This window comes from Taurulus bubalis (genome assembly GCF_910589615.1).
Source record: "Taurulus bubalis genome assembly, chromosome: 5".
NCBI classification, from domain to species: domain Eukaryota; kingdom Metazoa; phylum Chordata; class Actinopteri; order Perciformes; family Cottidae; genus Taurulus; species Taurulus bubalis.
Window position 1 is genome coordinate 10,178,043 of NC_136593.1, and position 119,712 is coordinate 10,297,754.

General features: G+C 40.2%; 2 protein-coding genes and 1 pseudogene across 3 annotated transcripts; 1 reads left to right on the forward strand and 2 right to left on the reverse strand.

Annotated features, from left to right (window-relative positions):
• Positions 1-25,624: 25,624 nt before the first annotated feature.
• On the reverse strand, positions 25,625-29,352 carry LOC306736638 (SH3 and cysteine-rich domain-containing protein 3-like; annotated as a pseudogene). The gene is made up of 7 exons: positions 29,336-29,352; positions 29,039-29,118; positions 28,556-28,701; positions 28,381-28,442; positions 27,402-27,505; positions 27,147-27,180; positions 25,625-25,723 (listed from the first exon to the last, which is right to left on the reverse strand). The product of its transcript is annotated as an SH3 and cysteine-rich domain-containing protein 3-like (transcript).
• A 1,647-nt stretch (positions 29,353-30,999) lies between these two features.
• Positions 31,000-57,414, reverse strand: r3hdm2 (R3H domain containing 2; the record flags this gene model as incomplete). Its single annotated transcript, XM_079217781.1, has 24 exons — positions 31,000-32,506; positions 33,060-33,144; positions 33,680-33,771; positions 34,454-34,598; positions 34,827-34,996; positions 36,100-36,200; positions 36,485-36,624; positions 37,435-37,592; positions 38,609-38,744; positions 43,020-43,313; positions 44,443-44,541; positions 45,080-45,204; positions 45,739-45,974; positions 48,587-48,640; positions 50,089-50,138; positions 50,645-50,740; positions 52,353-52,461; positions 53,361-53,501; positions 53,650-53,709; positions 54,225-54,303; positions 54,607-54,730; positions 54,920-55,006; positions 56,095-56,136; positions 57,256-57,414. 24 exons carry the CDS (start codon positions 57,412-57,414, stop codon positions 32,118-32,120), a joined length of 3,171 nt encoding a protein of 1,056 aa, XP_079073907.1. The 3' UTR covers positions 31,000-32,117.
• A 25,322-nt stretch (positions 57,415-82,736) lies between these two features.
• On the forward strand, positions 82,737-84,327 carry LOC306736159 (inhibin beta B chain; the record flags this gene model as incomplete). Its single annotated transcript, XM_079217763.1, has 2 exons — positions 82,737-83,121; positions 83,546-84,327. The coding sequence occupies exons 1-2, from the start codon at positions 82,752-82,754 to the stop codon at positions 84,325-84,327; spliced, it is 1,152 nt and encodes a 383-aa protein (XP_079073889.1). The 5' UTR covers positions 82,737-82,751.
• Positions 84,328-119,712: the final 35,385 nt, after the last annotated feature.

Here is a 119,712-nt window from a genome sequence, read left to right on the forward strand (position 1 = left end):
GGCTGAGCCCGGCCACCCTACAGAGGAAGCTCATTTCGAAACAGGACCACATCATCTGCGAACAGCAGAGAGGCGATCCCGAGACTCCCGAACCGGATCCTCTCCGCCCCCTGGCTGCGCCTAGATATCCTGTCCATGAAAGTCACGAACAGGACCGGTGATAAAGAGCAGCCCTGGCGGAGGCCAACACCCACCGGGAACGTGTCTGACTTATTACCGAGGATACGAACACAGCTCCTACTGCAGGCGTACAGAGACCGGATGGCCCGTGCCAACGGGTCCGGCACCCCATACTCCCGCAGCACCCCCCACAAAAACTCCCGAGGGACCCGGTCGAAAGCCTTCTCCAGGTCTACAAAGCACATGTAGACTGGTTGGGCGAACTCCCAGGACCCCTCCAGTAGTCTTACGAGGGTAAAGAGCTGGTCCACTGTTCCACGGCCGGGACGGAATCCGCACTGTTCCGTCTTGAATCTGAGGTTCGACAATCGGTCGGAGCCTCCTTTCCAGCACCTTGGCATAAGCTTTTCCCGGGTGGCTGAAACAAGTAGCTTCCAATCTAATAATTGTCATATGGGAAGCAACATTTTTAAATGATTATGTTAAAGCAATGTATTGTAAATCCAAAATATTTTTATAATAACAATACATTTTATTTGTATAACCAGCACTTTAAAAAAGGTACTCAAAGGGACTTCACATGATAAAAAGAGAAACAATAAAAAGCAATACAAACATAACAGAGGCGAAAGATGACATTTTAACAGTAAGAAACAAAACAAAAACATACATAATCAGCACCACAGTTTAACTTCAGAGTCAAGTCATCATCACAGCTACATTAGTGGAGGTATCCTCAGTCGACAGAGCAGGGGGCCTCTTAACCACGTAAAGGTCTTGGCTCTGCGTGCCTCAGTTGGAGCTAAATGACCGCCATATTTCCCTTTGTGGATGACACTAATGGGAACCACACTGAGTCGCACAACTCAGCGCCCTGCCTGCGCCCACTGATGCTCAACCTACTGGATTGGTGACTGAGGTCATCTTTTTCTGCGCTGACCAAAAGTTGTGGAGCAAAAACGTCAACAACCCGCTGAGCAAATGCAATCAGTAGTCAACAGCCATATCACTTACACAAGCAATGAGTTCTGCCCAGAGGGGAACAAACACTGTTTGGGTCTGCGCTTGATAAACAATGAGGTCTTCACTAAAGGGGAGTAGGGAAGGATGGTGGAATGAGTAATGTTATGATGCATCCTTGGGGTTAGGGAGTCATTAGTGTGAGGTGAGCGAGAAAGAGAGAAAGGTGAACACTGCTAGCATGGGATAGGATGTTATCTCAGAGGATTTTTGTCAGATTTGCCCTCAGTATCAGCCCTCGATATCTGATGATCAGTGTTCACACTGCCAGAGATATGGCACCAGTAAAAGTGTTTTTTTTATTGTTTATCTTGCCACGTAAGCATAACATGTAGATAAAGAGCTTTACCATACAAATAGTTTCCGAGTAGAATTGTGGACACATTTTTAGTGGATAGATCAGTCACCAATGGATCTATGCTGGTGTTTTTGTATTTTTTGTATATTTCATTTGGTATATAGCTGTGAAAATACGTAAAGGTGAGTCAGACACCATAATAAGCAAAATGATTCTACTTTCACTTTTGCATGTATAAATTAATTTGTGTTGATTAGACTGGGAAATATTACGCAGTCATTGTAATATGCATATAGGTGCATTGTTAAAATATAATGCTATATAATTTCATGGGAATACTGTGTTGTTAATTTTTGGTAAGTATACTGGCTGAGTATGTTCTGAAGCATTTGATAGTGGTGGTTGTAGTTGGTGCATTACACTCTCTTCAGATATTATATGTGAAAAAAATAAATATCTATAATAATTTAGGGAGGGAGTGACCAAAGTCTTTGGCAACCGCTGCTTTAACAGCAACATATCGTCTTTCCTGCGGTTTGACCTTCAACCTGATCACAATCAGCACATGATGTAATTAATGAGGTGATTAATTGCTGGATTGATATATTGATCAACTAAAAGGCTCTCGGGTAGAAATTGAAATCCTAACCCCAGTGTAATTACGGGAATATTAGGAGTTTAATTGGATCTTCCCATCAATTTTGGTGAAAATCTGTTTCTAATTTGTATTATGTTTGTGTGAACCTTTTTAGTTATAGAAATAGAAGTAATAGTACTAATAACGTAAATGACCGCATTAAGTGTAAATTAAGTCTTACAAACTTTGAATAAAACAATGTTACAGTCACAACAGAAGAATTTAATCTCCAAACTAGAAAGGTTTACTTTGATGCCATGTTGTTATTAATACAACATAACTCAACATAAACTGGGCATTGGAACTAAAGTCAATCATATTATCTCAAAAGTAGCTCAAGTATTGGAAGGAGCTTGATCAACGCTGTCGTGCAACTAGGTGAGAGATTTTGGCACTACAGGAGTCTTTTAACAAAGCATTATGGACAAGTCTTGACTTATTACTATAATTAACTTTTTGTTGACTTTCCCAAATTGAATGCTGTATTTTACAGTTTTTACCAGAAAAAACAAGATGCTGTCATAGCCTGGGTTCATTGTGTATTTATAGGCTTTATTTCTATATGTTGTCGAACAATCCATGCTTTGATTGTCTAATAACATAGCCAGTGAATGGCATGCTGTTTCTACAGCCGACCTTCAAGTCTTAGATGGTGACAGACCCCAGTCAGAGAGGAAAGTCAAAGTAAAAGGAAGAGTGTCAGGGATAAAGTGTGTGACAGTGAAGCCATGATGAAAGACTTAGGTAGAAAAACACAAAGGCAAACAAAGAAGCAGAGAGAGAGAGAGAGAGAGAGAGAGAGAGAGAGAGGGTGGGAGGGGGTAGGGGGGGTGACATGAGGTACAGGTAGTGGAGGCTTAGCTTGGGAAGGTGACCCTGAGACACAGGCAGAGCTGTTCATTTAGGCAGGCAGGGAGCAGGGCAGTGGCAGCAGCACCAGAGTAGTCGAGGACCCCTGGAGAGAGGCACTGTAGCAGATGGAATAAGAGAATTTAGATTAAACAATCCCACACCACACAATGCCACCATGTTGATGGTGTTCCCGTCTTAGAGGTGATGTTGGACTTTTGTATCTGAAGGATTAGGGGGGAAAGAATTTAATTTGTCTTGACGTACAACTTTTTTAGACTGCATACAAAATCCATGTTGTTTCTTTATGGGTGAAAATCGTGTGTTAAATGATGAAGATAAAACTAAAGTATTTCAATTATTGTCTAATCTCCAATGTATTTGATTGATTAATTATTATTATTTAACTTTTTAAAGCACCCATCACAATTTGTCATCGAAGTCAGACAAGCCATGACCATGAATAACAGACAGAGAAAGAAAAACGAGTGAGATCAGGTTGAGTGTGGACAGGATTGGCCAAGCTCATCATTGCTGGGTACTGAATTTTTTATTTTTTTCACCTCAGTCCCATTCTCCATTTCAAGGACACACTGGCTGCTGAGAGTGAGGCTGTACTAGCGATGCTTGGTTGGACAGGCAGCTGCCTGATGTATTATATCTTCTGATTACCACCCACCACACACGCACAGATAGGGTCCCAGCGAGAACAGGACAGAGGCCAGAGGGCCAGCACTCGGCTTGGATGTCTTTTGGAGGCCAGTATCAGCATGCCTGTGCATATGAGCATGTTTGTCTGGCCACTCAAATGTCAGCATGAATGCATTAGCACAGACCACATGACGTCAACACTTCACATCAGGCTGGTGTGAGAAAAAAAGGGAAATACACAGACACATATACAGATGTGCTCACCAAAATAAATACATGTCCTTCACGTTAAAATATTACAAATTGAAGTGAAGAATAATAGAAAAATACATTACATTTTTTGTGATGTACAATATCTAAATACTTAATTTCGATAACTTTGATAACATTTACCACTACTTTACAGGCATTTAACCGATGTGTTAACTACTGCATGTTATATGATGGTAGTGGTGTCTCTTCTGATGTTCATAAACAAGATATGATATAAAAATCAAATTGTAATAATTATTGACTGACAGCTTTACTGTTAGTCAATCAGTTATTAGTAACCAGATGGTCTCATCATCCATACTGTTTGCTGTTGTTTGTGTTGGTTGCGACTAGCCCCTCTGCTGTTTGCTTTATTATCATCATCGTTGTGCCTTCTCTTCAAGACAGAGCCATTTCTCAATAAGACACTTTCTTCTAACTAATTAATTTTCCTGTTCCAGAATGTATCTCCCATTACTTCGCACATACAGAAATACAATCATATTCAATGTTCTGTTCAATGAAAAGGGGGGAACTTCCTTGCCAGCAAATGTCTCATCCTTATTTTCCTTAATAGCGGGTTCCTGGTGATAACTTGTGTCTGCTCACTGTCAGAATAAATATAAGTGGCACTGACGGATGCATTCATTTGCTTGGCCACTTGTCTGATTCAATGTCATGTATTTATCTCAGAGTGCTGCCTCTTTTTCTCACTGGTGTTAGAAAACTTCACAGGAAAAATTACCGTGCAAAACTCAGGTCTAATGGTGACTGAAAATAGATGTACAGTTGTTTATCTCTCTAGCAGTCCTCTATGTCTTCAGCATGTTGATATGGCACTTGTCACTTAATAAAGGTATTTTCCTCAAGGGACCATGTATATGTGATAGCTGCTCTGCTACTGATGGTGTGCACAAAGCTCACTTGAAGACTAGGAACACATACATACTTACATACAGCACACACATACACACACATACACACATAAATAAATCCACACGCAACATAAATGCAACACGTGTGCAGATGGATTTTTTTACATCAACAGCCCAAAGCCATTTTTCCCCCATCTCTCCCTTCCCCTGACCTCTCCCTTTCCTTTACCTTCATCTCACTCCATCTTTCCGTCATCCTTCTTCCTGTCATTCCCCCCATCTCCTGAACCTCCAGAGGGTTCCTCCCGATTCATTATTTCCTGTCAACATGTGTCTCCTGAGGCCTCCCATGCACTGGAGCCCCTTCTCCAACTTCACTTGAGCTGTTAAATAGAGTACACACCCCCTCATCCTGAACTGCTTAACCTGTGTTTGTCAATGCTTTAACTTTTAAACAGGTATTGGATGCTTTTTATTGAATAACGTTGAAGGGTTTGTGCTGTTGACTTCAGGCTTATCATGAAGTGGTGCAAGTAGCTGGAAAACCCTGTAGTAACCTTCCTGGGATTTCAGTGAGCGTTTCACTACAACAGATACGTTTTGAAAGAATCATGATTATTTAGAAGCCCTTCATCCACATTGTTATAGTGTTAGACATCAATTTGCCCCATGTAAGGCCCTGGAAACAGCAGCTACTTGAAAGTACATAACCAGGTTGCTACATAAATGGAGGCTTGTAGAATTTAAGCTCATTTAAAATTGCTTTATCGTCCACAAAAAGGTGTTGCCGAATTATAAAAATTATATTATGAGCTCAGTGGTGATGCAAGAGTTATGTAAATAAATGGCAAGTCAAGAATAGAGCCAGCCGGGAACATACTTTGAAAATACCTTTGTTGTGCTTATTTAAATACATGTGGGTATCTGGAGTGCCTACCAACATGAAAAATGTGAAATGAGACATAACAGTCAGTATGTTGTGGGTTGCCTAGATCAGAAAACATGTAATTCTAATAAGCCTTTAAGGTTATTAGAATATAATCGCCCACCATCTGAGTACTGTCAAGCCAATCACAGCAGACTGCGCTTCAGACAGAGATTGAATACAGGTATATTCAGAAAGATTGTATTGGGGGAAACTTTTTTTAACACTAAAGCATGAAAACATGTTCTAGTACAGGGGTCACTGCTGGTGGAACGCAATCCGGGTCTGGACCCAGACACCGTTGTATCTGAATCTTGATCTTCAACCGATACATAATTGATAATTGATAATTGAGCGCGTCTATTTTAGCAGGTGCAGCTTTGCCAGCCTTCACGACACTCATTCAGGAAACACACCGACCAATTGAATGCATTGTAAATCCCATTACGTGATGCCATGCATCGGGGCCTGAGTGAGATAGAGGGGATAAACTGGACGAGAGGCCAAACAGTCAGATTAGTACGTGAGTCAGAGAAGTTATTTCACATGGAGTTCTCCAACAAGAGAAAGGTGGACAGCGAGACCAGAGCCTTGAACCAAGAATGGACTGACTCTTATAAGTTCATTCTTCCCACGGCCAGTTCAAAACCAGTATATCTCACATGTTCAGAGAGCGTGGCGATTATTACAAATGTTAATTTGACTCAACACTATGAGAAAAAGCATAAATCTTTTGAGCAAACAAATCCACTCACATTGGAAATTTAGACAATATAATAAACAACCTAAGATCCCAATATGATCAAAATCCTCACACATTTATTCACTGCCCAACAATGATGTTAGCAGAGGAGACTAGAGCTGAAACAAATGGTTTCCATAACCACATCAGATGGGTGACATCAGTTAACACCAGAATGAACTGAATTTAAAGCTGCAGGATAGAATTCAGTTATATTAGTTTTTCTAAAATTAAGTACTTTATTTTAAGATAAACCTTTTTTTAAAGCTTTCTGAAGTGTCTGTTGTATTTTTAAATCCAGCCCTTCTCGTAATTGAAATGAGAGAACATATATTTATTATGTATAATTCATCCAGATAAATTTGAAAACTGACGATAAATATTGTTGCGAACTCTCTGTATTTGATTAGACAGTCAGTTGTCAGTTGACTACATACAGATGTTAATACAACTGCTAGACTACTTCAGTCATTATGGCACAAGTAATGAATCAAAATCAGAGCGCAAGTTAGACATTAGTGTGATGTTCCAGACCTTTACATGAGGAAATTCTCTCTAACTGGACCTCGTTGAACATTAATTGAATACCCATGTTCTAGTAGAAAGTATGAACCTTCAAATGAGCATAATGTCCACATTAATATTCAAAACATTTTGTCAAAACTGATGGACATTTCTTTTGTGCTAAATATGATATATTTCTGTTATATGTGTGCAACATTTGCGGTCACAGATTTCAGAAAAAACGGATTAAATGCTCACAGACACTTAAAGAGTTGCTTTGACATGAGTAGTCACTGAATGGCTTAATGAGTATAAAAAGGATGTGGATCATAACCTGTGGTCCTTGCAGTCACCAGATCTCAACCCACAGCGAGGGAAGGAGAGAGAGAGAGAGAGAGAGAGAGAGAGAGAGAGAGATCAAATGTGATTTGTCCAGTGTTGTACAGGCAGCCAGTAAAGGTCACAGAGGGGATGGTCACAACTGTATAAATACTGACACGGCAGTCCCACACATGATTGGTGTGTGAAGATTGGAAGATGTGACTGCAAGTGTAGTATTTCTCTTTTAAATAATGTGTGTTACAGGCTGACCCATAATCCCCTCCTTAAACAGTTTTGTTGTACAGTATATTTCAAAAATATATCCATTCTCATGTTTTAAGGATCTTTTCTGCTGATCTATGTGAACATTATCATACCATGATCACGGGAGACTTGCCACTTTGCACTCAGGTGCTGTTGATGTGGTCTTCAGAGAGTTATGAGCAGTTGTGAAGCAATCTGGCTGCAGTTTGTTGGGGTCAGACACCTTAATAATCTGACCTGAGACCTTGGAGTGTCATGTTGACAATGGAGAAAGAAAAAAAAAACAGCAGCAGGCCAGCTTGAAGTGCAGTTGGACTGGTCATCGTCACACAATATCGAACAGAGAAATGTGCCGTATTTGCATGCTTATCTGGGAAGGGATTCGGTATGACTGCATATAGGGGATTTGTGTAATTACTTTGAATGAGACCTCTCTGTCAATCAGTTCTATAATCATATTATCTGATTTAATCTGAGCGCATTCATTCACTTATTCATTAAATCAGTGTTCAGTATGATAATTCTTCTCAGGGTTGACTGAAAAGTAAAAGGTCTTGAAAGAGGGCATGGCAATAATATATTGGGGCTCTGATTGTAGTCTTGGTTATCAGGCACCTGCATTGGGGGAGGGGGAGATATCACTAAACTACTTCTACTAAAAAAAAAAGCGGATAAGCAGCCAGCTAACGGTTTTTCTCAACGAGCCGACAGCATTTCTTTTCCAACCACAAACTGAAAACTTTTGTCAATATAATATACTTAACTTAAAAAGTATTGGATGCTGGTGTGGACGATTACTGTGGTTCCAATTTTCTCTCACGAGTATTTCGGCATCTGGCATCCAAACTCGTTTTGTCCCAGTCTGCCTCCCACTGTATCCTAGCAGTCCTGTGGCTGTGAAGGTCAGCCTGTCTCTCCTAACATACGACCCTCACTAACTGCTCTGCCTTTGGGGCAATAACCCAAAAGAACTGCAGGTGTGTGCGAGCGTGTGAGCACCTGAGCACCTACATGCATGCTCTTGTGGACGCTGATGCATGTGTGTAACATATCTTTTACATACACGGAGCTCCTGAATATATACAACAATATGCAAATACTATACCTGACAAGATGCAGAATAAATAAACTGAATATCCTGACATACTTAAGGGCAAAAATCCAGTTGATATTTAATGGTAAAAAAGAATCCAATATAATAAACTATGTTGATTTTATTTTTTTATTTTACATAAACACAGCATCGATTTTTTTTTGGAGACACAGCATTTCTGGGCATCACACAGGCAATTGTCCGGGACTCTATCATTTTTAGTTCTTGCTTTGTTCGTATGTTTTAATTGTCTGTGGGTGGCTCAGTGTGGGGTGTGTAGTTGTCTCTTGTTTGTGTTTTTGTACACTTATTCTAAAAGTTCCAAATTAATAAAAAATTGTGACCATATATGTGGACCGAGCCGGACATTCTACATACAAAATAAACTTGTCAGTGTTCTGAGGTATACACACTATGTAATAATGTGTTAAAATGTCCGTTATGTGCTGCTATTTCTTGTTGTTTTCTGGTCAAACAAAAATCATGAATCAAAGCAAAAAATGCACCAACCATACCACTAGTACTCTTTTTTTAACCTGATGTGAATAAGTGCTGATAATAATAAAACCGAAAAAAATACATTTTATTTTACAAAAGAAAAATGCTATTTTTCCTTAATGTAAAGCTATTCAAAAACATTTGCATGCTTACTATAAATGTATTATACGTATTTTGTCTTTATCTTTTCATGTTTATTTTGTGGTAGCACCAGGCAAGACGTTTGACTTCTGTTAATAAGTCAAACGTCTGATAATAACTGCTGTGTGAGATACAGAGATAATTATGTGAGCAGGAGGTGTAGAATTGCCACAACTGAAAAAAATGGCTTCTTATATAAAATTTGCCTGGGAGAAGATGACTCATTTGGTTGCCGTGCTGCTCTAGTCCCAATGGACCCAACGCCCAATGAAACAAATCTTTCGGTAGTGAAGAGACAAACAGATGCAACAGTAGTCTGCAGGGACAGTCTGGAGAGAGGAAGTGGACCCACCAGCTCCATCTACATCTAAGTGGTACAAACACATCACAGCTCCATGTCGCACGTTTCATGATACCATTTCAATCTACAGCCACATGGATAATTAAGACAACTAGGGAAAAAAGTGATTTCAATTGCAACAGTTTGGATTAACACGCAGGAAAATTAGGTTGTAATGCTATATAAATACAGCACAGATACAATAGTTTCTACATGAGCAGGCAGGCTGTACAGATCTGAGTGATATGAATTGCATTGCACCGCTGGGTAATGATTGACAGACACTTTTTCTTTCACTTCACTACAGTCACATTTATGGAAAGAAAGCAAAATATCAATCAGGTAAGGGGAGAAAAAGAGGTGCAATATAAGAAAGAACACTTGGTCCACAGAGTACCCGATGTTTAAGGAATTCAAGCACCTTGTTAGCAGCTTTTAGGTTGATAAATGTATTTTGACGGTAAATTAATTCCAGAAAGGAATAATTTTAAAGCATTCCACCTGATGCAAGACTTTGGTTATCACTCCTTTACAAACATGTAAAGTATGCTGGAACAAAATATATTGTAGAAATTACATTAATGTTAGAAAAAATGATCAGTCTTGCAGATTGTGTAGATAAGAAGGTACAACGCGTATACATATATACGCAATTATCAGTTGATTAATGTAGAATTACAGATTTATTTTCTTTCATTTTGAGGCACTGTGTCTTTTTTTTAGAGGTTTGAGATTAAAGTCATTATTATTTATAGTCCATGATGTTTCAATATGAAAACTGCATTATGATTTAATATTTTCCTTGTGTTGAACAAAGTAGGTTCTAAAGTGAATATTTGCTCCCTGAATCCTAATGTATTTCTAAACTACAGGTCGCCACAAAACTTCTTCCCACAGGTTTGATTTGACAGTCCATCTCTTCTGCTGCATTCACACCAAACATGAAGAGAATGTTCACCTCACTTTACTTGCGGGAGTTTAATCACGGGATCTTTTGTGTTTATATACGGTATTCGCTTCAATTGCAATGGACATGCAAGAGAGGAGGACTGGCTTATTTCTCTGGAAACCGTTATCAACTGAGCTATTTATTTCTGACATCAACCATGGAATATATAACCACTACTGCTGCTAAACAGTGTCCGCTCTCTCATTCCTTTAGCTGTGAGCCGCCGGTTCTATGTGGAGGGTTGCAATAGAAATGTTCCCAGTCTCATAATTGGAGGATTCGTAAAACGTCTAGAAACACTGGCAGAAAGGGAAACTGAATAAATCCTTTCACAGCAAAGCCACTTCAAAATTAAAACCCAAACTACCGTTCAATACCATTGCTAACAGCTTTTGCAAAACATATATGGAACATTTTGCAAACGGAACACTAATGTTTACTGATTCTCAGCTGTTCCAACTTTTCCCAAGTTTAAATGACCCTCTGTTTTGCAGAAAGGCATCATGGTAGTTTTCCTGAACTTTTTTCAAGAGGGCAAAAACTGCTTACGCTCTATCGATTCTCTCTCTTTATTCCCCTTTCCCATTCTGTGGACTCTTCACTTTTTTCTGCCTATCTGTAAGTCCTGCTTTCCCTGCCAATAGATAACAGTTAACTGCACAATTATTTGCAGCGAAGTGATGATCAATAGAGCTAATATAAAATGGTGAAAGAACAAGCAGCCTGATACCCCAAAAAGCATTAGCATAAGTGGGTTTGAACGCAGAAGCGACCAGGATGACTATTAAATGAGATGGGAGGTGGGAGACATGGAAATGTATTCTGAGTGTGTGGCTGGTGGCATTACCATCACCACTGCCACCTGTCAACACACACCGTACACGCACATACACCAACATAAACACTATCACATGACACAGAAAGAGAGAAATGGACAAAAACATGCATGTAGCTAACGCACATACACACACACACACATACCAGTCAAAGCACACCGACTCACTACCAGTTACTTTACACACAGAGGCACCAATGTGTGTCTGGCCCATCTGCTAAGAGAGGACAGCAAAATGAGGACATGCAAAAGAGAGGAGAGGAGGATGAGATGAACGAATGACAGCAATGTGTTATGACGGTTACTGCCACTGTTGAGAGAGCATAAAGCCTTCTAATTGAATATAACAGAAACCTGATAACCATGCATAAACAGCATTTTGTGTTGATGTCACACAGGTACATGCATATGCTTGCAGGACAATGTGGTAGTGCAAACCCACATTAAAATATAGAGAACTGTAAAGCACATTATACATGTAGACACCATTTGAGCAGAGACATCTGCAGAGAGATATCTGCAGCAAACACATCCACACAAAAATGGGAAAACACAACTCATGTGTGCTTGAAAACAGCAACAGCAACAGGCAACCAGCCTGCGTGACAGCATCATCTGTTGTCCATGAAACTTATATCGACGACTGAGAGGAGAATTCAAAAACATCATAAAACAACGACAAGATGGAGGCATTGGTTATAGGTCGAAAATATCAATATTTGTCAGCTAGAGGGTGTGAGACATTTATGATGTCAGGTTGGAGCCATTTATCACATTTATTTCCTTTATTTTTTCATAGAGTAAAAGAATAATCCACAAATTGATTGATTGAATGGATGAAAAAAAATGTTATGCCTATTATTCCATAAAATACAGTAAAAAGTATGACAATATTTCATTAGCGATATACTTTCCCCAAAACCTACATTATAACAGTACGATGAACTGGAAAGGAATGGGCATGTTCCTGTATGGTCTGTTATTTTTACAGAGCATGCTCAATTCTTTTTCTTTCTAGTGTTTGAGCTTGTTTCCACTTTAGAGTGTATGTGTAATCCCTCAAAACAATGTCAACATGGGTGCCAGGTACATGGGAAATGTTCATGCTGAGAGTGTGAGAGGTAGTGGGGGTGTGCTGGAGATAGAAATAGAGTTGTTTGTGGGTTTATTTTGAGCTCCATTACCCCTATTACACATGAGTATCTGCTCTCCACCCTCGTCTAAATGCTGAGGATGCAGGTGGCCCACTGAGGAAAGCACATATTAATCTCTCATTGGCCAGCTACCTATCTGTCTGTCCATTTATTCATCAGCTCATCTGATGACAATCCGCTCTGTCCATTCCACTATTCTTCTGCCTCTCCTCCATCTTTCAGATAATCAGTCCATCAACACACCCATCTGTGCACCCATCCAACAATTCATCGGGTCATCCATTTATCTCCCCATCATTCATCCATTTGTCTATCATCTATCCATCCATCCATTCATCCATCCTAATACACAACCTTGCTTCCATCAATTTCCAGCAGTTCCATCAAGACTGCACCTCAGCTGCGCGTTAGATTTCCAAACAGACAAACAGAAAACAGAGAAGCTTTTTGATCAATAGACGGTGCAAGCTGCAATCACTTCCGTGACTCGATAGTTCTGGGAAATGCAAAATACAGCAACAGGGGAAAACAATTAAAAACACTGATCGAAAACAATGTACAGCCACTGTTAGAAGGCGTTGATTACCACGAGAGTCTCGTCTTTGAAACCCATTACCAGTTCACAGATATGGCCTGTAATTGAAATGGATTTGTTTTCTAGGATTATTCTCCTGTATGTACAATGTATGTGTAAAACTGTCTCGACGAAGAATCTTTGCAGATTAATTAAAGGAATAGTTAAAAATGTTTGAGAAACACTTATTCTCTGCATTACCCATAATTAGATGACAAGCCTGATACCCCTCTGATGTGACTGGAAACAAGGGGAAACAGGAAGCCTGGTTCTCTCCAAGTTGAACTACCAGCACATCTAAAACGTAATAATAAACTTTCACTCAATAGATTAAAAACAAATAATATTTTAGGGGCTCCACACACATTTATACATCATTTCAAGCTGCACAAAAGAGGTGCACTTTGTTTCAATAAAATAACTTTAATTGTGAGAGACCCCCTGAGTATAGTATATCCTGCAAGCTGCTGTTAGAATCAACTAACTCACTGTATTGTTCTGATTCTTTGGAATGTCTACTTCTTGTAATTTCCGTGGTGTTAATACAGTATAGATCCTGTGACACCTCCAGTCTAATCTTGGGAAATCTGACAGAGTTTCAGGTAGCTTCAGAGAATTAGAGATAAGATAATTACCAATGCTGGAGGGTTGCAATTTGTTTTGCTTTTTTATTTCAGATAAATTCAGATTCGGTGTGCAATATTTTGGTGGGGAATAATAACTTTGAACTCTGACCTCCCCATCAGACACGGTGCTACTGAACGTGTACCGTTAATGCTATCGGCATATCGCTGCAGATTCCATCCTTTGGTGTTAATGTCCCCTGTATGATGATGTCCACTCATTACATTACATTGCCATTTCTTTCTTGTTCTCTGTTTTCCCACTTCTGTTTCATAACGTTGAGTAAACAGTTGAAAAAGCAGCTTTCAGTTTTCAAGAAAATTCTAATGAAGGTCTCCAGAAAAAAGGGTGAATGGAAAATGATACTGAAAATAAGTTTACCTTTACAGAGCAGTGTATGAATTTACCCTGAGTTTAAGGGGGAATAATAACTGAATATTTGCATAGTTGGCTATTTTAGACAATCAACGCATAATTGAATTATAATTTATTCGTCCTCTGTTCTCTCAATGGCACAACTGCGATTGTTGAACAAAGGTGAACCTCACTGGTAATAATAGGAAGAGAGGATAAACCAATGCTGGAGGAAGAGCTGAGCCCCACATGTCTCTGACACCCCTCAAGGCCAACCATTAGCAAGCAAGACCCAATAACCGTTTCATCACCGTTCGCTGCACGGCTTCTCTTTCATTCATGTCTTCTTTCTCTTTAGTTAATTTTTTTCTCCTCCATTTCTCAAGTCATCACTCCTCCTCCACTGAGCTCTCCTCTTCCCTTGGTAAACTGTGGTAGTGTAGAGATTAATCCGCCTCTGTACGCTGATGAATGTTAATTTGAGTGAAGAATACAAACCTGTTAAGTAAGACTGTTTGTGTACGTGTCATTATCACAGGTGTGTGTTTCCGCGAGTGTGTTTTAGTGTTTGTTTGCATGTGTGTCAGGGCGACCCGATGCACCGTGATGGCAGCGGAGCAGAGCAGGGCCGCAGTTATGGGATAATGGAGGATGAATCACTGGTTACTCACATTATAGGTGCTGTCTTTTTCTCTCTCACACCTCTTACCGGTCTCTTTTCTCACTCACTCACTCACTCACTCACTCTCGCTCACACACACACACACACACACACACACACACACACACACACACACACACACACACACACACACACACACACACACACACACACACACACACACACACACACACCTGTATCCTTTCCCCTCCCTCTGAGAGGCTTCACTCACCACCTTATCGGCTTAAACCAGCTCTGACAGTGCTGGCCCCACTCACACACACCGTGTCTCGGGGGCACACCACATTATGAAACAATTACTCCCTTAATTGACAGTTAATTAATCTAAAGTCAATTTGACCTTGCCCGCCTAACCTTGAGATTGAGAGCCGTGGTAGTCGTTACACTGAGACGAAGAACTGGTTTGATGGTGGGATGGAGGGAGCAGAAGAAGAAGCGGAGGGGCATGGGGGAAATAATAGACTAATGTTGACTTCTACACCCGCGGAGAAATCACTAGCAACATCTTCTTGTCTGAGTGAAGATAGTACGGGATGTGTTTCTGTGTGTGTGTGTGTGTGTGTGTGTGTGTGTGTGTGTGTGTGTGTACACAACATTACACCGTATCAGACAATTGCCAGTTTATTCTGCTGAGTTGTTAATTACACCTCTCATTTGAAAACCCTGCAAAGCCTTGGTGTCTGTACAGTCTGTTGTGTGTGTGTGTGTGTGTGTGTGTGTGTGTGTGTGTGTGTGTGTGTGTGTGTCTGTGTGTGTGTGTGTGTTTCCAGATGTCTTTCCCTGTGAAGTTGCAATTACCAGAAAACTGTTTTGTTTCTCACAGTTTGCCTTTATCTTCTCTTGGTGGTAGTAGATTAACATTTAAAGCCTCCATACTTCAAACACAGAGATAGGTGAAGTTAAATGATGAATGTACCCAAGTGATTGAGAAGATGGTGTGAGATGCAGTACAGAAGACATTATCTGCTTTATTACATAGACTGTACACTCAGCAACCTCTGTATCAGGAACACCTGTAGTGTAACCCAATCAAGCAGCCATATTTTTTAAGCTTGTAAAAATATTCATTTTTTTGGTTCACGCTGCGTCAGATTGGTGCTGGTGCGACTGCATGGTTATTTTTTGATGTTTCTAATTGGGGTGGTGATGTATTGGAGTACACAATACTTTAAAATGTGTTCCAAAAGTTCACGCTATTCCCATTTCCATACAATGTTTCTAAATGCAATCCACCCAAATATCACCACCACCTACAAGAAAATGATCCTAGAGGTGAATCAATGTCATCAGTAGCAGAACGTTTTGCAGAACTAATAGACTACATTTTACAAATGTTCAAAAAAACAACAACTGGTAACTCAGACTCATCATTAGAATCTCCATTGCGCATGTCAATTTTGTAAATGCAAATTAAGGTTTTATGAATGTGTCTATATTCCTGAATGAACGATATGAGAAAAGTATAATTGTGGTATCAGTATCGAAACCCAGCCCTTTTTAGATAATAGTAGGATTGGGCAATACATGACGATTACTGTAAAAGTGATTAGGCAGACATTTTGTGGGACCATTTATACAAAGGTTACAATTATTTTTAAATTTGCGGTTGTTTTACACTGTTGCGGGAAATGTTGCAAACTATTTAGATATAATGCTTCATGGCATGACTGGATATACAAGGATTTCTAACGTAATAAAGGGCCTTGATTTCAGCTTGTGTGTGTCCTTGCCAAAATATTAGCACTATACTGATTTATGTTAAAAATGCACTCAGCATATAATGTCAGGCACATGTTTATCCATCTTCAACTTTACATCGTCATAGCTGTCAAATTAAAAGTTCAACTTTTTGCCACGCAACCACAAAGCAATCGCCACTCTTCAGAACAATATCAGGGCTGACCTCAGCACGAAGACGCCCATTTACGCTTAGACCCTTCTCTTCACGAATGCCTTCACATTTTCTCTATCAAAATCTATGGAGTGCTGGATAAATTTGTCTCCACTTTGTGTTTCTCTGACAAGACAGAGCTCCGGCTTCATGGCCGACTGAATTTGTGTGATTAAAGACGACAAGCAAAACCATCTGCTTGTCACATCCATCTGTCATCGCCCAGCATTCGCCATCAGCCGCACATCACTCAAAAACAACAGCAAGTCGTGGAAAGAGAAGAGAGAGAAAACAATGGGGGGGGGGGCGGGGGGGGGAGGTATATACGCTGCAACGCCTCAGAGAGAGTGAGGGGAGGAGGGAGGGGAAGCTGAAGAGACCGGGAGGTGCATGAATGAGAGTCGGAGGGTGTGTGTGTGAAAGTAAATGCAGGAGTGAAGGAGAAGAGATGGAGCGTGGAGGTGATGGAGAGAAGGGTGAACACGGCCGGCAAAAGGAAGAGACGGATGAGCCAACCTGTGGATGTTGCCCTGTTGTGCCCACAGATTGTCTTCTAGGTACAGAGAGCGTGCTGCCAGCTCCCACCAGGATCGGATCTCACCAGGTTTCATCCTCTGTGCTTCCCCGACCGGACAATATCTCTTCTTAACTCCTGTGTTATTACAAAAATACCAAAAGCATGCAGACTGCTCAAACGCTTTTTACAACAATGACAACAAATGGTCTGTTTGCGGACCCAAATTTCAAAATGTTAAGGGAGAAATGTGCAAATTGTGAGCATAAACATAGCTTTAAAGACTTAGTTCTTAGTGTCTCACACATTGCAATCATTTCGCAAATACGTTTATCCAAAGCGGCTTAGATTTTTCTTTCCACCACGTATACTTGTGAAGAGAAGTTTGGGTGTCTTGCTGAACACCATTTAATGACTACGCTGCTATGTTAGCTAAGTCATATATATTTTTTATCCAATTTAGCCGCTATTATTAAAACAATTTTCTATTCTACATATTTCCATCTATTTATATATCTCTTGTGAGGAAAGCACAGTCATGTACACTGATTCAGTAGATCTTGTAAAGTGTGCATGGTTTAAAATCCAGTACACAGAGAAGAGAAATAAATTAAAGTATGTGTTTGTGACCCCTTTCAAAAGAATTTGAATTTTCAAAAGGTATGAATGGACATGAGAATAAATCTCATCGGAATGTCAGACGGTATCGAGAGAATGAACACAAGCCGTCCTCTGAAAAAACTGAAGCAGCAGGACCAGTTATAATATGACTCAAAACTTGATGATATAAGGTTCTCCAAAGCAAGTGTTCTCTTTTTTGCAGTGATGCTTATTGTTTCAGTGTATGTCTACTTGCTCACCGTGTCATGATTCCTCTGTTTCATTCATTCTCCTCTTCCTCTTCTTTCTTTTTCTCCCCTCTTACCTCGACAATGTCTTCTCATCCTCAGATAAAAACAGAGTCAGCAAAGGGGCCTTTGGGAGTTTGTGGGAAAACCAGCCCTCATCTTTCATCTTCCAATCCTGTTCTTAGAGCCCTGCTCTTCCCCTCTCCCGTCTCTCTCCCCCTCCTCCTCGGGACTTTCTGTCTCCTTTTCTCCTCCTCCTCCAACCCTTCTCTCTTTCCCCTAGCCACTTTCTCTCCATCTTCCTCTCTCTCTCCCACCAACTATCTCCAGGATTATCGATTTAGCGTAGGCTGTGATTGAGTCTCACTGGGTGTAATGCAGGCCCTAAGGTGTCTTCTGAATGGAGAGCATCATGAGTTATGGACTAACTATAGTCACTCTTCCACAACACCTGAATCACAGGCAGACACGGTATCCACACACACACACACACACACACACACACACACACACACACACACACACACACACACACACACACACACACAGCTTTCCCCAATGCAAACCAACCATTGTGTGCAAAAACAAGGGCACACACATTCCTGCAAGTTACAATTGCTGACACACACACACACACACACACACACACAGCTGATCTGTCTCCCATTGTCAACATAACTTAATTTCCACTGACTTAAAGGTGTCATTTTATCACCTATTGTGCTTCTGCTCATTTGCATTCAGATAAAATTGCATACGGCAATGACCTCTGACCTTTTTCTCTCATTTCTCTTACAATGAAAAAAATAAATCGCAGATTCTTTTATATAATATCACATCCATGATTCAACACCATGAATCGCCAAAGATGTGTGTGGTGTACAAATGAATCTGTCAAACAACAAGCTCACAATAATTCCAGTGGTAGAAAAAAATAAAGACGACAAGTTGGTGCTGAACCATCTCAGGAAAATATCCTTTGAGTCATTAGTGCACTTTGTTGCAGAAAGGTTTTCTCTTGCAGCTCAGCAGCAGTAACCCGGCCGTTCATGTGTGAGACACATGTTCTATTAAAATAATCTACATTCTGAAAACAGTGATCCTATAGTTACAGTTCTGTAAGTGCATTGACTCAAGAACTGTACTGAAGTATCATGTTACGGTATTTCACTTTCCATTTTACGCTTCTATATTCTGTACTAAAGTGGTACCCTGACATTACATTACAATGTTCATCCAAAACATACAATGAGCTTAAAAAGAAGAGAAATAACAGCATTCAAGAACAGATAAAGAGGAGAAACCGACAGATATTCCAAATGGCTCTGACTTTATATTATATGTTTTATAGGTTCTCTGCTGCAGGCTGTGTCACTGGCATCAGATGACAGGAAGTTTCATTAGCTGAACGGGCACTTTTTGAAGGAGCACTGCAGTATGCAGTTGGTTAATAGTGAAGTAGCTCCACCTAAACCAATAACATATGTCAAACATAATAATCCAATATAAATTATACAATACTATAACACTCTGAGAGGGTGCATAAGGAGTACTTTTGATACTTTTATATTTGCTATAGCGAAAATAATGAATCAATTAGCCAAATTACTACTCACATGAATCTTCGAAGCTATTTCCTAATCAAAGATGCCCAAACTTTACTGATTCCATCTTCACAAAAGAAAATCATTGCTTTTCTTATTATTTCTTGTTGTCTGTTAGTTGTGATATCAAACTTAATATATTTAGGTGCTGAACTGTTTATTGGACAAAACAAGCAGTTTCCTTTTTGTGTTGTTGTTGTTTTTCTGCTTGACGTTAGTTCTTGTCAAGTAGGAGGCGAATTAAAAAAAGTGTTAGGCATTACAAGCGGTGGCTTCAGCCTACACCTGTGAGGGGGTTTCCTTTCTTGTCTCTATTGATTGCATTCCTTTTTTATTTCAATTTGGGCTTTGGGACACTGTAGTGTAATGATATTGTTACTGTTGCCCAACGTCAATTTAGAAAATGATTAGTTCCAGCTCTAATATTTTGCTGATAATACTATCTGAGTAGCTACTTTTACTAAGCACAATTTTTTATTCACAACATTTGGTCATCATAGGTTCCTTAGCCCTCACTGGCAAACACGTTTTCACATGTTGCCCTGAAGCCACGGATATTCAGTGAAAAGGAAAATGAATGTCAACATTTCCCTTGACACGAGGCACATTCCTAAAAAAAATCCATCACTGTAAAATGATAACTTAACCCTTTACCTGGCATACACAGGAGGGTAACGAGGTTCATGGCTGTCTGTCGGGTCGGTGGAGCAGTTGGGTCAACAAAAAAAGGAAAAACTTTTTTTTTTGGGGAGGGGGGGGCACTTTGATTGTAACTAAGCATACAGCTATCTATTGACCGTACATGAAACCACAACACTGTTGGGAACACTCAACCTGTGAAATTATCAGGAGTGGGAGAGAACATTCTACTTATGTAGAATAATAATACAAAATTCAAAAGTTGACTGAGTCTTTGCCTAAAGCAGAGATTTTCCCTGCAAATTGGTGGACAAATTTTCTTTCTATAAATGTTTTCTCACATTTAGCATTATATCTGAAGTTAAAAGAAACATTAAATTGTATTTCCTCTTGAATATGTGCAGCGCTTATCAGAACAAAAACAAAGATGGTTTTAATCTGTGTCACAACTAAGTAGTCAGTGCAGTGTCTCGATGCATGGGCCCCACATTCTCTAAGAAGACAGGAACTGCAGGACCTCTGAGAGGGAAATTACAATCACAAAATGAAAAGAAAGTTAACCGTTCATAGGAATACAACAGTGGCAGTAACAGACGTAAGTGACAGTAATAGCCATAAGTAGCTGTGTACTAATCAGTTTGCACAGGAAAGAATTTGACTGCGACAAAGCGACAGTTTGACTTTTTCACACAAAATACGACATACCAGAGACGCATATATTATTGATGATAGTTGGGAGCCTATAATATGTGTGCATAATTGATTAAAAGGCATTTATTTTAGCATATCGTATTTGCGGCTGATGTCTCCAAATGTATGCTTGCGTTTCTGCATTAACTCTCCCCTCCTTCTCAAGCATCCTCCGTGCCCCAAAAACAAGGCTCTCATTGTAATTCGCAAATCCTATTATGGTTGGCCCGAGTGCTTAGCAAATAAATAATGGTAATGATGATGATCCCTCATCTTGTCACTGGGCCTCTCCCCTGAGGGCTTTGCAGTGCAGGTGGAGGGATCCTCTCCTGTCCTAATTGGTTCCAACCCTGCAGTCTTCTCTCCAGCCTTTTCTCTCTCCCTCCCTCTTTTCCTCCCTTTCTCTCTCACTGGGCCTCGAAACTCACTCGGTAAACTTGTGTGTGTGTGTGTGTGTGTGTGTGTGTGTGTGTGTGTGTGTGTGTGTGTGTGTGTGTGTGTGTGTGTGGCTATGACACGTCACCTTTGTTAATTTCTTCTTGGGCAAGCATGAAATCACACGTATAGATCAGTGATTTCTGTCTCTCACACCCAGATGGATGCACAGACTGAAAACACACACACACACACACACACACACACACACACACACACACACACACACACATATCTATGTACTGTAGGCCTCATGTGGCAACAGGCTGACAATATCTGGACACTGTCTTCCCATCTTCCCATGTGGTGGCATTTTGGACGCCGCTGTATATAAACTTGTTTTATGGGGCCAGACAGACAGTTTCTATCCCTACCTACCTATCTACCTACCTACCTACCTACCTACCTACCTACCTACCTATCTACCTACCTACCTACCTACCTACCTACCTATCTACCTACCTACCTACCTACCTACCTACCTACCTACCTACCTATCTACCTACCTACCTACCTACCTACCTACCTACCTGCCTACCTACCTACCAACCTACCTGCCTGTCTCTCTGTCTCTCTGTCTGCCTGTCTGTCTGTCTAGTCCGCCACTCTGACCTCTGCCATCCACTGATCTCCAACCATCACCACACCTCATTACAAATCCACTTTTAAAGAAAGACAGCATATTGTGACACGCAAGATTGCGAAGTCATTTTTAATGTATGAGTAGTGGAGATTAATAATCGTACAAATCAGATTCGATAATTGAATTTTGACGCCTCGATGAAAAAATCTAAACTATAGTACATTTTATAAATTGAAATAAAAGGGGTGTTATTCAGCAACAGTTATTAAAGGAATCATGTCAAGGATTTAATTTAACGCTTCAGAGGTTCTGTCAGGAAACATGGGATTTGATAAGCATTGACGCTATTCCTCGCACACTTACACACACCTTTGTGTCACATAAACAGATACAAACAGAGGGTTTAAAAAAAGAAAAATCCTAAAAATGAATCCGGTCCGTCAGCTGCGTGAAAGGCCTAAATTGTTGTTTTGAGGACTGGCAGGAGAAGCAGCTTAAAGACTTTCTGAAATATTTTTCTAAAATCAATACCTTCTCTGCTAGGCAAAGAGGATCTCTAATATAGTTTTATGTTATTATTTTTCCTCACACATTGCTACATTTCTCAGCGGCTGGCGGAGGGGAAGATGGATTTTCACTTCGACTGGATGCTAAATGCGATTCTGAACGTGGTGGGTCAATGAGATGATGCAGAGCCTGCACTCTTAAAAGGGGATGCGTCACATTCTGCACATCCATAACTGCAGTTTGACATCTCACAAAGTTGTATTACTTTTCAATACTGTATGTATAATACATGTGTGACAAATAACACGTCATACATTCAGGAGCATTTCTGACAGGAGTGGAAAGTAACAAGCTGTTTGCCTCAAACTGCACCCATGGGTGTGATCCTATACTCAGCATGGATCCAGTTTTTAAGGAGAAGATTACGGCGCTTTTAACTGTAATTCGATCACTTAATACAAACCATTGATACTGATGACAACATATTAAATGTTTGCATTTCATTTTGTGGAAAGAAACTCTCAAAAACACAATAAAAATATAGAATCTATTATTTCTCAACATAGTTATTTAAAACTGTCTCTACTTTTGCAAGTGTGATCCTTTGACTTGAACAAACACCACTTTTATTTGCAATAAACACACACTTGGGTCCCTGTGGTGTGTGAAGTTGTGTCAGTGATAATTAAAGCTCTATATCCAGTACAACAGGGACCTCTGTTGGGTAAAATCACCATTGCATGTTAACTGGGTCTCAGAACAACACGTTGTTCATCAGTATGTAATATGTTTGTTGCAATGTGTTGGTTTTACGCATGAAATGTGTTACCTCCAATTTAGATTTAGAATATCCTTTTTTATTACTCTTTATTGAACCTTCCTGGTTTTAAAAGTACGAGAAATACACAATTTATACCTATTGCACTTAGAAATGTATAGTGGAACATTATTGAAAACATGAATGCATTGTTCGATACCCTGAAATAGCATTGATTGTTGTGGAAATCTATCACTGAAAACCTATTTTAACTAAAATGTTAAATATGTATCTGCCCAAATGTATTTCTATACAACATAGTGATGCTGACTCCTAGGGCTTGTGGACAGCTTTCTTGTTTTTCTTAATTGACATATCTTTCGTATGATGAAAACTGATCTTGACAAATCATTTCTTGACCTTCCTCTTATCTACAAATAACGTCAACTGCAAGCTCCAGTTTCCATGGCAATAGAGAAAACACAAGTTGATCTCGAGGATCATGTGATTTGTCAAGTGAAAATGTTGTCCTATATTATTTAGGCAGAAGTTATGCATAATAAAACATTTAAAAAGTACTATCTAATAATATTTTTTGAGCGATTTAATAAAAGTTTACCTGCAGTTGGACTCTTGATATGGTGTCCACATAAAATTCTCTTCAATTGAACAGATTCATTGCCACAGCACGTGCTGTTGACCCTCTCCATGGCCTCGCCCTCTCACAGGGCACTCGCATATACAGACACACATATATAAAATTATCCACACACTCAAATCCACAAACATTTTGGCAACCCTCCTCCATCCTGCCTGTCTGGAGTGGCAGGGTCAGGGGGTCGGGGATGACAACATGGCAGCTGTGATGTCTTCCAGCGCGGTCCCTCGGTCCACAGCGGCATGGCGCAGAGGCTGTTTCCCAGAAGGAAGTGACCCGTGTCTGAAGGGGTGCTCTGTCGTCCAATCAGAGGACCGCTGAAGCCTGGCAGCGCTACCTGCTCGGGCCACGCTGCTTTCCTTTTCCTCTGACAGACAACAGAGAAGAAAGGAGGCGTGACCAGGCAGCTCATCATCTGCATCCAAACGTGGTCATTGAGAGAGTGAGGGAAAGAAAGACACAAACAGAAAGGTAATCTAACCTAGAATAAAGATTAGAGCTAAAGTAAACACATTAAATGATTTATTAACAACAACCAGAAGGCAAGATGAAAAAGTAAAAACCAGATGTATGAAAAAAGAAACGTCCATCCGTCTGTCTGTCGTGTTATTCAGGCCTGTAGTCACGAGTGGTATGTATCTTCAGATCTACAGATGCCATTCCCTGCATACCTGATCTTAGCAGCTCCTTCACATAGCAAAACATCCCCAGTGTCTTCTTTGGATAATTATGCTGCACTCAGGGCAGCGATAGAAAATAGCTCTGCATCTTTTTTAAGTTCTGGAAATGCCTCTGCCTCATTTGAATCTATCTTTGTGTTCCCCGACGTGAGGAAATGAAAGCATTCTTCTTTCCAATATGAATGACCGAACATATTTAGCACAGATCCACCACCTTGCCAGTTTCTTTGACACTTCTTTCTCACTCTCTCTCACACTCACACTCACACACACACACGCACGCACACACACACACACACACACAGACACACACACACACACACACACACACACACACACACACACACACACACACACACACACCTTGGGTTAAGTGCATTACGGCTTTATAATAAGTCATCGCTTGCCAGATCCTCTGACTGATTAATCACTGTACATGTTTATGTTTATCCACACTTCACATATTACATGCATAATTTGCATTTTTGCACTCTCCTATTGTTTGTTATTGTTTGTTTATTTACACCCCACACACTTAATATGCACATACATACTTGCACTTTTGCACTTCTACTGTTTAAGTTTAATTGAATTCCTAAATTAATACTGTGTTCTTTCCTTTCATCCCAGCTATTTTATTTTATTTTTATTTTATTAGTATTATTATTGTATATATCTTTCATCCCTGCTGTTTTGATATCTTATTTTCTGTCTGTAAATTGCTGCTACTCGACACCAAATTTCCCCTTAGGGATTAATAAAGTATATATTTATTCAATGGGAGTCCAGGCTATACTTAGAAGAGTGTCAACATGTCAAAAAACTACTCTCCAGTTTGCAGAATACCGGTAAAACAGGCAAAAAGAGACACATTAAAGTGGAAAAGATAAACAGATAAAGATAAACCCATTTACTTTTAAATAACAATTACATGTTAAATACACATTGCATACAAAGATGCAATGTCATTAAAAGTATGAGCTCATAAAACTCAAGTCAAACACCAAAAGAAAATGTTGAAAATGTGTTGAAATGCAAAAACAAAAGTGTTGATTGAAGAACAAACGTGTCAGCAAGCAGCAGGTGATGAAAGTGGGAAGGAGGCGGGCCGAGAGTTCAGATCTCCTGCAGCAGGTTGGAGGGGAAGAAGCCGAGCTTCCGTCCTGTACTGACCTTCAGGTAGCCGTTAACCTCCTCACCTTTCTTCACTACGATCTGAGGGCACGCACAACAGACACATTTAGACTGGGACACATCTCAAATGTTTCCCTTGATACTTTCAAATTCAACATTTGAAAGTGTGCAGGGATCAATTTCTAAAAGCAGAACAAGCCAAAAAAAAAATAGAGCAATTTGTCAAATCTCCTCTGGATCAGTGTTTAGTAATTATTAAGTTGTATGAAACTTCAACAGTCCCCAGTGTTTGTTAGTGAGTGAATTAAGCTTGGCTTTAATTAAGCAAACAATCTATTGAGAATTGATTTGAGAACTGGCCAGAAGGCTTAGGGCTGCATGTTGGTGCGGACATCACTCCTATGTATTTGTGTGTAGAGTATAGAGACTGTGCATGAGGATCAACTGTCCTCACAGCCACAGAGAGATGCACAACAACATATTACAACCTCTTGATTATTTATTTTAGTGTGTTCAGTTTAGAGATAAAACTGGGATTAGGTTTATGGATATAGGAGGCATTAATGGTTTGGTTATATAATCCTGCATCTCTGTGTGTGTGTGTGTGTGTGTGTGTGTGTGTGTGTGTGTGTGTGTGTGTGTGTGTGTGTGTGTGTGTTTTAACTAAAGACAAGTGATTAAGTTGAAAAAGATCGACAAATAATCCCCAAATGTCCAAGAAGAGAAAGATTGATGCAGAGGGAATGCCATTTAAAGAAGATGGGAAAGTGAATACATGTTTGTCCTTAAAGGAGACAAACCAGTAAATCTTCTGTGTAATGAGGCCGTGTGGGTGAGGAAGGAATACAGTGCATGCTAAAGGTATGTGAGCAGGTGTGCCCCAGACCACACCTGTCACACATGTTCTTAGCAGCTCACAATTATCTGTTGGACCAGAGTTATGTCCTTCTCAACTGTGACAAAAAAAGTTTTGAACAAAGTTAATGTAATAACGTGCGTTTGATCTTTCATAGAGTAATGAGCATTTCTTAACCCTAAGTTAAATGGATTTATGTTGTAATAACAGACAGATTTGCATACTTATATTGTTTTATTTATATAAATGCATGTAGAATATTGGTACACTTGAATAAACAATAACCGAATGCAAAGACAGTTATTTAACAATATGTTAGGGAGTAGTTTATACAGTGTTACAGTTACAACCGGCCCTTTGAGGGCAACCATAATGCTGATGTGGCCCAGGGTGAAAATGAGTTTGACACCCCTGCTCTACTGTATTGTTCAGGCTACTTTACAGCCTATTTACTCCTATAAACCAAAATGTGGGAAATGCAAGCGTAGGTTCACTTTTAGAGAATGTAAATTTTTTTTGATCTGGAACTCTGTTTGTGAAAAGAATATCACTGTGAACTGTTTACGTTGTTTCCACTTTGGGTCCTTTGATTGTCGACTGACTTTACAACTACATATATAATAAACACAAAGCTCAAAAGTAGCTGACTTGGAAGTTGATAAACGCACACATGAACTCATAACTTTTGGAGAGCAGACAGAGTTGAAAACATCCCCTTGACATCCCTGTGAGTAATATGAGGAAACGGATCTAGGACTAAGCCTCCAGCATCCCTCAGTGGAGTCATCTATCACTGTGATGCGGTCACCAGCATTTGGGAACAAACAGGATATTAAATATAAAAAGAAACTAAATAATGACACAACAAAAGTATGTTTGCTGCCAGTGAGCCGAGGGCCTTACTGATCATCCAGATCGTCTTTCTCTTTGGCTTTGAAGCGGTACAGAGCCACATCGTAGTGACACTGACTGAACACGCCGATCTTCCCTGGCTGAAGCTTTTCACTCTGATGAGAGCAAGCATACAAAGCACATTTAGGAGGTATCTTCATCATAGTTAGTTTTCAACGAATGATTATTTTTATTGTCGATTATTTTCTCAATTAATTGATTAGTTGTTTGTGTAACACCCTGTGTATTCTGTGTGTGTCTTCCCAGTGTTTCCTGATTGTTTATTCCCTTCACCTGTTCTCGTTCCAGACTCCTCCCTCCTCCTGTGCCTTTCCTCTGTGTGATTGTAAAGCCCCGCCCTCATTTTTTCCACCTGTGCCTCATTGCCTGCCTTTTCCTGTGTATTCAGTCAGTGTCTTTCCCTTGTCAGTTGTGAGATTGTCTTTTACTTTGGTCTTCTTTGTATACCCGCATGTTGCTTCGCTTTGAATGAACTTTGAATGAATTCGTAAAGTACTTTTGATTCCTGAGTCCCTGCCCCACCACACCCGGTCATGACAGTTTGGTTTATATAAGTTGTCAAAAGATTAACAAATTTCCATCAGTGAAGTTTTCAAATATAATTTTTCGCATATATTCAGTTCACTGTCACAGAGGAGTAAAGAAACCAGAGAATATTCACATTTAAGAAGCTGGTATGAGAGAAGTTTGACTTTGAGCTAATTCATTGTTTGCAATTCATTTAATAGATGACAAGTAATGTATAAATTGCTCAATCATTTATTGATTAGCTTTCATGATAGTGTTCATTGAACATTGTGGTCATCACCATCACATTTTCTGACCTTGTCATCAGCAGGAGCCTCGTCTCCACTTTTGTCCCAGACGACACAAACAAATTAGTCATCTTCAGATATTGTATCTCCATTATGGCAACAAATATTTGATGTTACTTCTGCTTAATTCTACAGATGCTGGATCCAAAACAAACTGAAGTAAAAGCGGAGACTTCTCTTTTGCAGTTCTTACATCGCAATGCAAACGTACTGTTTACTGAAGAGAAAACACAAATAAAACAAAATTACATCCAGAAAACTTGATTTTTTTCAAGATCGCAATGCACTGGAGTCCACTTATTCCATCATGCAGGAAATAGAGAGAAGTACACACTATCATGACGTCACAGAACTTTGGCTTCTTGCAGTAGTGGTCCTTGAACTTGTGAGGTCGGTCGTTGACTGGTTTAACTGGTTCTGGAGGAAGTGGTTCATCTTTGTCCTCTACCTCTTCGTCATAGATAACATACGTATACCTGGGTGTAGGCGAGGAATGAGGTTCAAAATCACAACAGAGCAGAACAAAGATAGCACAAATTTCAGAGACAGATATCGGAGTAAATAAATCCCAAACTACCTGCATGACTTAATACCACTAGAAAAACAGAACAAACATGTTTTTTTTACCAGTTATTTATATAACACATAAGCTCAAATATTGATCACAATTTGCAATATCATATAAAACGTTTTGATCAGTCACTTGGCATTGATGAACAGTAAACTGCCCCTTTGTTTGTGTGTGTGTGTGTGTGTGTGTGTGTGTGTGTGTGTGTGTGTATCTCACATGTTGCCTGATATCGGATGTCTCACCGTGTTGTCCTCCTCTTTCACCACATTATCAGGCAGAGGGGATTGTCATGAAAATCTGTGTCAAGTCTGTGTCATCCAACCTGTCATCACCAGGTGGCAAATGTCACATTGAAAAGCAAATGTTGGAATGCACAAGACAAATATGTGGCTAGTGCATGCCTTAAAAGTCACATTTCCGTTTTCTAAAGTATTCTTTATGTAATTATTTGGTATTTGACAAAACATTTCATTGGATTATTATTCTGCTTGTGTTCCTCCCTTTCTTTATTAGATGGTCAGTCTGCAGATTGAATTTACAAGTCGTAATGAGCCATTATATCATTTGGTCAGTCGAAGTTTATATCCTCCAGATATGCAGAGTCAGGACCAGCAGATGGCGCTGTGGTCAGAAAACATACCAGCATCACTTCTGTTGCTGTGTAGGGAAGCCCAAAAAGGGCCCTCTGAAATCCCAGTCAGCTTCTAATAATAAAGCAACTGCTTTCTGCTCGGCTTATACTTAATGATCAACGCAAGATCGAGAGAAATATTTATCTTGTTTCATTTATATTTTACAGGTGTTCTCACCACATTTGGCATCGCTTTAGTTATCAGTGAACAAAGTGTAGCTGTCCTCAAGATGCAGCGAATGCTGAGGTCTATTCTGGCCTCTTGAGGCCCCTTGATCCTAGCAAAGTTAAATCAGGACCCACTTGTAACCTGGTACAAGGTGGCAAAACTCAGGTTTCTACATGTTAGAATAACAAGAAAACATTCAGTGATCCAACACTTAACAAATGTCCAGCAGGTATTAGTAAAGTTAAAAATGACTAAAGAAGGATGGATCATTCCTGACCGTGAAACTTGAAATCCACTTCCTCTCAAAGTGAAGGGACTCCACATGCAGCTTCAAACTTCTTGGGACGCTTTCTAGCTTTTTCTACCAGCTGCAGTCCTTTAGACGCTGAACTTTCCAAATCAGGCTCCAACAGGTGGGAGATTGGGATGAGTAATGCCAGCAGGCCGACCCAGCCCAGCCCAGAGTGTGTATATGTGTGTGTGTGTGTGTGTGTACTGTACACAGTGTTTGTGCGTTTACTGATGTCTTAGTGAAGTGTTGGGACAACATGACCGGCCACAAACGCTTCAGTGCTCCTTGACATAGGTGCTTCAAGTCTTTCATTTTAATTGTGAAGTTAGGTTTTTTTGTTTTGATGATGATGTTGGAGAAGCCCGTCTGGTGTTCAAAATCTCCCCGTTGAGTTTGGGATTGCAAACGTTATAGCTTCTGATTCACATCTTTTTCATCCTCCTTGAATAATGATGCTCCTTGTGCCCTCATATATATATATATATATATATATATATATATATATATATATATACCCAACCCAACATAACCCAAAATAATGTTAACGAGGAACTCGAAAGAAGTGAGTGACGGATAAATTAACGGCGGCAATTATTTGATCATGCATTAACACATTTTTCTTTTATTATTATTATTTAGAAAGTTTATACATACCCTTGATGCCAGCAAATCACCCACCCAAACAAAAAGTGGAGGGAGACTTCAGCAGACTGTTGGATGCAGCGTGTGTTCCAGAGTATGTTTAAGGCCGTTAATGGAGATCACTTTATTGGTTATTGGACTCAACACAACTCGCATTAGGAACAGAGCTGTTGATTGAACTTGTGACGAGTAATAGTTACCACTCAGCTGGGAGAGCTTCTCATAAAGTGCTCAGCTGTCCCAAACAGTCACATGGACACACACACACACACACACACGCACACACACGCACACACACGCACACACACACGCACACACACACACAGCTCAAACTTCAGGGTCAGCTACAATAAAGCTAAACAATGAACCACATGACACAGAAGATGTTTTGATAGATTTTTTCTTGACTTTTATATTTTTAAAAACAAACAAAAAATAACAGATTAAATAAAATTTACAGTAGACATATGCAATCATTGTGCACTTTAACTACTTCTTCTGATACGTTCTGCACAGTTGTCAACAAAAAAACGCAAACACAAAGGGGTGTCGGGGTGGAGCGGGGTGGAGCGGGGTGGGGGGTTTGGGAGAGAGGAGAGGACCGAAGAAGTGAGGTAGAGGGCAGGAAGGAGGAAACTAGGAAAGAGGAGAGGGGGATGAAGAGGGAAGGAGTAAAAGATAAAAGGAAGACCTAAACTTTTTCACTCAGGGAAAAGAAAGAAAAATCACTGAATATATAGATTTCTTTTATTCCTTACATCACTTATATAAATATATTGAATCCCAAATAACAAAAAAAGAAAAAAAAACTTCTGAGAAAGAAAAAAAAACAGCGCAATACAGAAACCCACAACAGTAGTAAGGCAAACAGAAAGCAGGAGTGGAGAGAGCAGTGAGTCCATGAGAGGGATGGAGGAGCAGAGGAAGATAGGCGGCAGTATGAGGCATGGCGAGAAAAGAGAGCGATGAGGGAAAGCCGAGAGAGTGCGCAACTGTGCGTATGAAAATGTATAAATATGTGAGATCAAGAGACGGCTGGGTGGCGAGTTGGGGAAGGAGCGAAAGCGTTGGCAGAAAAAGGAGGAAGGGCTGGGGAGCGGAGGGAGGAGAAAAAGGTTTGACTGAGGTCGACTGTCCAGTGTGTTTTTGTTGTGTGCTACGTGACCCTGTTGCCTGCGTTTGTGTGTCTGTCTGTGTCTTCTGCGGTGTGTGTCTGTGTGTGTGGCATTTCATGTGTTTTTGTATAATGGCAGCACACATTCCACGGCAACAGTGAAACACATGCTCGTGTGTCTTGTGTGCTCTTCTGCCATATAAATACAAAACAAAAACAATGAATAAAAACAAACAACAAAATCATACCTGCAACCAAATACCAGCCACCTCATAATTCACACCTTCTTTCATTTTATACATTTGACACATTATTTAACTCAAGTAGTTTTTTTTGTTGTTTTGATTTTAAAATTGTACACCAAGAGCAGTCCCCCTCAGTCCTCCTTCCTTTTCCACCACTCCACTAAGAGTCTCTCTTTCGGTCTGTCTCTTTCACTTTCTTTCTTTCCTCCCTCTCTCTCTCTTTTCCTTTCACTGAGAACTGGCTCTCTCCAGCACACGCAGGTCATAGTTCTTTTTGGCAGCCCTCAGTTTGAAGAGGCTCGCCCCGCTGTTGTTAAGTTTGAAGGAAGCACTCTGGGCAGCCATGGTGCTGGGGAACACCGCCACTACTGTGTAGAGGTGAGCCGGGTCGTTGCCGTCGCCCGTCCGTCCCACGCTGGCCATGAGCCCAGCGGTGGCTCCCAGCCTGGCGGGCCCCGCACCCGCACAGGGGCCGCAGCCTCCTCCTCGGCCTCCCTGGGGCTCCTTCAGCCACTGGATCCTGGCACCGCACATCGACAGCTGGTTGAAGAGCTTTTCAGCCTCTGGACGTGAGATGCCCTCTGGCAGGTCCGTTACCTCGAGTACTCGACTCACCACTGGACAAAGAAAAGACGAGGAGAGCCAGAGAGAGACAGGAGATGTTAGCAGCTGTGATTGCCCCGGCTGTGTCTTTGTACACTTGAAGCACCTGTTCCAGAGACACGCTATGTGCGTTTGCTCGTCTGTGTCAGCTTAACACTTTTAGCTTAGGGACAGCTCTGAGGCCGCAAGATACTGCAATCCAATTTGGCGTATTTTCAACGGCTGTTGAGCAAAACTTGAATGCAGTGCTGAGAGCGAGTGTCAGCATCATCTCAGCAACTCACGGTATATTTAATGGTGTCCACACCAGATGGAGGAGTTTGTGAGTAAAGCAATACAGGAAAATCAGCTATAAGGCTGATATCTCCCACTCACTCTCTCACACACACACACACACACACACACACACACACACACACACACACACACACACACACACACACACACACACACAGCTAATCAAATTATTTAAACGTGTCACATAGTGAGTGTAACTATACCGGCAGACAGAATGTTGGAACAGTGGCAGGTGATATTATGGTCTGTGATGACGCATCTCCAACTTACCAACATCAGTTGTGCCGAGATCTGTCGATGCAGATTTGAGTGTTTGTTTTTTCCCCCGTGCTCCGTGCTTCATTACTCCTTGGACCTGAACGCATAACAACAGAGATATTATGAGGTTATTACAGTTCCACAATAAAACACTAGATGGGGATAAAGGCAATCACACACACACATACCTTGTGGTGACTAGTTGGTCAGTTAAAACAAACATTTTTACCAATATCATATATTTCCTTCTGTTCTTCCATCAACATCAAATATAATTGATCCTTTTTAGTAATGACCACTTCCTGACCAACCAGCTCGAGTACAATTTGACCAATAATGTAAAAGTAAGTACTAGCAGCATTAAGCCTTCTGGAGTCCAATCTAAATAACTCAGAAAACAAGGTTGCCTGCCTGGTGGTATATTTAATAAAATGTCTAGTGTTCTAGCTCTATTTAAGCCAGAAATAAAATGAAATACATGCTGGAAATGTCTCGTCAATAAGAGCAAGTTCTTCATGCCTATTGGCTAACTAAGTGGCTTATTTAAAAGAATACCAAGACCTGTCAATATCACAACCTCAACATGTACAAGTATTTGAAGTATATTAGTACAAAGGGTTGCCAGCACTGACCTGATGGGAGCTGTAGGAGGACTGGCCATGCATGAGGGGAGGACACAGGCTGTACTGGAGCGGCTGTCCCAACAGAGAGTAGCGCCCGTCACCTTAACAATATAACTCACAGGTTAAAATTAGAATGATCAATCCTGAACTTTTGTATTTATTTAGAGTTATTGCCTCAGTAGAAAGTTCAGGTGAACCCTATTACCACACATTGTGAACAATGTAAATACATTTACATAGATCAATCAAAAAGAAGATGAGTGATCGTTTTAATGGAACTGGCATCAATTTCACATTCAAGATTCTCTTTCAACACAAGTGTTGAAACGGGTCAGAGGGCCGAAGTTAGCTCTTAACTACAGTCTTTTCTAATGTGGGTGTTTTGAAGATAAACCAATAAAGACCTGCGTCATGATGATCAGACGTGGATTGTAGACTGATGCAAGACTATACCTGTATGTCTAATCATGCATTCCAAATAGTGGGTCAGTTTATCAGTAAAAGGTATGTTGCTCTGTGTGTGAATATCGGTCAAAGGACAAGTTGAGGTAAAGCCATGTGTGGGTACAGGAGGTTTGTGAACCTACTGAGGCTATTGGCTCAGGGCCAAAAGCCACCTCACCATGTTTAGAAGGCTAATCATGGGTTCGAGGAAACAGCTGGAACAGAAGTTCATGTTTATTTGCCTGTGAACTAAAAAGGAGCAACCTGAAACAACCTGGTTCCTATATTGTAGTTTTGGCCACATGCAAATAAGCTTTCATGCCTCATGTTCATGTGTACCTTGAGCTGGTCCTCCTGGCCGAGGAAACTGGGAAATGAGGGGTAATGGTCCCAGGCCGGGACAGACGCTGCTGACGCTGCCGGAGGGAGACGGGGTGGGAGACTGAGTGGGGGAGGCCAGGGGACTCGTCAGCTGAGTGCTGGCCTGGACACAAAGAGAAGAGGACAAATATGAAATAGTGTGACACACAGGTCATGTCAGTGTCATTCCTCATGTTGACCACTAGGAGGCGACCAATTAATTAATACCGTACTTGAAGATAAATGGCTGTACTAAGTTGCAGTTACAATCTAGATTCATGAGATCCTTCACATTTATTTAAAATAATGTTGCCCACTTGTCGAGAAGCCCTTCATGTGCATTTGTGTGTACCTGTGGAGTGTTGTCCGGTTTGTACAGCTCCCCTGGCTTGCTGGGCCTCTGCTCTATGCTGTAGTACTTGCATGGGTTCCACTGGACCAGAGGAGGGTTCTGGGAAGGCTGTGGTCCATTGGGGACGCTGAGCTGCATGACCATCACCCCAGGCCCAGGAGGCGGTACTCCTGAGAGATCACACAAAGAGACAGGTGATTAAATAATAAATGAGAAGATATTGCTCTATATAGTTTATTTTCTCTGTGGCTCAATTGTAAAAGGTAAATGTAAAAGTAGTTAGTTTATCTGGAAGTATAAGTAAAGTATTGAAGTATGTATAGTAGATCAAGGACAGTGGTAAGCATTAGGGTTTGCTTTGAATTGGTTAGCAACTGAGATTAAAACAAAAGAGCACTTTATCAATTCATTACATCTTTAAGGAGATTAAAAATCAATATCAATAACCCTAACACTGCTTTTGTAGTTTAGTTCATTAATTTAACACCTATTATATTTCACAGTATATACACTTCTATTTCACAGTATATAGTGTATATACTTAATATACAGTGTATATAATTTATATACACTGTATATAATTTGCATTTTTGCCTTTTCTTTATTATTTAATTTTCTTAAATTAAATATGTTCGGCTCTGCTATTTTATTGTATTTTATATATTGAGTATTTTTCATACTTAAAATGTATGTGTTTACTTAACTTTGTTTGCTGCTGTTACAAATTGCTACAATTCCCCCCTGGGGATGAACAACGTATATATTTATCCATCTAAAGTTTGAAAACAGAGCCTGAAATGTAACTTTTAAAGCAAATTACCAACATAAACGTGTGAGAAACTGAAAAACATCAGCTGAGTATGTGGCACAAACAAGAGCAGAGGTTGAAAGGATGAAGTGACCATGATTACCATCAACATTTACTTAAGGTCAAATGGGAGCACAAGGCCTTCCTGACATGCAGGTTCTCTGATTTCTTCAAACATTACCTTTTTACAGACATCGATTTAAAAGTTCAACATGTGAAACCTGAGTACCTCTGTCTGAACTTTACCCCAAATACCTTTCACCTGATTTTGGTGCACGCTGGTTATCACTGAATTGCAAAATACTCCCAGCATTCATTTTGGGAGAATAATGCCAACAAATAAGATCAAATTAATTAAAGAAAAATTAAATATTTTCAAAAAAAAAGCTAAAATTATTTTCATCTATTATTTATTAAATGTTTTACTAATGGCTAGTTTACTACTTCTTGACACCCAAGTCTCACCTGAATATTGCTGCTGCAACTGTTGAGGGTTGCAAGGGGACGGCGACTGTGTGATCTGATACTGCTCGGAGCTGGGAGGCTGCAGGTAACCGACTGACGGGCTTGCAGGATTAGACGGAGAAGATAAATGCATGGGCAAAGGTAAGACACTCGTACAGGAGGATAGAGGCCCACACAACCTGCCCAGAAGATTATGAAAATCCTGAATATCACATGTTTACCAAGGTGTCAAGTTTTTTTGTGGTAATTTGTAAGTATATCACATCTGTACACAACTTTGCTACAACATGCACACAACATATATCTTAACAGTTATTGTGACGGTTTGAAATGGTTGAATACTATTGCCAACTCATTTGTGTGAATATGATGTATTCAGATATACCTTGTGCTATTCTGCTGTGTGGGAGTGATAACACTGTAGTAGACCGGCATGGGCCCCTGGACTGACTGGCTGACTGGCACCATCACCTGCTGCTGGTACTGCTGCTGCACCACCTGCTGGTTTTCATTTCCCACTGGAACCTGGAAAATTCAGTTAGACTACTTGTTTAATACTATAGACTAGTATTAGTTGCAAAAAAAAAGTTGCTGAATGTGGGGAGAATGATGTCGACGAATGACATTATTTATATGTTAAAACAACACACAATCACTGGTCAGATATTTTACACATAAAAGAAAAGTCTGTACCTACAAAAAAACACTCCTGACAACATGTCCCAAACGCCTACAAAAGGCGGAATTATATATTTTTGGGGATCCTGAGATTTACAGCAGGACAAATGTGCAACCTCTCAAGGTGGCAGAAATCCCAAGAATACAAAAATAGTATGGAAAGTTCTCATGAAACCAATAAGAACAAAAGATTGATGGAAAAAAAGATATGGGTATTCTTTCAACAACGCATTATATAAATATTTATGACCCACATGCACTAAACTATCCTGGAAAAGCGCAGCTTTCCTTAACTCTGACCACCACAAGAAGCGAGGTCAGAGGTCAGTGAGCTCAGAACTTCATATTGAGCTGCAATCCCATGACTCTGGGGTAAGGACGTACATGATTTCTGATCATGTATCCATCATTCACATTCATGTTGATCAAGATTAATGGTCATTCAGCTTTGTCTGACTCATCAACATTATCTGTTGCTTTAAATGATCTCTAGATGGAGCGGTCTAACCTGGTATGATCAGCCACATGTATATGGTAACTGGTGGAGCTACAATTATTAGCACATCAGGCAAGCCTTATTTTCTTACTGATAACAATGAAACGGTTTGTTTGCGTCCTTTACAAATGTTGTCTTAAAGCTGATTTAACTGTTGATACCTGATATGATGGGATCTGTGGGTACTGAACCATTATGCTTTGCATTTGTCCTCCCATGCCTGCCCTCTGGGAATTAAGCAGACCAGGGTTTTGGGGCTGCTGCACACCCATCATACCCTGGTAGCTCGGCTGCTGGCTGGGCATCATCGTCTGGAGACCTGATGACAATACACCAACAATTGGAGGAGAGAAATTAGAGCAGTGTGTTAAAGGAAGAGAGTACAATACAAAAGAAGAGGAAAAAAAGACGACAGGTAAAGTCCTTTGGCTTTGAGGATAAAGACATTGTACAGGATACTGGACAAAAGTAGAGTTGACTTCAACCAACATAGAACAAAACAGTTTGCATCTTTTTGTAATTGTTTTCAACCAGAGTGAAGTGTTTTCCGGGCTGCTTTTGAGTTGCTGAGAAACTCTAACGCAACTAACATCAAGTAACCACAATTTTGGCTTTTGAGCAAAAAGAAAAACTAGACATCCTCTTTACTTTTTAGGTTTTTCTATGAATATATAAAGACACAAATCAATGCTTTCAATATCGAGAAGTTATTTTAGAGGAACTCAAAAACCAAACAGACGTTATACCAATTAAGTTTCAAGTTAAGTACAGTATGTTAAATAGAAATCTTCAATATCACAAAACTCATATTTCAACCCAGGCAGCAGTCATAGATTGATGTAAAGTCACACTGACTGCAAGGTTCATGATACATCTGATTTGTCAGTTAATGTACAAACACAGACAACCTGTCCTTGGCAGACCCCAAATGAAAGAGACGAGCTCTATTTTGGTCCGTGCATGTTTGACTTGGCAGAACAATAGAGGGACAAGGTCATTTAAAAATCAACCTTTCACCTGGTAGACTTAAAACTGAGCATGATTTTGCAGTTTATAGCTGACGTAACAACATGCAACAGTTACAAAATCAAGTGGACTGTGTCTGTGTAATAACTTGATATGGATACATTATCCTCCTAATAAGTAAAAAAAAAATTATATTAAATTTGCATACCTCTAAACTGATTTCCAGTGACAACATTCTCAATATGCAACCCTAAATACAGTGTATGTATTGATTTAAAAAAAATGCACAGAAATTATATTAAAAGTATTTATGTAGTTATCTATATTAAATTGAGTTAACTACAGTACAACGTAACAAAAAGTACTGACCTGACTGCTGTGTGGGCTGAGGCATGGGTTGTGTGCGCTGGGCAGGATAAGACACCTGGTGGGCCATGGGCTGGGGCACACGGTACTGCTGGCCAGAGCTGGGATACTGACCAGGAGGATAGTAGGACACCTGTATCTGAAGAGAAGCAACAACACAAATATTTAGAGATTAATAAATAAACAAAGATGAGAGATGAATAATTGCTTTGTGCGTCTTCAACCCTGTTCACACATGGCACAGAGGCAATACCAGGGGACACCCATCTATATTTTCATGGTATCGAAAACACCAGTGGCGGGCCGTCAGGGCCTGCTAAGCCTTCTCTGCTGGCCTAAACAGCATCCCGTCATGTGCGTATTTATGTATACGATATCACAGCAGGCCTAGGTATAAAATGCACGGCCTGCCACTGGAAAATTTATTGTCAATTATTATCTGTCCATCTCATGATTTTAAGTCCAATATTGTCTCAACTTTTCCCTTTGTTTTTTGTCGCCACTATCTATTTAGGGAAATTGCTTCAGCTGCTAAAAGCTCCACTATGTTCAGCAGTTTGTACCCACCGTTTTGTATGTCCGATGTAGGACAGGTAGATAGCAGTTACTACTGCCTACTGCTTAATACAATTAAAAGTGTTAACAGTCAACATAGACATACAGGCCTGTTGCCAGTCAAAACATTCAAGTATTGGACCGGAAAACCAAACCAATGTCTTGGAAGTTACTATATAGCTTTGTTGCGCCACATTGAGCTGCGGCTTCATAACGACGTGCAACGGCTTGCACATAAGCCGTCATGTGATCCATTGTTGATAAAATATTGATTATAGAAGATTCCAGACAATTCCGATAGAACTCAATTATTTGCTTCCTTGTCAGTGTTCAACACATTAACAGTGATGTGCACAAGGAATGTTCAATAGAAGCAGTTACAGCAGTCTAAGTGTCCAACGTTGAAGCTTGAACAGCTGGGCTAAATGGAGCATACAGTTTCCACACAAGACATCAAATGGACAATCCGAGAGGAAGTTGAATGTTAGTAGGATCGATAGTTCCTGCCTCCATCTTCATATGCATACATGACAACATTCAGCCCATCTAGAAACTGCAGCTGTGTCAATATTTGCACTCGGCCACCCACACATTGAGCAACATCTTCCTCTCCCAGCCAATACTCTTTGGAAATCGAAGAGAGACGATAAAGTATATGAAGGTGTGTAGGAAGATAAAAGGCATAAAAAGACACTGACTATAGGACAGCGCTTGGGACTACTAAGGCAGGAAAAAAGAGCTATTAAAAAAATAAAAATAAGCCAGTCAAGTTGCGGTTTACATTAATGTCATCACTTCATTCTCTTATCCTATTAGAAATGTGTCTGACATTGTCAAATTCAGTATATGAATCCTTTGTGAGGTCACAGTGGCATTTGACCCCCAAATTCTAAATCAGTTCATCCTACAAATTAAAGTTCAGGTTTGTGCCAAATTTGAGGAAATCCCCACCAGGCATTTTCGAAATATTGCATTCATGAGAATGGGATGGACGTGATGTCCCATTGACCTTTGAACTTCAAAATCGAATCAGTTCATCCTTAAGTCCAAGTGGATGTTTCTCCAGGTGAGAAATCACGTTGACGAGAATGTTATGGTTGTTGTGGCGTCAATAAAAAAACAAAACAGGTGTCGCAGTGCAGTAACATGTCAAAACTATTTGTAAGATCGTAAATGTGTGTACACATAAAGGTATATTCAATGATACAGTCCCATAAGCTAGCAGATGTGGAAATAGAAACACACAAAACATTATAACAACTGGTTTGCAGAGCTGTTAGAATACTTTAAAATGTGGATCTGATTCCAGCAAATTCTCTCCATATGGAAAAAGTCACTCTGGCCCTGTGATAGCATACTTCATTATGGTTTGGATTCTTTATTTGAAAACCTGCTTTAAGGAGATAATAGTGACCCCCAGATTGCCTTCATATGAACACAACACTTTAACCAATTAAAAAAAAGTAATTTAGTCACTTCAGCCATTAAAAACTCTACTAAACAGACCATCTTCCATTACTACTTAGCCCCGGAGCAACATTACAGGGCCTAATGTCTCCCACGGGGTGTTTAATGGCCAGGTCAATTTAGTCCTCTCTGCTCAAATGAATTATAATAACTACTTTATGGATTCAAGCAGAAGCCTGAGAGAGGGAAAGAAACGTGTGAGTGACAGAGAGTGAGAGAACTCATTATTCTCACCGCCTCTGCAATCAGAAGAATGTGGCGCGGCGCTATGGGTGCGAGGACCAAACTCCCCCACTGGCTGAATCCTGCTGCTTCACAGGAATCACATCCCTGTGGTGTTGCTCTTTGAATTTATAATACTTATGGTGCTTATGCATCACTGGGTAGTGATTACAGTTACGTGTTATTTTATTGGTTCGTAATTTCCGAGAATGGACTATGTAATTTCAAAAGAGTAAAATAATACGTGTGTGCGTATGAGTGAGTGAGTGAATGATTGAATGAGAGAGTAAGTAGGGGCTGAGCACCGACTTGCAGTGAAACACCATACACGGCAAGACGGAGGATGAGACTAGTTATGTTATTTACATTACATTACATTTAGCTGACGCATTTATCCAGAGCGACTTACATTTTTGCTCTATACACCGTAGACACAGCAACGGGGAGCAATTAGGGGTTAAGTGTCTTGCTCAAGGACACAACGACATGGACTAGCAGAGCCGGGGCGCAAACCACCAACCCTCTGATTGAAAGACAGGCATGCTAACCACTTAGCCACAGTTTACCTAATTTATGTGCATTTGTTTTATTTCAACTTAAGAGAGTCTCTCTTTTGTTTTGTTGTCATCCATGGTGTTTCACCACAGGCAGTGCTGAGTGGTGAGTGAAGACCCTAGTTCTTTCCAGGAAACTAGGAAATATGACAAAAAATGGCAGATGTTCAAAATAAAGCATTTCCATTTTTACAGTGGCTAGAAAGACTGGAGACAAAGGTGTATCATGTGACACCTACAGTATTTCCATGAACCTACATTTGAATGAGGATGCATTAACTGCTATTTTTCCATTCATTGACACTGATGAACAACAACGTAGGTTGTTTTTTAGTAAGTTTATATGTAGAAAATGAATAGACAATGTATTTGCTGTGGGTAGAGCTGGCTGGCTTATTAAACCAGTTACTAATTCCTCGTACCAGGAAAATAATACCATGTAGATGTTGTTTAACTGTAATTGCTGTAAATGTATCTTACTTTATAGCACCAGAAAACATAGTTCAGCCACTCTCAAATGTCCAATTGCAATAATCTATCAGTAGTTACTTCCCTGTACCCCTTTACTGTAAAAAGTGATGAATAAATTGAGTTGATGTGTAACCCTTGTCAAACCAACCTAACAAACCTGATTTCCTGTAATGGAAAACCACCATAAGACTGTTGTGTCACTAATACTACAAAAAAGAAAGCAGTCAAGCTTTATCCCTGTGTCTGTATGTTACAGCGATGATCAAACTGTGTCCTCTACCTTCTCATTAACAAATCTTTACATTAACACTCATTAATATGAGGTGTAAAGAACATTATCTTCAACCGTGGCAAAAATCTCAAGGAAGCAAGAACAGTCTGATATGAACGGAGATGGTGTCAGTGTGTTTGAAATGAAATACAACCTAAAAATGGAGAAATTAACACTTTCCTAAATGCATAACATCGGTGGAATTAACTAATTTAATGCTTCCAGCACAGATAGCAGTTTCCTCCATGAAATCAACAACACGCAAGTCCTCTGGTGCCAGAAACGATTAGCATTCAAATTATCAGTTCTTCCTGGAATCGTGTTTCTCCACAGCAGTAATGCAACTCTTCTATACACAAAATAAAGTGAAGTAAAAAAAGGCACTCAACCTTTTGAATGTGGGGGTCATTATGTACAGTGAAGTAGACAACAGCCAAGATAATAAATTAAATTGATATCAAATGACCACGTCACAATACATTTTAATTGTCCAGTACGGTAGCCAGAGAAATATGAGACATCGCAGTCAAATGTTGTTTATTTTTGTGTTTCTTCTAATGTATCTATTTCTCTTTTATGAATGCCTGTGAATGATGCATGCCTTTATTGCAATACAAAAGACATTACTACTATAAAGATAATACAAAATATATGTAACATATGTTAAAGCCAATACAATATCAAATTGGGGGGCAGGTGAGGTCCCAAAATTGTAATAAAATGCTTCACAGGTATAGTACTATCACTTTCTGACAAATACTGCTTCTATCTGGTACTCGTATGGCATTCAAACAAAACTTAAAAAGTTTTAAGAACTGGATTTTACCCCATGTCTGATGCCTTTATATATCACAACCTGTGGAGAATGACATACCTGTTGAGGTGGAGGGGGCTGCATGTAGCCTTGTGGGGGTGGAGGGGCCTGCATGACAGGCTGGGATGGAGGAGGCGGTGGAGGTGGAGGATGGGGGTGTCCAGTGGCAGGCTGGTAACCAGACGGAGGCGGCATAGGCTGACCCGTGGTAGCCATGATGTAGCTGGTCTGAGGAGGGGGGTGCTGGGTCAGCACTGTGGGAGGAGCCTGATACATGGGCGGAGGCTCAGGGTTGTCACTGGAGCCCTGCCGACTCAGCGTCATCTGGGTGAATTGGGGGGCCAGCTCTTCTCCCTGTGAGGAATTGGAATGATGTCATTGGTGGGTTTTGATTGTTGCCAAAACAATAAATACAAGTACCAAATGATTAGTATGAATCTAGAATACACAGTATTTAATACAACATGTATGATACAATTAACTGCAAATTACACTCAAAGACAGTACTCACACTAGCAAGCTTTGTTAGCCATAAAGTACAGCAAGTCACTGTATGCATTATATATAAATATGAAGCTGCGTTATACATGTAGCTTTATATATCCGTCGATAAAGCTATACGTCTTGTTTGCTGCTGGTCTCTATAGGTCAGTGGGTCTTGTAATTTTGAAGTCACGGCGTAAGGTCTAACTGAGGTTTGAGAGAGTCAAAGTGATCCCTAAAGCCATAATGCTACATTAAAAACAGTGTGAGAGCACATTAGACAAAAGTATGAAAGAAAAAAAAACATCCATAATCTTTCAAAGAGTCAGATGAGAGGTTTGATACCATCGTTTTCTTTCTGAATCTAGTACAATAATAAAAACAGGATTGCAAGCAATTTCAATAATTGCGTGAAAGTGAATACTACACAATTTAAACAAATTCTAATTGTTCTCAAATTCTATAAAAATCTCTAAACTGTATAGATATAGCTTGTTCTGGGAGGTAATGGTTCAAGTTTATATAAGTTTGTTACGTCTTAACACAAACCTGTGTAATAATAAAAAAACTAAACAGTAACATTCATAAATTTGTTTCCCAAAAAAGGGAATCCTAAATAAAATTCTGGTGGGACCCAAAACATTGTTCACATCGAAAAGGAAAGAAAATGTATTTAAACTATTATAATTAAGCAAATAAAGAATTGCACTGCACAGCTGCCACATTTTCAAGCCGTATAAAGTCACATTGGCTTTAATTGACGTACAGGCAGAAGCGGTTTATCTTGCCAAAACACGACCTGAATGGCCCAGAGGAGCAAAGACATAATTCTTCTACGACTGTTGTTAAAAACTAAATGTGAATGAAAACAAGGTATGAGAGTGAAAAACTTTCTAGCAGAAAAAAAAGGCAATAGCTACATGCAAAGTGTGAGGGTGTCAGTAATGCAGTCTATAACTAAATGAATATTTCAAGATGAAGCTACAAGAGGCGTCAGTACCATTGTGTACTGCTGGGGAGGAGAAACTGGCAGGAGAACCTGGGGGCAGGAAGGGCTGGAGTAGGAGACAGGCTGAGAGGGCTGCAGAGATGCCACTGGCTATACACACCACCAGAAAAAGGGAGGAAATAAAGAGGCAAAGCACAGATAGAGTAGAGCAAGCCAATGAGAGGGAGGGAAGGAGTTAGAGGCAGGTGAATAGAAGGGAATAAAATAAATAAAAAAAATAAATAAATGAAGAAATAAGAAAGATGTGGGTTAGAACACAGCGGAGAAATTGTTAATGAACAGAAATCCAATTTAGTTTCTAAATATTACACAAAAAGCAATCCAACCGTGTTTACAAAGTGAGATGTCATTACTACAACTCAGAGAGAAAAAAGGGAGGAATTGTCTGTTGTTATTGAAATTAACTTTTAGAATGTTGCTCAAAGTACCTTCTTCTCACACGTGACAAGATTCAGCCTCAGGCACAACATTACATTCATGTCTTCCCATTTAGAGTGTGTGGAGGGTTGACATGATCACTAAAGATGTTCTATTAAATCACCAGATTCAGTTAGATCCTCTGTAACTTGAAAGTGTGTCTTAATTTTTACCGATAGTGGATATAAATGCAGCTAGTGAAGGTTCATACCTGTGCGATCATGTGGTTTCCCATGGGGTGTTGCTGTGGAGTGGGCAGCAGGGCAGTCTGAGGCGGAACCTGGGGCAGTGGCTGTTGCGATGGGCAGGGAAGTAGGCTACGGCTTGACTGGGAGGCTGCAGGTGGGACACACACATCAGGACTGACTAGGGGCAGGCATAGTGATGCAGAAGATGATATGAAACCCACAAAATCTTCCTGATCAAAATAATTGGGTCCAACGAGGTGAAGCCTCTCTCTCCAGTTTAATATTTTGTTTCTGGGTTTAATTATAATGTCAAAGGATTCCTGTTTGTTTTAACATTCAAGGAATGTAAAATATGTTCACAAACAAAATAACATATTAGCTCGAATAGTAGATTACAATTTTTTTGGGGGACATTATATCTGAAAAAGTGTGAGTTGCATTATATTCAAGAACTACCGAATGGAGGGTACTGGTTTACCACCAGCAAAAAATTTGAAAAAATGAGAAAAAAATGAGAACAATGTGACAGGAGAGTTAATGCTGTACTTGCTTCACTTAAACAGCAATAATTATAATGGATAGTAAAGATAGTTTTTCAGTAAAAGTGTAGCTAATGCAAGCACATACACTAGAACAACATAATGCCTCTCGTTTTTCTTTCACTTTTCTCCACAGTCCTTACCAGAGCGAGAGCCTTTGCAGCTTCCCTGTGAGCCTTTGTTGCTGCCAAGGCTATCCCCTCTGGTAAGGATAGAGATGCCAGAGAAGCTGCTAGCCTTAGTGACAGGTGGCCGGAGGGTGCGGTTGGAGCTGTCTGAGTCGGTGCTGCTCCAGGGTCGTGGCTCCAGGCACTTCATGTCACTGTCTGTGCTGCTTTGACGACTGCTAGACGCCCGGCTGGAGCTCTCACGGTTCCCTCTGAGAGAAGACAGACCAGGGAGAACGAGGACAGAGACAAAGAGATGAAATCAAGTAAATGAAGTGGGGATGGGTGCAGGAAAAGAGGGAAAAGAGAGGTGAAGTAACAGCAGTGTTAAGAGGTCGGAAGACACAGATGTGTTGAAAGCAGAGTAGAGAGACAAATGTGCATGGGTAGGGTGAGGAACATATAGAAAAGAGAAGGTGTGCACAAGAAGAGAAGATGTAGGTGGAAACAAACAAGGACAGTAAAAGACAAATAGGATAGAGGGGAGAGCAGAAGCAGAAGAGCACAGTATGGTCATCAACAGGTAGAGAGGACAGTGTGACATCTATTTAGGATGGGGCATTCAACACAGATGCATATTGGCTGGTTTAGTGAAACCACAATACAAAAATCAGGCAACAAACCACCAAACAATATTATTTCCAAATTTAAACACCAACCGCATACGCACACGCACACACTCACACGCACACGCACACACTTCCCATCCACATAAGAAAACATACATGCAGGAAGAAAAGATGCTCCAGACAATCAACACTGGGGTGTGACTTTTACACGACACCAGATGAGACAAACATCCATGAATTCAACACACAAACCATCAAAGACTGGAGACAACATTCATTTAACAGACTTAACAGAATGAGCACTTGCATACATATGTGCTATACATTTGAATACACACATGCACAAGAAATGACAAACATACACCTGTAAATCAAAACCAGGTGTACATCAACACTCAGACTCTCCCACACACACACACACACACACACACACACACACACACACACACACACACACACACACACACACACACACACTCTACAAAATAACTTGCAACCACTGGTTCACCACTGTGGTTCTTTAAACTATATTGCCGTATACTGTACAGACTCATTGTGTTGTTGTGATGCTGTCACCCTGGATAAGGGTAGCTGCCAAGAAAACCAATGATCACACTGTAAGCGTAACCACCACTGTTGGGAAACTCCTCCATCACAAGTGAATGGTTGGGTCTGCCACTGACATGTCCGCATCAAGAATAGTATTGTTCCATGAATATATCCAACTGTGCTTGAAAATAGCACACGTATACATTAAAATGAAAAAAAGAAAGAAAAAGTGTGATACAGATTTAAGTGTAATGTAAATAGAAAAGCCCTGCAGGTGAACAGAGACCTACAACTCTGCATTGAGGACAGCAGAGTAAAAACAATAGCCAAGTAAACACCCTCTTACAACTGGAAGAGGGATATAAACAGAGTATGTCCGTGTGAAGAGAACAAGAGAAGAATTAATTCAAAAACATGTAAGGCTTAGAGTGGGAATCTCCATGACGAGAACGGAGATGTGGTATGGGTTGTAAAATCCTAGCGATAGTGAGTGGTATTTGAAGGTGGCTGTGGCTGATAAATATTTCAGAGAGACTGTAATTAATGGAGGATCTATTTTGAGTCCTCTCTCTGCACAGCCTATTTTAAGGGAAGGGTGGGTGCTCTGCCGTTCTCTGTGAAAGGGAGGCGCACACTTCTTTGCTTCGCTCTGCAGACAAAGATGAAAGCAGGATGAGCAGGGATTCTGCTGTTGATCACATGATCTTTCATCTCCACTCTCTCCTCACGACGCCATTCCCCATCACACGCACAAACAGGGGAGCCTAGGGTGTTATTGTTGTGAGTCTTTCCGTCACTCTCAATCTTTATAAGGCGGCTAAAGTAGCCTCACAGATGCAGTTTAATTGCCTTCTTTGTTGAACAGCATGTTCTCTGTAAAGATTAACACCTATGCGTTTTATGTAAACGGTATAATTAAGCTCATTTTTGGTAAAATGTAAAAAAGACAAACAATTCTTAACTTGTATGTCCTTTTGTATGTCCAGTCTTAAAATGATTTATATAAAAAGCTAAAAAGGGAAAAAAGAAGGTATATACACTTAAAAGCTCTAAATAACATGTTTCCAAATATACTGTATATAACATACTTCTACATAATGAAAAGGAAAAATAACCTACTTGCATTTTTTTTTAATCCATATTAGATTTTGTGTGTGCACTTTTGTCTGAATCCTCTACAATAAGGAATTGAATATCCTTGGGATTTGATGTTGGTCGGAGCAAAAACGCAACATAAATGTGTCAACTTGGGCTCTCGGAAATTGTGATGAACATTTTCACTGTCTGATATTTTATAGACCAAAAGGTTTATCAAGAAAACAATCGATTAATCATGTATGTACTGCTTACATATTGCATGTGCTACTACTCAACAGATGATATGTTTACAAAAAACTACAAGACTAAGTCAACCACAGAACAAACAGGTTACTGTGGAAGTAATGCAGTACTTTGTGTAAAATAAATGTAGTTGACGGTAGATGGGTGGAAGGGAAAGTAGATCAATCAGTTCCCAGTGAAACCACAAAGCAGCCATGCATGGGCCATGGGAAGCCCCACGGTGCAGTGCTGTAATAGCCATCAATCAGCCGACTACGCCAAGCAAGGATAATAAAAACCACCACAAGTCACCACTATCATCACTAAACCACTTTCAAAGAATGGGCATGGCAACACACAAGTCAAAGTCAGCAGCACCCCAATACCTAAAGATCTGCCTCCTCTTTTGAGAGCTAGAGCAGTAGCCCTCAGTGGAAAGTCTGTTGGGGTTAACATTAGGAGAAAATGCTGGGGTTACAGGACTGGATTGGAGAACAGGAGGAGGGGGGGAGGTGTTTAGGGGAGGAGGGGGAGATAAGGAGGGGGGGGGGGAGGTAGAGGTAGGCACAGTGCAGAACTTTTACCCCTGCGAAGATCAACAAAAAAAGAAAACGCACAAAAGGCAGAAACTTTTGACTGTTGAAAACCCCACCCCACTTCCTCTTTTTTAGCATATTATGTCCTAATCGTTCAAGCTCAATGGCCAGGGTGCCTGGGGATGGACAGTTACTGCTGTGTGAGCGGATTTATTTGTAGAAAACATTTGCTCCACTACCTACAAATCTTCCTCAAAGACAGTGTGTGTCCCTCACAGTCTAGCATAAAACAACCTCTGAAAATCTGGCACAGGAGAGAAACATCAGCAAATGCATCTCGATCATTTGACTGGCAATAAAAAGAACAAAAACCTTTTGAAAGGGCTACATTATTGTAAGTGGTCAGATTAAAAAAAAATATATATATATTAGGGCTGGGCAAAGTTGAACAAATGTAACTGATTAATCGCATGATTTTTCTGTGATTAACTGCGATTAATCGCATAATGCGCCAAATTCAATAATGAATGAAAAACTAGTGTATTGCACGCTTTTATTTTAAAGTAATGTTATCAGAACAATACAACAGGCAGTCTTGGAGCAACACCAAGTTAACAACAGTATATAAATCTGTAGGTACCAGAAGAAACATATTATTTGATCAGGGAACAACATGAACAGTCTGTTCAGTAGTAAGGGTCCCTTCCCTGTTAGAGGGACAAGCGACTCCTTCTTTTGTCCATGTTCAAACAGTAACGTAAAAAAAAAAAAAATTGTATTCTCCTGACGACAGAGCGTCTGGAGGCTCATACGAGCCGTCATTCATTGGATTCTAAGGATGCTGGTGGCTGCATCAATGCTGTGTAACGCTAAGCCCCTCCCAATGCAAAACAAAAAAAACATGTGCATGATAAAATTGTCACTGTTAATGGTTTGCTGCGTTAACGCATTTATAACGCGTTAACGTGCCCAGCCCTAATTTATATTTATTTATATATATATATATATATATATATATATATATATATATATATATATATTTATATATATATATATATATTTATATATATATTTATATATATATATATATTTATATATATATATATATATTTATATATATATATATATATATATATATATATATATATATATATATATATATATATATATATATATATATATATATATATATATATATATATATATATATATATATATATATATATATATACAGCCCTCCACCTTTCATAACTGAAACCTAACAAGCAAACTGTATCTTTAAGGGGAAAGTTGGCAAAGATGGAGTCTTATAAAATGCACACATTAGTCTCCAGTAGGATGAATCATCTTACCTGTTGTCGTTGATGTATCCATTTTGAGAGGACTGTAAGAAAAAGGACACCTGCACATTATGAAATGCTTCATTCATCCAGGAGTACTTAAGAACAATATTTGTACATTAACATTTCCGATGTTTTCAAGTTTGAAAGCATATATATTTAGGATGTGACATGTCGCTTAAAGCAAGTTCCCACAAAATGATTACCAGCATGGAAAAAAGGAATACTGCATAGTTTTACCTCTTCTGGCCTCTACAAATAATAAAATCTAACAGACAGAGGATAAAAAACCTTCTTCAAATGAACTCCTCACAAATCACAGGCATGTACCCTGTGATGAAGTACAGATTGTTTCCTATTAAGTCATAAGCTAAACATGTTGGGAACCACTCTGAGATAGAAGTATTACCACATCTCACTACACAATTCTTATTCTTGTCTGATTAAAAAATACTGACTTGTCACTGTTTAAATGAGCTGGAGGTAGCAGTTAATGATCATGAAATGGATTGTGGTTTAATATTAATCTGTCCCAGTGTTTGTTACCCTGTCCCGGTCCAATACTTACTTCTCGGGCAAAGATCCGGTCTCGTACCCGCTGATACTCTTCCTCTCGCTCTTCAATGGACTTGCTACGTCGCCCATCCTGCAGCGGCACACGCATCTAACATTTGGGAAAACAATCGAATCAGAAAAAATATTATGAATACATATAATTTAACTTGCACTATTCACAATTATATACTTATGTTTTATGTAAATACATGTATAGTCACACATAGTGCAACCTGCTGTGAAGATAAGTAGCAACAAGTCACATGATAACTACAGTAGCATTCAAGGTAGAGCAGCTGCTTGCCGTCAAAACAAACAGAATGGAAACTGTGCAAAATACATTTTTGAAAGTGGTGGAGTCCGTGTGGGAAGGTTTAACACCACAAACATGATAGAACAAAGGAAAATGACAAATATGCACAAGCATTAGGCGCCAAAGAAAAGTGTCATGGCTTGAAACATTGTTGGAAGGAATGAAGGGTAAGAAACTTGGTTGAGACAACAACTAAGCAAGTTTATTGTTCTTCATTATAATGATCAAACTCTTGTTGAAAACGTGGGGGTTTTCACTGAAAACCTCAAAAACTACTGTTACATGTCTGTACAAGAAAAGGTATTTGTATTAAAACTAATAAATATTGTTGGAGTTGTGAATTTTATTGCTGACATACAGAGTTTAAATGTGTATTTTGGGTCATTACTAAGTCCGGCTGCACAGTCACGTTCTGCGTCACAAAAAGCACTGCTCCAGGCTACACAGTTTTGTAGCTCACACGCGAGGAATCGCCAGTGGTGGAGGAGATGTTAAATGCATCGCAATTTAAAACTGTACTGTGTCATTATATGAGACAGCACCAGGAACATGAAAGTTATTGCATACGAATGGCCTATTAATAGTTTAGTACACTCTCAGTGTTGGTGGTACTGGTATTTGAAATGGACAAGTGGTAGCACATCTTCTCCAATTCTATCTGCATCATTAACAATTTTACAAAAGCAAAATCATGTAGGAAGCCCGGGTTGCCGAATCAGCATAATATCTAAAAATGTTGTTTGAACCAAGAGACAGGAAAGGTTTGGACTTCAACACAACTTAAAAATGGGGACTGTGCTTCCTCTGGTATTAGTTATTCTAAGTACCAGCCAAAGTCTCCTTTTCATCTCTTATGATCTATTATGCAGTTATTTTGTTCCCCTGGTTTTGTTTATATATTTTATTTATTTGTTTGTTTGTTTTCTACTTCATTTGCTCTTTTTGGTTATTTGTTTGGTTTTGTTGTATTCATTGCCTTTATGGTATAGTCCTTTTTGTTTACTGGTATTTAAGTTATGTTTATTCTTTGATTCTCTGTAGAGCACTTTGTACATTTTGTTTTTAAAAAGGTGCTATATAAATAAAGTTATTATTATCTCTGTTGGAAAGGATGTGGTTTCACACTCAACGGTGCAACTACAACCACGCACAGTAAAACTCTGCATCTTACACATAGCTACCGTTAATAAATCAATTAAGACTCCTCTCTTAGGTTATGCGTCTTTATTTAAAACAATGAAAAGGTGTTTGATTCACAGCTAAGTTGACATCAAAGGCAGACATTCCCCTCTTTCATCTGATCTGGAAAAGGCAATTAGCAGTCCTATTCCATCACATCTCGACTACTGTTCCCCTCTCCTTTTGGAGTAGATAGTAAGCTAATGTGTTGGTATGCAATGCAGTCTACCTGATTATCATCCTTGTCCATGCTGGCATCATCTCTCTTGAGGATGAATTTCTTCTGGAAGTCCACGTTACGTTCATCCTTGATGTGTTCAGAGAACCTTTGTTCTGGGCTGTAGAAAATGTAGAGAACAAAAGCCATGCTTTGTAACATAGTAAAACAAAGCTATACAAAGCGTAACATTTAACATTAGAGACAACATTTAAGCTTGGTAACAGCAAAAAGTGTCTCGTTTAGAAGTGGTTTCTACAGTGTCAATACTAGAACTAGTACTAAATCTGAATATCAGATCTGCACAGATTTTGTTTGTCCACTTCTGAGTTTGGTGATTTGTGCTGTATATTAACAAATCCTCACACAATAACTGCTTCTGGCTGCTGTTAACATTATAAACACCTCAACAAGAGACAATTGTGGAAGATTGTTCCCAGACATGGCAAAACTCCATTTTTAACCAGATGAAGTGTATGTCACAGTTTAGGAAACCTAAAATCCTTGAAACTAAACAGTTGTTATTTGTGTTATTTGATGGCTTTCCAATCAGCCCCTAAATACATCATCGATGTTAAATTATTTACTCTTTACCGTTTTATTCATACTTTTCCTGATTCAAACAATGGTTCTGAGTGGAGCTGAGAGAATGATGACTTGCCCAAAAGCAAGGATTATTACTGTAAAACCAATCAATTTGGAAGGATTATATAGAAGTAATTTATTTCGAGCAAGGGAAAAGAACGATATACCTGTATGCACACCCATTTAAACCAGGACTGAAAACAAACCCGTCTTAGTTTTATAGAATAACTGAATTCCCATTAATGCTACATTTATTACCTACACCTATTTTACTTAACAGCTATGGGTTAAAACCAAACTTTAAACAGCTTCAGCAGAAACAAACTTTCCATTTGCTTAAATGTTGCTGGCCTGTCATTCCACGCATACCAATATAAAGATATGGGAAATACCGCAGATGCTGAAGTCTGGACCAAAGTTAGGAACTACACTCACATGCGTGTGTTGCCCGTCTTGTTGATTATGACAGCCTTGCCCGTCTGATCTACATTGTGGTCCATGCCGAAGTAGGCAGCCACGCGATGCAGCAGCATACGGTGATAAGACGTCATCTGCGGAAACTTCTTATACTGGTTACTGCAGCGGACACAAAAGACAAAGTAGCACATGTTATTAGAACACTGCATTACAATTCAGGTATATTTCTATTCAGCATTCAAAATATTTTTAGAAGATAACGCAGAAGAGCGTTAAACGAAGAGCGTTTACGAAGAATGTGGCTTACTTGTCGTCATTAATGAACTCCAGGATATCTTGTTCTAGTTTGAGCAGCATCATTCGATCCCTGTTGGGGGGTGGGAGGGAGAGAGAGAAAGAGAGAGAGAGAGAGAGAGAGAGAGAGAGAGAGAGAGAGAGAGAGAGAGAGAGAGAGAGAGAGAGAGAGAGAGAGAGAGAGAGAGAGAGAGAGAGATAGATAGATAGATAGATAGAGAGATCAGAGGGGCAGTGTGTCAGTGACTAGAGTGCGGCAAGCATACCAACCAAAGATCAAAAGGTATGATGTATGGCAAGCACTTGTATCACTTCTATTACAACAGTGATCTTTTAACTGCATTTTTTTTTCCAGACCTTATTTACACATTAAATCATGTTGGCATTTTTGGGGCAGATAAGACATTGTAGACCAACAGTTCATCCACAGATTGCTGCGAGGAATGGATTTTTACTTTTTAGTGTATCTCAGTAGTCAGTTGGTCAGTCATATATTAACAAATATGTAAAGGACCAAATGAATTAATATAAATGTTAAGCTCTATTCCATCTTGTGGTTTTTTCGGTGTGTCTTGTGTTCAGTCATACCTGGGATTGTTCTTCAGTGTGTTGACCAGAAACTCATGAACGTCGATGCCCGTGGAGTCGGTGTATTCCTGACTGGAGTCTAACAGAGAGAAGGAAAATGTAAATAGACATGCAAGAGGAAGAAAAGGTTGAGAGACTGGTTGTGTACAGTAGAAAGAGTGAGTGATACTTTCGTAAAGAGCTCCTAAAATGGCTCTTGTTAAAGGAGGATAAAACATAAGAAGCAGAAAGTATGAGACACCAGTTCGCTGTTCTTCTTTTTTTTTATAGCTTAACTTATTATCACATACTTGACAGAGCTTCTTGTCTTGTGTAGAAATAAAAGCATGGTGCCAAGACTACAGGCTACAAAATGGATCTAACCTCCGAAGTTGCATCTTACCACGTGACAGCATCTTTCGTGGAGCCTTGTCCTTCTTCTCCTTCTCTTCATTTTCATACTCGTCCTTCGAGGACTTCTCCTCTTCCTTGTCTGATGGACAGCTGATGTGAAGCTGGATGATATCCTGGAAAACAGCATTCCATTGCTATGAGAAAAGATGGTTACATTTTGAATTCTAATTTTGTATAGTCAATTAAGCACTGTTAATCTTACACAAACTGTAGTTGCATACAATAAATTGCAGTCTAGGCTGACCACAAAGTGTGGAAAGAGGTTAGTGGGAGGGGTTAGGGGTAAGAGACAGGAACAGTACCGATTCTGGAGGTCCATCATTGGAGAACGGACCAGAGGACTCCTCACACACAGCCAGACTCCGTACCAGCTTCAGTTTGGCATTAGACTGAAACAAAATCACACATATATTACAGGAAAGGCTAATTATGTTTGTTTTTAGGGATTTTAAATGTAGCAGATATGTATAAAAGTGTTCTGCTATAATAGTACATTTATTATTGTTGCTTACAGTAAACAAGGTCCTCTAACAACAAGCACAGCTCAAAAACTGCTGGTAATATGAAATGAAGAATGGGTAGCTGCTGATTAAGCACCAACGTATCTTGAAGTAGAAATAAATAATAAACAATGAAAATCAACTAAACTACCGGTACGTGGTACATGCACCACAAAGAGTATTATCACAATCCACCTGTTTGCTTTTTGTATTATTGTTTTCAAGAAAATGAAATTATTTAGGTGTTGGCTGACTGTATATTGCATGAGGTCCTATTGCTACATTCTGTTTTAGTAAGATAAGAGATCAAAAAAGGTTATAACACCCTGAATAATGACTGATAATAGAGTTCTCTGAGGAAACGTTTTCACTGTGAAAACATTTAATCTAATCTCTTTTACAGGACGCATTTTTAGGTGCAGGGCATGCATGGGATGTTATGAACTCTCTTGAACTTCACTGCCTCTGCATCTTTAAAGATGCACACAGACCTAAATAACAATATTTTAAAAAGTTCAGTTTAGGAGAGCTACAGTTTAAGAATGCAGTTGCAAGGGGTTTCTTAATTTAAGTGACAATAACTTCACGCTGTATCTTAATGCTGCTTGCTAAATTAGCAAGCGCGAGAGAGATAAGACCAACGGTATGACTTTCAACAGCTGCTCCACTGCACGTCTAGTAATTATATTATAGACTTTATCAACAGTGTTAAGTGGGTGAGGTCACTTTACCAGACCTACTTTTAACCTTCTCATGGGATTTAAGATTTTAAGCCGATGATAGGAAGTAGGTGGTCTACTGTAGTTGAGAGGATTAGTACGTTAATAATGGAAGGTAAGTTTATACAACAAGCCAGCATGGGGTTATTTCAGAGAGAAGGATTACAAAGTTATTTGGGTGACTTTTAGAAAGCATCTGGTTTCGGGGTTAAAGATAAGGAGGGGGTGGAGGGGAATAGCTAGAACCAAATTACTCACCTTGGCCCTTTTCCTGCCATGGCTGTGATTAGGAGCTCGTTTCTGCAAGATAAATGTGTTATTTTACTAATCTTAATAATAAGGATAACATTAAATCCACAATATAGTGACTTGATTAAAGAGACCATACATACTGTAGTTACATGTAAGATTACCACACTCACGTTGTACCACTGCATATTAAGACATTTCATGTTAGAGAATAAAGTGATTTGTATGACATAAACTAGGCTATATAATGAAATAGTACAGATATATATCCGTACACCTAAACAGAACCGGTGCAGACATCTGCAGAGATTACAATGACAGCCTATCTGTTTGAGACGTGCCAGATAAATTGAAAAATACATCGGATACACTTGCAGTCTAGACGGGCTGTTAGCCAATTGTGGGTTGTAGTCATTCAAACACATTACAGCAGTGGTTGTTCCAGACACACACACACACACACTTGGAGGAGATATGCACCCTACTGAGTGCACTGTTCTAGTTTCATCATAACTCTGTTTGAGTTTCCAAAGATATGCAGGCAGCTAATGTGCTCAGATCAGTGACTGGGTGTATAGAATAGGGGTGCAATGCATAAACATTTAAATGTCAAGTCTCTGTATTGCATTTACAGATCATGCAACATAGATAGATTTCTGCGGGAGAACCCTTCTTTCTTGACCATGTCGATGCCTAAAGCAGTTTGTAACAAGGCTTCTAAAAGATGCATGTGCTAGATTTTTTAGCAGTGAAAGTATCACTGCAACAGCTGTACTATGCGCCGACAGAGATTTCTCTCAAAGTGGCTAAAACTGAAACAAGTCTTTAAACATTTTCAACCAAAACGGTTGTGTGAAAAATACAGAAAATTTTAAGAAAACAATGGTGTGCATTTATAAGTATTTATAAGCCTTTCCTCTCTAAAACGCTTAAAATATCACTTAAAAATATAGCTGATAGAAGGAGAGACGCATCGTTATGGACCAGCTGAACACAAATGCTAATTTTGCTGTAGCCAGGTTATTGCAGAGCATGTAAACACACTCTAATTGTATGCCTTGAATTCGGTTTTATTAAACTATTAAACAAATCAATCATTGTAATTCACATAATAATGATAATAAATAGTTCCTACTAGCACTTTTACTGTATATTGTCACTTCCTCCCACCTGTGCATCCTGTGGGGAGCCATCCTCAGGGTCCAGGCCCTCTCCTGTCCCTTCCTTGGTGCACTGTGGTTGAGGGGAGGTCTTGCCTCGACTGCAGAGCTCAATGTGTGGCCCACTCTCTCCCTCCTGCTGGATGTCTGTTGTCAGGGTCACTGACATCTTCTTATGAGAGGGGGAGAGGGTGGGAGTTGGGGAGGGGTTGGGTGGAGAACCCAGGAGTGGCTGACAGAAAAGAGGCAAGAAAGAGGGGAATTCAAGGCTCTGACATGTTTAAACACCAAAGGGCTTTACAAAATGAATGACCAAAGAAAAAACAGTGAGAAAGAGTCAGCTGCATACAGTATTTGCCTGAGAGTGTACTACTATACTATCTACCTGTAGGTGGTACCAGATCTTTGCTAGCCTCTGTACAGTGAGTCTGGATGGGAACCACACGAAGGAAGATGAGGGGAACCCACTAAGGTAGTATACTGGGGTGGGCTGCAGCAGGGGGCGAAGCGCAGTCCATAGCACGCCTTAGCCTTCGGGTGGGGCTGAGAGAAAACATTACGGATGAGAACACAACTATTAAATTACTGGTCTCTGCAGCATAATTATTAAAATCTTCAAGTGGTTTGTTTCATTACATGTTCAGAATAGGTTGCGTCAATTTATGGAGAAAAACAATTCTGAACAGACACAGAAACCACATCGTTAGTTACAAATTCAGATTATTAACATCTTAATTTATTAACAGTAAAGATTGTATTATATGTAATCGTAATGCCATATCTCTACTAACATGACATCTATATTGCTTACACGTCCCTAGTGACAACTCAACTCTGACGTTAAGAGGTTGGTGCCAGTAAAGAACTGAACTGAATAAGGACCTGAATGGAAACTAGAATTACCGCCTTGCGTTTGTATGTTCGCTCAAGGCCTTGCTGAGATATCATGCTCACAACAATGGGATGGGCGTGCATTACTTTCTTAATTTATGTGTCGAGGAGTTTTAGCATAAGCAAGAACTTTTCCATTTCATTCACAAGAATCAGTTAAGATAATTTTAATACTTTCACACTTATTAAAAGACACAATGTTACAGGAGCATCAACATGCACAACAACAAAAAATGCAGCAATATTTACAGCAATCAGGTGAACTGAAGAGGCAGCAGCTAGCCAGCCAGATAAGTGGGAGGGGCACACCAACAGGCCAGCCACCACCTCAGCGGTCCTCGGGGGCCTCGCTCTTTTCTCTCCCTCCAGCTCAGTGCAGCAGCATGGTCTGTCCTCCAGTCAGGAGCCCTAGACACCAAGAACAGAAAAGGAAGACACGAATGACGTCATGTTTCACACACTGAGTGACTCATCGCTGCTGCTGCTGATTCTAGAAGGGAGGGGGACAAAGCAGCTGAGAGCTCACAGCCTACTGGCACACAGTGCTGCAGATTTCTATAGCGTGGGCAACACTCTTTATGAATGGAAAATGTGCATTTTCTGAGAAAGAAAAAAAAAAAAGGTTTTCCCAAAAATCTTTAACTAGCAGCAAAACCTCAACCAATCCACAAAGAATCACTGAACTAATTAAGTAAACTGTCATAATGGCAGTTTATAATACAATAGTGTTGTAAAAAATATAGATAATAGATTTTTTGAAACATTCGGTTCTGAATATTTGGAACGGTTTCAATGCTCATCAATTGATACACCAGTACTAGCTGCACGTTCTTACTCTCGCTTCCCTCCAACAGTGAGTCAACACACACTACTACATTGGCCATTATACTGTTCTCTGCTAGCTAGTGCTATTCATACTACCACACAAAGAATGCAATGCATGACTGAAACACGGTGGTAGTCGGAATTTGTCGCACCAGATTTAGTTGAACATACAACATATAAACACCTTGACTTTTCCCATTTAAACCCTCAAAACATCTTCTCGCAGAAAACCCATCTTAACTAAACTTCCAACAATCACAAAACGCATTTAGAATCAAGCCTCCTTAATCTTCATGAACAAAAAGATTATTATTGCTGCAATAATCCTATCCTTATCATGATTAGTATTCTTTATTGCCCTCACTTAACTCGTCTAATTTACATAATTAAACCCATTTTTCCAGCATGGAAAAACATGACTATAAAGCAGTATCTCTGATGTCTTACTCCAATGCACAAACACAGACAGAGATAATAACTATCCATCTGTCCTACACACTTATATCTTCTGGTATCACAGGGTCACACAGCAGCATCAATTCTGCATGCCTGTTGAAAGGAATATGACAAGTATGCATGAAATCCCATATGCATACATAGTGAGATGAAGCACGAGCAAACACAAATTGAAGCATTAGAAGCACGTTTGCCAGATAACATGCATGCAGCATGGATGAGTGCCATTCATGCATGTCCCTGCTGCTGGGCTGCGCTGCGGGATAGATGAGATGAGTGAACAAACTAGGCAGGGATTCCCAATGTGGGGAGACCCAGGCACTGCAACAGCAAAGACGTCATCAGCAGCAGCATCAGCAGCATTACACCACATCACTGACCAGGACACCCACATTCCCCAACCCCACTCTGCTTATATAAGCCTGCCACAAAGCAGCATAGCATACAGCCACACTATCTACTGGAGACAGATAAAAATGTTTGACACAGTCTCTTCGAAATAATATCCTCCTTTTGCTCGCTCACACACGCATACAGTGTATTCTTGCACCAACAAAAATGAACGGTTTTGGACTAGATATTCATCCATCTCAAGTGTCAATCTCGAGGCTGAGCGGACCAATAGCATAGCATAGCAAAAGCAGGGAGGGGCTGCACGACGAATTGTGAATCAGAGCCAGAAATGGGGTGCTGAATAAACCAGCTTTACCTGATCTCTCTTCTCTCCTCCTCCACCCATGCCTCTCTTATGTTTCCTCAGCGCTCTCGTCAACACCCCCCACCCCTTTGCTTCCACACACACACACACACACACACACACACACACACACACACACACACACACACACACACACACACACACACACACACACACACACACACACACACACACACACACACACACACACACACACACACACACACACACACACACACACACACACACCAGCCCAGTGTTGCTAAGGAAACGGCAACGTCATTCTCAACTACTGCCATTTGTGTTGGCCGAGTACCAGTGAGAAGAGCAGGAAGAAGATTGATATTACAAAAAAATATGTGGATTGTAGTGTACACGGACTGAGAGGGCTAATGAGAGAATAGGACAGGATGGAAAGAAAATGTGAGCGACCATATGCCATTGCTGCTGGAAATCTTTAACTGTGGTCCAAATAACAATGTGGGATCTCAGATCTCCAGGTAACGTGATCTCAAGTAGTATAAGTAAAATAAAGCCAATAAAGATGATCAGTAAAGCAATGAGTTAGGGCTGTGCTGTAAGCCGAACTGCATGCTGGGTACAGCTCGCCCACTTATCATGAAACTCCGTCGCACAGGAGTTTCACAGGACGAGCTGTACCCCAGCATGCAGTTCGGCGGTATAATTTTATAAATGTACAACCATGACTAAAGTTCTAACCCTGACACGTAAGTAGCTCAGACCGAAACAAAAATACCGTGATATACCGTGAAACCGCCAGAATCTTACAAAATACCGTGATATGAATTTTTGGCCATCCCGCTCAGCCCTACAATGAGTCCAGCTGCCTTTTACCTGCCGTTATTCAACATAAACATGCTACAGTAGTAGTATGCCCATGTTACTATAGTATTGTCGCATTCTTTACCCTACCACTGTTATGATTAGGGATGGGTATCGCTTGGGTTTTTTCCGATACCGGTGCTAAAACGATACTTTTAAAACGATACCGGTGCCTAAACGGTGCCTGAACCGATACTTTTTTTATTGCCAAGGCAATTTTTTTTCTTCAAATTGAATGAATGAATTGAATTTATTAACTGTTTAAAGTATACTATAGATATAAATAAATAAGTACATACAAAACACGCTTCAAACTACAGATTCAAACCTTTTAACTTCAAACTATAGAAATATATATTTAAAACTAAAAAACTAAAACTGCTGCTTTACTGGACTACACGTCATCATTAATATCAACTGGAGAGATTTGTTCCATCAAGCTGAGGACGGACGTTCAAAAGCTCGTGCCTCCAGCAATCTCTGTGTGCGCGCATTGTGTGTGTGTGTGTGTGAGCGCTGGAAGCCCCGCCCCCTCGAGCCCCGCTCTGCATGCAGGCAGACAGAGCAGAGCAGCGAGTGCGCTCTGATCCGCGCTATTTTAATAATCGTTTTTAGCGTGCGGGCACCACGCTACCTTTTTAGTATTTATATACCGTGTAACTTTACAGAGTAGTGTAAAAAAAAAGGATTTAAATCGGCACCGGAAGGAAGCACCGGAAGGAAGCACCGAAATCTGCGTTGCTTTTCGGTCCGGTAGGTACCGGACATGTTCTCGGTACCCAACCCTAGTTATGATAACTAGTACTAATAAAACGCATGTATTCTTGTGTTATCAACCTGGCCTAAAAATGTAACTGCAATGTGTCCAAATACAGGCTGCACATTGAAGCCTCGACCAGCAGCAGCACAGCCTATTCTGTCCCAGTTTAATCAGTGTGTCAGTCAGCCTGATGTTGGCATCTCTCGGCCAAACTGTCAGCATCACCACATGAGGCAGCAGACATGTTGCAGGGCAGCTGATTCCCACAGAGAACTGCTGGCAATCTCCAGTATGCCAATATGGAAGTGCCTTAAACTTGCATTCTCTGTACTCCTCAGGTTGCAAAAATGCCACAGTAGTCAGATTGTACGGAAGTCTATGAGAAAATAACGCTACTTCTCACCAAATTATTACCTCAGTTAACATTGTAAACATGACGTTATGGTCTTAATCGCTAGTTTCAAGTCTTCTTCAATACAGCATGATGTTCATTTAGTCAATTATGGTCCAATTCAGGGTAAAATACACAGTAAAGCAGGCTATTCTTTAGGGGGTGGCCATCTTGTAATTGACCATACATGGTGTCTCTACCACAACGTTAAACCTCCACAGTCCAAGTAAGATCACTTCCGTTGACTGTTTGCAAAGAATCTGAGATGACGACGGCCAAAATGTCCACAAACCAATATCGGACTTCAGGACAGCAACGTCAACTTCATATATGCTCCACACACCTGCCTCATCTGTTAGATGACGAGGAGGACGAGGGAAAATGTTGTCCGCACTGCAGTGTCACAGAGACAGTTAATCTGCAAAGTTTCTTTTGAATTAAGTAGTCACTCACATGGCAGCTATTCTGCAGTGCAGGTCACTCTGACCCAATTCACACGCATTACCAAACATTGCGGCTTCTAATATTGCCCTCCTTATGACAGCCAACCAGCTGAGACACACTGCCCTGCACCCTGTGTCAGGTTACCACACTAAAGACAGCCCATGACGTGAGACAGTGTGAGGCAATGACTGAAAAAGACAGGGAGCGCCGCTTATATTTCTGGTTATTGTGAGTTTATGTTAACATTCGTATATCACCATCTCAGACAGCAGACTAGAGAGACAAACTATTCTGTGCAGGTATGAGCTCACTGTCAAATTTAGCTGCTCCAGGTCAAGCTGGGTCAGGGTCTCAGCAATAGTTAGCAGCAGGGAAAGCCAGAGAAATGAGAGGAATTGTACTGCATGGTAGCTGGTAAGAGCGGAGAGATTGTCTATACAAAGTCTTTTAACTGACTTATCAGATAACTAATATCTGGTTAACAGGCAGACATCATGTACATGGAGCCAAAAGTCAGCATTTGCATAACATCACTAATAAATGAGTTTCAAAAGCAGTGAGATTATATATATATATATATATATATATATATATATATATATATATATATATATATATATATATATATTTTACAAAAATAACAGCAATACCCTTGGTTTTTGTTTCGTTTAATTGAACATCCACAGTAAAAATGTGGACTCATGGAACTTATGATTGGGTTTCTATTCTCATTTTCTTGATTAATCATCCTTCCATTTTAACTAGCAAAATGTAAGGGAAGACTACAAAAAAAAAAAAAAATATTCTACAGAATAATAACAGAGACAGTATGAATCTACAGTCCTACTCTGATTCTTTCTCAGTAATGATAGCCAGAGAGCAAGTGAACAGAAAATGCCGTCTATTCCTGAAACTTTGTGTGGGTAATGATTGCGAGCTGTTATTAGTAGCAGTTATTTAGGATAGTCTAATATATTTGGAATTTCAGAATGGAGAAACATAACATAGCACACATGCCTCTCCATTTTCTCTGCAGAGGCTGAATGAAAGATGAAGGTGAATGGAGGCGCAGATTGCTGCAAACAAGAGTGAGCAAGCGCGTACAAACCCACAGACAACAGCAGTGGGAGAGACATACACAGGCAGTTCGACCCAATTCAGCGCCTCTGTATTCAGCCTCGCGCCTCACCCATTTGACGTCAGAGAGAACTTATTTTACAAAAGGCAGCAAGGTTATGTCTTCACAGAGTGGACACACACACCGTGTGTGTGTGTGTGTGTGTGTGTGTGTGTGTGTGTGTGTGTGTGTGTGTGTGTGTGTGTTCATGCTTCCCAGTTTGTGCAAGCTCAGTGCCTGCCCATATTATACATCAGCAGCGCTCAAAGTGTGTGCGTACCGGTGTTTGTGTCAGAGAGGATTCCCCTTTGCGCCGGCTGCACAATCTCATACAGGGAGGAAATGAAGGGGTTGGCAGAGCACTATGGACCATAGAGGAATGGTCCAGGTAAATTCAAACCAAAATAGTCTGTGCTTCTCACAATACAAATATGGACATTTGCATCACTATCAGGTACACATATGCAACACACATACAGTCCAAAATACTGTACATATAATATCTGTAATGAGCTACATAAAATGTGATAAGGGTGTTGGTATGGATTAGAAAAACAGATCCGTGAAACTTGCCGACAACAGCAACAAAGATATGGAGGAAGCAGAGAAACATTACACAAAACACAAATGAGGGGACATGATTCATCTTTTTCCATCTACGTCTCTCTCTGTCCTTCTTCCTGCCAACTCTTCTCTTGTTTCTCTACCAGTGCTATGAGGATACTCCTTTCTGCCTTCCGCCCCCTCCATGTCAACCCCTCCCATCAATATCACTCTCCATCCACCCACTTTTAAGTGTTAGCTCTCTGTCTCTGTCTCTCTCTCTTTCTTCCTCTTTTAATGTGTCTTCTTAAATTGTCAGGCCTACTGCTGACGCCATCCTCCTCCACTCAGCCAACCCACTCAGTCCTGTGGGACGAGCTATGACTCATTCTCTCCCTCCTTCCCTCCCCTCCCTCCCTTGTTACCTACCTACCTTTCTGTGGCTGTCTCAGAGTCTCCCTCTCTCTGTTGCTCTCACTAGTTAAAACCTATGTATAGTTCTCTGTTGCATGTGGGGATACATACAGATGGAAAGAAAGCGGTGTTGGCCAAGAGAACGACAATCTCCCTTCTGCATAATGAACGATTACCAGTGGAGAGAGAGGAATCCTGATCTTGCATGCTTTAATGACAAAGAAAAGTAAAGTTCTGGTACGTGGGTGAAGGAGATAAATATGGCATTCCACATGGGCCAAAATTAAAGAAGTAAATTACAACTATAACTGCAATCACACTGATTCATATAGAAAATGACAAAGGAAAATGTGAAATAAGAAAAAACATTAATTTCAGAATGCCCCCGTTCTTTAATCTATGATCTAAAGCAGTGTTTCTCAACCTTTTTTCAGTGATGTACCCCCTGTGAAATAGGTAACCAGCTAACCCCCCAACCAGCACAAAACAATTTTGGTTGAAAAAAAGATGGAATACACAGCACTGTTCCATCAGTGTCTGATATATATAGAATATAAACAATTCAGTTTCTGAACTTACACTTATATTTTATAGAATATGTATTAAATAAGATAAGATTTTTGAATGGATGCTAATTTTAAATATATTTATTTTGTTATCTCACGTACACCTTCATCTAGCCCCAGGGGATCTAAAGATCAGTTGAGAGTTTGCAACTAACATCTAGATATGCTCGTTATTATTTCATTGGTCCATTTCCTGTTACAACAGGATGTTGGGGCAGGATATAACAGCGCATTAATAACGATAAACCAACAGAATAAGTCTGGGTAAGCACAACATCTGTTTCATAAACTATTTAAGACTGTGAAAGTAATTTAAGAGATTGAAAATGTCAACTGTGTGGAAGAAGAAATGAATATCTGGGACACATACACTATCTCCCAACTTAACGTCCTGTTATCCAATGTTGGTGCACTATGGGATATTGTAAAAGAAGCAGCATAATTTGCTATCAAATAACAGTGAATGATGAAACGGATGGGCAGGAAAGTGAATACGTTTTTTTATCCTAAATACTGAACCATCAGGTGCTAATAAATAGGTATGCCCGTCCAAAAGATGCGCAGACCTTTGTATTAGTCTTTAAACTTCATGGCCAGCAAGATATAGGATTTAAAATAGTTCCTCATCTCTCCAATTAATACATAGATAATGTAATTTGGGATTGTGGGGCAATCTTGTCCTCTCAAGTATAGTGAAGAGATTTGTGAAAGATTCTGCTCAACTTGAGCTGCTAATGTAAAACGAATAACTGTCAAAATGAAATTGGGTGGCAGCTTCCGCGCTCATTATAAACCTTATGTAATTCATCAGCTTCTTTTACTGGGAGAAAGAGGAGGGAGCAGTCGAAGAGAATGGAAGAGAGAGAGGAAAGATGGAGGAGCAAGGGGTGGCTAGTGAGAGAGGAAAAACTTCTCAATGATGAAACAATCTGTGCTGTTAAGTGATTGGACCAGACCTCCACCAATGGGAGGACCAGCTCCATGGCAACAGGCTCTGTCACCAAGAGAAAAGCAGCCATATCCCTCAACACCCCCATATTTTTCTCTCCCTTTCCCTCTCACGAACCTTCTCCTTTCCCCAATTACAAGGCCCGGTGTATTTATCACTGGGTAAACACAAATAAAACAGCACACAGGCACATACAAAACACACAGCAGCCCCGTGGGATACTTATAGCATGAATAACACAGCTGTATAGCATGAATAGCACAGCTTGATAGCATGAATAACACAGCTCAAAAAAAACATACACACATACAAACAAGGCTTGCAGATGTACACACAGACTTAATGGGGCTTACATAGTGATCGTCATTCGCAGTTATTTAAAATGTATCGAATGGCGATGACTCCCCTCACACGCTGACTGCAGACAGTTCTGTTCTACTCTGTCCTGAAGAGAGTGGTGACTAACTACCAGGTCTGGTGGAACTGAACCTTGAACTAAACAGACTGAGCTCACAGACACAAGAACAGACCTCCAAAAGAAGGAAGTAGGCCGCAGCAAATAGAAACTTCATATATATTTCGCAAGATGAAGTCTGCATGCATCAGAGAGCATCCAACCGACCCAGCTTTACTCAGCTCAGTTAGCTTTACAGGCTTATGTGGTAAACCACAGGACACCAGTCTTAACGTTTGAGGTATAATAATAATAATAATAATAATAATAATAATAATAATAGACTGTAGCTTAACAGCTGAAAATGCTAAGAAAGCAGTCCATGCTGAGAGGTGAAGTATCCCAGAAGCAGTGATACATGCTCAAGTACTGCCCAAATATATTTGGTTGACCGTAGCTTGAAAGACAAATACTGCTGCACATGTGACTTTGACTGCTTGTAATCATTTGCAATATTAATTTTATCCATATTAGTTTGCACTTTTTTGGCATTTAGTTAGCGTTGTTGGTTGCCATGATGAAAAAATGTAAATTGATCAAAATAATAGTTTCAATCCTTTCAATGCATCAACACCCCATAAGAGCACTGATAACTTGTGTCTACAAGAAGAAAGCAATAGGTGAAATGTAGAAATCTTAGTATTTTTATCCTTGTATAGGCAATAGCAAATCCGTTTACTGACAGAGTACCAGTTAGAACTAGTTGGGCGTGGTTTCCATTTGCAATACAGCACACGAAGAGAGATGCTCTGCCTGGCATGTGTAGGAGCAGCATCATAACAAAGATAGATTAATAATAAAAAATTTCAATCATTACAAATAAAACAGGTTCTGTACCACCAAAAAGCGGTAGAAAGATTAAAATAGAGTTTTACCAAATCTTTACACTACCTGCTGTAGAACTCTAACATAATTTTCCATATGAGCAGGTATTCACCATGGTGAAGCTATCACTGGGGAAAGCCCTGGCCTGGCAGCGCCTTGAGGGAGGGCCACCACACAACTTTATTGCCGCTGTCCCTCGTCGACAATTTCTCAAGCTATCCCTTTCTCTCTATTTAGCTGGTGGTCTATAGCCATATAGTTTATGATGAATAGATTATCACCCCGTTAGGCAGCTTCCTCCAGGTCACACCATTGTAAGGCTTTGGGTACTGTACAACTTCCTTAGACCCCTTTCTCTGGTCTTTATCTCTCTTACGGTTTTCCCCCAACTGTTACTGGCTCTCTCTCACTCAATATCTATTATTTGCTGCCCTATCCAGCTCGAGAGCGGAGTGGAGCAGCAGCAGTTTCTGCTCCTCCTCAAAGCATTTTGTGATCACTCGACTCCCAGTCTCATATGTGCTCTTCGATGGACACCCAGAGATATCCATCTGCTTTACGCTCCATTGCAAATATGGCGAGTCTTGTCATTCTGTGTTTTATGTTTCAACATCACACAAATTAAAATGTAAAAGACACCACAGAATACCAGGTTCAACGTGAACAGATAATTTGCCATTATCCTGAGTTCATGAATGAGCACAGAAAGGAGCTAAAGGAGTCTGGCGTAAGATAAGAGAAGTAACTGGAGCTTCTGGAAAATGTAAAAGCAGTACGTCTGATCCTTTAAACACTGCACACAAGTTGTTACAGCAAACTTCGTACTCCCTGTGATTGAACACATCACATCCCAACATCCCACGAATAAAGCGCAACAAAATTTCACTTTGCTGCCTATCCGGGTGCGGATGCTCATGGGATTAGTTATATACGATAGTCTCATGTTGGAACACAGCAGCACCGATGGTAACGTCACAGCAACACACACAAACATGCCCCACAAGCATCAACACAAGAACAATCTGTCACAATTGCAAATACAAAATAAACTGTAGCGAAACAACCTTAAAACATTGTCAGACACTTATTATATTGTAATTCATTCCCACGCATAGTGGTCAGAATAATCATAGTGACCTGCTCTTCTGCCAACAGCGGGGTCTCTCCCTTGTACTGTCCTGCTTATGGCGGCGCTAACCGCTACCACTAATGGAGGCGTTATTGACTTGCACCGCGTCTTGCAAAACAAAGCATTTTGGAAACAGCTGTGTGAAGATGACAAAAGTTGGTAGCATCTGCAAAAGAGAACCGGGGAATATAAGGAACAATTTGGATAACGTCTTGCCCTTTATCATCCCTGTCCTGATCAAATTAGATCAATTCATAACATTTGGAAACTCATACGGATGCTGGTATAGCAGAAATCTAAACAGACAGGAACAGACTGATGCAGTATCTAGGTCTTGCATAGAAAACTAAGGGTTTCAATGCAACCTATGATAATTACCCTATCTCTCCTGACATGTTCTGATTATTTTTAAGTACAGTAACTCTGTTGATGTTGAAATAAATTCCATCACATGTGGCAATCAGTCTTATTTCTCACCATCTAATCTGATTAAATGTACATTAACAGACTATTTTCAATGCTAATGCAAAGCTAGTGCCCAATTAAAATGTAGTGCACCTTCTCTTCGAATGAGAGATTGTTCTATGGATCCCTGAGTGGAAACTACACAAGGAAATTACTTTGTTTAAACGGCATCAGTTTTACATTTCTTGATACAATATTACATAACCAATTTGTTTGCACTTTCAGCATCAGTGGCGTTGGAACCTCTCATTGTCTCTCCCTCCCACAAGTTTTTTCCTCTCTTTCCTCATTTTGCTTTTTAAAATATTCAGCTATAGGTCGTTTCCTTTTAGGAACACAATAGATAAATGGATAATTTCATACCACTGCCAAGCACACCAATAACAGTGACCATAATTGTGATTATGTTGAATTTTACTCGCAAACTCAAAGCGCAAGGTTTCAAGTGAAAATTTTGCATCTGGCTTAATTTTTGCCACAAAATAATTTGTTGTCATGCATTAGCTAATTTCCATGGTATAGGACAATTAAATATATTCCAGATGGATTAGAGTGTCAAAAACCGCTGTGTAGTGTTTGGGCATCCAATCAGTCTTTGGACTGATTGTTTTACTCAAACTGAAGTCACTTCTTCACTGGTTGCTAATATGTCGTCTTAGTTTTGGTCTGAAAGTCCCCTAAGAGACTGAGTGGGACTTGAACAAGTTTCTCTTCACATTAACCTGAGTAAATGATAAATAATCTAACAGCTGGATGTGTCCTGATAGTAACCAATGTCCTCTATGATCTGCACAAACACCTTCATTTGCCACAGTCACACTAAATGACAGCTGGCTGGCTGGGCTGCCATGCCAAAACAGTGATGGAGAATCGAGTGCTGCAAGCCCGCCTAACCCGGAAGTCAGGCATCCAGCCAGTCGAACAGTCAGGCTGTCGATGTTGGACCAGCAGAGAGTGTGGTCTCTTACAATGTCGCTTGTGCACTTGAGAGTGGCCAGCTGGAAGGCAACATGCCAGCCATTTAGCTCAGTCTACCATCCAGCATCCCCCTTCGAATGCTTTTCAGTGTTTATTCTCTAACATTTGTTCCTCAGACACCTAGCCACAGACCTGCAAACTCTAGAGTAGTGAAAAAAGGTGACAAGATACAATACTAAGCGGGGTAGAACATTTAGTGAGTTTACACAAAGGAAGCCTTTTGGAGCTAGAAAAGAACAAGGCCTACAGGAATTACTAATATTTGGTGGACAACATATTGTTCCAGAACTAATTGCGATAAACCATATTTTAATACTTTCATGGCATTGATATAATTATAGTATAATAGCATTATAAAGCAAGTACACCTTTAAAATAAGTGCCAAAAGAGTAATGAGCTTTTGATTTCAAGAAAACCAAAACAATTAATAAACTTAAATATACTTCTACTCCACTACATCGAAGAGGGAAATATTCTACTTTTAACTTTACTGCATACATTTAACAATATTAGTTTTTTGTTAGGGTACTTTGCCGATTGAGATTCTTAAAACTAAATATTAATCAGCTCATAAACATATGATGCATTTTTAAGTAGGACAGACCTTTTTTAGGCCAGTGCTCAAAAAAGCTGCTCATAGTAGGGAAAGCTTCGTCGATCCATCAATGTTTACTAAAAAAACAAAAGTTTACCTCAGGTTTAGATACACATTATAAAATGGAATATGTTGACGAAAAGCGACTCATTTGCAGGTATGTAACCAATTAAATCCCATAAGTCAAAGACCCGCAAGTCAGGGTCTGCAAAACAAACACACAGCAAACAAGAGGTCTCCATCACAGAGGGCATTAAAAGCAGGTACAGTGGCAACCATGAGAGTAAGTCAGCACAGACGGATAAAACATTACGTTTTTGCATTACCATCACACCAGACATTGGGCGACTCCAATGTCCCGACCATGACGCTGTGCTAAAATAGAAAAATAGGGGGATGATGACAAGCCTGCCGTAGGAGCTGTGGACACAAAATGACATGCATACTGTACAGACAATTTGACAGACGTGTGAGCTCGACTATATTTGAATACAGCCGTGCAGACACTTATCTAGTCACCAAACCTAATTTTTATTCGGAACAAAAAGAGCCAACAACACACTCTTATGAGAGAGGTTTGATTGTGTTCTCTTTTGTGAACTCTTTCCTTTACGATGAGTATTCAGCTTTGGCTGATGAAAATGCTCCCTACAACGTACACTATGCATGTTAAAATAAGAAAGTCTTGACTCTGTATTTGAAATCTGTTGCTATTATTAAATTAATGAAATGCTTTGCTCTCTAATGACCCATTCCATCTGTGAAATAGTTATTGTGTATGATACTGGCAACTTAGTACAGATTAGGAAATAGTGTTAGAAAAACTGCACACTGCAGCCAATCACTAGATCACGTAGCTGACCTGACAGCAGTGGCAGGTCAGTGCCTCGCTGCGCTATACCATCTGTTTACCTGTAACAGTCAACCACTCCCAATGACTCTGCCTGCCTAAGGATAGAAATGTACCTGTCTGCACCTTCTTCCTGTTTTTCTTGCTCTCTCTGTCCGTCAACCTCTCCATCTATCATCACAGCATTCTAATTACGTCACAAACAACCACTCCTACAATTTGTTCTGGTTAGGTACAACCTTTTGCTGACATTTATTTCTCTCAGTTGCTCCCTCAGTCTATCGCTCTTGAAATTCAACTAGTGGACATGTCTCTTTGCTAGTCTTATTGGAGTATTACGCTGATACAAGATTGGGGTGGCCTAATTTACGTCACTGTCATTTGCTCTTCATGTTGGCCCGAAAGCAGACAAGTTAGTGGTTTCCTCTTGATTTAATTTTAAAAAGAGTGTACTTAGGGGTTTATTAGACACACATTCCTGAAAGCTACGGTTAGTTTGCTATTTATATGCAACATCTGCTAGGAAGTCCATTTGCATTGCAATAGACTTCCTAACCTGAGGAAAGAAAACTAATGGTATAAACAAAATTAATACTTTCATTAGTTTATCACACCATACTTTAACCCCATTAATATTAATATAAGTCAAAAAGGAGTCTTTAACCACGTCAAGCACACCCATTGTGAGCCACTGCTACAAAAGCTAATCATGTCATGTCATGGTCTCTCTTACCTTAACAATGCAGCTCTGCGTTTGAGGAGACAATGCTAGCCAAGTACAAAAGTATAGTAAGCCAGTGTTTAGCCAGTGTTTAGCAAGCGGCAACCCCTTGTGCTGAGAAATGAAGCAAACGTGTGAGTGTTATGAACTGCAGTACCTCAAATGGCCATTTGAAGCTGGCTCTCCTCTCTCGCGAGGCAATCCTCAAAGACACCTATGTTATTAAGAAATCTGACTTTAAAGCAGAAATAAACATGTTTACAGCCTGGCACAAAAAAGGTTGAGTCTCTATAGCTATCTAATGTTCCTTTTCATGACATCTGTTTAACTCACCTATTTAAATATTATAAGGGCTTGAGTGGCAGCCGCTAGCTGTCTGCTCTACTGCGTCACCTGGGTTCACCTCAGCTCCACATCTGTCCATTTTTGGAATACCCGAGAGTTAGGCTATGTTATCACTGCCAAGAAAACAATAGCAAGAGACACTCACTTTGAGCTTCAAAACGTCTCTTTAGAAACCTACGGGTGACGTTGCAGAGACTACATCCAAATTCTGTACAGTATGGTTTGACTCATACAGTTGGGCATCCATGTATTGCTGTGTTCCCGGCTTCACATTCATTATTATCCAACTTTCTCAACAATGCCCAACACATATTTGAAACCATTGCCCCTAGCCAGAGTTGAAACACAAACCTTAAACCTTTACAGACAAAACAAGCAAGCGTGCGCTTCAACTTTAGCAAATGAATCTAACATGCTGACCAATTTAACATTATTCAAATGTTTAAAACACATTTGAACTACCAGCACACCAATGTGATCCTGTACATAACTTAGGCTAGCCCTTTCAGATGGCATTGTTATTGGTTTTAGGGAACTCCGATAGATAATCTGTAGTTCATTCTCAGGTCAAGTTTTCAGGACAAGGCAAGACTTTCCAGAACATTTCAAATGCATTTTCCATGTGTTTTCAATGACGCACACAAAAAATAAAACAAAACTTGATAGCAGAAGCTCAGGAAGAAAAACATTGTATAAAATGGCGAAAATGGGTTATGAGAATGGAAAAGGGGATGGCCACTCAAATAAAGTATGGATTTTTTATTTATTTATTATTTTACCATTTCTTCTTCCGTTTGTTAATAAAAAACAAAATTGAGAGGATTTTGTATTATATATTTTTTTTCATAAAAGCTCCTTATGAGAAAGTGTGAACCTACTGACGTATAGGCAATTACAGCAGCAGATACTCCAGGGATTGCTATTGATTTTGTTCATCCCTCCCTCTCACGCTTCCTCTCTTTCATACTCAAGTCTTTTTCCCACGCATTTCCAATTAGTATGCAGGAGTGAGGCTGCAGGAGCATCAGCTACCTGGGGAACAGAACTCCTAAGTCACATCAAACAAACAACACAGGTGATGGGCATGTGCACAGACAATTTCAATTTAGGCTACAATCATCAGAACGGAAAAGCCAGGTCTTCTAAACCTGAAACAGTGCTGAGACCATGAGCTAGCGCGCTCTCTCTCTCTCTCTCTCTCTCTCTCTCTCTCTCTCTCTCTCTCTCTCTCTCTCTCTCTCTCTCTCTCTCTCTCTCTCTCTCTCTCTCTCTCTCTCTCTCTCTCTCTCTCTCTCTCTCTCTCTCTCTCTCTCTCTCTCTCTCTCTCTCTCTCTCTCTCTCTAAGAGGATCATGGAGGATAAGTCTCATAACTTCCCACATGCAGCCTTATGTAAGCCCATAGGTTTTCCTTTTTAACTGCACCCCTCCTTCCCTCCTCAGTATGACAGAGTTGCAGAGTGACGCCTACTTCTCGGTGACTCTCCACCCCCACCAGGCCACCTCCACCATCCTCCCACACAGGGATACAGTAGAAGGGAATTCCTCATTACATCAGCATTTGCCTCACCAAACATGTGTTCTACATCTGTACAGACACACTAACATAAACTGACCACTAACATCTTTCAGCCAATAAAAACGTAAACTGTACATACAGAAACACAGAAAATGTTCTGCACTTAAACATGCTCGTATGGTATACAAAGTAGATTAAACCATCTTCGAGCAAGCCCTATTATATGATGTTTGCATTGTTACTAAGCTATCATTAAATACAATTGCTGCAGGAACTTCACCAAGACAAACAATGAAAAAGTGCCGAAATAAGAGGCAATTATAACATTAGCCATGGCTACACGTTAAACCAAATCTCATAGTTGTGAAAGGCACATCACAGCAACTCCAAATTATTAAACACACACACGCACACACACACACACACACACACACACACACACACACACACACACACACACACACACACACACACACACACACACGCTTACTGTATTTAGAGTTCAGCTCTGTGGATCGCAAGCCAAGTCGGATCAGGTGTCTCACAGATAAAAGCACATAATCGCCTGAGAAGCAGCAGCAGCAAAAGCAGCTCTGGACCAAGACAACGCTGACATTAGTTTTATCTCGCTAAGTAGCACAGATGAATGAATTCCATTTCCTGCAGCATGTAAATAGCTCATTTTCAGGGGTGTTTACCTCTATCACTCGCTTCAGCTCATTCTACTTTCTTTGTCCTCACGCTGGCTCTCTTCCCTCCTGTCGGTACCATCAGCTGTTTTGTAAATGAGTTTCATGAAAATGGACAGACAGCTCTTTTTTCACTGCCTCCTCTATTTTTCTGAATGAAGCACACACACCACAAGAAAACAGAAAGCCTTGCTTGCTGGCTGGGTCTCTCGTTCCCTACTGCTCTTTTGCTATCATGCGCACAGTTTGCACCGCTCCCTTCTCCTCCAACCCTCCCTTTCGTGTGGATTTTCTCTCTCTCTCTCTCTCTCTTACATATCTTGTTTGCTCTCTGCCTCTGTGTGACAATATAATTGCAGAGACAGCCAAACCAGGGATGGCAATATGTCCAGCTGTTTCAAGGGCTGCTGGGATCAGCCAGTATTTCACTTGATACAATGGCAAGATGCTTATATGAGGTGTTACAGAAAATACATTTAGTCTTTCACAAGTCCAATTTAAGATTTGGTATTTTTGGCAAAAAAAGGATACACGCCTACATCCAAAAGCAAACTAGTCACCATTCATCAATCTCCATTTCATGGGAGTATATGAAATCGTTATCTGTAGCCTGTGCCTGGACTTGTAAACTGAATGTTTTCAAAGTACTGACAGCTGCTGGTGAAACAGAGCACTGCTGCAAGGTCCAAAAATAAAAATAGGAAAAATCAGGGGCTTTGAAGGAAATATGGAAAGGGAAAATAATGAAACCACCTTATTAGCTTGGAAAGAACCTTAATCCCACAGGACAACACATTTGTATCTTCTCTCTGCAGCTCCCTCACTGCAAACTGCAGCTCAAGATGCAATGGAAGAAAGGCAGTCAAAAGTTCAGCATCAAAGAAAACATCAGAAGGGAACTCTAGGTAAGGTAGCTGATGCGTGATCCGTTCAGATCCCCCACCTCCGGTTTGCACACAAGTGAGCCGTGGGTTAATTACACTGTTTAACCATCATAGTGTGAAATAAAGTTAAACTGACGATCATTATCGGCCTATATTCAGTAGAAATATGTGACTGTCAATAATGCTTTTTATAACAAATCCATGTTGAAATTGGCAGGAGAGCTAGTAACGTTAGCAGCATGGAAGCTTACAGTAAAGGTACGTAGGTTGCATTGAGTTACATTATGATGAAAAAATAGTTTTTGGCGAGAAACTTAAATGTATACAGTTGTTTGAAGGAGATGTTTTCACAGCAACATAAAATAGATATTAAAGAGGGAATTGTGACTTAATTTCCTAACACTGGCAACAAAGCAATGTATATTGCATTATTAATAGCACTAAGTAAAAGGATAACACTTAGACATTCTGACAGTTTACACTGACTTCAGAATGGCTGGAGTTTGTCTGGAACCTTGTCAATGCCAATCAATGACTCAAAACCTTGATACAATCCGAACGTTTTCGGATTCTGTTGCACCCCTAGTGAATCAGAAACAGCTTGCCATGGCCTTAAATAATTACAGTCGCAACTGCAAGCTCCTCTGCCTCAGCTGATATTAAAATATAGCCAATTTTTTACAATATTTTGTTGCCGCACCAGTTTGAAACATAATAGGAGGGAGCAGTAAAATATTAAAGAGCCAACATAAGCTGCAGATTAGAAGGAGGGCTACACTCAAAACTCTGACTGCAGTTAAGGCATACATCAAAACTCAAAAAGGCAAGTAAAACCGTTTACTGTTGGATGGAAAATCACGACTCTAGTCTGCTATAAATGTGTTGATATGTGGATAACCAGTGCGGTAGAAGATATCACGGTAGGTCTAGACCGAAAAAGCATATTTGTAAGCAATGTCGTGGCTCTCGATATTTAACTCATTGGGCTGGGCGGTATGGCCAAAAATTCATATCACGGTATTTTGTAAGATCCTGGTGGTTTCACGGTATATCACGGTATTTTTTTTCGAGTAAACACATTAATTTATTGACCCCGAAAAGGACCGCCACCGCAGTTCGCTGGCCAACTCGCTCACAACTGGCCAGCAGCTGTTTGTACGTTGGTACATAGGGTGTTAGGAAGCTTAACATGGAGGGACTAAGGATCCAGGGGAATGTAGGTGTGAATTTTTCATATACCGTCATACCGGTAGTGCATAGCCATAACGACTGTTGTCGCATTTCGGCAGGCAGCCGAATGTAATGTTCACAGCTCACAGCTGAGGGCGCAGTGGTCGGAGCTACGTACGTGTCAGGGTTAGCATTTTAGTCATGTTTTTTTTTTTTTATTACACCGCTGAACTGCATGCTGGGTACATCTCGCCCACTATCATGAAACTTTGTAATTTCAAATTTTGCTGCCTGCCAAAGAGCGACAACAGTCGCTACGGCTATATATCGTTACTTTTATAGTGGTCGCACTGGTTTGCCTGACATTAAATAGCAGGTTTGTTTCTGTGTGAAACCATACACTGTACACTTCCTCGAGCAACATCAAAAACTTAAAACATACCGTTAATACAAAATTAAGTTAACTATTGATTGTTTTCTCGTCAAGAAAAATACTGCAGTGCCCCATTAAACCTGACATCGTTGGTTGAGGCAACTGCTCTACTACCAGTCTGACCCGTGTCAGGTAAAATGCCTAATCTTGATCAGAGGAGCCGGAATTATTTCAGAAGAGTGACACTGTCGGCTACATTTAATACCATGAAACAACTTTACTGATAATTTCTTCTCTGTTTCAATGATCGCCAAAGAGATGATCTGATCGCCAAAAAGATGATCTGTTCTGAGTGCATCGTTCCCTCGTCACAACAATTTACATAATACAAAAATTACCAATGTGTATGGCAACAGAGAAAAAAGGTAATGCCTAAAATGTATCATTGTAGCTCCAAAAGATGTGGTGAAAAATGTTGGGTGCACCTAAATCATGTGCTGATGCCCCTGAAAGAAAAAGTTAGGCGCACCAGTGCAACCAATGTAGACTAATATGACTGGATGTAGTAGTACACCCTGGTATTGTTGGCATACTGCATTTGACATATAATGCATCTGGCACATTAAATAGTGTCGCTAGCCTGCCACTAGAAAAGGTTTGTTTCAGATTGAGCACATGACTGGGATAAAGAGGATGGTGTGCACTAATGCTACCTAATACCTCAAAACAAGTCCATCAGCTTCTTCTGTATTTGGGCCTACAGGCAGCCTCTTTCAGGGGATAGTAAGAGAAGACACCGAAGGGCTTAGAAAGCAGGAAAGAGGGGGGAGGAGACGAGCAAAGATCAGTTGCCAAAGACACCACAGATAAACCAATCATGAACACAATCACAAAGTGTTGCAGTCTCCAGCATATAACAGTTGCAGTCTCAAGTATATAACTAAGATAAAGTTATAAGTAAACACTAGGAAAATTGTAATTATTGACACAACAAACATAAAAACAAGTCAAAACAGGGCATAAGTAAATAAGATTTTGTTTGGACATAACCAGTTTATTACTGACTAATGTTTAAGCATGAATTGAATAAGGGTTTATTTTAGCCCAAACAAATAAAGCTACTCTTGCAATCTTGTGGTGAATTTCAACATGTGATGAATTTTCTGTTTTCTTTCCCTTTGAACAATTGAAAACACTCCAGCTTTGCAGCAATTACATTGAAGTCAGCCATGCAGCTATATAGCCAGTCTGAAGCCATGCTTATGGCCATGCAACCAGTGGCCTCCCTTCTGCCCTGATCAATAATTTACATCAGAGCAAGCAATGAAGGAAAGATATGGAAACCGAGGATTGAGAAACAATGACTGAGGAAGACATAAAAAGAAAGTGAGCTCATAAAACAAAGACAACAGGAAAAGAAGAGGGAACAAATGAAGATGGATAGAGACAGAGAAACAGAAGCAGGAGTGGTTAAGAAAAGAGAGATATAGCAGCAGCAGCAGCAGCAGCAACAGCACCACGCTTGGTGCTCTGGCAGAGATCTATAAATAGCTCTTCAAATCTCTCTAGAAAAAGCCTCCTTCTGCTTATGCTGCTGCAAACAGAGATTCAGAAGGAGACAGAAGAAGATATGGATATCGCGCTGACACATTTTACCAGAGATCATGCCTTATCAGATATTAACTGCCTATTTCAATCAAATTACCCCATAAATTAGAGTATTAAAAAACACTTTTGCGTCAACCATCTTGGCTTGAATACATATTTAATTGTAGGAAGTAAATACAGTAAAAACAAGCAGGTTGCATCCAACACAAACTCACATGTACTACTGGTGTATGAATACATAATTGTGTATCACTATGTGCCCTGCAAAAAACAAAAAAAATGAATAAGCACACTTGTGAAATCTTTTCATCAATTCTTACACCAAAACATTTAATTTTCTATAATTTACCTATTTGATAAGTAAATCAACATAAGGTGTTCCAAGTTGCAGGGTAGGGGAAACCTGTTGAGAGGGAGGCAGGATACGCCATCTTTCTCATTGCTGGCCTTAGCAACAGCAGACTGTTGATTCAATGACTCACCTTCATCCGATCTGACTATGGATAAGCCTTTTCTCAATGACATTAACATTACACATTCTTCAGGAGGGGTAATTTCTTAACCTTTGTCTTTAATCTTTCTCAGAGGAGTCTCTGACAAAATAGACAAATGTTCAAAACAATCTCAACATCAAAGGTGACTATATTGGCAGTCTTTGCCTGCCTCTTGGCAGTTATCTGCATCACATGACTAGCCAATGGCGATTGTAATAAATATGTATGTTTTTAGTCACACATGCTGTTTTCCCAGAGCAGATGTTTGAATCACAGCTCTGACAGTCTGTGCTGTGATCCCACCTAGTTTGACAAACCATCTTGCCATCTATTTTCAACTTGAGTAGCAAAATGTATAGCTAAAGCCAAGACATAAAGATCAATGGCCATTTCTCATGGTTTCCTTGACAAACCTTTTTCGGACATACTACTACCTTAGTTTGCAAGATGACAAAGAAAGTTTAGAAACACATCCCACACAATGCCATAGTGCAATGAAGACCAGTAGTGTCGTCTCACTGTTAGAATGATTTCTTAAATCATCTCACAATACAGCCACATATCCCACTAAGACTACATCATTCATATAAACTATAGGTGTATTATTTCAAATTAATTTGTCATTACATCCGCACCTGGTTTGCTGTCGTTTATGAACCATCATTGGACATAAACATGTTAGACGCCACGGTGTAATGGCATTAATAACACCTTGTTGTCACCGGCTAAGGTAGGCTTCAAGCGTGATTAAAACTAGTTATGATCACTTCATTCTAACTCAACCAGATAATGAACAAATCACTAAAATCCCATTAACTTCAGTCACACATTCACACAGAGTTTCGGTGTACCGTCTCCCTACGATAAGAAGACTAAAACGTTAACATGGCTCGTGTCAGGCATGGAGAACACGGACTTTAAAGATGGTGCTTTAACGTCACGGTATATATCCAAGAAAAAAAAACATGGAGCGTTACAAGTGATCTCAAGTCACCCTAAAAGGTTCAGCTCACCGTTTCTGCTGGCCGTATGTTGCGAGTCCGTGTGGAGAATCCTTCAAGTTATGTCTGTAGAGAACAGATGGCAGTGTGGTCAGAGCCGTGGCTGTGCAAGTTGACTGAACATATTAGCTTGCCCCACACGCTAACAATAGCTAGCTCACGGCATTAGCTCGCTTCCTCCGGAGAGTATAATTAGCCACCTACAGCAACTAGCTAATGCTAGCCCGACAGCTAGCCCTTTCTTTTCACTGTACGCTAGCAGCCCTACGTTAACACAACTTAGCGTCTACATTACAACCAGTTAACCGACAACGTGGCACGCGTTTATGGCAACGCGAACCTTGTTATAAACCCGTACTTGTACTGTCAAGTCTCCAACATACGAGGCGCTAACTAGCCGATACGGTTGGCTAGCTTTCCCGAATGACTTACCAATGCTAATATAATGGAGCCGCTAGCTTGAGTCGGTTCGCTGCGACCCCAACTGTCAAAATAGCGCCGCGTGAGGGGTGCGCGAGCGGCGTGAACGGGAGATAGCAAGCACCGAGGAGCAAGGCAGTCGAGTCGGTTACGGGAACACGGCCGAGTAACAACAAAACGCCAAAGAATAAAAGGACACAAATTAAAGAAAAAAGAAACAAAACGCTATTCCCCCTTCTCGGCTCCGGCTTGTATGTGTGTGTCAGCGTCACTTTTTTTTTTTTTTTACCCCTCACCGACAGTTTACGTCAGCGGCGTACTGAACATTTGAAGGGAGACGTACAGGATACAATACAGTTGTTTACCTATTATTTAACGTTACTGGACTCGAAACATAGAGACTGTCTGTTGTTTGTTTTACTTTTGTATTACACGTGTATTATGAAGGTGCATTTGTGTCTCTTTCATTGATAAGCAATAAAGGTGTATTGACACCTTTGAACCACTGACGCATTTTAGGAAAGTACATTTTTCTCCAAACTATCTCCCACATACCATGGTCGAATAAGTCAACATTACGTGCACGTTGTATAAACAGTATCAGTCTAACATTTAATGATTATGAGTTGTATTCATATGTTTAACCTTTATGATTGGAGTACTGTTGAGTGAAATTTTCCATTAATTTACCTTGATAGGTGAGCCTAATTTTGTACTTTACACATTTTCAAAGAAACCAAAATAAAAGTAAAGTTTGTTGTAGTTCTAAAAATCCCCCACATGTCGGCAGACAAGTACTAAGACCTTGTCGCTCAACAACCTCATATTCCAAGACAAAAATATAACCTATATGCACTATAAGTACAATTGCACCACACATTCAAAATATGTCCTATTTTAGGACAACACATAGGGCACTTTTCAACACATGTTTACATAAGTATACACTTGTATAAGGCTTTAAAATGTAACATTGTTTCCCCTTGGTGCACACATAGCTGTCGGGCTCGTATACCAAATGTCTGAAATGGTACACATAACTTGCTAAATAAATGCTACTACATTAAACATGTTCCACTTGAAATATGTCAGCTTTTTCGGCACCCTGATTCCTCACACACAACAGAACACTTATGTATATTATTCTTGGTACAAATGAGACTTGTTTACTGTAAACCATATATGTCATATCAATGCAATTTGAGAAAATTTGCAGTGAGGCTTAAAGATGACGATCAAAGCTGTGCAACTTTGATGAACTGTTCTATTTCGGATTTTATATTATATGCACAACATTGACTCCCGTGAGAACCCAAACAGACTCAACTTGTACGGACAATTCTATGACATAGAGAGTAATTAGCTTTATTTTTCTTCTCCTCTCTCTCTCTCTTTCACTCTCTCTCTCTCTCTCTCTCTCTCTCTCACACACACACACACACACACACACACACACACACACACACACACACGAGGCATCCTTGTACAGTACATTATTATGCCACTTTGAAGTGAACATGACGGGACGTGCTTTAAATACCGCGCTGCAGTCCTCCGCCTCGTAGCCTTGAGTACTTTGCACGTGAACTACAATTGTTTAGTGTATGTGTGGCTCGCTTACTCTGTAACTAGGTTAAAGGGCACTGAACGTCAACTTTGGAGTGAGGTCCTGCCAGTGTGTGTCATTGACAGAAGTTTCACTGATTGCGTGTGCCACTGCAGGTGATAGCCTGTGTGGCGCGTGTTGTGTACGTGTTGTGTGTGTGTGTGTGTGTGTGTGTGTGTGTGTGTGTGTGTGTGTGGGAGCAGTACACACTGATGCGTTGCCAGTATTTTCCTCGGCGCCTCGATGCGCTCATTGGTGCGTCCTTTCAACGTGTCACCAGTTTTAGTGGATTACCCCAGATATCTACTCCATCGGGAGGGTGAAACATCATTCCTTTCGCTCAACTCCCGTCTTCACGGTGTCCAGCTGTGAAATAGGACCTCTGACAAAGTTTGAGAAACTTGTGACTTCCAAAGAAGAACTCAGGAAAGACGATTTGAAGATTTTTATTTGCTTTTTCCCACCCCCGCACGTGTGGCATATAAATGCATTTATTGACTTCAGAGTCAAGGATGACGCAGTCTTTTTTATTCCCCGCGTTTCTGTTTTTGGCACCCTTGCTGTTGAAGGGTCTCTGGGTCAGTGGCTCCCCGGGCTGCGCGTCCTGTGGCTTTCCGGCGATGGAGAAAAGCGCAGAGGAAAGGCTGATGATAGAATTCGCCAAGCATCAACTTTTGGAAAAGCTGCACCTGAAAGAGAGACCAAACATCACTCAGACGATTCCCCGGGCAGCGCTCCTCACTGCGCTGCGCAAACTGCACTCGGGGCGCGTCAGACACGATGGTACTCTTGAACTAGAGAACCGTCTACCCATCAAAGATCAAGGCTATGAAATAGTGAGCTTTGCTGATTTAAGTAAGTTTGGTATTAACATTATACATTGTTAATCTGTTTTAGCTGCATAGCCCCAAAGCACCTCATGAACGCATGGTGTGCACTTTACGCATGCCTGTGCGTAAAATGGACACAAAACAGGTTAAGGATTCTTTGTGTATTAACAACTTAATGTTGTTGTACTGTTTCATGGCATGTACACGCTTACTCATCACCTTTTAGATACTTTCTGTATGGCTTTTTGTGGGTAGAGTCATCCATAACATATTTATATGGTAAAATACTTAAAATGGGTGGAATAGGTTGGTTGTCCTTTTCTTTTCTTTTTTTACAAGAATCTGCAACTTGATTTTATAAGTATGGTTTTACATTATGTCCCTTGTGTTTCTGTAACACAAGTGATATTAAAAGTCTGTGTTGTTCTTAAAATGTCATTGATCCATAGATGAGACAAAGAGCGGCGATGCAGCCAGCCTCAGTCTTACCTTCCAGTTTCTGCAGGAACGTGGCCACAGTATCCAGGTGCTCCAGTCTTCTCTGTGGGTCTACGTCCGCTCCTCTGAGGACCGTTATCGAGACTCTCGCCTCTCTGCCCGGGTTTTTCTCTCTGCAGAAGGTGGGAGGTCCAGCTCTAACCGTACCCTGGTGATGGAAAAGATGCTGGAGGTCCAGGAGAGTAACTGGCACACTTTCCCCATCACCCGCACCCTGCAGGCCTTCCTGGATGGGGGCCAGCACCGACTGCGGCTGGACATCAGTTGCGATGAGAACGGGAAGAACCTTTGCTCCCTTCATGGCTCTGCTGACGCCGCCAACCAGCCCTTTCTGGTGGCTCAAGTGCGTCTTCGGGATGACCGCTCCAAACACACGCTCAGGAAGCGCTCGTTGCGTTGTGGTGACGATGTAAGTGTGTGCTGCAAGAGAGAATTCTACATCAAGTTCAAGGATATCCACTGGCATGACTGGATCATTGCACCTGAAGGCTACCATATGAACTACTGCATGGGTCAGTGCCCCCAGCATCTAGCTGGCTCCCCAGGCATAGCATCCTCATTCCATGCCACTGTCTTCAGCCAGCTGAAAGTCAACGGCATTAACACGGCTGCATCTTCATGTTGTGTTGCCACAGAGCGCCGGCCACTCTCCATGGTGTACTTCGACTCCCAGCACAGCATTGTCAAAACAGACGTTGAAGATATGATAGTGGAGTCCTGCGGATGTACATAAAGGACATATGAAGAGTATGAAAGAGTTATTATAGATTTTCTTTAACACGGGAAACTTAAAAGATGTATTTGTACCACTTTGTTTTGTCCCAAATTAGACACACAAGTGTGTTGAATTAGTGGCATTATTAAGCCGCTATCAAGTTTCAAAATTAAGATCGCATAAGGGAAACAGTAAGCACAAGACAAAGAGATTGTTTTGTATTTTATTTAAAGAGATCACACTGTTTGTCACAATTTGTTTTCTTCAATTTAATTTTAAAGTCTAATATGCAGTATGGAGAGTAAGAGAGTGCCTAGAATCAACTGAGTGAATTTAAATAAGATTATACACTGAATCTGAATGCACATTTTTTATCCACATATTAAAGGCATTAATTAAAGAGAGGATAGAAACTAAGAAACCTTATGATAGTCTCGACACAGACAACAAAGAAGTCCAATTAATAAAAAATAAAAAAAAACTGCAAGGGCTTAAGAAACAAAAATATGAATATGGAGCCTACACTGTAGTGTTTTAAAAATGCATCTTTTTTCATTTTTCGTCATGTAGGTTATTTATTTAGTATTTCATAATTGTTGCTTGAAGCAGAACTGACCGCACTTCTTGCTTTTCAAAATATTAGCGATAATATTTTTTCATGTAATGGGCACAGTGTCCAAAAATAATGCCATTTTTGAAGTAAGGCTTTTAAAACAATGAACGAGATCCTTGGTTTAAATTGTGCCTTCTTCATTAACTCAGGATGACAAAGTGGACAATGAGAATCAAGACATCTTGGTCGAAATACCAAAGAGAATCCATTGAGTTTCATTCCTAAAGCAGTCTTTAAATGTGGGCCTGTGACACAATGTTCATGAACTTTTATTTGTATTCTATATGTGATGTATTTGACTATCTTCTATCCTTAAATTACACCCAACAAACACTTTCATTTTATTGTGAAGTTGCGTTGAAGCTGTTTTTATGATTGAACTGAAACGGTTCAAAGAGGTGCAATCTGCCCTGAGTTCTTTTTTAACACAGCCGATGCTGCGTGCAGGTTGAAATATGTTTGATCATCATCTTCACTGTATTATTTACACAAGGCGGCTAATCAGTTGGGTAACTATGTCTCTGACAGCATATGAACCCAAGGTCGTTTCTCAGCAGTGTGAGCAAACATTTAGCTATTGCTTCAGTGTCAGGTTATGTGAAGGTTTTTGAGGCCGGTGGGTCAACGAGCATGTGGTGCTGTACGTTGGCATTTATATCTCTCAAAGTCTAAAGTTTTCTGGGATGATGTAAAATTAGAAGCTTTCCAACTAAAGTCAATCTGGTAATCATTTTCAGGGATTTGAACATCTTCCTCATACCCCAATAGCACAATGTATAGTCCTGGTGAGTAACCGTGCCATGTCCATATCTGAAAAAAAAGTATCAAGGAGATATTAAAATATGACAGAATCCATACTAAAATAACTAAAGTGTATTGCTCTATGATGCAACATGTAATAGAAATGAAAGATTGACTCACAGGCGCATCAGCTTGCAAACTCATTGTAATGAATTTTTGAACCACTTAAAACCATTTTTTATATGATTTTCAATTAAAATTGTCAAAGAGTCAAAGATTCATCCATTTGTCAGCACATGCCTTGGGTAATTGTATGTTAGGAAGAATTATATGGCGCAATCATTTCTTGTAACAATAAAAGTGTTACACTGCTAGTACCAAATGTCTATAGAACAGAATCAAGACATAGGCCTTGTCTCCTTCTCGCCTATGTTTACACCAAACGGTGTAAAAGCCAAACATATTTTCTGCTTTCTGGATGATGTTTCATGGGTTTGTCCCACTGTGTTGGTAAACTGTATTGTACTGCTATGATACACAGGAGAGGTTCCCCAGCAATACGTCGGGGCATTATAACAAGATGTTTCATTACATTTTTATCCAAATAGCCCACAAACATGTTTCACCTTTCTCTGTTGCCTCTAGAAGCTGTACTTGTCTTATTTCTTCCAAATATGTAAAACAAGCGTATTGTGTATTATTATCTTGCAAGCACCCCCTGCCCTGGGACTCAATGGGACATTGAGGCGCCACCATAACATAACTTATTAAGCACTTTATCACCCTACTGTATTTTTAGCGCAAATTTTGCTTGGAGGGTCTACTATAACCCAGATGGGCACTAACTCGAACATGTCGATACTGTAGGCCTACAGAAAGCAAATGTCAATCCTGTTTTTTTCTTATGCTCTAGTTTGTTTTATGTGCATTGGATTGCATGTGTTTGCAGAGCACACATATTTCTGTATACTGTAACTGGTGGAAATGGAGCCAGGAAATGAATTTGAGTCAATTTAAAGTTGTAATTATTGTCTTTTATTTTTATATCATGCATATGTATATTTTCAATAAATACCTATTTTGAATTAACCTTGTTATTTCCATTATATTTATTTTTCATTGTATCTCTTCTCTTTAAACACAATGACAACACACTGTGCCTTAGAATAGAAAGAATAATTATAGAAATATATACATCTTTAACTGACAACAGCAGAGAAAATAAAGTATCTGTAAACGCACATAGTTCTTACTGTCCTTAGTCTCTTAACAGTTGTGGCTATTAGATCGGCTGGTTGTACCTTTACCAGTGACACTAACAATGCTTTTAACAATGCATTGTTTTTTTTACACCAGCTAAATTAATATACATTTGACTTACAAGTGCATAAAGGATAAAACATTAAAAGTTTGTGGTATTTTTCCTAAAGCAGATCTCCTATTTTAGCCTTTTTAGTCATCACATTATCATTGTAAGGCAAAGGGACTGTTTGCTTGTACAAATAGTGTAAGTGGCTTTATGGACTGTCTGTGTTTGGTGTGTAAACAATTGTCTCATTGGCATGGCACTAATTCGAAATTTCACATTACAAATATGCATTTGAGATTGATTATGATGTAAAGCTGAGACATTAGTATCGACGTAAATAATAAGTGTGTTTGATTTTAACTAGCTTATGAAGTGTAAGGAATGAGTGCTCTGCTATTTTTGTATGTCACACATCATTATATGGTGAACCATACATTGTACATAGACCTATACATATGTTGTATGTGGTGAAGAGAATTAATTAGCTATACAAACTCAAAAATGTACATAAACCCCTGTTCTGTGTTTTTTTTTTAAATGTCTCACAACAAATGGCCAATGGCAAACATCCCTGGCTGAACTTTCAAAACATTAGGTCAACACATAATTTATTTCCTGCCAACATTTGCCAACACCCCTTCTACAGCCAACAGCAGTGCTGATATTACACCACTCAAAGTGGACTATAATCAGATCAATTGATTGTGCATATTCCTATTTCTACATAGAGTATGCATACAAGGTTCCTGTCCATGTCACTGCTGATAGTGGCTCAAATATGTTTGGTCCAATGTGGTTATAAGATAGATAGATAGATAGATAGATAGATAGATAGATAGATAGATAGATAGATAGATAGATAGATAGATACTTTATTCATCCCCAAGGGGATATTTGTTTGTCGTAGTAGCAGCTTACAGACACAAACATAAAAATAACAGGGATGAAAGATGTTCAATATATACAGCAAAACTCAATATGTACAACAAAACAGCAGAGAGTATTAATTTAGGAAAATGAGACAGTAGAGAAAGTGCAAACATGCAAAGCATGTGTAGTGTAGTGTTTATAAAGTGTATATAAACATAAACATGTACAGTGAGTAACAAACAACAAAAGCGGTGCAAGGGCTATTGATGTTGATTAATTAATTTACAGAGGATCTGGCCAGAGGTGACTTATTGTAAATTCTTATTGCCGTGGGCAGGAGTGTTTTCCTGTCACGGTCCTTGTGACAGCGGAGCTGGATGAGTCTGTTGGAGAAAGTGCTCCGCTGTCCCTGCAGGAGGAGGTGGAGAGGGTGGTCCGGGTTGTCCAATATGGACAATAATTTCTTCAGTGTCCTTCTCTCCACCACCTGTTCCGGATAATCCTGTTTGCAGCCGCTGATGTAGCCGGCCTTCTTAACCAGTTTGTTAAGTCGGTTGGTGTCACCGGCTCCAATGCTGCTCCCCAGCAGACAATGGCGAATTACAGAGCACCGGCCACAACCGGTTTAGGTGTTAGGTGCATAATGTTGGTGTCACATGACTTGTTTGATATTAGACTGCAGTAAAGTGAGGGCACACTTCATACATTACAGCTGTACTCCATCAACATTTGACCTATCTCTCTGGACATAATCTTCATTTAAAAATACAAAAACCCTGTTGTCTACTCTCAGTTTCTAAAAAAATGAACATTTTAATCATTCATAAGTTTGAAAACAAACAAGAATGATATAAGTTGTGATAAGATAGTTGCAGCTGGATGGAAACACAAGTAACGCAAGTAAAAAAAAAGGTGTCGGAGTCGTTATCTACTATTCAGCAATGTTAGCACCACATCACCGTGAATAATAGGTTTATGTCTAGAGGTCTCATGTTTAACCGCAGACTCCTTACCAAACTGAAGTGCGATAAACTTATTTCAGTTTTGTTTTTTTGAGATAATTGGCTTTAGGGTCATTTTAGTGTTTGGGTTTTCTCATACTTAAGGGTATTGTTGAATAGTGAGTCTGGAAAAGTACGATATAGCTCTCTCCATTCATTCATTACTGATAGAAAATGTGCTTAACTAAGGCCTCCTGGTATGATGCAGTCCAGGTATTGGGCATCCCCTTCTGGGGTGACAGTGAACTGCTCTAGGATGATTATTAATGCATCTACGCTTTTCTAATGGAATAAGAAAAGTGTATTACGAAACACTTTACTGTGTTCTCCAGCTAACTAACTTGACTGTTTGTAGTTCTCTGAAAGAAACGTATGGTAGATAGTAGAAGTTACTTGAGACTGCTCGATAGTACGCCCCATCACAGTGGCCACCTTTAAATAGTAGTAGTATTAGGCAACCTTCAAATAAAGTGACCAGCATACAGCAGATTTGGAGATAGCAAAGGCTGCATATATCGAAGGAACCAACTTAAAAAAGGCGAGTTATAGGCGCATATTTCCTCACTTACACCTCGTGGATTCTCGTCAGGCATATAGGTTGGGATTTATTTGCCTTTTTTAATTTTTTTATATTCTTCTTGGATTTCTCACCACTCAAATACAATGGAAGAGTTGTTTGTGGTGCTAAATCATTAAAGACCACATTCAGACCACATGATTCAGAGTCTGTGCGGGGACGGCCTACACGTGGCTCTCAACGTGGAAACCACTGAGCCAGGAGCTAGGAGCTAACAGTGAGAACAACAGCAACAGAGCTAACAGTGTTTACCTGAGGGGGAACTGGAGGGTGGTTGTCACGCTTCCATGTCTACGCCGTCATCAGCAGTAACCGCCATGTGTGCACAGTGCAGAGCGCCGATTAGCAAGCCACTGGGACACAGACTGGGACTCACATGCCCTAACATGCAGGTGCGGCCGGCCCGGCTACCAAAAGAAAGAGAAGACCTGGGAAGCATGCACTTCAACACACACACACACACACACACACACACACACACACACACACACACACACACACACACACACACACACACACACACACACATAGGCAGTGTGACTTCCTTCTCTGCTCAGTACACTATTATTCCACTATTTACTTACATAGCAAATCATTGTTTGCTGATATATTAAGTTGTGAATGAATCCACATTAATGCCTGATTATTAAGATAATTAATATTGATGTATCACCTCCATTGTATATTGGTGCTGGAAAATGTTTCATCAGGAGGTAACTCAAAACTAAAAATTGCGTGTAAATATACAATATACAATATATATATATATATATATATATATATATATATATATATATATATATATATATATATATATATATATATATATTTTGTGAGGATGAAGAGACCCTTTAAACAACCCCTGCTCCCTGTTTCATGCTGGTGCAATCTGTGTGACTGGTTGCAGCATAACAAATGTCCTTCTAAACATTCAAATGCCTATATGCCTATATACTCTTTGACATCAGGAAGGACGTCATTGGCGGGTCCAAGGACGTCATTGGACCCGCCAATGGAAAACCGATAGCTGACCTACTCTGGGAAAAATAAACTCACTGACTCACTGATATACTGACACACTGACCCAAAGACCGACTGTTTGCTAAACCATAATCCTTCACTGCACTCACAATCCCACAAATCCCTTGGGGAGGGTTAAGGTTTCAGTCAGACTCGTCCCCGCTGTGACAGAAAAGCCTGGTAAGAAACTGCTCTCGCTCCTTTCGCCCGCTTGTCCTCAGGTGAACAGTAAACAACAACATTTAGGTGTTTAGATGAGTGCAGATTAATGCATGCAGCAATTATTTATTTGCCATACAGTAATCTTGCTATAGCATTATGTAGGGATTTGAGCTATGTGCAGCTATGTACAGCAAATAGAGACAACGTCTTGAAAAGTGCAGCTGGTTCTCATTCCAAAAGTACCGTCAGATTCACTGTTCACAAATTTAATCCCGAAGCAGAGGACAGATCAATTATTCAATTATTTAGTGATCTAACATGTTGACTACCCAACTCAGCCAACTTCTGAAACGCACTTTACACAAATACATGTGAACATAGCTGAGATCTCTCTCTCTCTCTCTCCCTCTCTCTCTCTCTCTCTTTATATATATATATATATATATATATACACACACACACGCATATGGCCATCTCACAGACAGTTAAGGCTGTTATTGTGTTTAAATGTATGCACTTCATGTTCATTTATCAATACTTATATCTACAGGGCAATGTTAAAGATGTATATGCGAGTTACATATCCTTTACTGTATGTATCCAACCTATAAGAGTTTATAGAAAACATTATACCAAATACCTACATTATGCCAAGATGTATTTTGTTGGCCTCACTAATCAATTTCCTTTCGTATCTTAACAACCATTTCAAAGGTCCTTGATCTTTGATCAAGATTACACTCTTGCTCCAACACACTTCGAATAACTTTTAAATCCACAGGATGATCCCATTACGACAGCCCTACTTACCTTTTATATCTCTATGTGTTACATCAGAGGTGCCTCATTACAGAACCATCTCCGGCACCCAGAATGTGAACTCAAATCAGATAGAGCTTTACTTCTGACTTGGTGCCCATTGTTAAAGAGGTCATTTGATTCCAATAGTCTTCCCTGGATGAATTAAGTTGTAAACAGAAGAATGGTATGAATTATAAAACACACTTTACTTACTAGCAAATGTCAGTTTGCAGAGAGCATGCACATTCGAAATGTCTAACAGCAATATCATACTCATTTGTTACTTACCTTATGGCTTAAGCTCACGGACAAGGTTTCAAGAGACAGTCCCAGCCTGTTGATTATTTTTGACACTTTATGGGTCTAAAAATATATAATAAATATATTGTTGATAACAAGCTAGACACATTTTTAAACCAACAGATTTATAGCACAGTTCTTCAAGAAATACATGGCTGTCACTTGGAGAAATCCTGTAAAATATAAATCACTGAGCAAAGTTTAAACTCGGCATGGCAAATACAATAAGGCAGGCTGCCTGTCAAAAAGAAAATATTTTCTCATTACTCTTCAAAAAATATAAAATACTTTGAATACAATACATACTTCAACATCTATAACTGATATATGTCAGAATTGTAGAAGCTAAAAATAAGAACACTTAACTGGTGTTGATTAGATTATTAATATTATTATTTTTGCAAACTGCCATAACAATTATAGATTTTTTTCTTCAGTTATAAAGAAATGCATCAGGAAGCCTGTCTATAAACTCAATTCAGCATCAGTTCTGGCCACTTGGTGGCGTTGTTTAAGTAATTAGCTTGAGGGGTTACCTATAGATTCACTACAGAGAAATATCCATTAAATTGAAACCTGCTTTACTGTGATCGTGCCATCAACTCACGTCATGTCACGTTTACATCCAAGAATTTCAAAATCCAAGGGACCATGCAGAACAAATATTAGTTGGGGGGTTGAGGCAAAGGTAGTTTCATAAAAATCTTAATTTACATTTTACAAGAATTTTCTACGAAGTAGTAAATATCTTTGGCAAGGCAAGGCAAGTTTATTTGTAAAGCACATTTCAACAACAAGGCGATTCAAAGTGCCTCACATAAAACCATTAAAAGCATCAAAACATAATGACATAATGCAGAAGAAAACAAGATTTAAAAGAAAATTAATTCAAACATTAAAAACAGCCAAGAAGCGAAAAATAGAATAAAAGTTGCAGTGCAGTTTAAGAAATAAAATGCAGTATTGAGATGCAGAAATGTATTAATATCCTTGAATCTGGTTCAATTAAAGGCAACAGCAAACTTATGTTTTATGGATGCCAAATAAGATACTTTCTTATCACAGTTTCCAGACTGTAATAGTGTTTGCTGATATGATTATTTACAGTTATTTACAGCAGAGGGCACTAGTGAAAACTGCTAGCGATAAAGCTGGAGATGACAGTTTGGACCACCTATGATCACATCTAAACGTAGGTCAGAAAACATTGTTGCACACTACATACTTTACAGGTATACTAGCCTGTTGCTGAACAGAAACACTGATGTTTGGAAATCCTGATCAGAGCAAGTATTGTAACTGAAAATCAACTTTAGCCAAGAGGGTCCAAACTCATGGAGCAACATTTTACTACCACTGCAAATGGATTTTCCGTCTATGCAGTATCAGAAGTATCCTTCAATAAACAAAACATACATGCTTAAACTGTAGCTTTTTTGGTCAGTTATACGACTGTAAAACACAGAAAAATGTATTTAAAGATGATGTTAGTGCACAGACAACTCACTGACTGGTTTCTGAAGGTGTCATGAGCATATCACAGCGGAACTAATGCGTCTGGGCATGCCAAACTAAGATTGTATATTACAACATGGGGACTTTGTTAGCACTTGACTTCCAATCCTCTGCTTGTTGCTAAAAACTTAAACTATGTGTCTGCTCTCTGGGAATAGCCTTCAAAACATGTTATGTGATTGTAAAGAAGGGAGAGCAGTTTGCTTGATCAACAGCAGAAAATGAATGAATGAATATATACTTTATTATATACTTTATTAATCCCCAAGGGGGGAGAGCTTCTGATGGGACTTATATACTATTGCTAAACAACATGTCAGAGGTCCCAACCTTCCAACTTTCAATGTTGGGGTTTGGTCAACAATATTTCTGCAAGTGAACATATTTTAGAATATTTCTCCACTCTCAAAAGAACGAGAACCCATCTCCAGCCTGAAAATATGCTTGGTAAGCCTAAGGCAAGTCAGAGTTGGCACCTGAGTGTCTCGCAAAAACATATCAAAACAAGCAGATTTTAAATGCCTAACAATATCACACACCTTACTTGCCAATAGTACTTACCTAATACTTTAGGCTTATGACTGCAAAGGGTTTTAAAAACAGCCCCACCCTTTAGATTGGCTTTGGCACTGTGTGGCTCTAAAATATATGACATGACAACTGATCTATTGCTGATTACAAGCCAGACAAAATATTAAAAACTACCGACAACACAGTTCCCCAAGCCATACAAAGTTGCCTAAGGTATGCTGTGTTCTCTAGCCCAAGGACACGGCATCCCTGATGACTTGAAATGATGGACCAATGGGAAAAGTGTTGTACTATGCTCTAGGTGGTAACTTGTGAGAACTGTAACTGTGGCTCCCGATACATTCACAACTTACAATGTATAGTTATGGTTACAAACAATCTAATAAAGAAAGCTAAAACAAGCACAATAGGCAAATGCACACCGTCCTTGATTGTTTCTTGGGTTTCTTAGTTGAGTAACCACTATGAATCTTGAATAAGGACCAGGGATCGAACTGTGAACCTTGCGGCCGCAGGACAAACTAGTACTCTTATCGATACTAATTAGTGGTTTGGTTCCTTATCGATACTCTTATCGGTTCTTTTAAATTATTTTGTGAGGGAAATAAATAAGAAAATAATTGACACAGCTGCTCCTCTTATTATACTGGGACCCCCTGGCTGGCTCATGGCTGCAGCCTCAGTCCGACGATCTACAAAAAGTTCCCAAATCCTTAAAACAGTCGCAGCTAAACAATTAGCTGAGTGATAAGATTTCATTGATTATCCGGTTCTAATGATCAAACTCTGTGGTAACTCCCTGGTAACTACACAACTTAACAAAATATGTAACAAATGTCAAGTTTATAGACATTTTAATGTGGTGGGGAAGATATCTGTCTGAGAAGACACACTTGGACTATTAAAGGCAAGGCACAATCTCAATGTCCGACTCTGTGGGTGGGAGGGGGATGGGGGAGAAGTCTGCCATAATGTGATTTTTGGTATTGCCATCAGATGGAGCCAAAGTCAGGTTATCGTTTGACAATTATTCTCACGGTGGCTTTAAAAAATCGGTAAAATTCTGAACTCAAAAAAACATAAAGTGTATATTTAGAAATGAAACTCTTCAAATCGTCTCTGACCTTGAGATCTTCAGGTAGGATTAATAATGCTTCCATTTGACTCTTTAGTTTTTGAAGCTCAGTATCTTTTAACAACAGGTGGGTTCAGGTGACGTGCTTCAATTGAAATAGTTCATGATCCAACAAGAGCTTGTCTCCGCACAGCTCAGGGAATTACTGTCACAGACCTTGCTGTTGCACCTTAACCCTCACTCAGGTTTTACCACACAACGTCCTGTGGGGACCAATTCTGTCAGAGAAGACTAAACAGAATCCATCCAATCAGGTTATTGTATGTCAGCTTCTCATGCGTCACTTTACAGATGTAACAGCCAAGACATGCCAAGTTTCGCTTGATGAGATCAGACACTCAGTTTAACATGTACGTAGATACAGTGAGCGATGATGCTTTAGTCGGCATTACCTAATTATTATCATCAAATATAATAATCAATAATTACAGTAATTATTTTAAGATTCTGTTCTATAAACCCAAACTATATAGTGTGCAAGCATTATGTTTCATACACATGATTCAATTAGGTTATATCATTTAATTTTTTAAAAATAAAATACAGTTTTTACCGAATAGATACACATTCTAATTTTAACTGCAAAATAGGAGACATGCATGGACCTTTCTTTTATTGACTGAATTTATATGAAGCACATGGTGCATATTATGGGTTCTGATCATAACCAGCTGGTTCACATCTGAACATAAAAAATACTTTATTTTGACCAAGTTGTAACATTTTATTGCATACATACCTGGGCATTCCAGGGCATTAAAAGGCATAACACATGCCTCTCCTGGCACCTAAAACAGTATTTGCTGAGATTATGTGGATTCTCTCCATCTGATGGAAGGGGCTGGTCAGGTGATGTCTGTAAACAGAGGTAAATGCAGCATTGTTTTGATGGTGTTCTGCTTTGCCCAGTTCTCAGGCTTGTATTATGCTGCCCTCTAGTGGCTGTGACTCCAATAAAAAATCAATACCAAAAGAAACTCCTTCATATAGAAGGAAGATCAAACATTTACAGGATAATTTACACAGGGAATATCAATTGCATTTACTTGATGTTTCTGTAATTGTTTTGAGCTTTAATTTCATTACACTTTCTCCACAGAACACTCAGAGAATATGAGTATTTAGCCATTTAATTTATACAGTATGTGCACTTACAGCTACATGCATTCTAGTAATATTGACAAAAAGATTTTGAGTGAACAAATTGTTGACAAAATATGGCACACACATAACATGACAGTCGATGACACAAGGAAAGTATATGCAGTATTTATATCATATAATATTAATGTATCACTTTATTTCACCCAATCTGTATCTTATTTCTTCCTTTTTTTGCAACCTTTCCCAAACAGACAATGAAATAATAATAATTCACAAAAAATGTTGCACTACTGTAAACACACCATAGCTATATTTCTGATCGAATTGAACCTTGTCTTTCATTCATCATTACCTCATGGAAAAGAAAATAATACAAATTATAAAGGACCCTGACTGAGCCTATCTCTTGTTTAAATTGTCTTACAGTCTAGTGCATAATCCATTCAAAGCAGTCCAGTGGATTACAATGACTCGTGAATGGCCAGCGTGTTGTACTAATATCAGATATGTTGAACACTTTGAACACAAAATGTCTTTTCACACTTCACAGTCTTGATTGATTAGTTGTTAATGCATATCTATTTAAAGTAGATCTCTTATTGTATTAAATTAAATATTTAACTTTTGCACAAATATAGAAGAAATGTTCAAACCACAGTAACTTGACAATAAAAAGAGAACAGAAGGCTTTAATTCATTTATATCATTAAAACTCCATAACATTAAACACACCCTGCAAGTTTAATGTAAAGAGGTATTTAATTAAATTAAACGCAAATGGATATTTTTATAGAGTATATTGGGGAAAATTGGGGAAAACAAAGCAGTGGTTTCATACTTTAACAACTTAATAGTGCCAATCACAGGATCTAATTGTATTTTGCCTGCTATAATAAATAGGGTTAAGTGTAACAGAACATTCACTTTGTCAGTGAAATATATAGTATATTAAGTGGATACTTTAAGTGATGCATTTTCATTTAGATATTTGTTCCCAACAATAGAAAAAGTCAGGCTTTATCTTGTCATTTATTTGAATTCAGGACATGTCTTGATATTCAATCAAAAACTTTAAATGTAGGGTGCAATATGAATAATTGTAATGAATAATTACGTTGGTGAAAAACTCAAATCAAACTGGATTCGCGACCATGCTGAAGTTACCCCCTGCAACCTGTAGGATATGCATCACAAATAATGTACAATCTGCAACTACATGCAAGCAACCATGCAAATTGAATAAATGTAATGCAATGCAAAAACAATGCATTTGATTCCTTGATAAACTACAATTAAAAATCGGTGCAACTCTACCTGTCCTGCAGTGACATGCGGCGTACAGCGCTCATGCAGAACACTCCTCCTCTTGACTTGTTTATCTCTTGGTCTCAAAGTTTCCTCTCTTCAGTGTGCAGGGCCTGAGGTGAAACCTGGTGCAGGGACACAGCACCCTTATAAATTGTACCTGCAGGGCTGCAGCACTGTAAGCCTGGGACCCCGGACCAATGGGAAGAAAACATGTGCAAGGACCATCTGCAATGGAAAAACAAATCCTATAAAAGATTTTGTGGATTTTGCTGCACGGCGTAATGGTGTCCAGCTGCCCAGAGTCTTAGTGACACCTGCTTTCCCTGCCTCGGCTAACATGCACGTTTCTCTGTGTCCTCTAGTGGCTTTAAATACTTTAAATCTGAATGTTCTTTCACCCTCCACCAGTGCAACACTTTCTTTCTTTTTTAGTGGAGAGTTAATTATACTTTTGCTACTGTTAAATACTACTATATTTAATCTATGCTTTATGTTACATAGATATTCTGGCAACTCACAGCGGATTAAGTAAAAGTATATTTCAGAAGTGCAAGCCATCACCACCTGATTGCTTTGACTGAATAAGGACAGTGAAAGATATTGTGTTAACATACCACGTTTCAAGAAATAAAGTGAGCAATAAGGTATCATCTCATTTACAGTTCTCCACTCTCACGTTCACTTGAACTGGATGACAGCTTTTGCTTTCACTCTATCTAATCCCTCCTGTGACATAAACCCTCTACAAGCTTTGGAGCAAGACATCTGGAACTTATATTTATCGCCCATTCACTTTTCCTCTCTCGGCTTCATTGAGAAATATGTTTGGTCTTTGCATCTGTTTTAGACACAGAGTGAAGCATGGCTAAAGTTGCCGTTTTATTTTTTTTTTCTCTATTAGATTGCATTTGGAAACATCCTTGTTCTGTACTTTAAAGCTGCAGCAATCAATACTAGGTGTACTAAAGCAGTGGCTCGGTTGACCAGCTATTTACAGGTGTGGTGTGACTGCTCTTCAGACAGACCTGGCCCACAACTTCACTGGAATCTCATTTTTATATATTTTCTTCAAGGGCTGGTGGATACCTAAAAAAGCACAAAAATGAGATTGAATATTGGATTTACATTTGTCAGGACAGCTACACAACTTTAAATGAATACTAATGTTTATATATGGCCTCTGGATGTGTAAATAGTAAATTGTGTGCAACTCAATAAATAATACTGTATGTCACATTTGTATGGATCCAAGTTCACGTTACAGGGAACACCTGTATATATAAATCCTCTAGTCAAAATAACTTTCTGTGCATTACTAATAAACATATTTTCAGTGTAAACAGTTTTTCTTTCACACTAAGGTTCTTTATATATTGTATTACTTAAAAGAGGTACTGAGTTCCAAGAAAAAACCTGTGTATCGTGTAAATTGCATACGATATTCTAAAAAGAAGGATTCAAATGATTATTACGGGGGAAAAATGTAATTCCAAATCTTCATGTCTGACGTAATCCAATAAAGCCATCTATATTTAGGCTCACTCAATTGACTGCTTCACCTTTAATCTCCTCCCATTGATAATCTACAGTGAAGCCTGTTTTGGATTCTCTCTGCAGTCAGATGAAGCATATGGCTTCAGCATCTGTTTGGCTGATTTACGTCAAAGATTTCCTTGCTTTGGCTGCTATGCAGCTGGACTAAAGCACAACTCTCACTGACAAAACCTGAGTTCACCACCGTCCATATGCTCTCAATGGACTCCTGCCTTGGTTCAGGTCACCACCTGTTCACACGTTGAATCCGCTTTAATCGTAACTTTGAAGTAAAAGTGCTTCATGCCTATACACTCACCTAAAGGATTATTAGGAACACCATACTAATACTGTGTTTGACCCCCTTTCGCCTTCAAGACCTGCCTTAATTCTACGTGGCATTGATTCAACAAGGTGCTGAAAGCATTCTTTAGAAATGTTGGCCCATATTGATAGGGTAGCATCTTGCAGTTGATGGAAATTTGTGGGATGCACATCCAGGGCACGAAGCTCCCGTTCCACCACATCCCAAAGATGCTCTATTGGGTTGAGATCTGGTGACTGTGGGGGCCATTTTAGTACAGTGAACTCATTGTCATGTTCCAGAAACCAATTAGAAATGATTCGAGCTTTGTGACATGGTGCATTATCCTGCTGGAAGTAGCCATCAGAGGATGGGTACATGGTGGCCATAAAGGGATGGACATGGTCAGAAACAATGCTCAGGTAGGCCGTGGCATTTAAACGATGCCCAATTGGCACTAAGGGGCCTAAAGTGTGCCAAGAAAACATCCCCCACACCATTACACCACCACCACCAGCCTGCACAGTGGTAACAAGGCATGATGGATCCATGTTCTCATTCTGTTTACGCCAAATTCTGACTCTACCATCTGAATGTCTCAACAGAAATCGAGACTCATCAGACCAGGCAACATTTTTCCAGTCTTCAACTGTCCAATTTTGGTGAGCTCTTGCAAATTGTAGCCTCTTTTTCCTATTTGTAGTGGAGATGAGTGGTACCCGGTGGGGTCTTCTGCTTATGTAGCCCATCCGCCTCAAGGTTGGGCGTGTTGTGGCTTCACAAATGCTTTGCTGCATACCTCGGTTGAAACGAGTGGTTATTTCAGTCAAAGTTGCTCTTCTATCAGCTTGAATCAGTCGGCCCATTCTCCTCTGACCTCTAGCATCAACAAGACATTTTCGCCCACAGGACTGCCGCATACTGGATGTTTTTCCCTTTTCACACCATTCTTTGTAAACCCCAGAAATGGTTGTTCGTGAAAATCCCAGTAACTGGGCAGATTGTGAAATACTCAGACCCGCGCGTCTGGCACCAACAACCATGCCACGCTCAAAATTGCTTAAATCACCTTTCTTTCCCATTCTGACATTCAGTTTGGAGTTCAGGATATTGTCTTGACCAGGACCACACCCCTAAATGCATTGAAGCAACTGCCATGTGATTGGTTGATTAGATAATTGCATTAATGAGAAATTGAACAGGTGTTCCTAATAATCCTTTAGGTGAGTGTATATGTGTCATGTTGACTGAAACCATAGACGCAGTCACCCTAACATCACCCATTGGTTTGTGCATTGCCGTTTTGAAACCCTGAGTTTGTCCTTTTGGCCGAGGTCATCTCGGTTTTTGCAGCCTGAAATGACACGAGAGGTTGGAGCTCAATAGAATCAAACGCTCAATAAGACATTGTTATGTGACCAAAATCACACAAGCCTGAAATAAGTTTGAGCAAGTCATCCAGCCACAAAGAGTTATCGCAAGAAGACATGAACATACTATAAACATGGTTGTATAAATCTGATGCTGGGCTGCTTTTGACCCTTCACCTGTGTGTACATTGTGTGTGTAAACTGTTGCCTCAGAGTTTTCATTTAGTATAGTGCCCACAGCGGATTCAACATAGCATCATTATATACAAACAGAACCAATGTATACTCCAATTATAAAATAATATTACCTGGCCAACCTGGAAAATAATTTGTCATTATTTAATAGCACAAATCTATTAAATAATATGAACCCAAAGAACAATAATTGGGCGCCTGATGCGTCTGGAGTTTAAGCCCACACTGTACCTGAATCCAAGGCTAACTAAATACACAACAAACAAGTACGTGACTAACTATGGCACTACAATTGTATAATATCGTGTTGTAGAATGTGAATGTATAATTATTCCTTCTTTATGTTTTTGCAGTTTTATTTGTGCATATATTGCATGGATGTATGTTCTCTATAAAACAGAATAGGATGCAATATACTAGATTGGGAGCATTTGAACGGCTTCACAATGCTGCAGCTCAGGGCCGGCCAGTGGGCCACAATCACATGCACAAACGGCTACGTAAACAAAGCACAGAGAAGTTCGGATTACAAAACACACATTTCATCCTCTGCTCAGGTAAACATTACTCCGCTATATCTTCACATAGCAATAGTCGTTTTAATATTACTGCGCTGAATATCGAAGAGAATCGTTAAGTACAATTATGTGAGGTACTTAGTATTTCAATTTCCTGTTACTTTATATTTCTACTCCATGAAAATATTGCACTTTTTACTGCACTCCACTTTCATTCCACTTGGTTACTTTGCAGAGTAAGATTTCAGATTAATAATCAACAAATACATTTTAATATATTCTTGAAGAAAATACATTGAGGGTAATTTCACAGCAAAACATATCAATTATAATTAGCTCTATACTAAACTATCTGTAACATCAAAGTAAAGGCAAATGAATGAATCAGTAATCATAATAGATTAATATAACGCACATTCTTCTGAAATGGGCTATACTTCATACCGAGTGTGTTTACTTTTGATACCAATGTTGTACCTTTACTTCAGTACATTTTCAATGCATGACTCTAAAAGAATATATCCACACTGTGGTATTACTACTTTGACTCAAGGAGTGAGTATTTCTTCCACCTCTCCCAGTGGCACTGGTCCTGGAACTCCAGTCCAGGTTTTGTGGTGGATTTCACTGGCAGAAGTCTGCAGCATCCCCACACGTAGCCAGCAGCCACACACGCTGCCGAGAGGCTGCTATGAAGTTACACCATTAAAGTAAACAAACACATGTATAGATAGATTATTACAATTACTAGATAGGATCGCACTTTATTTAGACTTAGCCGTGCCCATCCAAGTATTTTCTAAACATATGCGTGCCGCAATGTCTTTATATAACGTAACTATACTCGCTATAAACGTCGGCTATATTGGCATTTACTCTCAAAAGAAAAAGTGTGAGGAATCGAGTGTGCATGAGCCCGGCTGCATCATTTGGAGTGCATGTTAACTTTGAGGGGAAAACTGAGGCAGCATGGCCCTTCTTTAAGAAAAACAAAAAGTGAACTTCCTGTTTCGGGGTGGTCCACGGTCTGTGGAGAAAGAGAGGGAGGAGGGAGGAGGAGAGGGGGGCGCATTCCCGCATTGGCTGTGTGCAACCGACTCCGGGGGCTTTGAGGGACTCCACACAGCCCGAACATGGGGTTCAATTTTGTCACTGTTCGCGTAAAGTGACTCTGAAGTAAAAAAAAAAAAACGCCATGGAAAAGCGCGTCTGAAACAGGATAAAGTCTCGCTTTCTGTGAAGAATCCCGTCCTCTCCATCCGAGCGCGTCTTGCCAGAAAGTCGAGAGAAAGAGAGAAGAAGGGAGGCTTTACTGGAAGCCTCTCACACTTTTTTTCGCAGTCCTTGGACACTCTTCCAAGGACTCTGGGAATCAAGTCCAAAAGTTTCATGCTGAATGTTCCTGCATTAACCTGAGGTGAGTATCTGGTGGCTCAGATTCGCTCTTGAAATCACAGGCGACCATTGATAAATAGCTAATTACGCGTTTGTTCGGGGTCGGAACAACGCTGTGTTGAACTTTTCGCCACTATTTTAATCCCTGTCGTACTTTCTGAAGTGGGGAAAAAAAACGTGCAGTTGTGTTATTAGTGAAGGTTTAGCGCGTCCTCTTTTGGGTTTATCTCCTACCGTGACTTTTTTGGGAGCGTTGACTTCAATTAATTAGGCTGGTTTACACTTCATGTGCGCTGCAAACTTCAACAATTGAGTTGCATAATCTCTCTACTAACCATTCCAAATGTGTTCAGTGTGATACGCCGGTTTTTGTGGATGAATTCCTCCCCATCGCAAATAATCGTTGGCACTATGTTTTTTCTCTCAACTGTGGATGTGTGGACCATATGCTGAGTTTAGACATCATCATATTTATGTCCTGCCTCCATACGTTCATTTCTCGGGGGAAGTGCCTATTTTGGTGGTCTGACTACAAGCACAGTTTAAACATCATCTGGCACAGCCCAGGGTCGCAGGGCCACCCGAGAACAGCTGTTTCTTGTAACCTGAAATACTTGAGGTGCCAATATCTTTTCCAAATGTGAGTTTCTGTCAGGACACCCACAAAACAACACCATGGCCGGGCGCTGTGAGTGTGTGTGTGTGTGTGTGTGTGTGAGGCTTCAGGAGGCAGTAAGCTCCTGGACATGTTGAAGTAACTCCCTGAATGTGCTGCTGCATTTTTGTTCTTTCTTTTGGCTAAAATAAACATGCAGTGAAGCCTCCCATAAACCATGTCTAATCTGCGATAGATTATTGAATGTAATCTAATTATCTGTATAAAAGGTGACTGTAGCTGCTAATGTGGGAAGATTAGCCCACTGGTCTTCATGTAGTGGCCCTGGACTGAAGAGCGTCAACACTGGACTCAATAGGACAGCCAAACACTTATTTATTCCAAAGTGACAGTGAGAAGTGCTGAGCACACAAACTCACATCCTCCCTAAACAGTATTTGCACAGACACACTCACATACACATAGAGAGAGTGTATTTGTAAGCCACAAAAGGGTCTTTAGTAGATCTACAAAAACATGAGAGGGAGAGACAATGATTTATTTGGATGTTAATAAGGGAAGTTGTGGATTACGTAATTGTTATATTATATAGTTTTAACTCATTCGACTGGACAAGAGAGTATAGAGGTCAGATGTTATGATGTTATGATGTTTCGTGAAACTTAAGTTTCCGTATGTTGAGAACTGGAAACCAAGCGTGTAAGTACCTTCCATGTTTTGTTTGATTACAGGAAAACAGAAAATATAATCAAGTAAACAGCGTGGGTTCAGCTCTTTACAGAGAAGAACTCGGGCCCTTCTCAAGGTTGAGACAGGGTAGGGGGGAGTTACGAAGGAGGAAAGTGCACTTGTCCTTTGGCCACGTGTGAAAAGCTCTGCAGGGGACCTTCCTTACCCTCCCTGGTCTTTATCAAGTGTGTTAAGGCCAAAAGGCTCCTTAATGGGAATGCTCTTAAACAAATAGACCATACAGGAAGCGACTGTCCTCCTATCCAGTCACAGGAGAGGACTGATGTGGTTTATCACGGCCATATCAGAGCGCTGATAAGTCTCTATCCGCCTGAATACAATTGAATTTAGTGGGACGAATTCCTCCTCCCATTCGGACAGTATAAACAAAGGTAGATGGAGGACTGTATGTTTCATCAGTTCACTTAAAGGGACAGTTAACCTCTTACCTGTAGTGCTATTTATCAATCGGGATGATTTCGGTGTGAGTTGCCTAGTTTATTTCAGCAGCCGAGTGCCATGTAGTCCCATTATATTGAGGAGAAGGCAGACACCTCCACCCCTTTAGCATCATTTTACTTTTTTTTTTATCTAGCCACCAGTTCCGTGATACATTGGTACCCAGAGAGGCAGGCAGCAACAAGTGGCGTGTTATTGTGCAGATTCCATTTTGGTCCGCTCAGCAAGAAACATGCGTCACGTGATGCCTGCAATCCCCCCCCCACACACACACCACCAATCCTCTGCCTCCTTTCCCCCAACACCCTCCCACCTTCCAGTGAGAGGGAGGTGAGGGAGGAGGGGAGGGCGAGAGGGGCAGAAAGACCACCCTCACTGGGATCACAGCCCCTCAATCAGACCCTTTCACACCCTGTGAACCTGAAACAATCAGGGTTTAATAGCAGCTGTCTGTCTGTGCCGGCCCTGGCTAAAACCATGTAGGCTCACAGCGCAGAGCCGATCGGCTTCGGTCTCCGAGAGAACAGAGTAGACAGGCCTGGGGATGCTCCAAAGGACACATAAGCAAAGAAGACACACACACACACACACACACACACACACACAATCAAACACTCTTTCTCTGTCTTCATCCCCCTGCTACTCCTTTCTCTCCTCATCTTATAGTTTCCCCTTCCGCACTTTTAGAGACGGTCCGCGCCCTCACATCGCCGGTGTCAGGGTCTGGTATTTGAAGGTTATTTTGGTTCATCGGATAGAATTTGTGTTGCTTTCAACGTGCTGCAAGGCTTCATTCACCTTGTGTGTCGTCATTCATGGAGGTTGTTCATTGAGACCAGAGTGAATTGTTTGTGGTCGCCTGTTGGTTTTGGTCATCATCGAGCCTCACTTTATTCAATGGGAGCCATAGTTATCATTCAAGCCAGCAATCTGAAAGTCCCTCTTCCTAGAAATATATCATTGGACACATCTATCATGCTGTAATGAGAATGAATGACACCAGAGGGCAAAGGCATTAGACGCTTTAGAAAGCTTGACTCACATTAGCCAAAGGGCACACATATTAAAGAGGGGAAATGTTGCAGTCATGCGAAATATTCTGAAAATCATTGTTCATGGTCTCTTGGAGCTTTCCCACCCATTAGAAGGCGTACCAGACAAATTGATCTCCAGAGACAATCAGTTCAAAGGAATAGAAAAATGACAGGTCGGCTGTATTAGATATTTTAGAGGATGCATGATGCAAAGTTTAAACCTCACTTTTGACTGGACATTCACTGCTCATGTTGGTTGTTCTGGAAAAGCAAGATCCCATTAATTTCCACTATTTTCTGACATTTCATAGACAAAACAATGAATCAATTGATAATAAAAAAAACATAAACATATTAATCAATAATGGAAATATTTGTTCAAATGTTTCTGTAAGTTGTAATTTGACCTTAAAACAACCGTGTTGGCAGATGGAACATTGATGTTGGAAGATTCTGCAAAAGCCTTCGATGATGTTCAATGACAACTACAGTGGGTTAGCAAAAGATTGTGGTTATGGCAAACAAACTGTGGTTCAGGTTTGGTTTCAGGGGAAGGCAACTGAAACACTGAAGGTCGGACACGCTACATTGGCCCTATGAATTCAGCGGCATAAGAACCGTAGCCCTTCCCTCAATCAATCAAACATTTCAACAAAACATAATCCAAGCAGCAAATACATTTTCTCAGAAATTGTATTAGGATCTCCACACCCTTACTTTCCTTCTCGGTACATAAAGAGGCCACTACTTCCTGTACTGGCACCAGACTTTCCCAATGGATGTAAATCTTTATCTACAGAATTCGTACATTACTGGGCTTCAAGTCGATATCTTGATCCTTCCTGGTGCCTAATGTGGGACGACTCACCGCTCTAATGCCTTAAGACGAGACATGAAATGTCAAGTCACATGTGGCACAGCAAGCAGCATTAAGAGCGATGCTGGTTGAATTCTTCAGTAAACGCAGTGTGTTGTTGCCTGAAGGAATGTGTGTGTGTGTGTGTGAGCAGATTTAAGCATTACTGACAGTAACAGGCAGAGTCGTTCCCTTTTCCTCCTCCTTTGAATGAGGGTGGCGGTTTTTGATCAATTTGTGTGTGTGCGTGCGTGTGCGTGTGTCAAAGCAGTTAGGCATGCTGACTATTAACTATCATCTCATGTGGTTGATATTAGAAATCAAACTAGTGCTAATAGGATCCAGGTGAGATTTGGAATTGCTCTCACATGCACCAACAACCCACGCTGGTACTTACTTATTTTCTTGCTCCTACTTCAGCTCGGTTTGCAACAATGGGCTCGTGGTTGGGTTTTTCTTTGAGAGTTGGTGGTTGGCCGTGGATGACAAAGGCGAAACATAAGCAGCATCTGTGGAGGAGGCAGAGAAAAAGAATGCTGTAATTTTATATATATTTTTATTTTATTAAAAGTCAATCAAGCTACTGCAGGATGAAAGAATGATTGGGTTAATTTGTTGTTTACAGGTGTGTGTTAGTGTACGATTGTGTACCTGTATGCGTGAGTGTGTCGTGTGTGTCTTCAATGTGTGTGTTCTCAGCCGCTGGTGACTCACGGCGGCGCACTGTCCTAAATGGGAAGAGGGGGCGGTGTTTGTTATTTCACCAGGTTGCCATAGCCACGGCGCATTCGGTTGCTGCCATCATCAGTGTAATTACAACACACGAGTCTGACGCTCACCCTCCTCACTGCCTGCGTCTCTCTGACATCCACCAATGAGACCCTTGTCTCCATTATGCTGCCAGATAGCTGGGGAGGGTCATCCAGAGAGTTTTGATGTGATTTGAAGCCTTTCGAATTCAACACAAAACAACAAAAAGCATCTGGATGAAGCAGATGAAAAGGGCTTGCTATTTTCTTTCTTCCCTCTCCAACAAATCTGCAATCCCTCCTTTTAACTTTAAGTGAAGAGGTGTAGATTACTCCTCCTTCGCACTTTCTATGTAAATCACTACATTTTCCAAGCCATTTTATGTGATAAGCTATTACATTTTACTGCTGGAATAATTATTTCCGACTTCCATGAGGCGAGAGAGAGAGAGAGAGCTAGAGCGAGAGCAGGAAGGAGATGCTAAGTAGAGAAAGACTGCAGAGGCAGATCCATGTTGCGTGTGTTTGTGATGAGCCTTCTGGACAACAACGCTGTTATCTGAGATGAGATAACATCAGAAGATCCTTGGCTTGATTGATATTCTCAGGCAACTCGCTATTCCACATCCCACACACTAGTCTTAATGTACACAGCGAGCATCGAGACTTCAATCTATGAAGCAACGCGGAAATTTGTGATCACTCATGCAATGGTATGCAGCATGTTTAGATGCCAGACACGCACATACAGTAGATGCATCTGCACATGAGGGCCGATAGCTTCTTGATATTTGATTTAATACATCATTATTTAACGCACTAGTCGTCACCAGTGAGTGCTTCATAGTGCTGATTAGCGCTTCTCTCTTTTTTTAAATATATATCAGTGTCAATACGATACTTGAGTTTTGGTACTGATAGCAAAGCAATATGCAGTGTAACTGCATCGATGGACAAAAAAAGTAGAACTTCACATGAACAACATATAGTTTGATTTAGTTCTTTTAGGTCAGGAAAGAAATGGTAAACAAGACCATGAATTTGTCCAGGCTTTTAATTCCAACTTTGAATATGTGCTAATTTTCAATCCTTGATGTTAATGACATTTCAGTCAAGTTTCTATGCTAGAGGATGTTGGGCTCTGGGGTAACGGCTGCTCCCTGATCCTGTAATTATCTTGCAAATGATGAACCAAACAATGCCCAAACCTCCAATATTGAGAGAGTGTATTCTCAGCCATAAGATCTGTGTAAAAAGCTATTTTAGATTTGAAAAAGTAAGTACCCATTTACAGTTAACGGCATCCCTCGTATATATTTTTAGGTAAAACAAAGGACATCTTTATGTGTTCCAAGTTCATAGTTCCAACATTGTTATTTCGAACAAGGGATGACCCAAACCACATTACTACACAGGGCAGTAATGCTCATGAGAAAGGAATAGTGTGGTCCGCCTTCTAAACCACAAAAAAAGATGCTCTCTTACTTTTCTTTGAACGTTCTGTATAAATCTCCCTCCTCATTCCCATTCTCTCTCCTCCTCCTCCTCCTCCTCCTCTGCTGCTGCTCGGCGCCATGCGTCTTTTTCTATTCCTGTTTCCCTGCTCCGTACGTAAGTGACAGTTGTGAGAATCTACATTGGCTTGCTGATGCCACGTTAACCAGATCAGATGCCATAACAGGAAGTCAGTCCTCATGCATGGACGTAGCACCAGTTGACACACGCACATGACTTACAACCACTGCAAGCCAAATGCAGGCCCGGACCGTCACTGATACACTGACATGGATCTGCTGTGGTGGGTCAAAGGTAACTGCACTCAGTCAAACAGCCTCATATTTACTAACAGATTCGACATGACATTTGGTCGACAGAGCGCTTTGATCAGACTTCAGGCTGCGTGTAGAAAGTCACAGACTCTCAATGATGACTCAAGGAAAACTCTGCGCCTTCATTTGAATTCATAAGTAACATCTGTTGATTGTTTTTGTAGCAGAAAAAATGATAAATCCTCCGTCAAAGAGACGCATCTGCGACCAAACCAAGCTCATTCCGGCTGAAAAGCTCTGCAGCGTGTGATTAACAAAAGTGATGTGGTGCGCTTGTTTTGTTAGTTTTGTGATAGCCTAAACTGAAGCAAACTGACTGGATGTTTTCCCCTGTCGCATCAATCAAATATTGTTTACAGTTATGTTCCCTGTGGTCCGGTGCCATAAAACGTAAATGGAAACTTAGAAGTCTAACTTTGTGCTGAAGCTGTTATTGAGAAAATAATTCCCTTCAGGAAACAATAAACTTTTGGAAGTTGTAATTAACTTTGTTTCAACAAAAGTTTGCAGTCGTCTCCTTTACAGTAGAGAAGAAGAATCCCTTATAAAGATCGTACAGTAACACAGAAAAACAAGGTTCGTGTCCATTTGCTGCATATTTGCAAACTTAATGAAGCCTTTAAAAGAAATTATTATTATTGGCACACATTGAGAACGAGCTTTCCATTTTCATTAACGGTGGAATTTGTTGGAGAGGAAAGAAGGGCAAAAGAGAATATAGATGGAACGAAAGAAACATTTCATAGTGAGTGTGGAGGAGGGAGCGAGAGAGAGAGAAAGAGAGAGAGAGAGATGCAGATTGTTTTAAATCCGCAGCGAGTCAGCCTCTCAAATTTATGCCCATGGGCTGCTTCTTGGGTGGGCTGCAAGGAGGGCGGTGCGCTGTGGAGCAGGGGAAAGTTGCCGACTCCAGACTGCTCGCCTTGCTCTGAAGCTTGGCTTTTCCTGCTGGAACACATTTACAACTCAACCGTCCTTACTGGCTGACTGACTGCCTGGCCCTGCCCTGCCTGACTAAACTTAGCTAAACTAAACTGACTTTTTCTGCTGCTTATTGAGCAACCACCTTGAGCAACCACCCTTTTTTAGCACTGGAAACATTGTTGGAAGCTAAAACACATGCTTTCATGAGCGAGAAAGGATTTTGCAGTTAATGTGCTTTTCTCAAAAATCACACTTTATATCAAGTTAATCGAAAATCCAGGCGTCTACGGATTTCCTTCAAGAAGTAGTTTGTACTCCAGAAACATGTCTCTACCCAAGGACTTGGATCAGATAAGATGATTCTGTCTTTTCTGTATTTCATGCTCACAATAACTGTTTGTTTTTCTCAGCATGAGAAAGATCCGGGCCCACATCTAGCCCTCGAATATAGATCCCCTGATGGATAGGATGAAGTAGAGCAGTTCACTCAACAACCAGCAGTTCTCACAGTAGAGATTTTTGCCTGGATAGAGGCTGCTCGTAGTCGGCTACATAACATATACATGTGACAAAAAGTCAAATGCAGAAAAAATCCTGTGGTAATTAATAATGTATGTCAAACTCGGTAAAATCAACGTGTTGCTTTTAACAATCTAAACCAGTTTGAGTTCTCCCTCATTGTGTCGTACTGAAACACTGAAAGGCCTGCAGGGAGCTTTTCTGCGCCTTAGTTACAGCGCAGACCTGAATACACAGCGAGGGGATGACATCAGCAGCATGTAAATCAGCCTCGCAGCCTCGCAATAATCCAAACTTCAAATTCAGAGGCTAGTTTGGTTGGGCTCACCACGATAATGTGCTTACACGCACAGACACATCGTGTGCATGCATGCACACGACGACAATAAGAGGCCAGAAGGAAGTACACAAGTAGTTGCTTTATTATGAGCAGGGATCATTCATCTTCTGTTTTGAAATGTTTGTCAAAGCTTTAAATTAACACAAAGTCTGTGTTTAAAAAAAGCAACCCCAGTCAAACACACATTATCCTTCAAGTTTAAACTCTTCTTTAGAAAAGAAAAGAAATGCACGTGGGTGTGTTTTCTTCTCCCCAGTGGTCTCGCTCCATTCCCAGCCTGTGTCTGGCCGCTTTGTGAGCTAATTCGCTCTGAAGGTATTACGGTTATTGGAAGGCTTGTAAACCATTAAGTCTTTATTTACAAGAGAAAGAAAAGAGGGTCTGGGTAACTGCGTGGGCGCGAGCTAGGTCTTGGTACGGGTGCTGACCCCACTGTAAGTGATCAGAACAACTGAATTTCAAGACATCTGGTCCTATTTGCAGCAGACTGCAGACCACTCCTCAATTACATAATTGTGCCCATTAATTACAGGAGGCGGGCCTTCATTTCCTGGTAGCCAATAACAAAAAAAAAAGAGAGGCAGTAAAAAAGGACCGTAAGACACACATGATTATAGTGTGTGTGGTGAAACAAGAAACATGGCCTCGCATGTGTAAGAACAGCCCAAGGTTAAAAAGCCACACAGTACATTGTTGAGTGTGTGTGAACATCAGACGTGTAAATCTGCATCTTGCACGCTGGAGTCAAATTTCAGAGTAAAGCGGGAGTGAAGCGACGTGGCAACACAGCTGTTAGTTAAACACTTGTTCTTGATGTTAAAACAGCTTGTTGTTTTTTCAGCATCAGTAGCTGCTGTTGTTGGCCACACACAAAGCTCCCCGCAGGTCATTTCTCCTGGCGAAGACCGGCAGAAAAGGCTCACCTCCATGTTGTGGCTGGATGCAGGTGTGATGGCGGTGGTGGGTTTCACACCGTGACTGGGTGCTGCTGAAAAAACGCCTCTATTATAATGGTTATGGTCAACTTTCAGCATGATTTAAAAGAATGTAAAGACATAATCCATGACCCAAAATGTGTTCTTCCCAAATGCCCAAATCTCAGTTTTTAATTTTTGCAAAATTCAGCTCACTAACGCCAAAAACATACATGAGCAGCAGTGAAGAGCAGCATGCGGCGAGCTGCCATGCGATGTCTGTGAATCCGGTGACTCCTGTGACATGCTGACCTATGTTACAAATTCCTTATTCCCATATGAAACACATGAACACGCCTCCTGGCTGCAGAAAGATGTACTGATGTGTTTTTTGCCCTAAAGGTTAGATCCACAAGAGTTATAATTAGTCAATTGGCCATGAAGTGATCCTTTCCTTAAGCTATTTCAGTGTAGTATAAGTGATTGGGACAACATACAAGGACTGTAGCCAACCATTATAATGTAATGTTATTATAAATCCATCGTTTTGTCTATAAGCGTTCCAAAGGTTGTGAAAATGCCTGTCAAAAGTACCCACAGCTCAAGGTGACATCGTCAGATATCTTATTTTGTGTGACCAAAAGTTCAAAATCCAAAGATATCCAGTTTACTATGACAAATAAAAGCATCAAATAATTCACATTTGAAAAGCAGGAAGCACCAAATATTAAGCATTCTTTGTTTAAAGAAAAAAGCCATTATTTTATTATCAAAATAGTTGCATATTTATTTTCTGCCGATTAGCTAATCGAATAATCAACTAATCCACGCGTCTCCAAACAAGGATGCAAAACGGGACAGCTCGGTGGTTCTCATGTCGTGAACTGACCTGCTGCTGCACTCAGCATGAAACAAATGTTGGAATGACAATGTGGCTGTCGCAGCTGTTGTTTTTTCAGGTCCAGAGCTGTTGTCCTCTCCTCATCCTCCTCCTCCTCCTCCTGTACTTCTTTCTCCTGATGCTCCTCATGACGTCATCACTGTCCTCGTGCCAGGGGGTGCAGAGCGGGATCCGCCTGTAGGACAGGAGCTCACACCAATGCACCTGCTAGCAGAAGTTTGAGTTGAGCGTGGGACAACGGAAGAGTAGCTGGCGGGGGAGAGATCCATTCTTTCTGTGAGTGTCGGAGAGGGACAGAGAGAGGGCAGCGTACAGTGAAAGGAAGAGGCTATGAGAGTGAGTCTCTTGGTCTTTGGACTGCGGGGAGGATCGAGGTACCACGCTGGGCATTTATGCCGGGGCTTATGGGACCAGACTCAGCTGAATACATAGAGGGTCAACAGGGATCCACGCTCACTTTTCTTTTCACACAGAGTACAGCGCTGTGTGTTCGCACTGTGATAGACCGGCGACCTGTGCAGGCTGGTTCTCTGCCTTTCGCCCAGTGCATGCTGGGAACGGTTCCAACAGGATGAATGGATGAGAAATGCTGCCAGGCGGTGTAGTTTCTTTATGTATAATATCACATTGGCTGTGTCCTTCTGTCATTCATTCCTCCCTTCTCACTATACAGGGAGATCTATGGAGAGAACTATATAAGGAGCGCATCTGCAAGATTATCGTAATAATCACTTTAGGTCTTCTGCTCATTTTCTCTGAGCTGTTAATCACGTCAGTGCTGTCTGGTAAAACATGCCAGTACAACTGATGGACTATATATAATACATACTGACTTTGTATTGTAATAAATACATATTTTAAGCCTTTTGGCTCTCAGTGAATTTAAGTGAAGGGAATTTTGGTTAACAGTGATGCCGCCGCTTATGTCTAGGGCTTTTATTGTGAAAGGTAAGAGCAGAAGTAGATCTCTCTCCTCTCGTTCCTGCCATGCATGATGGCAAATAGTGCCTGTTTTAGTGACCTGTTTGGTTCTACACTACTTTTCACAATGCATTGTGTGATGCTTTGAGTCCATTATATAGGATAAAATAATTCTCACAATACATTTGGACAGCACAACAAAATAGCAAACTGATAAGTGACCTGGACAAAAATATATTTGAGTCAATATGGTAACCTTTTGATAATTGATTCATTGTAAGGAGCTTTGTTTTTTAAATATAGAAATTAGCTGGTTCCAACATTTCAAATGTGAATATTTTCTGTTGATTGGCCAAACAAGACATTTCAAAACAAGACGTCACCATGGGCTCTAGCAACTTATGTTGAGCATTGCTTTCTATTTTCACTCTATACTCGATAGACCAAAGCATTAATATATTCATAACAAAAAAATTTAGATAAACACATGAAAGGTCTGTGTGCACTCTCATTCCAAATCAAAATGTATATAATGAGATATTTATCTTTTGGGAATGTAGATTGTATGTACTTGTTGGGCAGCTAAAACATGGCAGTTTTCCCATGGCCAGACATGTCGGCCTAAAAAAAGCAAGACTCAATACCCAAACCATATCTCACTTCAGCTTCTCTTAAATGTGCTGACTCTGCAGCAGGTTGTGACATTCTTGGACTGCAGATTGCTTCTCCAGCAGTTAGACCCCCTTTGTCCATCACCCTGTTCCCGTTATTTTTATTCAGGCCGGGACAGGCAGTTGTTCTGCTTTGGCACATTTATTGGCCCTTATTGGCTAGCACCTGTAGTCCATTAAAATCCCTCCTTTGCTGACTGGCTGACAGATACATACTGTCTTTTGAGTTCTCAGTATGGTGAGAAGAACACTTAATTTGGGATATGAACGGAAATGTGTTATGCTGGAGAGAACAATCACTGAATGTTCAAAGTTTCAAACACTGAAACCCACGGGATCCCATTCAAAGAGGTTATTTATCGACTCGTCCTCTCGTGCAGCTGTGGAGCAGAAATGTGGTGAGCACTTGTGCGTGTCAATGTGTCTGTGTGAATGTTAAGTGTTGTGTGCGTGAGCTCGGGTGTACAGTGGCCGAAGGGTCCCAGATGTGGAAGTTTTGCAAGGAGTGAAGTTGTTGGTGATTATCTGAGGTTTTGGGTCCAAGCTTCCAGTATTGTAATTGGATAGGTACAAAACAAATCTTTGTGAAATTTAAAGCTGACTAAATATAGAATAGTATTTATAACAGCAACAGTAGAGAAGAGTCCACGAACTGAGTCGGAAATATAAAGCAATATCGATTTAAAGTGTGCAAAGAGGCTTTGCTAGTTGCCAAGAAATAGTTTAGCACCCAAAACTATTCTTTGTTGTTTAAACACTTTGTTTTTTGTAACAATGAAACAAACACAATACAAAGTGATCATTAGTGAGCCTTAGAGGTGCTGTTCGGTAGATTTTGTTTGCTTTGGACGTAGCCATGCTAGTTGTTTCCCACTGTCTCCAGTCTGTATGCTAAGCGTAGTTAGCCGGCTGCTGGTGTATCATCATATTTACAGAAGGTCTCTAGACGTGAGAGTGGCATCATTCTTCTCATCTAACTCTGCAAGAAAGCGGAAAGTAAAAAGTGAAGGTGTATTTCCCCAAACGCCGAACTGCACCTTTTAGGATGCTTTCACACCTAACCTGCTTGGTTTGGTGAAGACAAACTCAAGTCTGTTTGCCCGCTCTTTATGTTCGTTTGGGGTGGTGTGAAAGCTGTCAATCGGACTCTGGAGCGGACTAAATAAACTACATTTTATTAAGTCTATAAAAAAAGTTTGTGTCAGTGATCCCACAGCAGTGAGCCAGACATTCAGATGCCTCATGTGTGTGTCAATGCGGGGGCTTTATACAGTCCTGGATCTACCTTTTTATTCTTAACATTATTCATAACATTTTCAGTCTAATAATGCTTAAAGATGCAGGATAACAACCGGCAAAACTGTCCAAACAATGTCAGTCTGCATAACGTCATGTTCACTGCTCTTGGCTCGCTTGTAAAAAGTCAGTGTGAATCGGAACCGGACCAGAACTCAAATGCAAAAATGTATCTTTTTTTTCCCTTGATCTGGATCAAATGAACCGAACTGCAGGTGGGAAAGCACTCCAAGACTTTCTATACTCCAAAACTGGTATTTGAACTATAAAATGTCATTGTTTTCCATTATTCTTCAGAGTTTTGCTGGTTTTTAGATGACACAGTGTTAAATGATCACAAAACTCAACTTTTCCTCCAATCGGTCAATGTTTCCGTTGCCATCTCAAGTAAGTTCCTCCCTTGAATCGCTGCTTAACAGTGATGCTTTGATCAGCACTGAGTTTTGTGCATCTTCTTCATCATGTCATCAGAAAATTAAGTAATTTGAGAAGCTCTAATAAATCATTGTATAACGACAAATAAACTGATCAGCGAATATTAGATCCCCTCACATGTAGTTCCAGTTGGTGGTGAGTTGAGTGCTTCTCCCCCCTCCCTCCCTCTCTCGTCTTGTGTGTCCCAGCTCACACTCCAGCTTCCTGTGGGATAGAGCCGAGCCTCGGGGCAGAGGGATGTCTGTTTCCAACCAGCGAGCTCTGTCACACATGCTCCAGCTTGTCAGGCTGAGTTTGTGCGAGGGTGATTGGGTGTCACAGTCGGTGTTTGCATATACGTCTGTGTGTCTCTGGCTGTCTCTTTCTGCGAGTGTGTGTGTGTTTAGATGGTTCGAGATAAGGGTGTTTTCTCTCTGTGGATGGAGGTGATTGTCTAGGACATGATCAAAAAAACTCACATTAGTCGGAGTTCACTGTGGTCCAGGTTCATCTTGGGTTGTCTTAACACACGTTTGTTTCATCTCAGGGACACGACTGTAAAACTGTCTCTTGTTGCAATGGAAAATAAATAGTATGTGTACATGATACTTGCACACAATTACTAATGCTGTTCATTAGCGTACAATTGTTGAATCATCAAACTGAGATAAACACAGGAAAGGTCTGTGTGCGCTCTCATTCCAAATTAAAATGTATATGATGAGATATTTAGCCTTTGGAAATGTGGATTTTATGTGCTTGTTGCGCAGCTAAAACGTTGCAGTTTTTCTTAAAGATAAACATTTACTTGGGGTGAAACCAACAATTAATTGAATTACTGATTAATCTTCAAAATATTTTCTCGATTTAACTAATCATTTGGTCTGTAAAATGTCAGAAAATAGTGCTGCATGTATAACACAATTTCATAAAGCCCAAGTGTATGTCTTCAATTAGCTTATTTTGTTGTTCAATACTTCCAAAGCCCTCAAAATGATTGATTTGCCATCACACAAGACAACGAAAAACATGAAATTTGCACAGTTGAGATGCTGGAACGTTTGCCATTTTTGCCTCATATAAATAATCAATTATCTAATTATTTAATATTAAGGGCTGCCTTGTTTTGTTAGTCGATTAGTCTCATTTGGGTCTGTAGATTTCTGCAGTCTATTAGACATATTGATATGCTTTTTTTTCATGCTGAATGACTATCTATCATCTCTCTGGTAAACACATAAATCAAAGATGTGCTTTTGTGTGATTCTTTGTGGAGAACCTCAGTTTTAAAGATCTTTCGATTAAATCAGCTATTTGATTAGTCATCAAAATCGTAGTGTCATTCAGTGTTAGACGAGAAAACCCAAATATTTCAGCATTTGGTTTTAATTCTTTGTAAGCGAAAGGTAAATGTTTTTTATAAGAAACCATTAACATGGTGTTCTGCTCAAAAACAAGTCGTCACATTAACAAAATGTCCTCAATCATATTTTGTGCACACTGTTTTTAAAATTCAGGAAACAAATTCTGTGGCTTCTCTTGAAACCAAACTGTTATATAATTTCACACAGTCAGGCTTTTGGCATGTGTATGTGCATGTTAGGAGACACTCTGCGGTGAACAAACATTAACGGGATCTGTGTGTATTTCTGTGTAAGCAAAGCTGTGTGTCTTTAAGTGAAATCTTTACACACACACACACACACACACACACACACACACACACACACACACACACACACACACACACACACACACACACACACACACACACACACACAAAACAGTGGCTTGCTTTACCTCAGAGCTTCTTGCCCTGCTGGTTGGCCATCAGAGCAGACTGGTGGTGTGTCTGAGGTGTGTGGCTTACCACTATGTCATTGCCTGGAGGGCTCTTGCTGTCTGTTGTCACCTATGCACACGGATACACAGGTAAGCAGTGCACACTTGTACAAAATGAGTCACTTTAATGTGGACTGAACCAAAGCATCTTTTTTTATTAAAATAGGAGAAAACAAAACCAGGGCTCTCAAGTGTCACGCATTGAGCGTGACTGTCACGCATTTCGGTCTTAAGTCACGCCCTCCCGCCACACATCGTATTTCTCACGCTGAAAAAAACCTCTAGGCTATTTAATGTGCCACAGCGCACAAACATGACCTGGTCGCGCTGCCCTCACCATGGAGGAATCAAGCACGTCTCCCCCGAATCCCCTGGAGTTCTGCTGCGAGGTGCCACTCATCAGCCAATCAAAAAAAAGAAATGGGCTACACGAATAGCCAATCAGAAAAACCCTGCAAAACTTTACCATAACTTTAAAATTGTATAGTTAAACACCAACAAAATTGATCGGAAACTGGAGAACCCTTTTCAAACATTGAATATGTAACATTGCTGCTTGCTTTAAATGTGCAATACACAGGATTCAGAGCATAGCGGCAAACAACTATTTTCTATGTAAAGCTATACCTGAGCCGAGAATGAAGTCTCTCTCCTCTGTGTGTGTTGTAGTCCGAGCTTCTCTGTGCTTTGTTTATGTATCCGTGCCGGCCGCGTGGCTATTAGTGCATGTGGGCCTGCCCCATTGTCTGGCTCATGGCTGATAACTGATTGTTGACAACATTTCATTCAGACTTGAGTTGACATGTGAAATTAGCATTACATTTGCATAAAGAGATGCATTTGGTAATGGGGCGACGTGAATAAGCTCAGTGTGTTCGTACGCACACATTCACACCCTCACCTTTCCTAATACAACCCTCTAATACACCCACAGGTCAACAAGGGAGTTGTTTAACCTCAGCCAAGTGGGGTTTGGAAGTTGAGGGGAAGAGAAATTAGCCAGAGGAAGATAATTCACTGGTCCATCCTCTCCTCTCCTCTCCGTAAACAGATTGAAGAGCAAACGTTTTTAACTTGGAGTGTTAGCGCCAGAGCCCTTCTGCTAACTGACCCGGGGCTCTGAAGAGCTGCACATAACAAGCGCCCGCATTGGCTTTTGTGTGCAGGAGGGTCTTTACATAACCAAGCATATTGTCTAGCAACCAGTCGGCTACTGAAGGGCCTTGTAAATGGAGGAGGGGGTCTGCTTGAGTGGAGGCCAGCAGCCGGGTTGAGAGGCTAGTGGAGCTAAGCTAGATCATGACTAAGGGCTAGCTTGTTAGCCTGATAATGCTCGGTGTATATGCAATGAGTTCACTCAGCAGCAAAGAGGCTAATACAAATGAATCGCTTGTTGCAGTATACATTTTAGTATACATTTGGGGGGGGGGGATTAGTTTAAAGATAAATTATGCCTCTTTGAACACAAAAATCTTCATTTTCTAAAGGTGTCCTGAAAGCCTCAAGTCATACTTTTCACAAAAAGTCACATTTTTGCCAATGTAAATCATTTCCTAGTTACCTAACGCCCCTCACTATGCACCCTGCCCCATTGCTCCACAAAGCCCGGCCTTCTTCACCCTGTTTTCAGTGTTTGGGTTTGGGCCAGAATTCCCTTGGAACTGCCCAGGATGTTGAGGTATATTTTTCCTTCCCGGTCCCAGCGATTAGTTTTTTCAAGATGTTTTCTTTTGGCAGAAAATACATTTTTATATGTCTCTCTCATTGCACCACCGTTCAGATCACACCCAAAATACTTTGAGATCTTAAATAAATACTATAGTAATGTTCATCCCACTGGAAGGAAAGTAACTAAATGATGACAATGAATTATTCCTGTCTTATTACACTTTTGATGAGTTTATCAGTGGTGATGTCTCACTGTTTCACTATACGATTAATTTCCATTCATCAGGTAATCACAGTATCAAAACGGTATTTATCTCTGCGGAAACTTCTTCAGTTTGACTAACACCAATTGTCCTCAAACAATTGCACCAGTCGTACCATTTGTGTGGCAGCACAACAGGCTCTCACTGGTAGCTGTG